This window comes from Stegostoma tigrinum, chromosome 38 (genome assembly GCF_030684315.1).
Source record: "Stegostoma tigrinum isolate sSteTig4 chromosome 38, sSteTig4.hap1, whole genome shotgun sequence".
In the NCBI taxonomy this organism is placed as follows: Eukaryota; Metazoa; Chordata; class Chondrichthyes; order Orectolobiformes; family Stegostomatidae; genus Stegostoma; species Stegostoma tigrinum.
The window spans coordinates 7,701,739-7,845,917 of NC_081391.1; the positions used below are offsets into that span (position 1 = coordinate 7,701,739).

Here is a 144,179-nt window from a genome sequence, read left to right on the forward strand (position 1 = left end):
CAACAGATCAAACTCAGTTTTCAATTTAGCTATAGTTCTGGTGTCACTGCTGTTTTTTTCAGAACTCATTCACAGGTTGAGGGCATCACTGGCTAGGCTAGCATTTATTGGCCATCCCAGAGGGCAGTTAAGAATTCACATTCTGTGGTTCTGGAGTCACGTGTAAGCCAGACCAGGTAAGGAATGGCAGTTGCCTTCCGTAAGGAATATTGGTGAACCCGATGGTTTTTCCCCCTGACAACTGGCAATGGTCATCATTAGTTTTGCAATTACAGATTTTTAATATATTCAAATTTCACCATCTACCATAGCAGGATTGAACTTGGAGCCCCAGAACATTATCTGGGTCTCTGGTTTAATAGTTCAGCGATAATACCACTAGACATGTTCTTTAAATTCATTCCTGTAAAAAAGACAGGCCAGGGGAGTGAGAGGACAGGAAGGGAGATAAATTTGAAACTAATCAATATTTATCTCAATATTAACCCCTCTCCTGCCTTTTCATGACAGGCAGGAAAAGGATTAAAGGATTGAGGAAAGGAAATAAGTCAGGAATGAGCTCACACCACCACATATGCACTGCCACCATTTTCATGGCAATAGATTCTATCTCCCGTAAGTGTTTGAATGTTGACGTGGAATATTTCATTAACTTCAGTTCTCATCATTTAATCAGAAACCAAGTTTAGTCTCCTTAGATCTTGAGAAAGCCAGCAGCAAAAGGAAATGAATAGTTGTCGACTCTAGGAGTAATGTGATTTTTTTTTGACACTTCTTGTCCAGTGGAGAAATACAAGTGATTCTACTGACTCTTTGGTTGCTCTTACGGTGGTCATTCGTAGCTTCTCCCAGAATGTGAAATCTCCCACAACCCATAGAATCCTTACAGTATGGAAACAGGCCCTTTAGCCCAACAAGTCCACTTTGACCCTCAGAGCATCGCATCCAGTCCCACCCCCTTATAACCCACCTAATCTACACAGCCTTGAACACAACGGGCAATTTAGCACGGCCAATCCACCTAGCCTGTACATCTTTGGGCTGTGGAAGGAAATCAGAGCACCCAGAGGAAACCCATGCAGACATAGGGAGAATGTGCAAACTCCACACAAACAGTTGCCTGAGGGTGGAAACGAACCCAGGTTCCTGGTGCTGTGAGGCAGCTGTGGTAACCACTGAGTCAATGTGCCGCCCTCAATGATCTTTCTGTAACGGAGCCAAAACTGACCATGCCCCACCCCAAACACTGACCTCTGGCCTTTCCCTCCTTTCCTGCTCTTGTAATTGTCTCTCTCAGCACCCTGACCCCCCATCTCAAGCACTGATCATCTTCCCTCTTGCTCTCTCGCAATGTTCTCTGTCTCCCGGTTCTCCAAGCCCAATCTTAAAGCCATTCAGACTTTAAATTGCCCATGTGTAGATTAGGTGGGTTACAGGGGAATGGGTCTGGGTGGGTTGGTTTGAAGTTCAGTGTAGACGTGTTGGGCCAAAGGGCCTGTTTCCACACTGTAGGGATTCTGTGATATGAATAAAATTATTTAAAATTGCAAGAGTTGGACAATTTAAACCAAGATTAAAAATGCAGTAAATATTCTGCACAACAGTCAGGGTAGACTAGGCACGTCAACATTTTTGTAAAACTCTACCTCAAGATAGAAAGAACTGGCATTTATGTAACACCTTGCACTTCTTAAAATGTTCCACAACCAATGAAGTATTTTTGACGGAAGTACCATAGATGGCTGGGAATCGGAAACTAAAACAACTTTGCAGAGACCCCTCTGAGCAGTTACCCCAACTAAACGGACCCAAAATACACAATCCACTCTCTTAGCCAATTTCTATTTGCAGGTCTTCATGCAAAAATTAGCAACCTCTTTCCCTGCAATACCACAGTGACTACAATCCAAAACAGATTCAAAGGGCTGTGAAGATTTTTGGTGGACCCACAGTGTGAAAGGAGCCTAATAAATGCAAGTTATTTATTTAAGGTTGGTGTAAACTTATAGTAAGCTCAAGGCAAGGTTACAGTAAGCAAGATAAAGTAAGATTACAGTAAGTGTAGATTAGATTAGATTCAATTCCCTATGGTGTGGAAACAGGCCCTTTGGCCCAACAAGTCCATACTGCCTCTTGGAGCATCCCATCTAAACTCATCTTCCTATTTGCCACACACCCCTGAACACAATGGGCAATTTAGTATGGCCAATCCACCTAGCCTGTACATCTTTGGGCTGTGGGAGGAAACTGCAGCACCTGGAGGAAACCCATGCAGACACGGGAAGAATGTGCAAACTCCCCACAGACAGTTACCTGAGGCTGGAATTGAACCTGGGTCCCTGGTGCTGTGAGGCTGCAGTGCTAACCACTGAGCCACTGTGCTGCCCTTGCGTATGGTGCAGATATAGTAAATATAAGCTTCTAGAAAATGTAAATTATCAGATAAGGTTACAGTAAATGTAGGATTATAATAAGTGCATGGTAAAGTTCTGTCAAATGTAACACAAGGTGAGAGTAAGTTTTGGTGATGGCCACGTTAAAGAAGTTTAAGTTAAGTTTGTGAATGTCACCAACACACACGCACCTTGTCAGCCTAAGTTTGAACGAATGGTGAATTATTTCTGAGATCTCACGCTGTCCAGATTGTTGTACCCAGATGTCAAAAGCAGGACCTGAGCAAAGTGTAGCACAGAGGGCCTAACAATCTCTTGTAGACACTTCCATTTAGGGTTAGGCTCTGAGGACTTTCCAAGAGAGGTTATCAAGTATATTACCGCTGTTCTGGGACAGAATTTGCTGTACATTTATCATCTGAGCATTTCCAACTGACCCGAACTGAGAAAATGAACTTTGAAAATATTTCACTGGGTCAAGTATCAGTCACGTTGAGAGAACAGAAATACCTTGATGACTGGACCCGAGGGGCCCACCCTAAGTGGGACTATCTGAGCTTTCCTGTCTGTTACACATTGTTGTGCCATTCTCACATTCTGACCACTTAATCAGCACTATCAACACCTTTGCTCCCCCAGTACTCTACCCTCTCCCCTCCCACTATTGCATAAATGCTGCTCCCTCTATATTTCACTGTAGCTCTGATGAAGAGCCATCTAGTCCAGAAACGTTGGCTTCCTCTCCCTCCCTGGATGCTGCCTGACCCGCTGTGACCTCCAGTATCTTTTGTTTTCAGCAGATTCCAGCATCTTGCTCCTTCAATCTTTGTTTTTCCCATAAGTTACTTGTGCGGGAGAACGAGAAAAATGGAAGTGAGCACGTTTACCTAGAATGTTTGAATGTGTTTTTAAAACATTTATTCTTGCTTTTTTCTTGTCTGTCCTCAAAAGTTGGAGAGAAACAGACTATGAAAAGCAATTTGGTGAAGTTTTCGACAAGCGATTTGGGATTTTTTTGTTTTGGTTTACGCAAGTTGGGGGGAGGGTGGTAGAGCGGGTTTATGACGGAAGGTATTCAGTGCCAGGGCTGCGGATCTCTCGACACTCCGTCTGTTTATTTCCTGGAGGCCGTGCTGTATAATTTGCAGCTGAAGAAAGGTGCTTTTTAAAAAATAAATCTTCCATTGTAAAATGTGGATTATGTCACTGAAAAGAGTGCTGGGACTGTTGCAAATAGTATTTTTTAAGATAACAAGGTGTAGAGCTGAACGAACACAGCAGGCCAAGCAGCATCAGAGGAGCAGGAAGGCTGACGTTTCGGGCTTAGACCCTTCTCCAGAAAACAAAGGTCTGGGCCCGAAACGTCAGCCTTCGGCTCCTCTGATGCTGCTTGGCCTGCTGTGTTCATCCAGCTGTACACCATGTTATCTCAGATTCTCCAGCATTTGCAGTTCCTACTATCTGAGTAACTTTTTAATGTTTTTTTCCCCCCGAATTTACCTGTGCAGAAAATGTTATCGCACACCCCTACGACAGGTGGGACGTCAACCTGGTTTCTCGATCTAGGGATAGGAACACTACCACCACGCCACAAGAGGCCCCCAAATTGGTGATACATTCAGAACTCAGAAGCGTTCATTGGTTGCATTTTAGTTTGTGAGCAGTTAAGAGCAAGAGGGGCTGTCTAAAGCTTGGGAGTCCAGCCCACACTTGTTCCTTTCACTTCGGGAAGGCACAAGCAAACGTCGGCGTCGCGATTTTAACCCAGCAAGCGGGTTTTAACCGCAGCAACCGCACAGACGTTTTTCGCTCATACTCACTGTACGTCCCCGACCCATCACGACATTACGCCCATCCATCCGACCGCCCGCCCACTTTCCTCCCCTTCCATCTCTCAGCGCAATTTCCGGCGGTAGTCCGGTCCTCCTGAAACCCAAATTAACACCGAGGCGCTCATCTCGAATCTTAACCGTGGCTCTACTTTCCCCAGCTATGGCTGCTAGGAGGGGTAAAGTGGCCCGCCGGTTTTCAGACACTTCCCTGGAAGTGCTAGTAGCGGCGGTCAGAGCCAGAGCCAAAGTGCTTTTTCCCCGCTCTGGGAAGAAGGTTCACAGCAGCTTATCTAAGAAAGCGTGGCTGGAAGTGGCCGAGGAAGTCAGCAGACTGAGCATCACCCCCAGGACCTGGATTCAGTGCAGGAAGCGATTCAATGATCTCACTCGTTCAGCCAGAGTAAGTAAAGATTCAAATAATATATGTATATGCAGAAAGCGTTGAAGAAACTCACCAGGTCAGGCTGTATCTGTAGAGGCAGAAATGTTTGGGATCCATTTCAGAACCCTTCAGCCTCTCCTACATATTCATCTGTAGATTTACAGCACAGGAAGATGCTGCTTTCCCACTATCCAGCCCATCTTGTCTGTCAGAACAAACTAGCCACCCATTCTTATTCCTACTTTCCTGCACCCAGGACTTTGCAGGTGTAGATCCAGGTTTTCCACTTCAACCACCAAATTGGAAACAAATTCCAGATCACAATCCCAGGTGGCAGACTTCAACCTTTACTCCTTCTGCATCCAAGGATATTTGGAGATGTGACTCTTGGATTGGGATCAGACACACAGGGAACGAAAGAACCCCTGACCAGTGACATAGAATGCCCTAGGGGGACAAACATACTCATTAGCGAGGGAGTGCTGACAACTCTTTCTCTGATCATCCTAAATCTGGACCCTCTGCTAACTGACCTCTTGGCTAGTGGAGACAGAGCTTCTCTGTTCAATCTGTCCAAGTCCATCAATATTGTTAAAGCACTCCATCTCTGTTCAAAGAAAGACAATCTACCTCATGAAACCACAATTTTCAAGTCCCGTCCATATTGCAGCAAGTCAAAGACCCAGAGCCTTCATCCGAAAGCATGTAGACAACCACTGCCCCATGGCACAAACCCATCCTAGTGCAGGTCACGCTGTACCCTTGAAATTCACCATGGCTGTTTAGATAGCACCTTAAAAACCCACAACCATTACTTTGCAAAAGGATAAGGGCAAGAGGTAAGTGGAAATACCATCAACCGTAAATTTCCCTCCCAACACACTCGTCATCCTAACTCGGAAACGCTGTTCCTAACAATGACTGGGTCAAAATCCTGGAACGCCCAAGGGCATTGTGGGCATACCAATTGCACGTGGACTGCAGGAAGGCAAGTCACCACCACTTTCTTGGGGTAATTAGAGACAGGAAATAAATTCTGGTACAGCCCGTAAAACCCATGTCCCTGAATAAATTAAAAGAAAAACCTTTCCCACTCACTGAGTACACATGCATACCGTTACCATCTGTGTGTTTCACATCAAGGAAAGTATGCAGGCTATTCAGCCTCTCACACTTGTTCTGCCATTCAGTGAGCACATGAATGTCCTGATCTTAATTCAGAAAGCATATGTTAAACTAATTCCTGGAAGGTTAGCATCACTGATGAGGCCAGCATTATTTGCCCATCGCTAACTGGTCTTGACCTGAGTGGCTGGCCTTTGACGGCAGTTAAGAACTAACTTCATTGTTGTGGGTCTCGAATCACATGGCGGCCAAAAAGGGTAAGGTCATCAGATTTCCTTCACAACTATCACTTAGTAGTGCTTGATTCCAGATTTATTGAACTTTAATTCCACCAGTGCCTGTGGTGGGATTTGAACCTATGTCTCTCATGTTACTGGTCAACTTACATTACACTACACCAGTGTCTCCGCTGTATTTTATTTGAAATCTTCAAATTTCTACTACTCTTTGTATGCAGAAGTGTTTCCTAATTTCTCTCCTGATGCTAAGGCTGTGCTTCTCATCCCAAACTTGCCCTCTGACTGATGGGAAAAGTTCGTCTCCACCCACCCTATCATTTCTTGTGGTTGGTTGGCTCATCAAGCTGATTTGTTGTTTCTTCCGCATTCTGCTGTTTTGAGGGTTTGTGGGTTGTTGATAGGGGTGGGGGTGTATTTCATATTGCGTGGTAATACCTGGTTCCTGAGGCATCCATGTAGGAAGTAAGAGTTGTTCGCGGGTAGCGCGTAGTTCTCCCATTTTCAAGCCGATTTGAGTGTGTTTAGTCCGTAGGTCTCTAAGGTTTTCGAGTAGATTTGTAGCTCGGGTTGTGGATGTTGTGGTTGATTGGCTCACCAAGCTGGTTCTTTGTTTTTCTGTACGGAAAACTACGCCAAATGACAGAGCACTACCCATGAACAACTCTACTTCCTACATGGATGCTTCAGGAACCAGGTATTACCATGCAGTGTGAAACACAAAACCCCCATCACCGATCCACAAGATCACAAAACAGCAGAATGCGGAGGAAACAACAAATCAGCTCGGCGGGCCAACCACCCACAACATCCACAACCCAAGCTACAAATCTACTCTAAAATCTTAGAGACCCTATAATTTCATTTCAAAGTCCTGAAATAAAACTACAAACAAATCTGATTGTGCATTTCTCCATGTAACTCTTCCTCAGCTGACAGTTTCAAAGATCCCAGTTTACACTCAGACATGTGACCTTTAACTGGTAAATACCTCAAACTATTCAATGTGTCTGCCCTCACCAAAAGACAGAGTTCTGCGACTTTGCAAGAAAATTCTTAAATCCCAACTTCAGCCCCACAGCACCTTGCAGACAAGAACGAGAACTAATCCATTAATTTGGTGAACTTAATTTGACAACATCTGATGCATAAATTTCAATAGGAGATGCATAGAACCAAATGATACAGCACAGAAAGGGGCCATTTGGCCCATTTTGTCCACAGGGATCCAGAGACAAGGTCAGAAGTCACACAACACTAGGTTGTAATCGAACAGGTTTATTTGAAATCACAAAGTTTTGAAGCACTGCTCCTTCCTCAGGTGCACTATAACCTGGTGTTGTGTGACTTCTGATCTTGTCCACCCAGTCCAACTAGGCACTTCCACATCACGATCCAGAGACACTCAGATGATCTTTTCTAATCCCGCTTTCCTGCATTTTCCGAGGCCCTGCAGCCCACAGCACTTCAAGTTCAGATCCAGGATCTTGGATTGCAGATTTTTGTTCTATAAACGTTGAAATATTGCATTTTTTAAAAAGGTTCATTTAAATATTCATAATTGTGCGACCCTTTTATTATTCGGTTCTTCATTTCTGTTTCAATGATTATTTGTTTTACTTGTATTATCTCATGATGGTCTTTCCAGTTAATCGGTCGATCTCATCCCTTCTGATTCGCAGGAAAAGGCAGCGCACAACATGAGGGAAAGGAGCAGATTAGGTGGGGGTACAACTGATGTTGTAGCTCTCAGCCCCGTAGAGCAATCAGCGATGGACATCAGCGGCACATCGAAAGCGATCAGCATTGGAGATGGCGAGGCCGGCGGATTCTCCAAGCATGCCGACTGCTTCACCATCGTGCCTCTTCACATGGCCCAGGCGATTCCTGTCAGCATCAAAACCTCGCCCAGTATGGCCAAAGCTCTCAATCTGCAAGCGGTAGCCTTTTCGAGTTGAGAATTCCTTCCGCTGCCAACGCTGACTCTCGCCCCGTTTTTGTTTCTTTTCTCTCCCGCAGGTCCGCCTCCTCCTCGGGAAGTTTTCGAAGAGGAGCCTCCGGAGGAGGACAAACCCGCGGCCTCCCTCCCGAGCGGTAGCGCTGAGCTGGCCGAGCTCGAGCAGGATAAGAGCGAGGCCGAGGGCCCGGCTCCGCTCAGCGGGACGGAGCGGGAACGGGAGGGCCCGGAGATGTCGCGCCGGCGGGTCTTACCTTCCCCCGGTCCCGCCGACTGGGACGGGGACTCGGACCTGCGGGACCCGGCCATCAAGAGGAAGATGCTGGAAGCTCACCAACGGCTGTACCAGGTGTTGGAAGGCCTGCCGAAGACTCTGAGCGCCATGTCCGAGAGCATGGAGGAGAGCACCTCCGCCATGTGCGGGGTGGTGTCGCACGTGGTTTCCACTCTGCAGTCCACCCTGGAAAGTACGACCACCCCCCGGGAGAGTACGCTGGCCGAGCCCCCTCAGCCGGAGACCCCGTCGCCCACCGTCAACTCTTTGATCGAGGCTCAAACGGCCGCCATCCAGGCGCTGGGCGCCAACGTTTGCTCGGCCTTGGAGAGGATGGCGGGTCAGCTGGACACCCTGGTGGATCGCGTGGACCGGGGCTTCGAGACCGTCTCCCACCTCTTGCGGTCCGCCCTGCCTCAGACGGGCGGCAGTGAAGAGACGAAGCCCCGCGCGGGCCGCGCCGGCGCGAGCTGCCCTTTCCCGCCAAATCCTCTGCCTTGCGCTGCCCCGGTGTCAAACCGTCAGCTGAGCCAGGGGGCGCTGCAGCCGGAGGGCACTCCCCCGCGAGCGCGCGCCCCCAGGAGCCAACGGTCTCCGCGAGCTTGCCAGGAGGCGCCCGCTAATTCCTGCTTGACGGGAGGAACGTCTCGTAGGAGTGGCAAAGTGAGTAAACCTTGCCGTAAAAGAAAACAAATCAAGTCACGTACAGATTTAAAGAGGTATTAACAGCACGCAAACGGGCCCAACTTGTCCATTGGCGCCTGAGTTTGTGATCCTTCATTTTGATGTGCAGTGCTTTCTGGGAACGGCTCATAAATTGTCCTGTCAATACAAACTACCTCCCAGGTTCTACCGTCAATAAATGTGGAGCTGAAAAAGCACAGCAGGTGAAGCAGCATCCCAACAAAGGGTTTCGTCTGGAGACGTTCACTTTCCCTGCTCCTCGGATGCTGTTTGACCTGCTGTGCTTTTCCAGCTCCATATTTAGACTCCCAGGATTTAGCCTTTGCTTCATTAAATCAAACCCAAAGAACTGCGGGTGCTGGAAATAAGTGAAAGCAGAACTTGAGCCCTGCTGGTTACATCTGAGTCTGGTTGGGGGCAAGATTTAATGAAGCAAATTGCTGGAAAATGTCAGAAGGTCCACGGCAGCATCCATGGACGGAAATCAGAGTTAAAATGTTGGGTCCAGTGACCCTTACTCAGAACTAGAGGACCGGAAAAATTAAATCTTCCCTCCACAGATGCTGTCACAGACCTGCTGTGCTTTTCCAGCAATTTGCTCCTTTAAATCTTACCTCCACCTAGACTCAGATGTAACCAACAAGGCTCCTATTCCATCTTTCCATGGTGACTCAAGATGGACCAACAAAGTAATCCCGCTTTAGGGGTAAAAATGCCTCCCTAAATCTCCACTGCTCCCACTTTGTGTAACAGTATCCAGGCTTGTACAGCATTACCTATGCTGCCAGGCTGTTCACTATGTCAATGTGAACCTGTTATTACAACTTCAAAGTTAAGGACATCAGCTTCTACACTATGTGAAGGGCTGAGACAAATGGGAACAACTGTTGTGATATTTTAAATAGATTGAGATGGCTAGGATTGCAAAAAAGGTTCAAAAGGATAAAGTTTAGCGGCATGGTAAATAGAAGCCATTCGGCCCATCAAGACTGTTCTGCCATTCAGTATTTTCATGTATACACATACTCTATTCAAAGACATATTCCCACATCTTCCCCTTGATGTCTTTAATCTATCTATTTCTTAGGTATACCCAGTGCCTTGACACCTAAAGAAGCTGTGAATTCTACAGATTCACCACTGTCTTAATAAGGAAGGGGTGTACTCTGCACCCTGAGACCACAACCCGTTGTTTTAGATTTCTAAACAAGACCAATCTATCCATATCTGCCAGAGTTCTATGTATTTCAAAAAGATCCCCTATCATTCTTCTAAACTCCAGTAAATACAAGATTGAAGACTAAAACTGAACATGACACTTTGGATGTTGTCTCACCAACAACTGCAACAAGACATCCCTGCTCCTTTACTGGAACCCTTTTACAATGAAGGCTAACATACCATTTGCCTTCATTACTGCTTGCTGTCCCTGTTTGCCTGCTTTCAGTGACATATATACAGGGGCAACGAGGTCTGTTTATACATCATCATTTCCCAATCTATCTCCATTTAAATAATATTTTGCCATTCTGTTCTTCCTTCTGAAGTGGACAACTTCATATTTTTCCATGATATACTGCATATTTGCTGGCTTATTGTAAATTTTTTTACTGCTTTGAAACCATTTTATTCTCCTCTCCCCGCTTATGATTCGACCCAGTTTTGTGTGGTTGGCAAACTTGGAAATATTATATCCGATTCCTTCATCCAAATTGATGCTATATTTTGTGAATAGCCTGGGCCCAAACATTGATCCCTGTGGAACTCACCTTTCACTTTGAAAAAGACATTTATTTATGCTCTCTGTTTCTTGTTTGCCGACCATTTCTCAATCCATGCCAGTATATTATCCCCAATCCCATGTGCTTTATTCTTACACTTTAATCCCTTATGTGGGACTTCAGCAAAAGCCTTCTGAAAATCCAAATAAACCACATGTATTGGCTCTATAATAAGAAGCATAGATTCAGATATATGCAAGGACAGCCCCAATGGATTTCAAACCCATTGCTGTAACCATCTGCTAATCGCAATAAGCCTAACAACTGGTTTCTTGCCAATTCCATTTTTATGGAAGGATCTGGTTTTCCCCAATGTGTCTGTGCAAACTCCTTGGCAGAACACTACTGTGCGTGAGAGGATTTACGCTGTCCCATTGAAATCTTTGCGCTGTGCCATCTGAGCCTTACCCTGTCCAATTGGAGCCTCACCTTTATCTGTTGGCTTGAGTTTCTGCCATTTTCTCATTGTATTTGAGATCATTTTAGATCCATCTTCCAAACATTTACTCTTAATTTGGCTTCTTAAATCATAAATTGTTTTCACCGTAATTCATAGCGCACTTAGAATTATTTAGCAAATATTATTTAGTCACCGATTCTTGGTTCTTGTTAGACTGTTTTTTTGAATATTGCAAGCACAAGCTGGTTGTATATAGTCAGTATCTTGATGATACCAGATCATTTTCTGGATTGATCAAAGATATTTAATTGCTTTGGGTGTCATGGTGAAGAGGATTCTGAACTCTGGTTAGCATAGAACAAAATCCTTAAGAATCTCAAGACTCTTGGACAGTGACTTCCACCATGACAAAGCACATAGGGTGAAACAGAGAGAGGAATGACATGATTGTCATTGGATGTAGTGTTTTCAGATTGGGCACAGACCAGGAGTTATTTTTTAAACCACTGCTGTGCCGACCTTGAAAAGAGATTTATTTTGCTTTGAGGTTCTGCTCAGCACATTTGCAGATCACTTGATACTTAAGACAAGAATTGATTAGGGATAGTCAACATGGCTTTGGAAATCATGCCTCACTAATTTGATTGACTTTTTTAAAGAAGTAACAAAGAGGATTGATGAGGGCAGAGCAGTGGATGTGACCTATATCGATTTCAGTTAGATATTTCATAAGGTTCCTCCTGGTAGACTGGTTAGCAAGATCACATGAGATGCAGGGAGAACTAGCTATTTAGATAGAGAACCGGCTCGAAGGTAGAAGACAGAGGGTGGCAGTGGTGCGTTGCTTTTCAGACTGGAGGCTCGTGACCAGCGGTGTGCCACAAGGATCAGTGCTGGGTCCACTGCTTTTTTGTCACTAATATAAATGATTTGGATATGAACATAGGAGGTAGTAAATTCGCAGATAACACTAAAATTGGAGGTTTAGTGGACAGCAAAGATGGTTAGCTCAGAGTACAATGGGATCTTGATCAGATGGGCCAATGGGCCAAGGCCTGGCGGATGGAATTTAGTTTAGATAAATGTGAGATGTTGCATTTAAGAAAGGCAAATCAGGGTAGGACTTATACACTTATTAATAAGGTCCTGGAGAATGTTGCTGAACAAAGAGACCTTGGAGTGCAGGTTCATTGTTCCTTGAAAGTGGAGTCCAAGGTAGATAGTAAAGAAGGTGTTTGGTGTGCTTGCCTTTATTGGTCAATACATTGAGTAGAGGAGTTGGGAGGACATGTTGCATTTATGCACAACATTGGTTCAGCCCTCTTTGGAGAATTATGTGCAATTCTGGTTTCCCTCCTATAGGAAGAATGTTGTGAAACTTGAAAGGATTCACAAAAGATTTATGTGGATGTTACCAGGGTTGGAGGATTTGAGCTATTAGGGTGAGGCTAAATAGACTGGCGCTATTTTCCGTGCAGTGTCAGAGGCTGAGGGGTGACCTTATAGAAGTTTATAAAATGATGAGGGGCATGGATAAGGTAAATAGGTAGGGGTGTCCAAAACTAAAGGGCTTAAGGTGAGAGAGGAAAGATAAAAAAGGAACTCAAGGGGCAATGTTTTGATGCAGAGAGTGGTGCATGTTTAGAATGAGCTGCCAGAGGAAGTGGAGGAGACTGGTACAATTACAGCATTTAAAAGGCATCTGGATGGGTATATGAATAGGAAGGGTTTAGAGGGATATGGGCCAAATGTTGGCAAATAGGTCTAGATTTATACAGGCTATCTGGTCAGCATGTTGGACCGACAGGTCTGTTTCCATGCTGTGTATCTCTATGACTATTTATAAAATTTGACATGAACCAACATAATTGGGCTGCATTTTAAAAAGTAACATTTTTCAAGAAATTTTGCTTTTGATAATTTTCCCTGATATATTTCAGAGTAATTTGGTGCCACCAAACTTGCTTATTGCTGGAAAAACAACATTTTGTCAAAGTTTCATTCGGCACGAATCAGGACAGTCACAAGAAATATCAGCATAAAGGGGAACAAGATTTTGTTCTGTGTGAGAAAAGCATGCTGCTTTGTGGGCAGGTGGGCTTTGATTGGTCAAGGCATTGCCAAGGGAAATGTACCAACTAATAATAATTGACAGTTAACTACCAAGCTTTGATTAAATTTCAACCAGGCTGGTTGACTCTGATTGGTCAAGACATTGCCATACGTCACAAGCCAAAGAATAGTAATCAGATCATTTAAAGTTGCACAGATGCAATGTGTGATTATCTTCTTCCGGTCTGCAAAGAACAGGGCCTCATGTGTGAATATATGTATGAGTATGTATAGTTTCTAATATGTGCATATGCCTCATACTGTGAGCTGACTGGCAATCTTAACTTGGCTGCCAGGATAATTCATAGCACACTTAGGATGTCCAATGCTGTCCAATCACTAAATCTTATTTAATGTTGGACTTTTTTTTGGGGTTTTGCAAACACTGTCAGGTTGGGTATGGTCAGTAACTTGCCTCTTGCCAACAATGGAAGGGACATGCTGATTAATATAATCCGATATCTTTGTGATTTATGAACTACATACCTAGCATCACACTGGCAGTAAATCATATGTGGTAGGCAGAATGGTTTTGTTAGCTTGATTACAGCCACTTCTTAAAGCTAAACACTACTTTTGCTGCTACTGCATAGTACCAGCCCACAATCCTTCTTAGCTGCATACACAACAGATGCTCCCAAGAGTCCGCACTTGCCAATTGGCATGCTGATGCCATGTCAACATGTTAACTTCTGCTATCTCCAGCCACTCCCATGCATAGACTTTGGAGGTCTGCACAGCAGCTGGAAAAGTTAGTGGGAATGTAATTAGCAGCATGAAACAGCTAGCTTCACCTGTTGATCAGAGGCTTGAGAATCCTTACCCTTCCAAGGTGACTTGAGGTACTTTCAGAACTGAAAGTAGCGGCCTTAGGCCCGTTTAGAAATTTTCATGATATACACAGAAAAGTGACCAGATCACAGTAGCCATTATCCTGGAGGATCTGCCCTATTTCAGCGACAGTCTTACCTGGTGATCAAATGGCCCAGTCTGTATTTACACGGTTACTGTTAAGGCCAATTTTATAGGGTGTGGAACTGTAAGAATCCTAATACGTGTGTTGGCCCATGAAAGTAGACTTGTGTTACCCAGTAGTAAAGAAACCCCAGCATATTTCTCAACTTGCACATCATGGAAAGGCAGCTCATTTGACTGCTGCAGGATAATTTGAATGCAGAATGAAGACCATTGAGACATGCAAAGAAATCCTTACATGCAGCTACAGCTATTCAAATGTAGTAAACATGTCATGTATATATCAGAAATAAGCAAGGGATAAGGGTTTAGTGTCTATCTGTTGAAGACATGTTTGTCGTGGAATCAAACAAAGATTTTTCTGAGCACAGTGTCTTGTGAGCATCCCATCGCAACGTCATCTTTTTGGGCATAAATGGTGTCTCTAAAACTGAGCTCACCTGCTTAAACTGTTGAGTTAATAAGTTTAGTGAACTGATCCACATATTATTAAATGTAATTCTGCAATTGGATACCAAGATGGAGGGCAGGACAAAATTTTGGCTGTAAGTGATGCTTCTTTTTTGTGGTATTTCAATGTTGGAACTGATTTCGTTGAATTCTAGGAGCAGTAATTACTGTTTTATAAACTGTTGTATGGTTTTGGATGCGGAAAAAAAGATCGAAACAATGGTACTTTAAAAAAGGACAAAAGTAAGACAAAGGTAGTGACCACGTGGTGAGAAATGAGTCAATGGAAAAAAGAAACCTACACTGCCATCTGATCCAGTAGTGAACCTTCACATCTACTGCCTCTGCTGTTTGGTTTCAAGTACTTCTGGACATCTGAGTTGTCTGACAAAAATAATCAAACAGCAAAATTCACAGCTGACCTTGAAGAAAACTATGTGGGGAGATAATAGCAGGGGAAGCAGCTAAGTGGCTCATTTTTTAAACATTGGTTCGGCCACTTTTAGAGTATTGCGTGCAATTCTGGCCGCCCTCCTATAGGAAGGATGTTAGAATAATAGAATCCCTACAATATGGAAACAGGCCAATTTTTGGCCTAAAAAGTCCACACCACCGCTGCCTGTAACTCCACATTTCCCATGACTAATCCACCTAACTTACACATTCCGAAACACAATGGGCAATTTAGCATGGCCAATCCACCTAACGTGCATGTCTTTAGACTGTGGGAGGAAACCGGGACACCCAATGGAAATCCATGCAGAGACTCAGAATGTGCAAACTCCACACAGACAGTTGCCCAAGGGTGGAATTGAACCGGGGTCCCTGATGCTGTGAGGCAGCAGCGCGAACCACTGAGCCACCGTACTACTAATGAAACTAGAAAGGGTTCAGAAAAGATTTGTAAGAATATTGCCAGGGTTGGAGGGTTTGAGCTGCATGGAGAGGCTGAATAAGCTGAGGCTGTTTCCCTGCAGCATCAGATGCTGAGGGAAGACCTTATAGTGGTTTATAAAATCATGAGGGAAATGGATAGCGTAAATGGGATGGGGGGCCCAAAACTAGAGGGCATAGGTTTAAGGTGATAGGGGAAAGGGATCTAAGGGGCAACTTTTTGACACACAGGGTGGTGTGTGTATGGAATGGGCTGCCAGAGGAAGTGGGGAAGGCTGGTTCAGTGACAACATTTAAAAGGCATCTGGATGCATATACGAATAGGAAGGGTTTAGAGAGATTTGGGCCAAATGCTGGCAAATAGAATTAGATTTACATAGAATCCAAGTTGAACGGAAGGGCTGCTTCCATGATGATTATCTCTCTGACTCTGTGGACAGCATTCACTAAATAATCTTGAGTGTGCCATGAAGTATGCTAACCGTACTTTGAGATTGCCAATCAGATTCACAGTGAGGTGCACTTGCATGTACTGCATATGATGTCTAGCAAGGCCCCAGTTCTTTGCAGACAGGAAAAAAATGTCGGTATCGTGCCTCTTTGAACTTAACACAATAGACAACATCCATTCAGTGGTTCATTCCCATGATAATGTCATAACCAGTCAGCGTCAACCTTCCTGATTTAAATTTAAACAAAGCTTGGCAATTAACATTAACTGATTATCATTAACTGTTATATTCTCCCTGGAAATACCTCCACCAAACATAGTTCATTTGCCAATCAATCAGCATTGGCTTGTCATATAGTGGCCTTCATTGCCCTTTGTTTTGGTACTTCTTGTGAACATTCTGATGAGTGCAAGATGAAAAGCTTTGACAAAATGTGTTATTTCTGTATCAGAAATACTCATATTTAAGAGTGTCACCTTGTCTGATTAATACAACTGAAAATGGGTTTATCACAAATGAATAGTATTCTTAAATTACTGTCAACCACAACATGTGGTTAACAAATGACTGTAAAATACTTCAGAATTCCAAGCCTGAAAGCAGTCACCTCCTGGTCCGCTGAGACCTCACTTGGCGTTTAGCTGCTCTCAATTGGGGTCGGAGTCGAAGTTAAAAGGTAATTGACCGTGAGACCTCCCAGTTAATTGTTATGTTTTAAGCGCCAACCTTTCTCCTTAGCTGTGATGGCCTGCCCCCATCCATCCTCAGTTAAAACCAGGAGTAGATGTGGTGGAGGCTGATTTGGATCAAGAGTTTGAGTTTTAAGACTGAAACGCACCTTTTCTTGGGTCAGAAGTCCCCCATGAGTCATAAACTTTTCAGAACAAGACGTGGAATCTGGCTGCAGTTCACTTGAGCCATTTATTACCTCCTCCAGAACAATCTTTTATTTCTACCCTACCTATCACATGCATCTGGCTCATTATCATCTTTACATTAATCCTGTTTACTTTATCCTATTCTAAAATTTTCCATCATGTTGTTTTTCTATATCCCGCACCTTCACTCTTGTACTTGGTACTTCACTGGTTTCGCCTCAAACATCTTCCAATTCTGACAACAGGTTATCAATTTGAATTTTTAACTCTGTTCCTCTCTCTCTACAGAATGCCATTTGACAAGAATTTTGGATTCTTGTTTCAAACTTCCTGCGTTAGCAATATTTTGACCTTATCTTAATGCCTATGCATGTTGCGTATTTTTTAAACAAAATCCCCTTTTGCTGTCTTACAAATCATGCTTATTTTGATCCATCAGGTTGGGCTTTCACATTGACCAGGAACCAGTTGATATCAGATAGGAGTGCAACCGCCACTGAGGTAAGGAAGGAGTGAATTGCAGTAACAGTTTGTTTATAAAACACCTGCCATATTCTCAGAAGGTCACAAGGTACTTTCCTTGTTGGGGGCGGGGGGGATTGTTGCTGTCCATCCGGAGAGTCCAGATTACTGCAATAACGCAAATTTCTACACACACCTTGTAGATTGGAGCAATGGGTAGTGAGGATAGAGTCTCCAATAGTCTTACCATCTTGTGACTAACCAGGAAGCTCTTCCATTCTCACTGCCTCCCATTGCTTTGTGTTGGGGGGATTGGCAGCATGATGGACAAATGTTTTGATCATGTTATGAATGCTCTTTACTTGGCTTCAGGTCTTAGGGTGGGTATTAAACCCAGGTATTCTCTCTAAGAGGCAGGGAAACCAAGCCACAAGATGTTGCTTTATATCTAGTGGATTACACTTTACATCTAGTCCGTTGTTGTTAGATTGGCAAGTGAAGCCTCTAATTTGTACATAACAAGTGCATGGATACAAATGAGTAAATAATGTCTGCCGTAGTAACTAATTGACTGTCCTGTTAACAATCACTGTGGAATAGTGCTAGTTAGCAATATATCTTTTCCCTAGGATAGGAAATTTCAAGACTGGGCGTCACATTTTTGAGGTGAGAGGAGAGAGATTTAAAAAAGACAGGAGGGACAAATTTTTTACACAAGAGAGTGGTTCATGTATGGAATGAACTTCCTGAGCAAGTGGTGGATGTGAGTACAATTACAATGGTTAAAAGTCTTTTGGATAGACACATGAATAGAAAAGGTTTGGAGGGATATAAGCCAGGAGCAGGCAGGAGAGATTAGTTTAGTTTGGAATAATGTTTGGAATGGACTGGTTGGATATTTCTGTGCTGCATGACTATGACTCCATAAATTATTAGTATCTTCTGTCATTGGTAAAATTGATATGTCAATCAGCCAGCTCAGGCAGGAACCTAAATTAAAGCCTCAGTTAACTTTACTGAGACGAGTTGTGCAGGCTTAATTTATTCAGACTTTCTTGGCAAGTGATGACAGGAAAGATTATCTGAGTGAAGATTAACATTCCCGATAAATCCACAAGACCATAACATATAAGAGCAGAATTAGACCATTCGGGCCATTCAATCATGGTTGATATGTTTCTCAACCCCATTCTCCTGCCTTGACCCCACAACCCTTAATCCCCTTACTAATCAAGACCTGATCTATCTCTGTCTTAAATACTCTCATTGAGTTGTCCTTCACAAGCCTCTGTGGCCATGATCTCCACAGATTCACCACCCTCTGGCTGAAGGAATTCCTCATCATCCAGACACTCTGTTGAAGGAAGCATTGAAGTGTCTAACTCTTGCACTTTGATTTTAGAATAATAAAGCTACTCCAGTTCTGTTTTAAAATTATGCTCCTAAAATACAACTATCAAAAAAGTTGTTTAGTTATAGGAATATCAAGCCTGTTTTTTCCAGAAAGGGAGAGTGGCAGGACTTGGAGCTGATTGCTTTATTCTATGCAAATCATTTGTGTCCTGCTGAATCACCTCAAAGGTCTGAGTTTTTCCTCTTTAATGGTGTTGTGAGCTCAGGGAATGGAATGTCACAAACCAGCAAGAACAGAAGGGGAATATCCTGCTTGCATCCACTCACCCGAGCACCCTCTTCTCTGTTAAAATGAATGATGCAAATCTGTTCTTTTCTACAGAATCATTTGGAGGAGGAAGAGATCCATTATATTGCTCTGAATCTATCTCCAACAAATCCAACACGTAGTGCGGCATGTCAAATTGTGTATGCATAGGTTTGGCCGGGAGCCCTGTTAAAAAAAACCTATCATCACCATCCAGCTGTATATCAAAGTGACTGAAAACAGAACACAACACAAGCACTTCACCAATTTTGCTGCATTTGTTTTTGTTCAAAGCTTTTAACATTATCTTGGCAAGAGGTTAGAACAATGCCTAGCAGATTTTTATTTACTGACTAGGAAATGTTGACATTGATAGTTGCACTGCTCAACATGAACTGGCTCGTTAGGTCAAGAAAAGCTTTGGCTTTCGGACATTGGCCTGAGCTATGTGAGGCTTGGACAAACACAAGGGCTGGTCCCAGTATTCCTGGACTTGGGAGGGACCAAGAAATCACCCAGTCATCGTTCCCACTGCTAATTGCAACCCAGGTCATTTACCAACATCAATTAGAACAAGACTTGGCTCCACCTTTTGATCAGATAGCTTTTGAGGGTCTACTACTCTCGTGTGCAACAACATAGCCATTTGGCTAAGGCTCACCCTGGCATCATCAGGTGCCCATCATATGGTGGAGGTTGGTTGGGTAAATGGTTTACTTACCACCTTGGGTGTGTTACTTGGTGGTGGCTCATCTGCAACGTGGCCACAATTTTGGGAGAGGTAAACTGGAAATCTTATGCAGTCACTCCATCCAAGCAAGGATCAACGTCTCCAGTTGTGGAGAAAAGGAAAGGATGCAGAAAAACAAACAATTGGTCTGAAAATATGAAGGAATGTTGGAACAGTGAATGCACTGTTTCATTATCATTTGGAAAGGGTTATTTGAGGATGTTCGTAAAGTTAACAGCACTCAAACCAGGAATTTTTAATCTAGACTTTTTCTAAAAGATGTTCAGAAAGATATTTTGGTTATTTACTAATTAGTTTAATATTAAAGAAGGTACAGCAGTGGAACGTCATTAGAGCTGTAGACTAGACTGTGTCATTGCGAAATAAAGAGAATCACTTTGATACTTAAGTTTCTGTTCTCTGTTGTGGAGATTGGAATCAATGGTCAGTTTAATTCTGTCATGGGTTGTGGGTGTCGTTGGCCAGGCGCCAATTTCATGCCTAAGAGCATAAGCAATAATGACAGGAGTTGGCCATGCTGCCTCTTGAGCCCACTCTGTCATTCAGTGATCCACTTCAAAACCATTTTCCTAAACGTATCCCCATATCCCTTGATAATGCCCCACTATTTCAGGGAATGAGGGGGGGTGCGTAGGGGAATGGGGAATTACAGACCTGTTAGCTTTACTTGAGTGATGGAGAAAAATACCAGAATCTATTATAATGTGATTGACTCTTAACTGCCTGGCTAGCAATGCCCACAATCTGTGAGTGATAAAAGGAATGAATAAAGGATGTGGTAAGCACTTGCTATCACTTTGGCTTTGACAAAAATATTAGGAGCTTTTTGAAGATGTTTCAAAGTTGATAAAGGAGAGTCAACTGGCATAGCATATGTAGATTTTCAGAAGTCTTTTGTTTAAGTCCTTCACAGGAGGCTGATTAAAAATATTAAAGCACTTGGGATAGGACTTACTGTACAGGCATAGATTAATGATTAGCTAAGAGACCTAGGAACGGCCTCCCCTAACATTCAGTGAGATCATGGCTGATCTGTGGCCTGACTCCAAATGCTTGTCTTTAGCCATTATCCCTTAATACCTTTGTTTAACAAATGTTTACCTATCTCTGATTTAAAGTTAATAACTGATCCAACATCCACTGCCATTTGTGGAAGATAGTTCCAAACATCTATGACTTTCTGTATGTAGAAGTTCTTCCTAATATCTCTCCTGAACTCTCCATCTGGTCCTAATTCTCAGAGTATGCCCCCTAGTTCTAGAATCCCAAATCATTGGAATTAATCTACCCTGTCTTCTTTTTAATATCATGAGGACTTTAATCAGATCACCCCTTAGCCTAAATTATAGAAAAAAAAGGCCTAATTTCCTCATAACTTAGCCCTTGAAGTTAAGGTACCATTCTTGTCAACCTACATTGTACTCCCTCCAAAGCCAATATATCCTTCCTAAGATGCGGTGTCCGGATCTGCCCGTAGTGCTCCAAGTGGGGTCTAAAGTGCGGCATAACTTATGCACCCTTGAGTTCCGGTCCTGTAGATATAAAGGCAAGCATTCCATTAGCTTTCTTGCTTATTTTCTGCATGTGAGCCCCCAAGGGTTGAACATCCACAGGGTTTAACTTCATACCACCTAGAAAATACCCTGATCCATCTTTTCTGAGTCCCAAATGTATAACCTCACACATGCTTACTTTGGACTCCAGCTGCCACCGTTTTGCCCATTCATTTAGCTTGTCAATATCTCTTTTAATTTTATGTATCATCTACACTGTCTTCAATGCCGCCTAACTTTGTGTCATCAATAAATGTGGATATTTGAATTGTCATTATCCAAGCCACTGGTAAATGATGTGAATAATTGAGGCCCTAACACATATCCTTATTGGGCACCACTGCTCACATCCTGCCAAGTTGAGTACCTGCCCATTATCCCTACTTTCTGCCATCTGGCACTCAACCAATATCCCAGCCATGTCAGTGATTTACCCTCAGTTCTGTGTACTTTTACCTTTGTTAACAACCTTTCATGTGGGACTGTGTTTTGGAAGTCCATATAAACAGTATCCAAAGACATTGCCCTGTCCATTTTTCCTCAACCTCAATTTGGTGAGGTTCAATGGCAGAAAACAGAGTAGGAATAAATGGGTAGTCTCATATTCTCACATTGGCAGCTTGTAACTAACAGGGTGCCATAAGGGTCAGCACTTGGGCCCAAATGTAATATTTTCAAATTTGCAGATGATGAAAAGTGGAGGGGCTTTTGTGGTGCAGTGGCATTGACCCTGCCCTCTGGACTAAGAGGCCTGGGTTCAGGTCCCACCTGCTCCAGGGACATTAATATTGTCTCTGGACAGCTATAAAATGGCTTCAGGAGGACTTAGTGAATGGATAAGAGAATACCAGATAGAATATCATGTGAAAAAATGTGAAGTTATCCACTTTGGTAGGAAGAAGAGATTATTTTTTAAATGGGAAGAGGTTGGAATGTGTCAGTGTATGGAGGGACCTGTATGTCCTTATCAATAAGTCAGTGAGCTGGAGAAACCTATTAAAAAGGACAGCACGGTGGCTCAGTGGTTAGCACTGCAGCCTTACAGCACCAGGGACCCAGGTTTGATTCCAGCCTCGGGTGACTGTCTGTCTGGAGTTTGCATGTTCTCCCTGTGTCTGCGTGGGTTTCCTCCGGGTGCTCCCTTTTCCTCCCACAGTCCAAAGATGTGCAGGCTAGGTGGATTGGCCATGCTAAATTGTCTGTAGTGTTCAGAGGTGTGTGGGTTATAGGGGAATGGGTCTGGGTGGGATGCTTCAAGGGGCAGTGTGGACTTGTTGGGCCGAAGGGTCTGTTTCCACACTGTAGGGAATCTAATCTAGTCTAGTCTAAAGAAAGTTAATGGAATGCTTTCTATTATTGCAAAAGGATTTAAGGACAATGTAGTGAAATTTTGCTTCAGTTGTATAGTATTGTTAGACCACACCTAGCATGCTGTGTGCAATTTTGTTCTCCTTGTCTCAAGAAAGGTATTGTTGCCATAGAACAAACTTGTTCCCAGGATAGTGGGATTATCCTCTGAAGCAAGAGAGGTTAACTGAGCTTGAATTCTCTCGGGCTTCAAAGAATGAGGTGTGATGTCATTGAAACTTACAAAATACTTAAAGCGATAGGCAGGGTAGATGCAGGTAAGATATTTCCCCTGGTTGTGTAATCTGGAACCAGGAGGTGTAATATTGAAAATAAGGGGGAATGCCTATAAAGTCTGAGATGAGGAGCCATTTTTGAAATTCTCTGGCACAGAGGGCTGTGGAAAGTCAGCCTTTGAGTATGTTCAAAGTAGAGATTAACGGACTGATTACTAGTGGCATACAGGATTATTGGGATAGGGTGGATAAAAGGCATTGAAGTATTCAATTTGCTATGATCCTGTTGAATGGTTGGACAGGCTTGATGGTCTGAATGGCCCACTCCTGTCCCTGTGTCTTTAGGATCTAAAAGAAATCTCAATGACTATCTGTCTTAAACGTGCTCAATGACTGAGCTTCCACGGGCTTCTGTGACAGAGAACTCTGAAGATTCACCACCATCTGAATATGAAGAAATTCTCTCCAAGCTCGGTCCTGAATGGTCTCTAATTCAGAGACTGTGTCCTCTGGATCCAGGACCACCTAGCCTGGGGGAAACATCCTTCCTTCATCCACCCTTTTGAACCCTGAAGAATTTTATGTTTGAATAATATCATCTGTCATTCTTTTAAACTCCAGAGAATTGCCCCTGAAAAGGTGGCAGTCAGTTGCTTTCTTAAACCTCTGTAGTCCATTGTTGCAGGTACATCTACTATACCCATGGGATAGGAATTCCAGAATTTAGATTAAGTGACTGTGAGCTATAGCAGTATGGTTCCAAGTGGGTATGGACTACTAAATGAAGTGGAACTTAGGGGCATGATGTTGCCATTGCATCTCCTCTTTCTAGGTAGAGGTTGTGAGTTTGAAAGCTACAGTCTAAGAGTGTCTGGGCAAGTTGCTGCAGTGCATCTTGTAAGTAGTACACACTGCTGCCACCCTGGTGGATGGTGCGCCAGTCAAGCATGCTACTTTGTCCCAGATGGTTTCAAGCTTCTTTGGTGTTGTTGGTCCCATCCTCAATTAGGCAAGTGGAGAGTATCCCACACACTCTTGAGTTGTGCCTTGTAGGTGATGAACGGGCTTTGTAGAATGAGCGGGTGAGTCATCGCTCCACTAAATTCTCAGTCTCTGAGGGAGTAATTTACCTCCAGCCTCTCACACATCTGACTGATTAAAGGTGGGCACTGAAAATTTATGCCATCAACCAGTTGCCCAACACAAGTAAAATGTCAGCTGTGACTAAGTACCTTCTACTGATCAATTTAATAAGCATCAGACATGAGGTTTTCCCACAGTTCTTCTGGTGTTTTTTTACACAAATAGAATGAAATTGATCAAATGAGCATGAAATATCATAGATTTTCAAGCATTTGGTTATATTTCATGCAATTTTCTGAAATTTCATGTCACCGCTTGTCACTTTATAAAGCATCATTGTTGGAATGATGCCTGCCTGTGAAACCAGCTACATTTCCAGGACGAATCGTACATCAGTGGGAGATCCCACTAACTGTATATGGTTTTAAAGAAGCTCTGAAATTTAATATGCTTTTGGGGTGTAAGGCCACTCAAGACACATATTAAAAACCTTTCAATATATATTTTAAAATTTGCTGGGGAACTATCCCAACGAAATTGCAAATGGATCTGTATGTTTTTAAGTCATTTTCATTCATCAATAAATACTTTTGTTAAAGTCATGCATTTACAATATGGTTAGGGTTATTTACTTTTAGTGGAGAAACCACATTTCAGTTGTACTAAACTGCAACTTATTATTCTTCAATATATCAAGGAATATTTTTAAAACATTAGCTTTTTTCAAAGAGTTACAGTTGAAATGCCAAATTGAGAGTTTGGGATAGATTTGCATTCAGTTTTTCAAAAAATTCACTAGTGGGGCATGAGTACTGGTGGTTGGCAGTTATTGCCCATCCCTAGTTGCCCTTGAGAAGGTTGTGGTGAGCTGCCTTCTTGAACCACTGCAACCCGTGCACTGTAGGGTGACAATGTTGTTAAGGAGGGAACTTAGGGATTTTGATCCATTGACACTGAAGGAACAAAATGCTGGAATTGAATTTGAATGACAACTCTGAAAACAAAGGGTTTCTCAACTCTAGTGCAACATTGGCTGCAAGTTGCTGATTGCACCCATAGCAGAAATTCTCTTCCTTGATTTGTTTTGGTCAGTCAACTTAGGCTTTCAGCTAGCCAACTCAAAGCAGTGCATTCTGTCATAGAGCGGTCTTGCAAAAGGGTTGTTTTTGTTGAAAAAACATACTTTTTTATCTGTCAGATTCCTTTGCAGGCTCACAGTTTCATAGAAACAGAAAATAGGAGCAGCAGTAGGCCATTTGGCCCTTTGAACCTGCTCCACTGTTCAATGTGATCATCCAACTTAGTACCCTTTTCCAGATTTATCCCTATACCCTTTGATGCCTTTAGCCTGAAGAACTATATCTATCTCTCCCTTGAGAACATTCAATGTTTTGGCCTCAACTGCTTTCTGTGGCAGATAATTCCATACGCTCACCACTTCTTGGCAGAAGAAATTTATTTTCATTTCAGACCAAGTGGGTCGTTCTGTGCTATTAACTTAGGGGTCAGTTAGCTCAGTTGTCTCAATGGCATTGCTGCAATGCAAAGTAATGCCAACAGCATGGGTTCAATTCCTGCATTGGCTGAAGTTACCATGAAAGATTCTCCTGCTCAACCTCTCCCCTTGCCTGTGGCATGGTGACCTTCGTGTTAATACCACCACCAGTCATGTCACATTAATGAAAGAGCAGCCCTTTAGTTCCCATATGATTAAGGCACCTTTATCCTTAAACTGTAACCCCTGATTCTGGGAAAAAAAACATTTTCATAAGCATGTTGTGAGCTTAGATAGTGCGGATTGTTGGTTACATTTCCTTTACAGCTTTTAAAGGCCATCGTGCTATTGCTAATGTCCTAGCTGTGCGCATCTTAATGGTTTTGCTGAAGAGAAAACGTAAACAGAAGTGTAACTGACATTTCCTTCCTTAAGCCGAATACTGCTGAGGCCTGTCCCAGAGAGCTCCACTGCCCACTATAACCAGTCAATGACTATATCTGAACACAAACAGAAAGGGTAATGGAAACAGATACAGTAATGACTAAGGAAATATGATACATGAACAATGAATCAAATAGCCTTTACTTTTTTCTTGGGATGTGGATGTCACTGGCAAGGCCAGCATTATTAAGGTTATTAACCTTATTTATCCCCCTCATGATTTTGTAAAATTCTATAAGGTCACCCCTCAGCCTCCGACACTCTCATGAAAGAAATTCCAGCCTATCCAGCCTCTCCTTATAACTCAAACCCACCAGTCTAGGTAACATCTTTGTAAATCTTTTTTGTACCCTTTTCAGTTTAATAACATCTTTCCTTCAGCAGAGTGACCAGAATTGTCTGCAGTACTCTAAAAGTGGCCTTACCAGTGTCTTTGTAACATTACATTCCAACTCCTGTAGTCAGCACTCTGAACAATGAAGGCAAGTGTGCCAAATGCTTTATTTACCACCCTGCATAAGATAATCGTGCACAGCATTGTAGACATTGTATTACCATGGATCGAGGATTGGCTAACTAACAGGAAGAAAATAATGGGAATAAATGAGTGTTTTTCTGGTTGGCAATCAGTGACTAGTGGTCTGCCTCAGACATCAGTTCTGGGACTGCAATTGTTTATAATTTACATGGATGATTTGGAGTCAGGGAACCACGTGTACTGTGTCAAGGTTTGTCGTTGATACTAAGATGAGTGGTGGGGCAAAGTATGCATACGACTCAGGAAGTTTGCAGAAGGTTATAGATGTTTACGTGAGTGGGCGAGGGTCTGGCATAGAATTCAATGTTGATAAATGTGAAATCATCCATTTTGGCAAAAATAACAGTAAAAGGGAATATTTTTTCAATGGTAAAAGATTGGAGCATGCTGCTCTGCAGAGGAATCTGGGTATCCTTGTGCATGAATCGCAGAATGTTGGTTTGCAAGTACAACAGCTAATTAAGAAGACAAATGGAATTTTGTCCTTCGTTGCTACAGGGATTGAGTTTAAAAGCAGGGAGGTTATGTTGCCACTGTATAGGGTGCTAGTGAGGCCACACCTGGAGTACTGCATGCAGTTTTGGTCTCCTTAATTGAGAAAGGATGTACTGGCACTGGCGGGGGTGCAGAGGAGATTCACTAAGTTGATTCCAGAGTTGACAGGTTGGCTTATGAGGAGAGAGTGAATAAACTGGGATTATATTCATTGGAATTTAGAAGAACAAAGGGGGAATCTTACAGAAACATACAAAATTATGAAAGGAATAGGTAAGATAGAAGCAGGGAGGATGTTTCCACTGGCAGGTGAAACTAGAACAAGAGGGCACAGGCTCAAAATTAGGGGGACCAGATTTAGGATTGAATTGAGGAGCAACTTTTTCACCCAACAGGTCGTGAATCTGTGGAATTCTCTGAGGCTTCCTCATTGGATGCTTTTAAAGCTGAGATAGATCATTTTTTAATTGTAAAGGAATTAAGGGTTATGATGAAAGGGTGGAAAAGTGGAACTGAGGCCATGAAAAGATCAGCCATGATCTTATTGAATGGCAGAGCAGGCTTCAAAGGGACAGATGCCTTGGTCCTGCTCTTGGTTCTTATGTTCTATGTTCTGCCTACCTGTGACACCACTTTCAGGGAACTTTATACTGCACCCCAGGCCTCTGTTCAACAGCACTCCCAGGTTCCTACCATTAATTTTAAAAAATCTTCCTGGGTATCTTTGTTCCTAAGATGGCACCATAAGTGACAAATTGTGAACTTTTCACTGTAGTTATTTCAGTACATTACAATAAAGCTAATTCAAATTGCCGCTCATTATTAGGCCTTGAACTGAATGGCTTACCAAGCCATTTCAGAAGGTGGTTAACATGCAGCCACATTGCTGTGGCTCTGGAGTCTGAGTGGGCCAGAACAGGTAAGGATGACAAATTTTCTTTCCCTGAACGGGATCAGGTGGGTTTCTGGCAGTAATCAATGATAGTTTTCTGGTCAGCATGAGAGAGACTAGTTATCAATTGTAGGTCTACTAATTGAAGTTGAACCCACTATCTCTAGACCATTAGGGAGCTCTGGTGTATTGATCCAATGACATTACCACTTTGCTACTGTCATCCTCCGGGTCAGTTTATGAGCTATGATCTTTTTAGCTGACAAGGAAGTATGGACGAGAACATGGCAAGGAAGTAACTGAGGGAAAAATGATTAAATAAAAAATTGTGATGTCCAGCTATGAAATGATAAAACAAAATTTGCAAAATACCTCATATTTATTAGAAATTTTATACTGACATTTAAAGTTTAACAATAAATACATTGCTGATTAACCCGTAATGAGAGTTTTTTTTTCAGGAAGTTAGTTATCATTAAGTCAGAATGAACCATATTCATGACGTGAGCAATGTCAACCAGCACATATTACAGGATGTGAAACCTAATATAACCTGTAGGTGGCATTGGGCTTAAAGTCAGAAATAGCCCATGGCACTGAATGTACTTATTTTGCACTTAATTTTTTTCAATCCATGAAAGTGACAGTAGCTCCATGAAATTTCACATTCATCAAGACCAAAGATTTGAATTTGAGCCTGGGTGACCAAAAGGGAGTAGCTACTGACATTTCAAACCCCAATGAGTTATTTGCATTTAGATTGTGAAAATGACAAGTTCAGAACCACCTCTTTGGATGTTGCACTATCAAAACACCTGCAGATTACTGAAGGCTGTAAGGCCATGGGTGTCTGCCAGCTGACAGAAGTCAGTAACCTGAATACCCAGGGAATGAGTCTCAAAATTAAACATGGAAACTTACACCTGGTTTGGCAAAAGTTCAACTTTAAAACTTATTATAATTTTTAGATCCCTTCCAGGCGTTGTCCCTCCCTATACCTGTAACCAGCACTTCAAACCACATAAGTATTGGAGTCCTCAAACTCTGGCCTCTTGCACATCCCTGATATCCATTGTTTGACCATTCTTGTCTGAGTCTTCACTTGCCTGGGCCCTAAATTCTGGAGGCCCAGAATTCTGGTAAAAGCACATCATTGTGCATTAATTATAGTCAATCTCTTTGTAGCCTCGTCAGGTCACAAAATAGTGCTGCTACAGGATGGAAGGTGATGCTTATGACCCAGCAACATTTGTTCATTGGGACAGTGCCATGGTGAAAGCAATCTTCAGTGATCTGGTCCGGCATCCTTCACTGGGTAAACTATGTACCATTTCCACCCAAGCAAATTCAACAATGTTCAACACTTCCATATTGGTTTACCTGTCATGTCTGTGAGAGTGAACAAACCTAGTCAAACACACAAAATACAAGTATAAAATACACTGTGACACATTTACAGTGAATATTTGAAACATACATATTTACCCCTCAAATTGGAAGCCTACTACATAATCAGTCTTGTACTGAATTCAACAAGGATATTACTGATGACCTAAAATGTATCTCCACTGGGGAAAAAAAAAGCATTCCTTGCCCCACTGTTTGTGGATACTACGTGAGGAGCTTGTTATCCCAGCGGTCAAAGCCTCAGCAGTTCAATAGTCAGTCCAATATTCATTGTCCAGCCACACATCACACTTGAGCTGTTTGGATTGAGAAGAAGGTCATCAGAGCCTCAGTGTTACATTTGACCATGAGACAAACATGTATTTACAGCATCATTGAAACCACTTATTTCCAATTCCACCTCTGCCTAAGCTCACCCGCTGCTGAAACCCTCACTCATGCTTTGAAGAAACGTCTTCTCTGCTGGCCTTCAAAGTTGTAGCTTCCCCAAATGTAAAGTTGTCCAAACCTCTGCTAGCTTATCCTTATCTGCACCAAGTCCTGTTTACCCATTAAATCTCTATTTGCTTGTGTACTTTAGTTCCCAGACGAGTAATGTTTCAATCTTAAAATTCTCTTCCTTGGCCCTAATTGTGTAATCTCCTGTAATTCCCCAGCCTCTGAAATATCTGTGCCCCATCTGATTCTGGTCTTTTGAACAATGTTGGTTTTAATAATTCCACTATTGATAGTTTTGCCTACAGTTATCTCTGAAATCCCTTCCCAATACATCATTGCTGCTCCAAACTCCTTCCTCATTGAAGATACTTCTTAAAACCCATCACCATGACAAAACTTTAAGGGACATTTTATTACATCAAAAGCCACTATATAGATACTGTGTGTTGTTGGTCACACTGTTGCTCAACCCCATTTAACTATTTGATGAAATGATGGCTGATTTGTTTCATACTCTGTTTAACTGCCTTGATCCTGTCACCCTTAAACTTACCCAATCTATCAGTCACAATTTTGAAATTGCTACAAATGAGTTAGGATGGATGAACCAATCCCTGTCCTTCACCTACTCCTATGCTAGTCACAACAAGTTTTAAGAAGAAAGGTAATATGGCCAATTATACTTAAAACAGTATGTAAACAATTCCGAGTCAGAAACAAATCAGCCAAGTTCCTTAAAAAAACAAATACAGGATCGGGTTATTGAAATCAAAACCTAATCAAGGAAAGATACAAAGGCAAAACAATTTTATCTGCAAAAACGTATCCTTAAAATCTAGCACACAACCTCTAAGTCTGAGATCTTAAAAATCTAAAATATCTGCTGCGTATTATCTTAAAATTAATTTGGTCAAATCCAGTTACATTCACAAAACAAAACAGATTGTCCAATTATTGGCTGTGGGCGAAGTCACTTTGCCCATAAGCCGTTGGCAGTGAGATTTCTTCCGGGATTGGGTATGGCTGAATTTTTTTATCTGGAGACAGCAGTGGTAGATTTCAGGTGTTAGGGCTGCCCATGGCTGAATCAGCACAAAGTAATTGAAAGTGGGTGAGTTGACACAAAATGGCTCAGGAAATAGTTAAATGGGGTTGAAACATTTAGCTGAAACATCAGCCTCCATAGTCTGTTCAAAGTTCAACTACAAGCTAGAACAATTGTAGCCTTCATAGAAGGAGTATATCGAATGTAACAAGTTTAAGACAGTAAACAAACGGTCTTGTGAAATGCACACAAAGGAGTCCTGTTGAATAAGAATTAAAAATGTAACTGCTGCTTGTATACAGACAGTTTGATAACGAACATGCTTGAGGAATACTGATAGAAGCCTCCATACTAGGCTGGACGAAAGTATGGTACTGATCATGGAATAGAAGGGTAGGATCTGACCCACATCAGTCAAGATCCCCTAAGTAATCTCAGCCACAGGTTATATAAAAAATGGAGTTTTAAGTATACAGGCATTAAAGGATTTAACTGCATTCCCATGGACTCTCAGTCTAAGGCAGACAGGAGAAGCTCTTGCAATTAGCAGGGGAGTACTGAATCACCAACCCAGGAGCTAACACCTGGAATGTGGTTGAGTAAGATGTATTGTGAAGGCCCATGGATAAATGATAAGGAAGTCTGGTAAACATCATGAGATGACCCAAAGCTATCATGGACTAATCCCACAGTTACATGATTAACCTGATTGGATATGTATATATCAATTAATAATGTGATTGGTTTGTAACAGCCAAAGGCAGGTTAAAAATAAAAATATAAAAAGTGTAAGTTTCCCTTTGTTCAGTGGAGAAGACCCTGCACTGCCAGAGGCACTCTCCCTTCCAGTGTAAAACAATAACCTCTTTAGATGTCGAGTAATTCATTTAGTCATTCTGCCCCGACACTAGGTTCTCCTTTAAGAACACTTGTGTTGTGGCATTGAAGACCTTTCTCTTGAGAAACTCTCTACTTGTAGCGATAAGGCCTTCCAGTTGGTTTTTCAGCTCACAAACTTTGTAGCAAGAGGTTTCTGAGATTGTGAAAAAGACAGAGAGAGCAACGGCTATTGCTCCAGACAAGATATCCCTCTAATTGTCTGTGTTCAAATTCAATAGATTATATCATCAATGAACTCAATTGTGTAAACTTGCTCTGAAATTATTAGACTCAAACATTCCAATCAAGGAGCTTGTGTCCCTTCCAAATACACTATTTTCCCTCCTTTGTCCTGCAAAGGATTATTTACAAAAAAATCCAAGATATAGATATGTGTTCAGTCAATTATATTCTCAATTAATATTTCAGACAACACATCTTCATATTGAAATTTTTCAAGCAGCTTTCCAGCCTCAATAGCTTGTTGCAGGGGGAGAGTTCTAGATTTCCACTATATTTTTGTATGAAGAAGTATTTCCCCAGATTAATTCTAACAGTCTAGGTCTAGTTTTTAAGAGTAAACACCCATGTCCTAGACTCCACCTCCCAGCCCCCATCCCTCCCCACAGGAAATTACCTTTCTTGCAATCCTGTTAATTTAATTCATCATGTGATCATCACAGTTTGATCAAAGAAGTACATTCTTAGTCTGGGCAGTCTGTTTTCAATGCTTAACCCTATTCTCCCTAGTGTCATCATGGTAAATACCATTGCAGCCCTTCAAAGCCAGGTTTCCTGAGGCACAGTGCCCAAAACTGAACACATTTAATGGTTCCCATTACTGAGATTAGAGTAGTGCACTAATCACGGCATCATCAATTGTTTTAAAAATCCATTAGTTCACCTTTAGGGAGGAGAATTTGCCATTCCAGCTAAGAATGGACACCTACATGTGACTCCAGATCCACAGTAACGTGGTCGACTCTTAATTGCCCACTGAAGTGACCCAGCAAGCCATTCATTTCTAGCGCAACTGGGGACAGCAGCAAGTGCTGTACTTGTCAGCGATGCTCACATCCTAACAAGGAATAAAGGGAAAAAATGGAGTCTAACTATGTCAGCAACATGACATCGATCCATCTGTATTCAAGCCCTCTTCAGCTATAGGCTCATTTCAACACCTTGTTAATTTATGATCATAATTGTCAGCTCATGTTTAGCAATTTCTGTATGTGGAGTCAGTGCATCTTTCTGCCCTGTAGTTCCAAGCCTCTTACTGATTGTAAAATACTTCAATCTGGTGTTTGTGCAACCTGCTCAAAATTTCAGCTTCAAAGAGGTGAAGAAGGAAAATAAAGTGTTGCACAATTGATAGCAAAGTATCATTCACAGGCACGGACTTCAGAGCATTTATCACCATTTCTGAGTCACTATTGACAATATGATCACTATAAGCAATCAAATGAAACATATACAAAATAATCCAAAGACGTGAAAAGAACATATTATAGCAGTTACATTCATTGACAACAGAGTAATTCACACTTCAGTCTCTCTCCTTTATGGTCTTCTAATTCTTTGGTAAACAGTTCAGTTTCGATATGATCTTGGCCATCCTGAATGTGGCTTCTTTTCTCTAAAGAAAATCAACAGAAGCACATACCAATCCCAGATCACACTAATAATCCAGCTACAGACATCAAAATATTCAGAAAAATGTGATAACGGCATTAAAATCATCATTTGAGAATTTGGAGACAATTTTTTACCACGAGTTTGAGTTTGATTTATTTTTGTCACGTATCAAGATACAGTGAAAAGCATTGTTTTGCGTGATCTACAGGCAGATCGTCCCATACAAAATGCATCAAGGGAGCAGGACAGAATGCAGAATACAGTGTTACAGCCACAGAGAAGGTGCAGAGAGAGAAATCAAAATTAACATTTGAGAGGTTTGTTCAAAAGTCTTATAACAGTGGAGAAGAAGTTGCTTTTGAATCTGTTCACACACATATTTAAACTTTAACTTCTGTTCTGATGGAAGAGGGTGGAAGAGAGTATAACTGTAGTGGGGAGGGTCTTTGATTATGTTGGTTGCTTTCCTGAGACAGCAGGAAGTGTAGATGGAGTCAATGGATGGAAAGGCTAATTTATGTGATGGACTGAGCTGTGTCCATGACTCCAAAGCAAGAAAGTGGAGTAGAGGATAATCAGACTAGTCACAAACTCACTGAATGGCAGGGCAGACTTCATGGGCTGAATGGCTTACTTCTGCTCCAGTATTCATGGTCCGACTTTTTAAAACAGAGGCAATGGGTTTTGGACACAGTCTACAAAGGTAACTTTTTTAAAAGTGGTTATGAAGTGATTCAGAAAAGTAACTGAAATGCATGTTTTCCAAGAATGCAGGTTGTTTAGTCAGATACCTGTGTTGTTAATTGATGATGCGGTTATACTACCGAGTTTATGATAGTCAGGAAACAAAATCAGGAGAGGTTGATGTTTTAATCTGAATCAAATTCAGAAGAATTAGGTTACAGTTTCATGCAGGCACAACAATCAGGTCCAGAGCAGTTTTCCAACAGCACAAGGATTTTAGTTTATGAAGTCTCCTAGCCATGAGAGTTTGTACAGACATTTTCATAACATCAGAACTGAAAAGGGTTCTGGGCCATAAGAGCTAGAAAATAGTCTTAAAACAATTCCAACAGTACAGGATGGAAAAAGAGACAGCTCAGTAAGAAATGAAAGGGTTAGACAGCAGAGCTATTTCTCTGGGATTGAATACCTGCAAAAGATTTTACCAAGATGGTGCCATGGTAACCAACTGCAAAAATTAAATTTATATTCTATCAAGCATGGATTTTGTCTGGGATCTGATATCAGCAGGGATTATATCAATAATAAGAGAAGAAGGATATAAGAATCGTAATGTTTGCTTACACGTGCATGTTGGCCACTCTTTTTGGACTGGACTCATCCATATCTATTCCCCAGCTTCTGCCACCTTGCTGCCTCTACTCCTCTGCACATAACCTTTGTCCTCACTGATCTTCAATAACTGCCCTGCTCTGAATTCTCTGACATTCATACCCTGTCCACAGCTCCCTCCTGTGATCACCCCAATTCTAACTTCACAACAAAAAGCAAAGTTGCTGGAAAAGCTCAGCAGATCTGGCAGCATCTGTGAAGGAAAAAACAGAGTTAAAGTTTCGGGTTCTTCTCCAGCCCTACCTTCACATCATGCTATCTGCTTCCTGTACATCCTTCTCTATCTGGTTCATCACTGGCAGCAGAACTTTCAACACCCTTTATCTGGCTTATTGGAACTTTGTCCTTAAACCTCTGCATCACATTACTCCTCTCCCTATTTTTAAAAATCATATCAAAACCCATTTATTTGGAACCTCAGTTTCCATCACTCCTCCATTAATTCTCCTACTCCAATGTGAAGGATTTTTTTTTGTTTATTAAACCCACTTTGTAAAAACAAGTTGTTGCTGGGGTGACTTCCTGATTCAGGTATTGAAGATTAAACATACCTTCTTCCCCAAAGTTCTTAAAGAAATATGATCCCACACTGAAAAGAGAAACAATCCATAGTCTTAAATCCAACCTGGAAATGTATCAGAATGAGCTTACAGGTTTGTAGGAGCATGCCCAACAAATTCCATAAGGTACAGGGTTCAAGCCACTTGCCAGGAACTCCAGATTCAAATGTTTGAGTCAATATCTTCACCATATTTGAATCGGTTGGATCCAACAGCATTCCAATCCGATTTCAGAATGAAAGGTAGCTTGATGGAATACATATTTAAGTTTTTAAAAGTGGTTAATCATTGGAATATATGAGGCTGCAGATGTTCTTTAACAATTGAATATAAGTTTGTTAGAGATAGGATTTATAATAATCTAGAAAGGAATAATTTGTTTGAGGATAGTCAACATGGTGTTGTGAAGGGTAGGTTGTGCCTTACAAACCTTATTGAGTTCTTTGAGAAGGTGACCAAACAGGTAGATGAAGGTAAAGCAGTTGATGTAGCATATATGGATTTCAGTAAAGCACTTGATAAGGTTCTCCACGGGAGGCTATTGCAGGAAATATGGAGGCATGGGATTGTGGGTGATTTAGCGGTTTGGGTCAGAAATTGGCTAGCTGTAAGAAGGCAGAGGGTGGTGGTTGATGGGAAATGTTCATCCTGGAGTTCAGTTACTAGTGGTGTACTGCAAGGATCTGTTTTGGGGCCACTGCTGTTTGTCATTTTTATAAATGACTGGACGAGGGCTTAGAAGGATGGGTTAGTAAATTTGCGGATGATACTAAAGTTGGTGGAGTTGTGGATAGTGCGGAAGGATGCTGCAGGTTACAGAGGGACATAGATAAGCTGCAAAAATGGGCTGAGAAGTGGCAAATGGAGTTTAATGTGGAAAAGTGTGAGGTGATTCACTTTGGAAGGAGTAACAGGAATACAGAGTACTGTGCTAATGGTAAGATTCTTGGTAGTGTGGATGAGCAGCGAGATCTTGGTGTCTATGTGCATAGGTCACTGAAAGTTGCCACCCAGGTTGATAGGATTATCGAGAAGACATAAAGTGTGTTAGGTTTTATTGGTAGAGGGATTGAGTTTTGGAGCCATGAGGTCATGTTGCATCTGTACAAATCTCTGGTGCGGCTGCACTTGGAGTATTGCGTACAGTTCTGGTTGCCGCATTATAGGAAGGATGTGGAAGCATTGGAAAGGGTGCAGAGGAGATTTACCAGGATGTTGACCGGTATGGAGAGATTTGAAGCTGTTTTGGTTAGAGAGAAGGTTAAGACGTGACTTAATAGAGACATACAAGATGATGAGAGGATTAGATAGGGTGGAAAGTGAGAGCCTTTTTCCTCAGATGGTGGTGGCTAGCATGAGGGGACATAGCTTTAAATTGAGGTGTGATAGATATAGGACAGACGTCAGAGGTAGTTTCTTTACTCAGAGAGTAGTAAGGGTGTGGAATGCCCTACCTGCAACTGTAGTACACTCGCCAACTTTTAGGGCATTTAAATGGTCATTGCATAAACATATGGATGATAATGGAATAGTGTAGGTTAGATGGGCTTCAGATTGGTTTCACAGGTTGGTGTAACATCGAGGGCCGAAGGGCCTGTACTGCGCTGTAATGTTCTATGTCCTATGTTGTAACAAGCAAACCAAGCTATATATATAACATTTAGAAAGATATTAACACAAATATCAACACAAAGGATCAACCTGTCTCCCAATACCTTTCATTGGAGACTTAATTTCATAAAAATATCATCCCTAACTCAGTTTCTTAAAACTTTACTTAATTGAAGCAATGCCCAGAGAAATGAAGAAGAGAATGGCTGTCTCTCAGTTTGTTGAATTGAAACAGGCACAATATGACAGTATAAAAGTTTATACAACCATGAGAGGTATAGATAGGGTTAATGGTAGGTGTCTTTTTCCCTAGAATGGGTGATTTCAAGACTGAAAGGAGCATTTTTAAGGTGAGAGGAGAGAGATTTAAAAAATACACAAGGGGAAAATCGTCTACACAGTGGATGGTTCACTGTGGAATGAAATTCCTGAGGAACTAGTGGATGTGAACACAATTACAATGTTTAAAAGATATTTGGATAAATACATGAATAGGAAAGGTTTGGAGTAATATGGTCCAGGAGCAGGTGGGACTAGTTCAGTTTGGGAATATGGTTAGCATGGACTGTTTGGACCAAAGGGTCTGTTTCCGTGCTGTATGACTCTATGACTCTTTATATAACACTTTAAATTGTTGTCATTAACTCCCTTATCACCTGGTCTCATAGATGGTTATCGCTATCAAAGGAGTGCTTATGTCATAGATTAGCAGGGTTTTATGCACATTGTTCTCTAAAGGACAGATTATGAAGTTACAAGTACTAACTCCTCCCAGACAATATAGAAATGAGAAGATTGGCAATGCAGTCCTGACATGTAATGTATGGAAAGGACACAGTCCAGTTTGTACAGGTTCAAAATGTTCAGGATGGATCATTAATATTTCTCAATGTGGTTAAACTCAGTTAATAATAAGCAGGGAGAGAACATTGTTGTATTCTTTAATCCCAGATGCACAGACCAGTTGTATTTGTCTTAGTTGGTTAAACGGCTAGCGAGAGGCTGACTTCAGACTTGCCTCCTCAGCCAAGGCAATGGGAAACCAGCTCAGGTTGAAGCACCAGCCAATAATGAGCCAGAGCTTTGGGCAGAATGGATATGGAATCAGAGATGTTGAGATTAATTGTCGCACAACTAATATCACCCAGGCAAAAATTAGATGAGCTTGAGACCCAGGGTGGGACCTTATTGATCTACATGACTCAGCATCACTCTATATTGTGTCAATGCTCACTGGACCATTCCCCTCAAATGAGATTTTCAGGGAGATATTTAGTTCGTACCCCACTGCAGTGCTAAAAAGTGTTTGTAAATCAATATTTTAATTTTAAAAAGAATATTGTCAACATGAGAATCACTGCAAAATGGGAACACTTACTTAATATAGGATTGACAACATTTAGCGTAGCTAGCTCACACTCTCCTGCAGCCAAACCACGTCCTGAAAAAAGTACAATTTATTTTATCTTGCAGATGACATTTGAACGAGGTTTCAGTTACAGGAAAAGCAATGTTCCCCATTCCCCAACCCCATTCAGCTGAATTTCCTAGGAGCATAACTGGACCCTGCAAATACCCAAGGCTGCGATTTTCAGAAGACAGAACAGATAACTTTCAAGTCTTCCTCTCTGTTTTTCAATATGTCTCCTTTCTGAATGACCAAGCTGCTCCTGTGAAAATCTGAGGCAAGAGCCTGGTTTCTAAACGCCACCAGCCAGAAGAAAACTGAAGCCTCAAAGGTAATGAATCAATTTGACTTAATCCCACCAAGATAATACTTCGGCTGTTTGACCAATCTTTTCCAGGAGCACTTCTTCGCTCACAATCTTGACATTTTGGAGAACCATTGAAATTGAAAGGATGTTGGCACACTCATAGTCTAACACCGAATGTACAGAAATAGATATTCAGTCCAAATAGTCTGCGTCATTGCTTACAATACTGTCCCAACAATGAAGGAGGACATTCAGCTCATTAACTCTTGGGGTGGCTGTTTGGCACAGTTATTCAATAGTTCCATTCCCCTGCTATTTCCAAACGGTCCTACAAAGTAATTTTTGTCAAGTATTTATCAAATTTGCTTATGAAAGTTACTATCAGTCTGGTTCCAGCATCCTTTCAGGCAGAACCAGGTCCCAGGAAACTTACTGTATCTAAAACAAAATCTTTATGTTGTTTTGTTAATTATTTAAAATCTGTGTATACAAGTTACAACTCTTGAGTCACTGGAATTAGTTTCCTTCTAAGTATCTCCTTAAATCCTTGGAATTAAAATGGGCAGTGGGGACATGAATACAAAATAGGATATGGAACAAAAGGCTGAGTGTACTTTGGATGTGCACAATAGTGTTCTGCAGGGATCAGTACTACACTTTTTGATTTACATTCATCAATTTACATTTATGATCACGGATATACAGACAGTTTCATGTCATCTGAAATTATTGAAAAAAAGTATTTAAAGCAGTACCACACGACAGACCTGTCAGCAAAGTTAGGGTTCATGGAATCAAAGGTATAATTGCAACTTGGATACGAAACTGGTTGAATGACAAGAAACAGAGAGTAGCAGTAAACTGCTGTTATGCAGGCCAAAAAAAAGCTTTATAATGGATTGCCCCAGAGGTTGGAATTTTCCTTTTTTTTCCCCTTTATTAATTCACAGGATGAGTGTGTCACTGGCAAGGGCAGTATTTATTACCAATCCCTAATTACCCAGTGGGTAGTTAAGAGTCAACCACATGCTATGGATCTGGAGTCACATGTATGCCAGACCAGGTAAAGATAACAGTTTCCTTTCCTAAAGGACATTAGTGAATTAGATGGTGTTTTTCCCACAATCAACACATGGTCATCATTAGATTCTTAATTCCAGATATTTATTGACTTCAAATTCCACCATCTGTCAGGGCAGGATTTGAACTCAGGTCCTCAGAACATTATCTAGTTCTCTGGGTTAACAGTCTAGCAATTATAACACTAGGCCATTGCCTCCACTGATATATATTAATTTTCCAGGCCTTGTTGTACAGTTTGTTTTGTGGCAAATGATGCCTAACTTGAAATTATTGTCAACCATGAGGAGAAAAATAGAAGTCTTCAATAGAGGGCAGACATATTGATGAAATTTAATTTAATCTAATCTCTGACAGCAGAAACACTGTTGAACAGTATACGAATTAAGAAGTAAAGGGAACTTTTAAGAAAAGAACTGCAATTATCGACAGCTACTTCAGTCGTCTTACAGATTGGATGAATCAAACTGGCAAAGATAGCTTGGGATAAAATAATGTATTCCAAACATATCTTAGATTAATAGTTGAGAAGCAACCACTGAAAAGGCTACTTTAGACCTAATGAGGCAGAGTTATTCGATAATTACTTAATAAAAGATCTTTTTGTTAAGAGTAATCGTAACACAATAGAATTTCACATTTCATTCAAGGCTGAGAAATGTTGATCTGAAACTAGAGTGTTGAACTTAAATCAAGGCTCTTAAAAGGATATGAAGACGGGTGGATGGTAAGCAGCAGGATGTTTCCTTCCCTATGTTTGACCTGATGCCATGAGATTTCATTTGGCCCTGAGTCAATGTTCAGGATTCTCAGAGCTCTTCCTTCCCTTTGGTGGAGCTGCCCTCCTGATGGGACAGGACATACCCAGAGAACTAACTGCCAGAATCCATTATTAAGTAGGCTATAGAAGCTGTTTTGGAATACCTTAATGCAGTCAGGCAGAGTCAACTTAGCTTCATGAAAGTGAAATGATATTTACCTAATTTACTAGTGGTTCTTTGAGAAAGTAACAAGCATTATGGATAAAAGGAATTTGGCAGATGTAGTGTATTTGAATCCAAAAGGCATTTGATAGGGTACCATATCAAATGTTACTACGCAATGTAAGAGCTCATGGTGTACATGGTAACATGCTTGCACAGATAAAGGATTAATTGGTTAGCAAGAAGCAGAGTTGGGATAAATGGATAATCTTCTGGTTGGCAAACTGTAACTAGTGGACTGTCACAGGAATCAGTGCTAGAACCTCAGCTATTTACATTCTACAACAATTATTTTGATCAAGAGACCAAATGTTTCATGCTAAATTTGCTTGTGCGGGAGTGAGTTGTGAAAAAAGCATAAGGATTCCAGAATGGAATATGAATAGGTTAAGTGACAGCTCTAAAATTTGTCAGATTGAGTGTAAAATGAGGATATGTGAAGTTGTCCACTTTGGAATGAAAAATTAGAAAAGCATTATAATGTTTAAATAGAGAGTGCAGCAATCAGTAGGACGGAAAGATGTGATTCATCTGTCAGGACAAGAAGTTACCAGGCAGGTACAGCAATGAATGGAGAAGGTAAATGGAATCTTGTTGTAAGGAGAATTGAATATACCATTGAGTACAATATAGACACCGTTAGTGAGACAGCATCTGGAGTACCCAGCTGGTTCTGATATTACATGATAGTTTCATTTTCATGTGATCTGACATTATAAGAAAATTGCACAATAACCGCGATATTTAAGGTGATTGGAACAGGATCGTGTTATAGCCAATACAGGTAGGAAAAGTTCGCATTCTACAACTAGTATTCTATAATTCTTCAATCACATTAAAACCAATTTGCGATTGAAGTCAGTTCTGCTGTAACGTGTATTCCATCAACACAAATTGGCTTAAATGTGATTGACGAATAGGGGAATGCTATTTCTAAAATGCAAATTTGTGTTGGCTACAACACATTTCCATCAGTGCACGGAAGAGTAAATATCGACATCACATGATCGTTTCATGGGCTTTGTTGTGAATTCGTACAATGTTAGCGCTGAAAGAGTCTCTGCGCCAGCATCATGTGATCATTTCGCAGGCTTTGTCATGAAGTGCTTTCTGTGAGAGGTACAGTACAACCTCCTCCCCCATCAAGTCATCTTGACATTTTTTCAAGGTAATGTGTTAAATTTACTTTTATTTCATTATTAGACAGATGAATGAGAGATGATATCGTTCAAATGTATCAGGTGCAGAGGGGACTTGACAGGGTGGATGGGGATGAAACTAGGAAACACAGATTTTTAAGAAAAGGGGTCTCTCTCTTAAGATAGAAATAAATAGACTTCTTTTTCCTGCTCAGTCATTCTTCCATGGAATTTTCTTCCCAAGAGAGCCACAATTGCTGTGTCACCAAATGCTTGTATAGAGATGGCTTCCTAATAGACAAGGAAACAAAGGTCATTGGGGATAGACATGAAAGTAGAGTTGAGAATACCATCAGACTAGCCCACTCCTGCTCCTAATCAGTATGTTTATAATAAAGCATACAGCATCCTGGGGTTTATCAACAGAGTCACTAAGTATAAAAGCTAGACAGTTAAACCTGTTTAAACACGAGTCTGGCTTCAACTTGAATATTGCATCCAATTCTGTGAACCATGCTTTAGGAAGGATGTGAACGCATTGGAGAGGCTGTGAAAAATGATTCCAGGTTTGAGGAACTTCTGTCGTGTAGACAGAGTGGAGAGATTGGGCTATTCTGACTGGAAAAGAGAAGGTTGAGAGGAGATTTAATAGATGCTTTCAAAGTTGTAAGCAGTCGGGTCAGAGAAACTACCCGTTGGTAGAAAGATTGAGAACTAGGGGACATGGGTTTGAGCTCATTGCAAGAGAAGCAATGGAATCATGCGGAGACACATTTTCATGCAGCAAGTGATGAGGATCAAGAGTGCACTGCCTCAAAATTGCAGATTTAATCAAGGCTCTCTCATTGGAATTAGATAATTATGTGGAAAAACAAAATGTGCACATCTACAGGGAAAATGGATGGGGGAGGGGCACAAAGTGAATTACTCCTTCAGAGGCCGTACAGATACATTGAGCCAAATGGCCTCCTGCAATGCAGCTAACCAAGTACCAACATGATTTGAAAAAAATCCCATGGGCAAGACTCCTCTGGTGAGGCAGGAGGTAGAAGGGAACACTTCCATACAATGAGGATAGCAATGTTAAAAGAGATGAGACATTGCTCTTCATTTTGTCCACAATATTAAAATCCAGCTTACACCAAATGTGGATTAGGCGTATCACAATTCAACCTCTTCTCTAGCCACAAATCTGCCATAAACCAATCCCAGAAAGCAACCTCCACTATATCATTCCCATACCCGCCTCACATACTTTCAGAATTTAAATGTTTTGTGCTTCTACAGGTACACGGTTGCTGGGCACATTCCATTTGACACAGTTCACCAAAGATAATTATAAGATGCAGGATGGAAGCCATTCAGTCCCAATCAGTCTGGAAAAACTCAGTTCATTGGAGTCAATGCAGAATTGAACCCCATTTGGCCACCTAAGTGCCAACTCAGTGAACTGAAGGAAATAAGTCACTTACCTTTCAGTGACGTCTTGGGAAAATATTTCAGCAAAATGTAAATTGCCAGTAAAACCACAAAGAGTAATGTGACTAAAACCACTGGCGTAATCCATCTGTGATGTGTGTCACTGACACTGATCTTTTCACAGTCTCCTTCAGAAACATCTACCCAAATACAAAGAAACGTTACTGAGACATAGACATAAAACAACATGAACCAATTCATTTTCTCATCCATTTTTTCTGCGCTATGTTTGGAGATATGAGTCATGCAGTGAGTAGCAGAGTAATGTTTACACTTACAACATTTCTTTTATTGTGGAAGTGTTCGTTATCTACAACTCATAAACAATGGGCCAGCATTTACAGTCAAAACAACAGTGAGGCTAAGAGCATTCACCATGATTTATTATACTGTTACTTCAAACGAAGGACACATTTATGTTGCATTGTTCTGTTGGCAATATTTCAGCCCCCATGTGGTTAAGGCGATACACAAATGCCTGATCTGTTTAAAGGCACCAGGTGCCCCATCACCTATTCCCAGTAATTTGCAGTATCAAGGCCACTGAGAGTTAAATGGACCACAGCAATAACCTTTCACCATCCTATCTAAACAGTCATGTTCCCAATAAGCAGCAATAGAGCAGCTTCAAGTGCTAAATGGTCCACTCCTGTATCTTTGTACAGTGAATTAGATCAAAAGAAGTAGGAACAAGCTGTTCCGACCTTCAAGCCTGCTCTGCCATTCAATAGGCTCATGGCTGAATCAGCATAACTCATATCCACTTTCCTGTCTTTTCCCCAAAACCCTTGATTCCCTGACTGATCAAGAATCTATCTCAGCCTTATATAAACACAAGTACTCTGTCTCCACAGCACTCTCAAAGACTCACAGCCCTCTGACAGAAGGAGTTCCAACTCATCTCACTCTTAAGTTAGTGCCCTTATATTTAGAGACTATGCCCTACGGTCCGAGGCTCTCTCGTCACAGGAAAATCATCTGAAGAAGGGTCTAGGCCTGAAATGTCAGCTTTCCTGCTCCTCTGATGCTGCTTGGCCTGCTGTGTTCCTCCAGCTCTACACCTTGTTATCTCAGATTCTCCAGCATCGGCAGTTCCTGCTATCTCTAAACATTTATCCTGTGAAGAGTCTTAAGAATCCTATATGTTTCAATGAGATCACCTCTCATTCTTCTAGATTTCAGTGAATAGAGTCCCAACCTGTTTAGCCTTTACTCATAAGACAAACCCTCCATACCAGGGATCATCCTGGGTGAACCTTCTCTGAACTGTCTCCAATGAAATTATATCTTAAATCTGGCTCTAGAAATTGGGCTGTTGGAGTGCAATTAATTAAATCAATAGTACCTATAATTAAGTTGTCAAGATATCTCCAAATACTATTGACAATAGAAAACAGTTGAGACAATTTACATTGTGGTGCTACATTGAGTTGTACAGGCCAGGAAAGTCCCACTGGACTGCTGGGTTACATCGACTAGGATCTCACCTGGGACCTTCCAGTTTAGTTCCACATTAACTGATCTCAGCCAGAAAAGTAGTTGATGATGTTACAATTGACCTCAATGTTTATGATCATGGGAGGGATAAAAATCAAACAGGGTTTTAGCCCCTAACCAGTATTCTAGCTTCCAATGCATATTGGATGGGCACAGGACTAGGTAATAAGTCTTGACGAGTTGAATAATATTGGAATTTACTGCAAACCTCACATATCAGGACAGCAGGTTTGCCATTGGGTGAGGAACAAAATCTGAACTTTTCAGGGACTCGACACACAAAACGGTGTCAGTCTATGTTTCAGATCACCCTCCAAGGGGAAGAATGTAATGTTTAATTTTACTTACTCCAATGTAATGTTGCAGTTTTATTCTTCTGGAGCTTGGGATTGTATATAGAGCAGGTATATGTCGAGTGTGATGTAGCTTGGATCCAGAGGATGGAGGTAATGCTGTACAGTCCTTCACGAGAAATATTAATGCCATTCTTAACTGTATTGTTTTCAGGAAGGGTGTTTGAGATGTCATTAGTCCAGTATACAAGTGGTTCTGGATACCCACCCCATGAGGAACAATTTAGCTTCACAAACGATCCATGATCCTGCTCGGATTCTGCAGTCAACACCGGATCTGTATAGTCAGCTATAATCATCAACCAAGAAGGAAAGTAATGCACAGAGGTTAGTTACAGGATTCAAGAAACAGTTTTAAACCTTAATTGAGGCATTCCTATGTCTCTTCCAATGAACAACATAGAAAGCTCTTCCACAGCTGAGATGAACATGTTGAGCATCCTTATCAGCAGTTCTGGAATGAATAGCCATGCTTTGTAACTTCACCAGGGACATCAGGGAGCATTGTTATAGGTAGGAGGCAGGAGGTTAAAAGGAGTTTTCACCCATGGGGTGGTTGGAACCTGGAACTCACTGTCTGTAACAGTGGTAGAAGCAGAAACCCTCATAACACTTCAAAAGTATTTAGATGTGCAGCTGCAATACCAAGACATACCAGGCTATGAGCCAAGTGCTGGAAAATGGGATTTGAATATTTAGGGATAGTAGGAATTGCAGATGTGGAGAATCTGAGATAACAAGGTGTAGAGCTGGATGAACACAGCAGGCCAAGCAGCATCAGAGGAGCAGGAAGGCTGACGTTTCGGGCCTAGACCCTCCTTCAGTTTGGGATTATGTTCAGCATGAACTGTTTGGACTAAAGGGTCTGTTTCCGTGCTGTATGACTGTATGACCAAGAGTTAACCACATTGATGTGGGTCATGAGTCACATACAGCCCAGACTAGGTAAGAATGGAAAATTCCTTCTCTGAAAGGTATTTGTGAACCTGATGGGGTTTTAATAAGAATCCAGCAGTTTCATGGTCACCATTAACGAGCCTAACCATTTAATTTAATTTCAGACTAATTTAATCAACTAAATTCAAATTCAGTTAAATGTGGTCTTAAGAGGCCAGTAATATGACCGGTATACTGCTGTTTACTACCTGACAGCTTAACGCTAATAGAATAAATTGTAAATTAGGTCATATGTCTTTTTAGTGTTGCCTGTGGTAATGCTTTCATCTCTGAGTCATAAAGTGGTGGGTTTAATTCCACTGTAATATCTTGAACACAAGGTACACAGGAAGTGTATTTTCCCAGAACGAAAATTAAAGGAAACAATTGTTGAGTATTACTGACTTCTACTCTGACCAAGCACATCATGGGCCAGTACTCCAATTTGCTGTTCTGTGTTGCACTACCTACTTCCAATACCAAAGCGTGCTGTGCAAAAAAACAGCTGAGCTATTAAGGCAAAGAGATTGATGCAACTATTAAATAGAACATAGTGCACATTAAGCACAGTTATTAAGGAAATTCACTCATATAAAACAAAGAAAATCTCAATAGACATTTAACTCTTCTACACTTAAATCACAGCTAAACAAAAAAAGAGAAAGCTTTACCTGCTATTTGCAAACTGACTGATGCAGATAGAACCACGTCATACCCTGTCTGCTGTTCCATCTGAACTACGCAGGTGTATTCAGATTCATCACTCACTCGGAGGTCAGACAGGAGAAGAGAGAAGTTGCCTTGTTTGAACTCTTTGGTAAAAAGTTTGGTTCTATTGCTGTAGTCCTGGTTATCTTGTTCTTTGCCTGAGTGGAAGGCATGGACTAACTGGTCAGCCATCTGCCAGTACACACGTATCTCATCAATAGCATGAATTTTTGTAGAGCTATCCACACAGGGCAGAAGAGCACTTTCCCCAACAATTCCTGAGACCGTGAGGGTAGACAAGGAAACTGGAAAATAAAAATTAAGAATACATGAAAATGCTGTTGTACAGGTGATGAAAACTGGAAAAGTAATAAACAATGAGGAGAACATTACAGGCTGATAAGTGGGAGGTACTAGAAAGGATGATTATATATTAGATTAGAGTACCTACAGTGTGGAAACAGGCCCTTCGGCCCAACAAGTCCACACCACCCCTTGAAGCATCCCACCCAGGCCCATGCCCCCATAACCCACACACCCCTGAACACTATGGGCAATTTAGCATGGCCGATCCACCGAGCCTGCACACCTTTGGATTGTAGGCGGAAACCGGAGCACCCAGAGGAAACCCACGCAGGCACGGGGAGAATGTGCAAACTCCACACAGACAGTCACCCAAGGCTGGAATTGAACCTGGGTCCCTGGCGCTGTGAGACTGCAGTGCTAACCACAGAGCCACCGTGCCACCCTATATTTAGACCAAAAGTCACCAGGATCAGGCAGAATGCAGAGGGTCCTTAGGGAAGGAAAGAGAAATGAGGATGCTGCCTGGACTGGAGGGCTTATCTTATGAAGAGAGGTTGACTGAGCTCGGTCTCTTTTCATTGGAGAAAAGGAGGAGGAGAGGGGACCTAATTGAGGTATACAAGATAATGAGAGGCATAGATAGAGTCGATAGCCAGAGACTATTTCCCAGGGCAGAAATGGCTAGCACGAGGGGTCATAGTTTTAAGCTGGTTGGTGGAAAGTATAGAGGGGATGTCAGAGGCAGGTTCTTTACGCAGAGAGTTGTGAGAGCATGGAATGCGTTGCCAGCAGCAGTTGTGGAAGCAAGGTCATTGGGGTCATTTAAGAGACTGCTGGACATGTATATGGTCACAGAAATTTGAGGGTGCATCCATGAGGATCAATGGTCGGCACAACATTGTGGGCTGAAGGGCCTGTTCTGTGCTGTACTGTTCTATGTTCTATGTTCTATGAGGAGCACTGGCTACAATCTTCCTATCCTTCTTTAATATAATTGCATCTGTGAGACAGCACGATAGCTCAGTGGTTAGCACTACTGCCTCACAGCTCTAGGAACCTGGGTTTAATTCCACCCTTGGGTGACTGTCTGTGTGGAGTTTGCACCTTCTCCCTGTATCAGTATGGGTTTCCTCCAGGTGTTCCAATTTCCTCCCACAGTCCAAGAGTGTGCAGGTTGGGGTGGATTGGCCATGCTAAATTGTCCAAAGTGTCCAGGGATGTATAGGCTGGGTAGATGAACCATGGAAAATGCAGGATGAGAGAGTAGGGAGTCCCTTTAGCCTTAAGAAAACAGAGAGAAGAAATGGATTCAGATTAAAACTGCACCCAGGCACATTTCCTACCATCTCATAATTGATGGAGACTTTGGAGAGATTGTTCACTGGCAGCCTGTACAAGGATGATTCATATTTCAGAAGATCGAGAAAGATGAAAGTGAATCATGCCCATTGAGCATCAATAATATGTTGGCAACATGAAAGGGTACTTGAGTTGTCGCTAAGAAATGGACATTTATATTTACCTGTTCCCCAACACAAGAGCAATCCACACTCAAACAGCCCAGGTATCAGTCTGGCTGCCCTAAGACAAAGTAAAAAGAATTATTATTTCCAAAGCTATTAAAAGGTTTATGACAGTGTATTTGTGACATTTTTCTTGACAATTTGATGCAATAGTTTTGTCACCATATCTCAGGGTTGAATTTCTTTTTGCACTTTCCTGTTGCAACTTCATTGGAAATGCAGCCATCAACTGACCTGAAATTCTCTTGCAATGAAGGCTAATATGTATTGTGATCAAGAAATGCCTTGTGAAAAATTGTTTCAAAGTCCTTTTACTGACCTCTTTAAAAAAAGTACAGGTATCCACAATCTGAACTGCACAGATATTAAATGCAAAGCCATCATAATACTGCGCTACTTGGTACATTAGCTACTGAAAAAGGCTTAGGTGTCAGCCATGGCTCAGTTAGTAGCACTTTTGCCTCTGATTAGAGGATAATGGATTCAAGTAGAGGCAGCACAAATACAATATTTAGGGGCATTCCAATTACAACATTTAAATGCACTTGATGGGTATACAAATAGAAATAGTTTAGAGAGAATTGGGCCAAATGCTGAAAAATGACATTCGGTCAGATTGGGATGTCTGTTTAGGATGAATGAGTTGGACCAAATTATCTGTTTCTATTATGACTCTATGACTTTATAACTCTATAACTCCACGTATACAGATAAAACAGGATTTGCTCCAACCAAAGAAGTTACATTACTTGACAAAGCAGGAAAAATCTCAAGGAAATTAAAATATTTGGTTTAAAAATTAACAAGGAACAGAAGTCGCGGCTCAGCTTAACTTAATGTGCAACTGCAACAATTAGTTGGTTTGTTCTGAGCAGCAGTCAAGCCACAAAATTCCTGAGAAACATCTTTTAGGATATGCTCAAACATACACTTGATTGGCAGCTAAGTCCTAGCAATTTCTTCTGTCTTAGTTATCAATTGTCTTTATCAGTTGTTCTTTCACGTTCTTTCTTTGTGAAAGACCAGACAGCTTTAGTAGGTGGTGAGAAAAAGAGTCAGAGATATACAGTACAGGAACAGACCCTTCAGTCCAGCTCATCCATGCCAACTGGATAGCCTATATAAATTTAGTCCCATTTGCCTGCATTTGGCCCATATCCCTATAAATCCTACTTACTCATATACTCATCCAGACACCTTTTAAATGTTGCAGTCGTACCAGCTTCCACCACTTCCTCTGACAGCTCATTGCATACACATACTACGCTCTGTGTGAAAAATTTGCCCTTTAGGTCCCTTTTATGTCTTTCCCCTCTCACCTTAAACCTATGCCCTCCAGTTTTGGACTCCCTAATGACAGGGAAATGACCTTGCCTATTTATCCTATCCATACTCCTCGTGACTTTATAGATCTGTAGGAGGTCACATCTCAGCCTCCAGTCCTCAGGAGAAATAGCCCCAGCCTATTCAGTCTTTCCCTACAGCTTCAAACCCTCCAACCCTGGCAACACTCTTGTAAATCTTTTCGGAACTCTTCCTAATTTCACAACATCCTTCATATAGGAGAGGGACCAGAATTGCATGCAATACTCCAAAAGTGGCCAAACCAGTGTCCTGTACAGCCTCAACATGATCCCCCAACTCCTGTACTCAATATACTGACCAATAAAGGCAAGCATACCAAACACCTTCTTCACTATTCTATCTACCTGCAGGTCCACTTTCAAAGAGCTGTGAACCTGCTCTCTAAGGTCTCTTTGTTCAGCAACACTCCCCAGGAACTTAGCATTAAGTGCATAAGTCCTGCCCTGATGTGCCTTTCCAAAATGCAGCACCCCACATTTACCTTAATTAAATTCCATCTGCCACTTTCTGGCCCATTGGCCCACCTGATCAAGATCCCATTGTACTGTGAGGCAACCAACTTCACTATCTATTACACCTCCAATTTTAGTGTTATCTGCAAACTTACTAACCATACCTCCTATGTTCATATCCAAATCAATTGCATAAATGACAAAAAGCAGTGGATCTAGCACTAATCCTTGTTACACACTCCTGGTCACAGATCTCCAGTCTGAAAAGCAACCCTCCACCACCACCCTCTGTCCTTTGAACCAGTTCTGTATCCAAATAGATAGTTCTCCTTGTATTCTGTGTGATCTAGCCTTGCTAACCAGTCTACCATGAGGAACCTTGTCAAACACCTCACACTGAAGTCCATATAGGTCACATCCACTGCTCTGCCCTCATCAATCCTCTTCACTACTTCTTCAAAAAGCAAAATCAAGTTAATGAGATTTCTCACACACAAAGCCATGTTAACTATCCCTAATTAGTCCTTGCCTTTCCAAATACATGTAAATCCTGTCCCTCAGGATTCCCTCCAATAACTTGCCCACCAGCGATGTCAGACTCACCGGTCTGTAATTCCCTGGCTTTTCCTTACCACCTTTCTTAAATAGTGGCACGTTATTAGTCAACCTCAAGTCTTCCGGCACCTCACCTGTGGCTATCACAGCAATATCTTCCCTAGCTTCCCACAGAGTTCTAGGGTGCACCTGATCAAGTCCTGGGGATTTATCCATGTTGATGCATTTTAAGATGTTCAGCATTTCCTCCTCTGTAATATGGACATTTTTCAAGATGTCACTACTTATTCCACCACATTGTCTGTCTTCCATATCCCTCTCCACAGTAAATACTCATTTAGTATCTCCCCCATCTCCTGCAGATCCACACATAAGTGGCCTTGCTGATCTTTAAAGGGCCCTTTTCTCTCCTTAGCTACCCTTTTGTCCTTAATGTATTTGTAGAATCCCTTTGGATTCTCCTTAACCCTATTTGCCAAAATTATTTCATGTTCCCTTTGTGCCCTCCTGATTTCCCTCTTAAGTGTACTCCTACTGCCTTTATACTTTTCTTGGGATTCTTTGTGAAATAACTCCACAGAGGCTGGTATCCCATCGCAATGTCACCCTTAATTGATACTGATGCGGCTTTCTCCGAGAGTGAACAGAACCTCTGATACAGAGATAATGGGAACTGCAGATGCTGGAGATTCCAAGATAATAAAATGTGAGGCTGGATGAACACAGCAGGCCAAGCAGCATCTCAGGAGCACAAAAGCTGACGTTTCGGGCCTCTGATGAAGGGTCTAGGCCCGAAACGTCAGCTTTTGTGCTCCTGAGATGCTGCTTGGCCTGCTGTGTTCATCCAGCCTCACATTTTATTATCTTAGAACCTCTGATACTCCTGTTTATATCTGTCAGCCAGGGCTCCCTGATTGAACCAAGTTAATAGCCCCAATCAGGGAACTCATATTCTGTGAAGTCCACCTGATTGACCTTGTTACAATCACTACACTTTGGAATTTTATTCATAACATAATTTAATATAGAAGTCAAAAATTTATTTTAAACTTTAGACAGAGAGGAAAGTTTGGCAACTAGCATGTACCATATATACTTGTATGAAGTTAATATTTTTAGTTCAAAAGTCTTGGGATTGACTTTTACATGGATGCACGGTAAAATTGAGACCACAAGCAAGTTAGCCATCATGCAATTGAACTGTGAAGCAGACTCAAAGGACTGAATGGCCTACTCCTGCTCCTAAGTCCTACTGTCCCATTTGATGCTTGATCACCCAGGAAAATCCAAAAGAAACTGTAATGAACTGTGGAAAATTTGGTCTCAAATAATTACCAGTAAGTAATTTTACACTCACAACATGTGAACATTTGTCATTGTAACCTTATCACTTCAATAATTTGAATAAATCATAACAAAATGAAAACATACAAATGTCCAGAATAAATATATGTTCCTTGAAGTGTCCTTGATGAATTAATCATGACGAACAAAAGAAGTTCAAGCTTGTATTAGATCAAAGGAGGTGGCTTGTAAGAGTCACAGATTCGCTACACAGCGTAGAATCAGGCCATGTGGTCCATTGAGTCCGCACTGACTCTTCAAAGGGCATCCCAGCCATGCACCCCATCCGTACATTTCCTATGGCCAATGCACTCAACCTTCACACCCCTGGACATTGTGGGCAACTTAGCACAGTCAATCCGCCTAACCTACACATCTTTGGTCTCCTGAAACAGGAGCACCCAGAGGAAATCCGCATACAGAATATGCAAACTCCACACAGACAGTTGCCTGAGCTTGGATTCGAAACCAGGTTTCTGGCATTGTCCAGCAGCAGTGCTAACTACTGAGTCACTGTGACCTTGAGCATTGGGAGCAATTTAGAATCCATCAATGGATGATCAAGAAAGCGGTAAAGACTGCAAAGAGACAATATGAATGCAAGCTAGCAAGTGATATAAGGTGGACTGTAAAATATTCTTTGGGTGTGTGAAAAGAAAAAGGTTAGGAAAGACAAAGATATTATAGGGAGATGCAGGAGAATTTATAATTGGGAATAGGGAAATGGCAGAGAAATTAATTGCAAGGAATTATGTGGATGACCAATTTAGGATTGACTCGTAGTGCGGTACACTTGCATGTACTGGGAGAAACATATTAAAAGATAGAAGCCTGTTTGTCATGGACAGTTAAAACATATACACACACACTACACACACACCACACTTGTTTCAACTCAGCAAAATAGGTGACAACCTTTCAATGGTCCATTTCTCAGGATGCCCTGAACTATCTGAATCAACCGGCATGGTTTGATATTTAAACAAAGCCTAGCTGTTAACCATCAAGCAGCATTATTGAGTGCATTCTTCATGGCAATATCTCTAAGAATCACAGTCGATTTGCCAGTCAATCGGCATCCTCCTCCCATTCACTGAAAATATTGGTTTGCCCCTTGAATCTGTATTCTGCCAAAATGTCCTGACGAATGCAAGATGAAAGGCGTCAACAAAATGTGCCCTTTTTCAGAAATACTAGACAATTATTTTGCATCTATTTTCCTGGAGGAAAATACAGAAAATTTCCCATAAATACAAGGGAACTAAGGCCTTGTGAAAATAAGGAACTGAAAGAAATTAGTGTTAATATAGAGGTAATAATCAAAAGATTAATTGGATTAAAGGCTGATAAATACCCTGGACCATTTGCACTACATGCTACAATATTGGAAGAGGTAGTTATAGAGATAGTGGATGCATTAGTGACAATATCTCAGAGTTCTGTAGACTCTGGAAGAATGGCTACAGACTGGAAAGTAGCCACTTTAACTCTATTATTTAAGAAGAGCAGAGAAATTGAAAATTACAGCCTTATTAGTTTGACATCTGTGGTAGGGAAGTGTTAAAATCTATTATCCAATCGATTATGAAGGATGCGATAAATAAATAACTAGAAATTAACGCAACTGGGCAGAATAAGGATGGATTTATGAAAGTATTTGACAAGCCTTCTGGAATTGTTTGAGGGTATTACTTGTCGCATAGATAAGGGAGGACCAGTGGGTGTGGTGTGTTTGGATTTTCAGAAAGCTTTCAATATCTCCCAAACAGGAGGTTAGTAAACAAAATTGAGCCACATCGGATTGGGGGTAATACACTGCTCTGGATTGAGAATTGTTAATCGACAGAAAGAGAAAGAAGGAATAAACAGGCCACTCTCATGGTGGCAGGCCGTTACCGGTGGAGTACTGAAAGGATCAGTGCTTGGAACATGCCTGTTCACAATCCATATCAATGATTTGCAAATTTGAACCCATTGGAATATTTCCAAATTTTCCAATGACACAAAACCAGTAGGGTTTTCTTAAGCTAAAATATCATGGGGTTGACTTATCCATGAGGTTTCCCTTGACAGATCTATGGATACTCAATGGTACCAAAAAGTTCTGGAAATACTCAGGTGGGAATGTGAGCTGAGGAGGGTGATCATTGGCAGGTGGAATATAGTGTGAATAAATGTGAAATTATCCACCTTGGTAGAAATAAAAACAAAAATGCAGAATTTCTCTCTTAAGTGGTGAAAGGTTGGAAATTGTTCATGACCAAAACGACCTGGGCATCTTTCGTAATGAGTCACTAAAAGATTGCAGACAGATACAGCAAGAAGTTAGATAGGCAATTAGTATACTGGCTTCAACAAAAGGAGAATTATGTACAGGAACAAAGATATCTTGCTGAAATTATACACAGCCTGATGAGACTGCATCTAAAGTACTCTGTACAGTTTATCTAAGGAGGAATACATGTGTCATTGTGAAAGTTTAACAATGGTTCACCAGACTAATCTCTGGGGTGCAGAGCAGTCATATGTAAACGAATTGAGGAAATGGGACTGTATCCTCTAGATTTTCGAAGAATTAGAGATAATCTCATTGAAATAAACACAATTCTGACAGGGTATGACAGGGTAGATATAAATAGGATGCTTCTTCTGCCTGATAATTCTCAAACCAGGGGTAGTCCATTTAAGACTAGAATGGGGAGGAATTTCTTCTCTCAGATGGTGGTAAATATCTAGAATTCATACCCCATGGGCCTAAGGAAGCTCAAGAATTGAACAGGTTCAAGGCAGAAATCAATAAAGAGTGAGAAATGGCGTAGAGGTATGTAATCAGCTGTAATCTGTTTACTGACAGGGCAGAATTGATGGGCTGAATGGCCTACATTTTCACATGTTTCGAGCATTTATGGACCTGTCCTCATTGTATACTTGTGTATATATTTACAATGAAATTGAATCATTGACATCTGCAAATTATACTTTAGCTCTGAAGTTGTTAATATTTGATCCCTGGTCCATTTTTAACAGGAGTCCTAAGTAAAACAAGGTTTTCTTAAGCCAAAAATCATAGGATTAACTTATACATGAGGTCTCACTTGACAGACATATAGGGTATCCAAAGGAAACTGTACAGAAAAGCTCTGGAAATACCCAGCAGATCATGCAGAGCATGTAGTATTTGCACTGAGACAAATATAAGAGAAGCGTTAATAGTAAATCAAAGGCTTGTAAGATGCATTTATTGACCTCACCAAGACATACAGTACATTGAAAAGAGGTAAACTTTGGAAAGCCCTTGAAAAGTGAAGATGCCCAGCCAAGGTTCTGGCCAACGACGAAACAGTTTTACAGAAATCAAACACATCAGCAACCTCTCCAGTCCTTTCTGAATCTCCAATCGCAAGATCTTATCAACCATAGGCATCTTCAGGCTCACACAAAAATACAAGAAAATCTCATCAGTGAACATTTCGCTGATGGCTGCATTCTCCTGGCCCACAGTCAGTCCTGTAACTTATAACAACATCCTGCATCAGACTGAACTACAAAATTAATGTAGACCATCAATGCCAGAATGGCATAGTGTTTAGCAGGGATCTGGGTTCGATTTCAGCCTCGGGTCTTTGTGAAGTTTGCATGTTCTCCTTGTGTCTACATGAGTTTCTACTGGGTGCTCCAGTTTCCTCCCACACCAAAGGTGTGCAGGCTAGATGGATTGGCCACAGTAAATTTGGGTTACAGGGACAGGGTAGAATGTTCTTCAGAACATCAATGCAGGCTAAATAACCTCTGTCTGCACTTAGGGATTCTGTTATTTCACCAAGCATAAGGAGTAGAATATGAGTTTCAAGCCATCAAACAATTTACCTATTTGGGAAAGCCTATCTTGTTCAATGTCACCAAGAGACAAGGAAGTGGTGTATTTATGGTATGAACTGCCAGAGGAAGTGGTAGAGGTGAGTACAATTGCAACATTAAAAAAACATTTGGATTTGCACATGGATAGGAAAGGTTTAGAGGGAAATAGGCCAAACATAGGCAAATGAGACTAGTTCAGTTTAAGAAACCTGGTAGGCATGGATGAGTTGGGCAAAAGGGTCTGCTTCCATACCATATGACTCCAAGTAGAGAAGAGGCTTTCCAAAGCAAAAAACAGACTCTACAAACGAGTGTGGAGCTGAGCACAGACCAAATTCAAAGTGTACGGAGCCACAGTCCTCACCACTCTTCAGTATTGGCCTGAGCCATGGGCCCTGTACATGTGATAAGTTTACTTTCTAGAGAATTAAATCTGCAATGTCCTCAAGATCTGCTGGCAGGATCTAATCACAAATATTGAAATCCTGGAAACAGCCAAGAAACATCATCAAGGCCATCCAAGCCAAGTGTGTTGGACAGGTCATATTGCCGTGATGAATGTCGCCTGTCCACAATCATTGTGTACAGAAGACTGACCAGTGGTTAGTCGAATGGGGGGGGCCCAAACAAATTTTTCAAGCACTCCCTGAAGAAATCCCTTTCTGTATGAAACATTCACCATTGCCAGAAAGAAGCTTTGGCTTCAGATCCTGATACCTGGAGATAGAATCATAGATTCACATGAAATGAAACTGGACAGATCACCTGGCATTGACCTAGGCACCGGAAAAGACAACGGCAGAAACACGCCAAACAGGGAAACGTCTGTGGGCTAGTGCCAAAATTGGGAGAGCTGTCTCACAGACTAGTCAAGCAACAGACCGACATAGTCATACTCACAGAATCAAATCTTACAACAATGTCCCAGACATCACCATCACCATCCCTGGATATATCCTGTTCCACCAGCAGAGCTGTAGGAGTCCTTAACATTGGCTCCAGACCCCATGAAGTTTCATGGCTTCAAGTTAAACTTGGGCAAGGAGATCTTCTGCTGATTACCACATGCCATTCTCCCTCAGCTGATGAATCAGTACTCCTCAGCATTGAACAGTACTAATAGGAAACACTGAGGATGGCAAAGACATAAAATCTACTCTGGGTGGGAGATTTGAGTGGCTTGGCAGCAGTACGACTGATTGAGCTGGTTGGGTCCTAAAGGACACAGCTGCTTGACTGGGTCTGTGGTAGGTGGTGAGGGAACCAACAAGAGGGAAAAACATACTTGACCTCATTCTTAACAATTTTCCAGCTGCAGTTGCATCTGTCCGTGACAGTATTGGTAAGAGTGGCCATTGCACAGTCCTTGTGGAGACAAAGTCCTGCCTTCACATTGAGAACAAGCTTCATCGTGTTGTGTGGCATTATCACCATGCTAAATGAGACAGACTTCGCACTGATCTAGCACCTCAAGACTGAGCATCCATGAGGCGCTATGGGCCATCAACAGCAGCAGAATTGTGCTCCAGCACAATCTGTAACCTCATGGCCTGGCATATCCCCTACTCAACCATTACCATCAAGCCAGGGGATCAACCCTGGTTTAATGGAGAGTGCAGGAGGGCATGTCAGGAGCAGCACCAGGCATACCTGAAAATGAGGTGTCAACCTGGTGAAGCCACCAATCAGGACTACTTGCACGCCAAACAGGGAAAGCAGCAAGTGATAGACAGATCTCAGCGATCCCACAACCAAAAGATCAGTTCTGAGCTCTACAGTCCTGCTACATCCAGTGTGAATGGTGGTGGACAATTAAACAACTCACTGGAGAAGGGGGCTCCACAAATATCCCCATCCTCAATGATGGAAGACCCCAGTGCATCGGTACAAAAGATAAGGCTGAAGCATTCGCAGCAATCTTCAGCCAGAAGTGCCAAGTGGATGATCCATCTTGGCCTCCTCCAGTGGTCTCCAGCATCACAGATAGCAGTCTTCACTCCACATGATATCAGGAAACAGTTGGAGACACTGGATACTGCAAAGGCTATGGGACCTGACAACATTCCACCAACAGTACTGAAGACTTGTGTTCCTGTACTTGCCACTCCCCGAGCCAAGCTGTTCCAGTACAGTTACAACACCGGTATCTACCCGACAATGTGGAAAATTGCCCCCAAGTGTCCTGTACACAAAAAGCAGGAAAAAATCCAACCCGGCCAATTACCGCCCCATCAGCCTCCTCTCGATCATCAGTAAAGTGATGGAATGTGTCACTAACAGTACTATCAAGCACCACCTGCTCACATATAACCTGGTCAGCGACGCCCAGTTTGGGTTCTGCCAGGGCAACTCAGCTCCTGATCTCATTACAGCCTTGGTTCAAACATTAGATAAAAGAGCTGAATTGCGGAGGTGCGGTGAGAGTGACAACCCTTGACATCAAGGCTGCATTCAACTGAATGTGGCATCATGGAGCCCGGGCAAAACTGGAATCAATGGGTATCAGTGGGCAAACTCTCCGGTGATTGGAGGCATACCTGACACATAGAAAGATGATCGGCACGTTGGCTCAGTGGTTAGCACTGAGAGTCTCACAGCACCAGCGACCCGGGTTCAATTCCAGCCTCGGGTGACTGTCTGTGTGGAGTTTGCACATTCTCCCCGTGTCTGCGTGGGTTTCCTCCGGGTGCTCCAGTTTCTTCCCACAGTTCAAAGATGTGCAGGCTCGGTGGATTGGCCATGCTGAATTGCCTGTAGTGTTCAGGGGTGTGTGAGTTATAGGGGGATGCTTCAAGGGGGGTGTGGACTTGTTGGGCCGAAGGGCCTGTTTCCACGCTGTAGGGAATCTAATTGTTGGCGGCCAATTACCTCAGTTCCAGGACATTTCTGCAGAAGTCCCTCAGTGTAGTGTCCTAGGCCCAATCATCTGCAGCTGTTTCATCACTGACCTTCCCTCCAGAATAAGCTCAGAAGTGGGGATACTTGCCAATGATTGTACAATGTTCAGTACCATTTGTGACTCCTTAGATACTGAAGCAGTCCATGTTCACACGCAACGAGATCTGGACAATATCCAGGCTTAGACTGACAAGTGGCAAGTGACATGCGTGCCACACAAATCCCAGGCTTTGACCATCATCAATAAGAGACAATCTAACCTCTGTCCCTTGACATTCAATGGTGTTACCATCACTGAATTCCCCACTATCAACATTCTGGGGATTACCATTGACCAGAAACTCAACTGGACTCACCACATTAGCACAGTGGCTACAAGAGCAGGCCAGAAGCTAGAAATACTGCGGCGTGAAAATCACCTCCTGATTCCTCAAAACCTGTCCACCATCTCGAAGGCACAAGTCAGGAGTGTGATGGAATACTTTGACTGCAGCCCCAACTACAGTCAAGAAGCTTGACACCATCCAAGAGAAAGCAGCCGCTTGATTGGCACTATATCCACAAACATCCACTCCCTCCAGCACGGACGCTCAGTAGCAGCAGTGTGTATATTCAACAATATGTACTGCAGAAATTCACCAGAGATCCTCAGACAGCACCTTCCAAACCCATGACCTATCTAGAAGGACAAGGGCATCAGACATATGGGAGCACCACCTCCAAGTTCCCCTCCAAGTTACTCACCATCCTGACTTGGAAATATATCACCGTTCCTTCACTGTCGCTGGGTCAAAACTCTGGAATTCCCTCCCTAATGGCATTGTGGGTCAACGTATGGCAGGAGGACTGCAGCGGGTTCAAGAAGGCAGCTCACCAACACCTTCTCAAGGGCAACTAGGGATGGATAAGAAATGCTGGCCAGCCAGCAATGCCCACATCCGCAAATGATTAGAAAAAAATATATAGCACAGAAACAGACCTTTTGGTCCAAACAGTCCACACCAACCATGTTCCCAAACTAAACTGGTCGCACCTGCCTGTGCTTGGCCCATATCCCTACAATACTTTCCTGGTCATGAGCTTATCCAAATTTCTTTTCAACATTGTAACTGCATCTACAATTCACTCCACACATGAACCACTCTGTGTGAAAAGGTTTCCCCTCATGTCCTTTTTATAAATTTCTCCTCTCATCTTAAAAATATTCCCCCTAGTTTTGAACTCCCCCATCTTAGGGAAAAGATCCTTGTCATTCACCCTACCTATATCCCTAATGATTTTATAAACTTCAATAAGGTCATCCCTCAACCTCCTACATTTCAGTGAGAAAAGCCTCAGTCTTTCCAATTTATTATTATATCTCAAATCCTCCATACCCATCAACATCCTGATAAATCTTTTCTAAACCCTCTCCAGTTTAATAATATCCTTCCTATAACAGGGTGACCAAACTGCACACATCAGGAGTGCTACAGACACCTTTGAGCCTGAGCAAACATACAGCATGAAAGAGAAAAGGAGGAGAAGAACAGATCCAATGATTTCCAGCAGTGACTATATCTTCAAATGAGCCACTGCGGAAAAATCTGAGCATTTGCTGATCAGCCACCAGTGAGCCTGCAATTTATTCATCCATGGGATGAGATTGTCACTGGCTAGGCAGCATTCATTGCCTATTCCTAATTGCCCAGAGGGCACTTCAGAGTCAACCACATTGCTGTGGATCTGGAGTCACATGTAGGCCAGACCGGGTAAGGATGGCAGTTTCCTTCCCTAAAGGACATGAGTGAGCCAGACAGGTTTTTCCTGACAATCAACATTGGATTCATGGTCATTAGATTCTTAATTCCAGATATTTTTATTCAATTCAAATTCCACCATCTGCTGGGGCAGGATTCAAACCTGAGTGTCCAGAATATATCTGGGTCCCTGGATTAACAGTCCAGCGATAATACCACTAGGCCATTGCCACCACCCACACCCCCCCCCCCCCCCCCCCACCCCAAGTGAGTATAAAAGTCTTAAAATCTTTGTCCAAAGAAATGCTGAGAGAGCACAATACTTAGAAAATGATAACAGGATCAGGCAGACTTAGATGGTTTCGTAAATGGGAAATCGTATTTAACTAATTTTCTAGCATGCTTTGAAGACAGTACAGGTAAGCTTGATTATAGGGAATCCTTGGATGTGGTGAACTTGCATTTCTAAAAGGCACTTGATAAAGTGTTACATCAAAGAATACCAAGATATATAACAGCTTGAGGTGTAGGAGGTAACATGTTAGTGTGATTGAAGGATTGGTTAGCTATTAGGAAGCAGACAGTATGTCTTTTTTGAGATGGCTAGCTGTAACTTGTTGAGTACCACAGTGGGATCAGCACAAGGAGCCTCAGGAATTTAAAATCAAATCAATGATGAAGGGACTGAATGTATGGTAACTAAACTTGCAATCTTATCAAGATTGGTGGAATTGTATGGTGCCAAAAACAAGTAATGAGGCTACCAAGGGATATAAATTATATGAGTCAGCAAGCATTTGTCAGATGGAGTATTTCTTATTTTCCAATTTATACAATGAATCACTGTAAGGTAATGTACCTTTGTTTTCTTTTCTTCTGTGTTTTATATCTAACATCTGTATCTAGGTACTTTGAACCTAAGATGGTGCCATGACGAGCAACATTGTAAACTTATCACTGTACTCCTGTACTTCTGTATTTGAGAGAAACCTAACTCTATTTCTAATTCTAATAACATACGAGAATATGAATTTGTTCACTTTGGCAAGAATAATAGAAAAGCAGTAATATTATTTAAATGGAGAGAGATTGTAGAACTCAATGGAACAGAGGCATCTGAGTGCCCTGGGATGTGAACCACTAGTTCATGTTTAAGTACAGCAAGGGATTAGGAAGATATGGATTTCTGATATTTCTTGCAAGAGTGTTGGAATATACAAGTTAGGAACGTTTTATTACAGCTTTACAGGGTCTTGGTGAGACCACATGTCAACAGCACTGTGTACAGTTTTGAACTCTTTTTTGAGAAAGGATATAATATAAAGCAGTTCACCGAAGGTTCGCTCAACTCAACCCTGGACAGAAGGAGATAATGGGAACTGCAGATGCTGGAGATTCCAAGATAATAAAATGTGAGGCTGGATGAACACAGCAGGCCAAGCAGCATCTCAGGAGCACTGTGCTCCTGAGATGCTGCTTGGCCTGCTGTGTTCATCCAGCCTCACATTTTATTATCCTGGACAGAAGGATATATTTTATAGTGTTGTGCAGCCTGGTCTTATACCCATTGGAGTTCAGAAGAAAGAGAGGTGATCTTATTGAAACAGACAGAATCTTGAGGGGACTTGACAGGATGGATGCTTCCTCTTATGAGGGAGATGAGAATCAGAAGACACTATTCCAAAAAAAATCTCCTGTTTAAGGTGATTGCATTGTGTTTCTCTCAGGGAATGGTTATTGTATGGAACTCATTCTCTCAAAAAGCAGTGGAGACTGGATCATTGAACTTATTTAAGTCTGAGTCAATTTGATTTTTGATAGACAAGGGAGTTAAGGGAATGGGGTAGGCAAACAGAAAGGTGGAGCTGATACTTTCAGTTGTGATTGTTTTGAATAGCCGAACATGTTTAGATGGCCAAATGGCCTACTCCAGCTAATAAGTATAATGTTCCCAAGGAGCAGCTGACCTGTGATTACAGGCAGCACATCAAGCCTGTTATTGTTGGCCGCAATCTTAATTCTTTTATCCTATTCCTGGTTTGTGTACCACAGTAAGGCCAAGAAACAAGCTGATGTTTGGATAAGGCATTACATTTCTTGGATACAACAGCAATATAGCAGAATTTATATGTCATGGAGAGAAATGCCCAACAGCGAGAGAAAATGATTATACAGTAGTGAGCAGCAGTTCAGTAAACACTGTGAATTTAAAGGGTGAATAAACATCATTGTAATTTGTTACCCAGAGAGTTGTGAATGCTTTGGCATTGAACATGTTTAAGGCAGGATTTTCTCAGAGCATCAAAAAATATGGAGAGCAGGCAGGAAAGTCGAATTGAAGCCTGAGATCACCTTCACTCATACAGAATGGTGAAGAAGGCTGAATGGGCTGAATGGTTTAAACTTGCTTCTATTTCTTGAGCTCTTCTACAGTGGTGTCCCCCAGTATACAGTACTAAGAAACTGTTGCTTCTGATGTACGTTAATGACTTGGAGATACAAAGTACAGTTCTGAAGTTTGCAGATGACACCAAATTTGGAAGGTTCACAAACTGTTTAGAACACAAAAATCAGCTTCAAGAAGACAGAGGGAGGCTGAAGGAATAGGTGAATATAACATGGCCAATGAAATTCAAGACAGAAGGCACTACACTTTTGTTGGAAGAACTCTGGAAGACTAATGAAAGCTAAATGGCACAATTCAAAGCAGGGTAATGACAGAGTGACTTTTGGATGTTTGTGTATGTGTTACAGCTGGAAGGTAGCAGGATAGGTTAACAAGCAATTAATAAGGCTTGTGGGATTAGCATATGAATAGAGGCAATGAGTACAGATGGCAGAAAATTAGAAACATCTTGTTCAGCTTCAGTACTAAGTTCAATTCTAGGCATTACAGGTTTAGAAGTTGTGAAGGCTCTGGAGCGTACACAGAAGGTTTACCCAGAATGGTTCCAGGGATGAAAGGTTACAGTTACATGAACAGACAGGAGAAGGTAAGAAAGTCTTCTTTTTTCAAAGAAATAATAACTACATGTTTGATTCAACTGTTTCTTTTAGTCAAGATAAACAGGCCATTTTCAGATTGGCAGATTTTAAATAGTGGATTTACACATGGATCAGTGCTAGGATTTCAACTACTGTACTTGCAATGTATATTCACAACTTAGGGACAGAATCGGTGCTGGATCTAGTTTTATTTGTCATTTTTATAAATGTTTTAGATGAGAATGTAGGAAGTTTTGTAAGTTTGCAAATGCGCCAAGATTGGTGGTATAGTAGACAGTGAAGAAGGGTTATCTAAGATTACAAAGACATCTAGATCAGTTGGGTCAAAGGGCTGAGGAGTGGCAGATGGAGTTAAATTTGGATGAATACAAGGTATTGCATGATGGTAAAACAAACAAAGGCAGGACTTAATCAACTAAAAGTAGTGCCTTGGGTAGTGTGTAGAACAGAGACCTAGATTTCAGGTACATAATTCTTTGAACTTTGCATCACATTTAGTACGCAGGAGGTTGCAGGGTGATCTAATAGTGGTTTATAAAATCGTTAGGGGTATACATAAGGTGAAAGGCTTTTCCCTTGACTGGGGGATTTCAAGACTAGAGTCATATTTTTGAGGTGAGAGAAGAAAGATTAAAAAAAACGTAAAGGTCAATTTTTTTTAAACAGAGACTGGTACATGTGTGGAATGAACTTCCAAAGAAGTGGTACAGTTACAATGCTTAAAAGACATTTAGATAAGTACATGAATAAGAAATGTTTGGAGGGACATGGGCCAAATACATGCAGGCGGGACTAGTTTAGTTTGAGATTATGGTTGACATAGACTATTGGATCGAAGGGTCTGTTTCCATGCTGTATGACTCTGTGACTAAGTATATGGTTAATATCTGGAGAGGTTTCACTTGAGTACATAAAGAGAAACAGTTACCAATGTTTGGAGTATCAATAAGTAAAGGGTGCAGATATAATGCAACTGGCAAAAGAATCAAAGATAGCAGAAGGAAAGGAACAGAGTTTGAAATGGACTACCCAAGAACATGGTAGAGGCACCTTCAATAGCTTTGCCACACATAAATTTTGAAACAGGAAAAAAAATCACAGGGATATGGTGAGAAAAAAAACAGGTTTGAAATAACTGAACAGCTGAAAACAGCTGGTGCACACTGGATTAGCGAAATGGCTTTCTCCTGTGCTGAACTAATGGATGAAAAATAATGTCAGCACCGTTAATAATGAAACTCTTGTCATTACTCTGTCAAAAAAACAGGATATTTCTTTTCATTCTATGGAGTTTGGGAATTTCCCACTTAAAGATAGTTCCTCAGTGGAAACGGAAAAAGTTATTAATTGCAGGGGGTTTTCAAATAGTCACCAGGAATAAAAAGAAAAGGAGTTCCTTGTCCCAGTGTTCCTGATCTCTCTTTCCACAGCTCTTCCTCCTCACTGCAGAAATCCCCCACCTTCCTAAAGTGCAGTCACATTAACAACAGTGCAGGGAGTTTTCTGCACCAGTTGGTTCTCTCAAAGGGAGACGGGACCTAGACCAATGTCAACTTGGAAATTTTGAAGTGCAGAGTCATGGGCTGACTTCATGCACCAGCTGTCAGGCATGGAATTCGCTATCCACAGACAGATCTAGACCAGCCGTGCCGGCCTGAGTTTCGATTTCCTTTCTGCATTCATGTGGCATTCATTCAACAGCTTACTGTGATATTTAGTTCCATATTCTAGCTTAGTGTTTTTCAGCCAGAGTCCCCAGAAGCCTAAGGGATCTCCCAGCATAATAAAAGTGTTACGCACTATTTTCAGGTCATTTGTATCTTTAGAAACTTTTCATTATTCACACATTTGGAGTGTGAAAGAAGAAGAGTGATTTAATAGAAACAAAAAGTCACAGAGCTGTACAGCACGGAAATGGACCCTTCGGTCCAACTCATATGTGCTGACCAGATATCCTAAATTAATCTAGTCCCATTTGCCAGCATTTGGCCCCTATCCTTCCAAACTCTCCCTGTTCATGTACCCATCCAGATGCCTTCTAAATATTGTAATTGTACAAGCGTCGACCGCTTTCTCTGGCACATCGTTCCATACACACACCACCCTCTGCATAAAAAAGTTGTCCCTTAGGTCGCTTTTAAATCTTCCCTTTCTCACCTTAAACCTATGCCCTTTAAGTTTTGGACTTACCTACCTTAAGTAAAAGATCTTGACTGTTCACCCTATCCATGCCTTCATGATTTTATACGGCCTATTCAGCCTCTTGCTATTGCTCAAACCCTCCAACCCTGGCAACATATCGATAGCCACCTTGAATGGCTTTGCATGATTAGTTACAGCTAACATGGGCAGTAATTCATACACGTCCTGAGGGATCTTGGTAGGGTGAATATGGAAAGTGTGTTTCCTTTCCCTTTATGAAAGTTCTAAAGTGGGTGTGAGCACCACTGGATGGGCCAACATGTGTTGCCCATCCCTTACTGCCATTGAGAAGATGGCAGAGTTGCCTTCTTGAACCATTTGCAGTAGGTGGCTCCACAGTGCTGTTAGGGAGGGAGCTCTGGGGTTTTGAACTATCAACACTGAAGGAATGGTGACAAATTTTCAAGTCAGGATGAAGAATGGCTTGTAGATTTAGATTTAGATTTAATTGTCATGTGTTCTTGAGTACAGAAGTACAATGAAAAGTGTATAATGATGCCAACTTAGGTTCGAAGTAGTAAAAGAAACAAAGTTAAAAAGTTAAGCGTTACCTTCATAGAATAAAGTTGAAAACTAAGAAAAATGTAATTGTTGACATTAAAGATCTTCTTAATATGAACTGGGAAAATAAAACAATAAAGTTAAAAGTTAAACAATCTTTGATGAGTCCTCCACTTAGCTCACTCCTCTGGGAGACTTCAGCTGCCTGTTCTTAACACTGCCACTACAGATAGCAGGGACCTCTCTCACCACTGGCTGTTCCCGTGTTGTGCTGCAATGCTCTCACTGCTACTGTTGCTGAAACTGCCTCCTGCCCGATCTCCTCCTGCTGCCGCTGGAACATGCCAGGACACGACCCACTCACACGCTAAGATAACCCCACGCCGGGCTGAGAGACCAGGCCAAGATACTGCCACAGGCTGCCGCGAGATCAGGACGAGACACCAGCCTGAGACACCGCCACGCTGGGCCAAAAGACTCCTGTATGCCACCGAGAGGGCCGCCAAGACAGCAGGCCTAGTGAGTGCCACAGGCTGGGCCAAGAGGATGCCTCGCCAGGTCCATGCTGTGGTAGGGAGTGAAGAAAAGAAGAAACAAAACACCAGGAGAGAAAAACAAAAGAAAGAAACAGGGAAGAAATGGATGGGGCAGATGAGTTCCAACTGAAGCAACTTACTCGGCCATCATCTTAGATTTGGTGTTCTCAAGCAATAGCTGCTCTGGAACTCCGAGATGGCAGTGGTCATGAGTTTCAAATGAGCTCTCTGAGGAGCCTTGGTGTAATGATGTGAGAGAATCTAGAGCCAGGGCACTGTTTTAAAATAAGGTGGGGGGTTCACCCATTTAAAACAGAGGGAGGATGAGATTCTTTTCTTGCCAATTATTTTGGAACACTCTTCCTGGAAAGGCAGTGCAAGTGGAGTCTTTGAATACTTTTAAGGCAGACGCAAGTAGATTCCTGTTGTACAATGCAGGGAAAGATCATCAGGCGTAGGTGGCAAGATAGGTCTATCAGATCAGATACAATTCTACAGAATGGCAGAGCGGGCTCTAGACACCAAGAGGCCTACTCCTACACCTAATTTGTTTTTGTAATGAAAGATGATCATTCATTCGATAGTTCTCTACTTCATTTTCATTTTTGTTTCGTAAAGTGTGGGCAGAGGGAGGTAGCAGGGGGTGTGTGTTGGGGTTTCACAGAATTTCACAATAAATTGCAGGGTTCCTTAACCAAAAGAAGTTGTAAACCATTGTGCTAACCACTCTCTTTGTAAAAAATGTTTCCCTTGGAATTCCCTTTTGGATTTATTAATAACTGTCAGGTTTATGACCCTAGTTTTCACTTGAAACAGGCTGACCAGTATTGTTTTTAATTGATACTGTGCCTCAAAGGCTTAAATAATCATTTTAAAAAATCTCTGGCAGCAGATCATCCCTACTGTATGGTAGCAGGCCACCCTCCAAAGAGCATCCCATGCAGACCCACACCATTCCTGTAATGCTGTATTTCCCATGGCTAATCCACCTAGCCTGCACATTTCTGGACAATGTGGGCAATTTAGCATGGCCTATCCACTTGACCTGCACATCTTTGGACTGTGGGAGGAAACCAATCGTGAGAAAACATCAGATGTTGGGATCTCGAAATAAATGAGGCATATCTAGCTAAGAAACAAAAACAGAGGTTGTTGGAAAAGCTCAGTACCTGTGGAGGGAAATCAGACTTAACATTTTGGATCAAGTGACCTTTCCACAGAACGTTCCTCAGCCAAAAGCCCTTTAGCCCATTCAGTCCGTGCTGTCAACTATGTTAAGAACACATCTATCTCACTTCATGTCAGATGGGGCTCATTGGTTGCATGTTTGCCCTTGAATCACATGGTTTTGGCTTCATGTTGCAGTTCAAAGGAACACAGCTGATATTCTAGTGCAGTTCACGAGTGTTGCACTGTTGGATGTACTGTCTTTTGAATGTAATGTTTAACAGAATCCCAATCTGCCCTCAAGTGCTATTTGGAAGGAGATGTGATTTCTCCCCAATGTGCTGGCTAAAATTCAAAACTTAATCAATATCATAAGAGAAACAGATTATCATGCTGCTGTTTGAGGGACTTTGCCTAATGCAAATTACCCACTGTATTTCTGTATACAGAACAGTGTATATAGCAGTGACTATGTTTCAGAAGGTATTTCATTGGCTGTGAATCACTTTGTGACAACGAGTGGTTGTAAAAAGTGCAATTTTTGTATTATTTATTCATGGGATATGGGTGTCACTGGCTGGACCAACATTTATGTTCATTCTTTATTACCTGGAGGGCAGTTAAGAGTCAATCACATCACTGTGGGTCTCGAGTCACATATTGATCAGGTCAGATAAGGATGGTAGATTTCCTTCCCTACAGGTCATTAGTGAACTATAATGTGGAGATACCAGTGTTGGAGTGGCGTGGGATAAAGTCAGAAGTCACATGTCACCTGTCTATAGTTCAACAGGTTTACTTAAAATCACAAGCTTTCAGAACTGCTCTGAACAAACCTAAATAAAATCCAAAGGAACTGTGGATGCTATAATTCAGAAACAAAAACAGAACTTGTTGGAAAAGCTCAGCAGGTCTGGCAGCATCCGTGAAGACAAAAAATCAGAGTTAACGTTTCAGGTCCAGAGACCCTTGCTCAGAAGTTCTGAGGAAAGGTCACCAGACCCAAAACGTTAACTCTAATTTCTCTTCACAAATGCTGCCAGACCTGCTGAGCTTTTCCAACAAGTTCTGTTTTTGTTTCTGAATAAACCTGTTGGACTATAACCTGGTGTCCTGCGACTTTTGAATTATGGCTGCATATCTTTTTTTTAAATTCAAGATTTTTTAAAAAAAAATCAAATATCACTGTCTACGATGGTGGGATTTGAATCACATCCCCAGCATTTTAGCCGGATTTCTCAATTACTAGCCCCGTGACATTACCACGGTCTCCCCAAATGCATTAGCTTTCATTTGTCCGCCCATCTACCTTGTGAAGGGGACGTTGGGCAACACAACATGTAGGGAAGCACATTTGACAGTAATGAGGTTTTCTTGATAAGGTTTGTCCTTTGGTCGCCATGTCAGTCAGCTGTATCTGTCACCATGGCTTTTTGGGTTCCAGCTACCTGCAGTATTCCCCACGAGTCATCACTGTTCTCTTCCTCAAGTCTTCGACCACTATTCCACTGCCTCCCCACCTATCACCCTCATCATCATTCTGTCTTGTTCACTTTGCAGAGAGATTCGTTTTGAACAGAGAAGCGCAGAAGGTGGTGATTTGGCATCTTTGAAATCTCTGTCCAATTCACTCCCCTGTGCTGCCCGTTCCCCTGCAATTTTTTCTCCTTCGAATACTAATCCGATTCCCGAATTAAAGTCTCTATTCCCTGTTTCCAACGGTATTTCAAAGATTACATTCTAGATCCTATTTTTTTTAATCCTGATCTGTAAGGGGAGGGGGAAGAATCCGATTCGGACTGTGATGCCCTCCGCAGTGAAAGTGCCGCCTGACAATCACGTCCTGGCCCAACAAAATACGAGGCGGGCAGTCAGGTGCAGCATTTGGAAAGTAAGCAGGGCTCATGAGACAATATCAGCCAAGGGAGACCGAGGGAAAGGGTGTGAACAAGTTGGGAAAAAGGCAATATATTTGGAATTTTCCGCGGGTTTGCTCTCACGATCTTTTTTATGTTCGATTTAACTGAAGATCGTACCTGAAAGCTGGCCTGCGTCCTGGATCCATCTGGAGGTGTAAAGTCCGCCACGTCTGTACTGGCGAAAGGTGTTGAGGGAAAACAGAGAACAGAGATTCCAAATGATATGTTTTTTCTCTCTCCTCTATTCTACCTCCTGATATCCTTGAGCCCAACGAGCCATATCATCGAGTCTGACACCCAGAAGTCCTGGGACTCTGCACCGAAACCAATTCGATCGCAAAAGGAGGGAAACTGAGCACTGAAACTTGGCAATCGAAAGTTGTCAGGATTTTTTCGAAACTTTCTTTTTCTTTCTTGGAGCGCCTTCAGTCAACAGCCCGCAGATTTTCCAACGCGAAGTTGCGAGTTACAACTTTTCATTTCATGATTCACGCCATGGGGGTGTTTATCGTGCCGGAGGGAAATCCCAAGTATTACTTCTCAATCTGCAAATCCGAATATCTTCGTCGTCTGCCAGCCGCACCTGCCAGAAATAAATGCACGCCCGTTCACTTGCTCAATCTTTATATTGTGTACAGTCCTGGTTACCACACTACAACAAGGATGTGAATGCTATGGTGAGGGTACAGGAAAGGTTTACCACGATGTCGCTTGGTACCGTCGATTTTAGTTATGAGGAAAGGTTGGATAGACTGGATTTTCTGAAGAAAGGTCCAGACTCGAAACGTCAGCCTTCCTGCTCCTCTGGGGCTGCTTGGCCTGCTGTGTTCATCCAGCTCCACACCTTGTTATCTCGGATAGACTGGGTTTGTTTTCAGTAGAAGGCAGAAGGTTTTGGATAGACTGGGTTTGTTTTCACTAGAAGGCAGGAGGTTTTGGATAGACTGGGTTTGTTTTCAGTAGAAGGCAGGAAGTTTTGGATAGACTGGGTTTGTTTTCAGTAGAAGGCAGGAGGTTTTGGATAGACTGGGTTTGTTTTCACTAGACGGTAGGAGGTTTTGGATAGACTGGGTTTGTTTTCAGTAGAAGGCAGAAGGTTTTGGATAGACTGGGTTTGTTTTCAGTAGAAGGCAGGAGGTTTTGGATAGACTGGGTTTGTTTCCACTAGAAGGCAGAAGGTTTTGGATAGACTGGGTTTGTTTTCACTAGAAGGCAGAAGGTTTTGGATAGACTGGGTTTGTTTTCACTAGAAGGCAGAAGGTTTTGGATAGACTGGGTTTGTTTTCAGTAGAACGTAGGAGGTTTTGGATAGACTGGGTTTGTTTTCACTAGAAGGCAGAAGGTTTTGGATAGACTGCGTTTGTTTTCAGTAGAAGGCAGGAGGTTTTGGATAGACTGGGTTTGATTTCAGTAGAAGGCAGGAGGTTTTGGATAGACTGGGTTTGTTTTCAGTAGAAGGCAGGAGGTTTTGGATAGACTGGGTTTGTTTTCACTAGACGGTAGGAGGTTTTGGATAGACTGGGTTTGTTTTCAGTAGAAGGCAGAAGGTTTTGGATAGACTGGGTTTGTTTTCACTAGACGGTAGGAGGTTTTGGATAGACTGGGTTTGTTTTCACTAGACGGTAGGAGGTTTTGGATAGACTGGGTTTGTTTTCACTAGAAGGTAGGAGGTTTTGGATAGACTGGGTTTGTTTTCAGTAGAAGGCAGGAGGTTTTGGATAGACTGGGTTTGTTTTCACTAGAAGGTAGGAGGTTTTGGATAGACTGGGTTTGTTTTCACTAGAAGGTAGGAGGTTTTGGATAGACTGGGTTTGTTTTCACTAGAAGGTAGGAGGTTTTGGATAGACTGGGCTTGTTTTCAGTAGAACGTAGGAGGTTTTGGATAGATTGGGTTTGCTTTCAGTAGAACGTAGGAGGTTTTGGATAGACTGGGTTTGTTTTCAGTAGAAGGCAGGAGGTTTTGGATAGACTGGGTTTGTTTTCACTAGAAGGCAGAAGGTTTTGGATAGACTGGGTTTGTTTTCACTAGAAGGCAGAAGGTTTTGGATAGACTGGGTTTGATTTTAGTAGAAGTTAGGAAGTTGAGGGGTGACAAGGTCTGGAGCTGGATGAATGCAGCAGGCCAAGCAGCATCAGATGAGCAGGAAGGCTGACGTTTCAGGATTGCAGGTGGCGGAAGTGTCAGAGGATGATGCGTTGGATCCGGACATTGGTGGGCTGGCTCGTGAGGACGAGGCGGATTCTGTTTTGGTTGTTATTGCGGGGAGGGGGTGTGCGGGATGAGTTGTGGGAAATATGGCAGACACAGTCGAGGGCGTTCTCGACCACTGAGGAGGTGACCTGAAAAAAGTTTATAAAGTTGTGAATGGCATGGATAGAGTGGAAAGCATGAGACTTGTTCGCAGGGTGGATGGGTCAATTACTACAGGTTCAAGGTGCTAGGGGACAAGTTTAAAACAGATGTGCGAGGCAAGTTTTTCACACAAAAGGTGGTGAGTACCTGGAATGCATTGCCAGAGGAGATGATGGAAGCAGACATAATAGCAGCGTTCAAGAGCACCCAGACAAATACATGAATAGGAAGGGAATACAGATCGTTCTGCTATAATATGTTTCATTAATGTTAACTGACTGTAATGCGACCGAAGAATAAGGGACGCTTTTTGGATAATGCAAACTTTCTGCTGCACAGGTATGGTGATTTTCTATAGTGATTTCCCTGTAAAGCGATTTTCTATGGCAATTATCTATAGTGTGATTTTCTATCGGGTGAGGTCACACATGAACACAATTATTGTGTTACAGGAGAACCACCTGTAGAGGAACACTGATCCTGTAAGGAAGGACCAAAGGGCCTATTCCTGTGCTGTATTGTTCTTTCACCATTCCCTTTTGAATAACTGGGGATTAAAAAGGACTCCAAGTAACAGAGAATTCGGGGGAGGATTATAATTTATATATACATTTTCTGTAGTACCTTTCACTATCACAGGGCATCCCCAACACACATTGCATCTAACAGAAAATAAAACTGAAAGAACTGCATATGCTGGAAATCAGAAATAAAAACAGAAATTGCTGGAGAAACTCAGCAGGTCTGGCAGCATCTGTGGAGAGAAAGCAGAATTAACATTTGGGTCGAGTGGTGGAGGGTGGTACAATTACAACATTTAAAAGGCATCTGGATGGGTAAATGAATAGGAAGGGTTTAGAGGGATATGGGCTAAATGCTGGCAAATGAAACTAGGTTAATTTAGGACGTCTGGTCAGCATGGACAAATTGGACCAAAGGGTCCGTTTCTGTGCTGTGTATCTGCATGATTCTGTGATTCTTCTTTAACTTTTGAAGTTAAATTGGTGTTGTAAGATTGGAATCATGACAGCCAATTTGTGCACAGCAAACTCCCACGAAGCAACAATGGGTCAGATTGTCTCATTTTATTTTGGTTGTTCTTGATTGATCAGGATAACACAAAAGAATTTCCCTGCTCTTCTTTGAAACAATGAGATTTTACCTGAGGACAGGTGGGCCCTCAGTTTAGCATTTCATCTATAAAACAGCATTGTCAATATGCTAAGAGATAATAGAAACTGCCAATGCTGGAGAATCTGAGGTAACAAGGTGTGGAGCTGGACGAACACAGCAGGCCAAGCAGCATCAGAGGAGCAGGAGAGCTGATCTAACACTGACTTTGTCATTAAGCCTGCCGATAAGGGTTGTGCTGTTGTAATCTGGAATACTGCCCTCTACCTTGCAGAGGCTGAGCATCAACTCTCCGATACCTCCTCCAACCTTACCCTGTACTATGGCCCATCAGGCCACTTTATCCACAATGGTTACTAATCTCATTTCACCTGGTGATTCCCCCACTCCACTTCCAAGCTAATAATACCCCAACCTCACACAGCTTGTTTCTATCTCCTACCAAAAATCCACAAGCAGGACTGTCTGGGCAGACCCATTGTTTCAGCCTGCTCCTGCCCCACAGAACTCATCTCTTCCCATCTTGACTCAGTCTTCTCCGCTCCCCCCCCCCCCCCCCCCGCCCCACAACGTCCAATCCTTACCCGCATATATCCAAGAATCATCTGACACCTTACACCAGTTTCAAAACTTCCAGTTTACCAGCTGCAGCCACCTCCTCTTTAGCATGTACAAGCTATCCCTATACACATCTATTCCCCAATAGGAGGGTCTTAGGGCACTCCGCTTCTTCATGGAGCAAAGACCTGAACCATCCTCGCTCATCACCACCCTCGTCCGCTTGGCTGAGCTTGTCCTCGCCCTCAACAAGTTCTCTTTCATCTCTTCTCATTTTCTTCAGGTAAGAGGGGTTGCCATGGGCACCCGCATGGGCCCTAGTTATGCCTGTCTCTTCATGGGGAACGTGGAATATTCCTTGTTCCAGTACTTTTCTGGCCCCCGCCCACAACTCTTTCTCCGATACATCGATGTCATTGGTGCTGCTTCCCTCTCTCATCTGGAATTGGAAAACTTCATCAATTTCACCTCCAATTTCCGCCCTGCCATCACTTTCACCTGGTCCATCTCTGACTCCTCCCTTCCCTTCCTCAACATTTCTGTTTCCATTTCTGGGGATAGACTGCCGCTAATATTCACTACAAACCCACTGACTCCCACAGCTACCTGGACTATACATCCTCACCTCCCACTTCCTGAAAAGACTCCATCTCATTCTCTCTGTTCCTCCAGTTCCGTCACATGTATTCATATGAGGCCAACTTCGACAAGAGAGCCTCTGAAATGTCCACCTTTTTCCTCAACTGAGGATTCCTCAGCTCTGTTGTCGACAGGGCCCTCAACCAGGTCCGACCCATCCCCTGCATTTCTGCCCTCACCCCTTCTCTTTCCTCCTGCAACAGCGATAGGGTTCCCCTGATCCTCACCTACCATCCCACCAGCATCCACATCCAAAAGATCATCAGACACCATTTCCACCACCTCCAGCAAGATGCCACCAGCTGACACATATTCCCCGCCCCTCCTTTGTCCATCTTCCACAGGGACTGTTCCCTCCGGGACACCCTACCTTCGCCCCCACTTCCTTCACCCCCAACACTTCCCCACAGCCTTACGGCACCTTCCCCAGTAACCGGCGAAGGTGCAACACCTGCCCATTTACCTCCTCCCTCCCCAGTATCCAAGGGCCCAAATATACCTTCCAGGCGAAGCCACACTTCACCTGCACTTCCCAGAATCTAGTCCACTGCATTCACTGCTCACAATGTGGTGTCCTCTACATTGGGGAAATGAAGCGTAGATTTGGTGACTGCTTTGTAGAACATCCACATTCTGCTTCAAAAAAGACCCTGAACTACCTCTTGCCTGCCACTGCAACACACCACCCTGCTCCCTGGCCAACATCTCTGTCTCTGGCTTGCTGCAGTGTTCCAGCAAAACCCAGTGCAAGCTGGAGGAACAACACCTCGTTTTCTGCATGGGGACCCTACAGCCCTCCAGACTCAATACTGAGTTCAATAATTTTAGGGCCTAAACTCCCCCATGTCCCAGCCCCCACCCAACACACCAGGCCTTGTTACCACACAGCCTGCCATTACACACCCCCTGTTGTCAGTCATTAACAGTCCCCATTAACAACTACCCACCCTCCCAGCCTGATCGTTAGCAACTCCTTTGTCTGTCCAACTGCTTTTCTGTATCTTTGGGCTCTGTCCTATCGTTTACTCCCTACCCCACCCACCTCCCTATTTTCTGCATATAAACTGATGTTTTCCCAGCCACCATCAGTTCGAAGGAAGGGTCACCGGACCCAAAACGTTAACTCTGTTTTCTCCCTCACAGATGCTGCCAGACCTGCTGAACTTTTCCAGCAACTTTGTTTTTGTTCTCTAAGAAATCTGTCTGCAGAGAGCTATCTGTGGTTTTCCCTTTCTCCAACTGCAGACTAACTTATTGTTTTCTTTATTTCATAGGATGTGGACATCATAGGCAAGGCCAGCATTTGTTGTCCTTTCCTGAATACCCCTGAACCTAAGGGCAGTTAAGCGGCAATCACATTGTTGTAAGTCCAACTGTGGTCTCCCTGTTATAAGAAAGATGTTGTTGTTAAACTTGAAAGGGTTCAGAAAGAATTACAAGAATAGCGAAATCCAAAACGAGAGGGCATAGGCTTAAGGTGAGATGGGAAAGATTTAAAAGGGAACTGGGGCCAACTTTTTCATGCAGACGGTGATGCATATATGGAATGAACTGCCAGAGGAAGTGATGTAGCTTGTACAATTACAATATTTAAAAGGCATCTGGGTGGTTATTTGAATAGGAAGATTTGGAGTGATATAGGCGAATAATGGCAAATGAGACTAGATTAGTTTAGGATATCTGGTCAGCATGGATGGGTTGGACCAAAAGGTCTGTTTCTGTGCTGAACATCTCTATGGTTTTAGCTCTGGAGTCATATGTAGCAAATTAGACTAGCTAAGGACAACAGATTTCCCTCCATAAATACTTTAGTGGAACCAGATGGGGTTTTGTTTTGCTACAATTGTTGATAGTTTTAGGTCAGCATTCCTGAGATTAATCTTCATTTCCAACTTTATAACTGAATCTTTTAATTCCATCAGCTGCCATGGTGGAATTTGAGCCCATGTATCTAGAACATTAGTCTTAGTGTTCAGGTTTAATTATCTAGTGACGTCATCATTCCGCCACCATCTCACTGTCTCTGCAGCATAATCAAGAGGATCTCCAGAATGTCAACAACAATGATGTCATCATACATGGTGAGCAGCCAATCACGTTAAAGTATTCTCATAGACCACAGACCAGGAAGTTTAAAGCTTGAATCCCTTCACTTTTAATTTAAATATTTCAACTCATTAAATAAATGACAAATGCATTTTAATAAAAGCTAACTATTATGTTAAAAATTAAAGAAAATTAAGGCAAAAGTTCATCAAAATGAGAAAATTGTCATTGAACAAATGTAAAACTAGCTTTTTAGCACCAATGAAGATGTTTAGCAGTAATTATGAATTTAGATGTTATTAAAAACCCAGTTTTGGTTCATTTGACAAGATGTAACTTTCTTACAACTTTTCACAGACTTAACAGCACAGGACAAAAGAAAAACTTGCATTTAGATGGCATCTTCCATAACCACTGGGAGTCTGAAAGTGCTTTATAGTCAATAAAGTGTAGTCATTGTTCTTCAAAAATTTGGCAGCTAATCTGTGCACAGCAAAGCTCCCACAAACTGCAGTGTGATAATGACCAGATGGTCTGTATTATTGAGGGATAAACTTTGGCTGAGATCCTGAAGAAAGCTCATCTGTGATCTTGCGAATATTGATCTTGCTTTGTGCACCTCCTATGCAGTTGTAAGCCGTATACTTCACCCTAAGCACCCTATGATCTGTATGTCTTTGTGTGCTATGCCTCTGCTGCTTGCAAAACAAAGCTTATCACTGTACTTAGGTACACTGGACTACAGTAAATCAAATCAAATCAAAAGCAAATGCTTTTTCTTAAAAATGGTTCTGTGAGTAATTTTACAACTCCCAACTGGGTAGACAGAGTCTTGGTTTAGCACTTTATCCAAAACTTGTGGAAGAAATTCTCACTACTTTCAATAATTTCCAATTCCTTGTGGAGTGGGGCAGATCTTTAATAATTCACCTTCTCAAGGAACCTGGACTCCTTGACAGAAACATTTCATCCTATCCAAATCTTTGGTGCTTGTAACCCATTCTTGAGATTCATCAACAAACATCCTATCCCCTGTATTGGTCCCCAGAGCCCCAAAGTCAGACACTTAATACTCTTGTATTCAAATACCTCCAAGGTCTTGAACCTCATTATCTGCTAAAATTCCTACAGCCCACAAAACAGTATTCACCTACTCCCCCCAACCTTAATTTGAGAGACAGTAGGGTGCTGGTGGAAGAGACTAGAGCTAGGGGTGTAATTTAAAAATAAAGGGCCTCCTATTTAAAATTAAGATGAGAATTTATTTCTCAGAGGGTAATGAGTCTATGGAATGTCCTTCCCCGGTAAGCAGTGGAGGTGGAGATACTGAATATATTGAAAGCAGTGGCAAATTGATTCTTGATTAGCAAGGGAGTCGCAGGTTATTGGAGGTAGACAGGAAAGTTAGGCCACAATCGGATCAGCCATGATCTTGTCAAATGGCAGAAAAGGCTCAAGGAGCCAAATTTGTATAGTTGTATATCTTCTTGCCTCTGATCCTAACATGTTCCCACACCTTCCCAGTGTCCCCGCCGACCTCAAAATCCAGCTCTTCTAAGTTCCAGGTTCTTACTACTACTCGTGTAAAGAAATCCTTCTGAATTCATTCTGGAATGGCCAGGGAAGCATTGCTCCCTTTGATATGGAAGATTTTCGCGATCTTGTGCAGGAGGTGGAGGAAAGGCGTGGTTGTATCTCTCTGACACAGAAGGCTCCCACCAGTTCAGCAAGCATAGCATATACTCTGGACTTACGTGAATCTTTGCTGGTTGACGCTATGCACTGTGCCTGAACTCAGTGGGGATTTCCCATTTCTTCTTTGGAGAAAACAGTATTGTCACTGAGAGAGGAAAAGTGAGCAGCAGAATTCTGATTTATTCTCATATTGAGGTGATGTCTAAGTTTGCAAGTTAGTAGTAACCCCATCTAAGTCAGAAAATTATAAGTTCAAGGCCCACTCCAAGATTTGTACATATTAGTTAGATTGACACTTTTGCAAATTGGAGGGAGATGATGTTCTCATTGAGGTTTTGAAGTGGATATTAAGTCCCAAAATATGTAGGAGAGTGTGGAAAAGAGGTTAAAATGAAAAATCAGGAAAGGTGATTACAAACTGCCATGCGTGTGCCTTTTTTTAATAATTCATTCGCAGGATGTGGACATTGCTGGCAAGACCAACATTTGGTTGACAATCTCTAACTGTCTGCTGCCATTTTAAGCATGGTGAAGAGCATGATGATTGGAAACATGGGACACTCTGGAAGATATAGTTCAGGCTCCTAAGAATTCAGACTGAAACTGAATGTCAACTGACCGGCTTTGTCAGAGATTGAATGGGCGGCACGGTGGCTCAGTGGTTAGCACTAACAGCCTCACAGCACCAGGGACCCGGGTTCGATTCCTGCCTTGGGCGACTGTCTGTGTGGAGTTTGCACGTTCTCCCCATGTCTGCGTGGGTTTCCTCTGGGTGCTCCGGTTTCCTCCCACAGTCCAAAGATGTGCAGGTTAGGTGGATGGGCCATGCTAAATTGCCTGTAGTGTTCGGGGTGTATGGGTTATAGGGGGATGGGTCTGGGTGGGATGCTTCAAGGGGCGGTGTGGACTTGTTGGGCTGAAGGGCCTGTTTCCACACTGTAGGGAATCTAATCTAATCTAATCTAACAACAGCTGCATGGAGATGACAGCAGAAAGAAAAACAGCTGTGAATACTTTTGTTTTGTTCTGAAGAGAGGACAATGATCTCAAACTTTAGCATTATTTCTTCCTTTACAGATGCTGCCTGACCTGCTGTGTGTTCCTCACAATTTCTGTTTTCTGTTTTCTGTTCCAATTTCCAGAATGTTGTGCGGGAATCATTTGCTACGGAAAGAACAGCTCCCGTTGTGAGCCAGGAATATGTGAACCTACAGTGATGCCCTGACACTTTGTTAGGGTCTGGGAAAGGGCGGGGCAGATAGCCCTATTCCTAGTCCTGTGCCTTCAGGGAGACTAGAGTAGCACTGATCCTGTCTCAAGTGCCTGGGGGTGCCTCACAATGCTGAAAACATGCCAGGGTGGGGTGCAGGAAAACTCTCCCCCCCACTAAAATCTCCCAAAATGCCCAGGAAATGTCAGTGGATCAATCAGAGCAAGGTCATCTCCTTACATAAGAGGGACAGAATCCATAAGCAGCTACTGCTCCAATCAGAGACTTCATGTCTCTTTCATGTTTCTCCACCTCCAAGCTGTTTCTCAGTGCATTTGGTGCTGATCATAGTCAATAACTGAACCTATAAAATCCCCTCAGGAACTTCTACGTTTCAATAGACTTCTCGTTGTTTGAAACTCTAATGAGTACAGGGCCAGCTTGTTCAGCCTTTCTTCATAAAATTAACTCTACATCCCAGGATTGACTTGAATGAACAGTCTCTGCACTACATCTATTACAATTACATCCTTTCTCAATAAAGAGGCAAAAACTGTACAAGGTACTCCAGACATGGCCCTGCATAGCTGCAAAAAGACTTTCCCTCTTTACATTCTATTCCTCTTTCAATATTTGCTAATATTCCATTCACCTTCATAATCACTTTCTATACTTGAAGATGAACCTTAGTGATTTGTGTACTTGGTCACCCAGATCCCTCAGTACTACTGAGTTCTATGATCTCTCAACTTAAGCAGCAGACTACTTTTCTGTTCTTCCTGCCAAATTGGACATGTCATATTTTCCCACATTGGCCAAATTTCCACACACCCACATACTTACATCCCTTTGCAAATTCTCAGTTTTACTTTCCTACCCACAGAGTCATAGTCATGGCGTCATACAGCATGGAAACAGACCCTTTGGTCCAAACAGTCCAATCCGACCATAGTCCCAAAGCAAACTAGTTCCACCCTGCCTGTGCTGACCCCATGTTCCTCCAAATATTTCTTTTTCATGTACTCATCTCAATGTCTTTTAAACGTAACGAAACTCAAATCCACCACTTCCTCTGGAAGTTCATTCCACAAAATCTATCCTGCTATCATCATCAAATTTAACCATCATAGAGTCTGAGGGCTTTTGTTGTACAGTGCTAGTGTCCCTACCTTTGTGCCTGGAGATCTGGTTAAAGTTCCACCTACACCAAAGATGTGCCATAACATTCCCGAACAGGTTGATCAAATATAACTATGTTCGGTCCTTGTATCTATGTCATTGATATAGATTGTAAATAGTTGATGGCCTAGCACTACATCCTGTGGTATTCCACTAGTTACAGTTTGCTAAGTTCAAAAAGACTCATTTATCCCTTTTGTCTGCTTCCTATTAACTAGTCAATCCTTGATCCTGTTACCTCCATGCATTTTTGGTTTGTACAGTGAAACTTGATGTGGCACCTTATCAATGTTTTTGGAAATCTAAGTACACCTTATCTGTTTTCTCCAATTAACCTGTTATGTTCTCAAAAAACTCTAATAGATTAGTTATGGATGATTTCTCTTTCAAAAACTATGTGGACTCAGTCTAATCGCATTATGATTTTGTAAATATTCAGCAATGAGGTCCTTAATTATAATGGATTCTAGGAACTTCCAGTGACAAATGGTTTCTGTTTTCCCCTTGACAATCCCCTCATCCGAGGAATTAGTCCAATAAACCTATATTACATTCATGCTAAGGCAAATATGTTTTTCCCTGGATAATAGACTAAAACTACACATGGTATTTCTAGGTGTGGCCTCACCGAAGAAGCTTCTTCTTCTCTTGTCACTCAGTACATTTTCTGCTCCACAGTGATTGCTGTTCACCTATCTTCACTCTTTCATCTTTGTCGTTCCTCTTTCTTGGGCAATATCTTTTGCATCATTTGTTCACTTTGTTTCTTTCCACATATCTGTCTTTGGTCCCAAATGTTCTTTCAACCTGTAAAATGACTCTGATTTCCTCCACAATAAAATCAAAATAAAAGCTGGAGCAACTCAGCAGGTCTGAGATCATCTGTGGAAAGAGAGGGAGAGAAGAACAGAGTTAACCTATCGAGTCCAAATATGACACTTGTCCTAACTGATTTCCTCCAATCTGCTGATCCCAATATTGGGATACTTCACTCTGTTAACCCTGTTAGCCATCGCCACCCTGACATTTCTGTCCAGGAGTTCATACACTGCTTTGTTTACAGTTAATGCTGTCATTTGAATTAGCGTCTTAACTTCCCCCTAATTCCCTCCTCGGGCTTTTGGTCTGAATACAGGCGTAAGTAACCAAAGACTTTATTTTCTTTCCTATTTCTTCCTTTCACAGCATTTCCTCACAACCTTGAGTCATAACTGACATTCATATAATGCAAGTCACTTTGCAACTTGTTCTGCCCTTTTAAAATCTAATTATGCAATCCTGAGTCTATTTATTCTAGATGAAGGACAATGCAGGAGATTGTTATGTCTGTGTTCTTACCAATGCTAGTCTTATGAAAGTCTTACTAAGTCTTGTGAAAGCACTCTCCTCTCAATCATGACAATCTGATTTATAGCTTGACTAAACCTGTTAGTTTTCCACTTCAGCATAATGGGTATTTCCAGCACTTTCTGTTTTTATGCCACAATTTCATAATCGTTAAAAAATCTGGAGATTTTGTGCACAAATAGCGAGGTGACATAACATATATGAGAACAGAAAAACACAATTCAAGTTGACTCCTTTTATACACTGACAATCTTAAACTCTCTCCTGTCCATGATCTCAGCAAATAATCCATTTGTATAGCATCTTTCACAATCTCATGATTTCTCAAACCCCATGCAGCTAGTTAGTTGGGTATTATTCTAAAGTCTAGTTCTAGTTCTAGTCTGAAGTCCAGTTCTGAAAAATGGACTTGAAATGTTAATTTCTTTTTCTCTCCACAGATGCTGCTGGATCTGCTAATTTCTACAGAAATTTCTGTTTATTTTTTGTTTGTTTCAGATCTCCAGAATTTGCAATCCTTTTTTAAAAAAAATAGTTAGTTACTGTTGTAGGAAGCACAGCAGCCAGTTCCCACGCAGCAAGCTCTACAAACAGCAACATAAACATGACATGTTACAACAGTGTTGGTTGAGTGTTAAGTATTGACTATGATGTTGGGTACAAATTCCATGCTGTTTTCCAAAATATTCCCATGAAATCTTTTGTGCCCACATTTAATGCTCATCTGTAGGACATCAAAAGCATGTGAGTTAGGAACCAAAATGGGTGGCTCAGTGGTTAGTACAATGGCCTCACAGCGCCAGGGACACAAGTTTGATTCCACCCTCGGGCCACTGTCTGTGTGGAGTTTGCACGTTCTCCCTATGTCTGTGTGGGTTTCCTCCCACGGTCCAAAGATGTGCAGGTTAAGTGGAATAGCTGTGCTAAATTGCCCTGCAGTGTCCAGGGATGTGCAGGGTAGATGGGTTCGCGGTGGGAAATGCAGGGTTACAGGGATGGGGTGAATGATCTTCGGACGATCAGTGTGGACTCAATGGGCCAAATGGACTGCTTCCACACTGTAGGGATTCCATTCTGTGATTCTATCTGGTTCTTTTACCCTATGCTTCAATTTAATAAAATTACAGTCAGAAGTCAGTCAACACCAGGTTATAGTCTAACAGGTTTATTTGAAATCACAAGCATTTGGAGTCGTGCCACTTCACCGGGTGAAGTGAGGGAGAAACACACGTTCTGTGCCTGTGTGCTTCACCTGACAAAGGGGCAGCATTCCAAAAGCTTATGATTTCAAATAAATCTGTTGGACTATAAACTGGAGTTGTCTGACTTCTGACCTTTTCCACCACAGTCCAAGACTGGCACCTTCACACCATAATAAAATTATGGCTGATCTGACTGTGATTTTAACTCGTCTTTTCTATAAAATGACTCAGTATCTGCAGAGTAGTGAAAAATTAACAACCCTCTGAGAGAAATTCCACCTCATCTCCATCTTATTTTTAAACTGTAGTCCACAGTTATATAACATTCTATTACAGGAAATATTCTCTCAGCATCTACACTTTAAAGATCCACCCAGAATTTTATGTGTTCCAATGGGATCACCTCTCAATCTTCAAAACTCCGATCACATAGGCCCAATCTGCTCAAACTTTCCTCAGAAGACAATCCCTTCAACCGTGGAATCAACCTTGAACCTTCCACATACTGCAGTGTAAGTGCATTGCTCCTTTAGTATGTGCTCACAATCTATCTTCGCACTATTCCCAAATTTGGCTACAATACACCTGGTCCTTTAGTATGAAGACCAAAATAAGCTTTATTTCAGGTGTGGTCTCACCACTTCTATGTGCAATTGTGGCAAGACATTCCTACCATTATAGGTCACCCTATTGCAATAAACGCCAACATTCCATTTGTCTTCCTAATCACTTGCTGTACTCGTTGGCTGACTTATTGTGACTTATGTACAAGGAAATTCTGCTGTTCCTCTATTTTGCATAAACTAGCATTTTGCATTCTTTCCACATTTAAATGATTTGTTTTATTCTTCCCACCAATATGATGCCATCACATTTTCCTATGTTGTATTCAATCTCTCACTAAATCTGTCTATATCCCTCTGAGACTCTTTGTGTCACAGGCAACTAAGAAGAGGAGTGGGCCATTTGAAGCATCAAGCCTGTCCCAACATTCAGTGAGATTCTCAATGTGCTCACAATCTATCTTCACATTATCCCCAAACTTAGCTACAATACACCTGGTCCCTTTTTCCATTTCATTAACATAGATTGCAAATAGTTGTGTCCCCAGCACCAATCTCTGTGACACTCCACCAGTTAGTTTTCCAAATCTGCCTTTCTTCCCAAATGTCTGAATTGTTAGCTAATCATCAGTCCATGTGACCATATTATCCTCAACGCCATGAGCTCTTATTCTTGTGCAGGAACATTTTTTAAAAAATTCTTTCAAGGGAGGCAATATATTTATTGCCCATTCCTAAATGCCGTCAAGAAGGCTATGGTGAGTTACTTATTTTTGAACTGCTGCCGTGTAAGTACTCCTGCAGTCCTGGTGGGGAGGGCGTTCCAGGAGTTTGACCCAGCAATTGTGAACCAGCAGCAATCATAATTCCAAGTCAGGACTGGTCAGAAACAAGAAGGCGCATTTTTTAAAAAGAACCTAGTTCATGGAATAGGGGCACAGATGGCAAGGCCAGCATTTGTTGCCCAGTCCTAATTGCCTTTAAACTGTGACCTATTAGACCATTTCAGAGTATAGTTAATTGTGAATCATATTACTGAATAGCCTTTTGTTTTATAAATCAAACATAAGATTTCTACATAACTGCTACCACCACCCCTCTCTAACTTTTCACAATTCACATCATCATTACAAGATTATTCCAGTATCGAGAATAATAACCAAAAGTATACCAAGCTGGTATTTTGTTTTTGTATGGGAGTTGCTGGGAAGGCTAATATTTATTGCCCATTGCTAGTTCCCCTTAAACTGATTGGATCTCCAGCCATCTCAGAGGGTGCTTAAGAGTCACATTGTTGTGGCTGTGGATTCACATGTAGGCTAGACCAGGTCTGAACTGCAAATTTCTTTCCCCAAAGGACAATAGTGAACAAGATGGTTTTCACGATAATTGCTCCTGGCCTATGGCCTCCATTAGACTAGCTTTTAATTCCAGATTTACTGAATTTAAATTTCACCATCTGGAACGATTTGATTTGAAATCATGTCCACAGTACATTAGACTAGGGTTCTGGATTACTTGTTCAATGACATTAGCAGGACACCATCGATCTCTTTATGGTTGTCTGTTACGGAGAAAGAAGAAATGTAGTGGGAGAGACACTCCCTTGGGGAACCAAGGATGTCTTACTTCCATTTCAGTGTTGTGGGCTCTGATGTGACTAAACAGTTCAATTGTGGACCTGCAAACCCTACTAGAGATAGGGCAGATGCTGTTTGATAAACAAGATGAAAGGGATGCTTGTACCTTTGCAAGTTGTTTTCGCTGATGGTGTTTGATCTCCAGCTGGGTCTGTTGCAGATGCACGAGTTGATTTGCACCTTCATGGACTCTTCTCCAGTTAATAAAATGTGAGGCTGGATGAACACAACAGGTCCAGCAGCATCTCAGGAGCACAAAAGCTGACGTTTCGGGCCGAGCCAGTCTTGGACAAGAGATCCCAGTGAATCGGTGGGGATACAACATGTTTTCAGACTGGCTTTGAGGACTTCCTTGAAACATTTCCTTTGTCCTCCTAGTAGCCATATGCTGTGACAAAGCTCACAGTGGACAATTTGTTTGGAAGTCTTGTGTCAGGCATGGAGTGATGTGATCTCTTCCATGCAGCTGATTTACAGTAACCAGTGCATTGACGCTGGGGATGTTAGTCTGACAGAGGACACTGAAATGGGAGTGCCGATTCTGCCATTGGATTTGCAGCAATTAAACAGAGGAATCACTAGTGATATTTCTGTAGTGATTTGGGGTGTTATCTTGTCCATGACTCCAACACATGTGGAAGGGCAGGTAACATTGCGTTATGTAGGCCATGAGCTTGGTTCTTAGAATCGGCGGATGTGGCAGCAAGCAGCTTGAATGCAGCAGTAATGGAAGAGGTAGCAGGAGATGGAGAAGGGTGAGCAAATTACATTGTGGCAACTCGAGTAAAGATGTGAAAGATGAGGACGAATTTCTAGTCAAGTCTTTCACATTTAATTCTGCACAGAGCTGTGGAGGCTGGATTATTGATTATACTGAAGACAGAGTTGAGATTGATTTTTGGTTATTAATAATGTGGGACTGACAGGATATTGGTGCCACTGCCACAATCAAATCAGTCATGACTTTATGGAATGGTAAAGTAGCCTCTTAAGCCTCCCTGCTCCCATTTGTTCAGGTCTGGGGGAGGAGAGGGAAAACAGCCATGTGCGATCACATGACAAGAACCAGGCTCTCGAAACACGTGACTTGCTCCCCGAATCGAGAGTCACACGCTCCCTATTGAAGGTCATGGGTCACCATGGAGACGGCCCGCCTCCGTACGTGCGCACATAATGTATGACGTCACGGTGTCCGACAGCCTTCACTTGCCCCGCCTCGGCGAAGACTTTGAGGACAAAGATGGCGCTTAACCGGAATCATTCGCAGAACGGTGGCATTGTTATCAATAATGGCGAGAGGTGAGGAACTGTCGTTTCTCTCTTTTCCCCCACCCCACTCCTCCATCTGTTACCGCGAACGGTTGTCACTGTCAGCGAAAACGAATTGAAAACAAAAGTCGTTTGCGGCCTGGTCGTTCTTCAGACATAAGACTCGTTTCCCTTTTTTTTCGGTTGACTTTCGCGACTAGCTTATTTTAAAAATAGCGATTAGATTCCGAATTATTTTTAGTCCAGGTTTCTTGGTGGCCTCAACCCTACTGTTGGCGAACATTGTCGCCTTTTAGGTTTGAACTGGCGAGGGGTGCAGTGGTTGGTTTGAGGCTGAACTTGCCAGTGCCGGACGTGTCAATCAATCCCAATGCCCGCCCCCGCACAATGATTGGCCACCTTTGGACCCGGTATCTGCACTATTGGTGGATGCCCCTGCCAGTCACTAGGATATCGCGCCCACTCTGGGATGTAAACATCATGTGTCGATGCTGTCATCGCTCTGCTGCTTGTTTCTTGTGGCCGTCCAAATTCTATTTAAGTAGGAACTGCAGATGCTGGAGAGTCTGAGATAACAAGGTGTGGAGCTGGATGAACACAGCAGGCCACGCAGCATCAGAGGAATAGGAGCCTGATGTTTCGGGCCTAGACCCTTCCTCAGAAATTTCTGAAGAAGGGTCTAGGCCCGAAACGTCAGCCTTCCTGCTCCTGCTGCTTGGCCTGCTGTGTTCATCCAGCTCTACACCTCGTTATCTCAAACTGAACCTTCTTTCACTTCTGTACTTTTTACAGTATTCTATAATATTATGCCACGTAACATTGCCCATGTACTATGTAAGTAATGTTAGTATAGCAGGAACTGCTGATGCTGGAGAATCTGCGATAACATGGTGTAGAGCTAGATGAACACAGCAGGCCAAGCATCATCAGAGGAGCAGGAAAGTTTACGTTTTGGGTCTGGACCCTTTTCTGAAGAAGGGTCCAGACTCAAAACGTCAGCTTTCCTGCTCTGCTGCCTGCCTACTGTGTTCATCCAGTTCTACACCTTGTTATATTTGTAGTAAGGGTATCGTTTGCCATGTTGCAGAATGAAAACCTTGCGGTTTTGGTTTTGGCTGTATTTTTGGAGGTTGTTATCATGTCTGTCATTTTGTTTTTAAGCTGTATCCTGTTTATTGCTCAGCAGTCTTACAGAAATTCATCTCTATCGGGTGTCTGTTTGATGTCCTTTTAAGGTTATTGCTGACTCTATTTCAGCCACTGTTTCAGCGATGCATTTCAGGTCGTGAGCCTGGGAAAAGTCCTAATGCTCCTTCCCTAACAGCACAGCTGTTTTTACTACACTCATAGCTGTTCTGATTTAGAGGTTTTTAGAGGTTGGATCTCTTCTTCCCTATCCCTCTTCCCCTCCCCACCTCCGGAGCATAGGTTAATGGGTGACCTTTTTATAGAGTTTCATAAAATCTTGGGCATAGAGAGGGTGGCTAGCCAAGGTCTTTTCTCCCCAGGGTGTGGGAATCCAAAACCTAGAGGGTATAGATTTAAGATGATAGGGAAACGATTTTAAAGGGACCTGAGGGCCAACTTTATCACAGAGGGTATATTGAATGAGCTGAAAGATGAAGTGGTAGAGGCTGGTACAGTTACAACAGTTAAAATAGATTTGGATGTGTACATGCATTGGCAAGGTTCTAAGTGATATGGGCCAAGTGCAGGCAAATAGAACTAGTTTAGTTTGGCATATCTGGTTGGCATGGACAAGTGGACTGAAAGGTCTGTTTCCGTGCTGTATGATTCTATGAGCCTACTCACATTTCAAAGGTCTGTATTTTCTCCCACAGATCATTTCACTGTTTGGATTTCTGAGCCGTACAGGAGCATAGAATCGTATGAGATATAGTCATGCTTCTGGCTATGTCTGTCCTACTTCACTGTTTTAAAGATAAGGGGTCACCTGTTTAAAATAGATGAGGTGGGTTTTTTTTGTTTTCTACACTTTGAAGTGAAGCATTAGATCTCTTTCCTCAAAGTGTTGAAGCAGAGCATTTGAAAACTTTTTTTAAGGAAGGATTCTTGTTGAGGAGCTAAATGGTTGTCAGGACAGGCAAGAATGTGGATATATGGTTACAATGCGATTCATCATGATTTGTTATGCAGTAGAGCAGGTTTGAAGGGCCAAATGGTTTACTCCTGCTCCATGTTTCTAGGTTCTGCCTTTGACGTTGCCTCTGCCATCATCTTATACCAATTATCCTAAGTACAAAAACCTAAAAACACACCCTAGGAACGTAAGAACAAGGAGTGGTCTCGCAGGCCACTGAGCATGCCCCACCATTCTAGATCATGGCTGATTATGCCCTTATTGCCATTTTACTGATATCTATCTGAAATTCACCTGAACCCTCCAAAGCAAGAATCATAACCTTAGACCAATAAGATAGCCACCTTTTTTACTCCTATTATGCATCACTAAATCACCCAACTAAATTTGTTGTTGATGAGGTAATATCAAGATGGTGAAGTAGTGCTTCTTTCTGAAGGGTATTAAAATACAAAAGTAGGAAGCGATGCTTTAATTTACAGATTTCATCTGGAATTGTGCACTTGGTTTTGGGGACCTACCTCAGGAAAACCTACTACTCCAGTTCCCCCAAATAGAACGTGAAGATTAAGTTATGAGGATGGCTTACGTAAACTTGCCTTGTACTCCTTTTGAGTTAAGATGGTTATGAAGTGAACAAATGAAAGTCTTTCAAGGAATTTGATAGGTTAGTTGCAGTTAGGTTGTTATCTGGTGATATTTGAGCTATGCCATTTGGATATGAAATCAGAACCCACTTTTCCACAAAGTATAATGGAGATCTCCAACTCGATTCTTCGTAGTAATGGATGCTGGGACACTGAGAGTCTGACACTAATGTATATTTGGAGTGAGATAATAAAATGTGAGGCTGGATGAACACAGCAGGCCAAGCAGCATCTCAGGAGTACAAAAGCTGACGTTTCGGGCCTAGATCCTTCATCAGACCCTCTGATGAAGGGTCTAGGCCCGAAACGTCAGCTTTTGTGCTCCTGAGATGCTGCTTGGCCTGCTGTGTTCATCCAGCCTCACATTTTATTATCTTGGAATTCTCCAGCATCTGCAGTTCCCATTATCTCTGATACTATATTTGGAGTGAGTTTGGAGTAAATGTTGCAGTGTTCCACCCAGGCTTAGTACAGGTGGAAGGACAACATTTATCTCCATTTGGGGACCTTAAAACCTTTAACATTCCATGAATTTCAATAATTTTAGAGCCTGAAAATCTCTTTCCATGTATTTTACCCACCCCTGTGCCCCAGGTTCAGTCATGACTCTATGCAGCTCTCTTTTGTGACTCCTAGTCCCTGTTGTCACCTATTTAGCATTTGTTCTCCACTGACTTGCTATCAACAACCCCTTTGTTCCCCTCTCTCTCTTTCTCTCTGGACTGTATCTACATCTGTCAGCTCTCCTTTCCCTGGCCCTTTTGTCATTCAAGATAAAGACCTTTTTTTTTTGCCAGATGCTGTCAGGGTCACTGGTCTCATAACATTAACTCTGATTTCTCTACAGTTGCTGCCAGACTTGCTGAGTTTGTCCAGCAATTTTTTTGTTTTTTTTTCAAACTTCCAGCATCTGCAGTTATTTGTTTTAACTTGCCAACATATTTTTGTCAAGTAGGAGTTGTAAGGGTATTAAGCAAAAGCTTAGGAAATGGAGTTAAGATGCAGATGTGCAATGATCTAATTGAAAAGTGGAAGAAGCTTAAAAGGCTGAATGACTTGTAGTCTTGTGATTTTAAGGTTGGTAATGTCAGTTATTTGGAGACCTGTCAAATAATCCTCCCAAACCTTCAAGGATTGCTGTTGGGGAATTAAATGAGCTTTCCCCCTCTGCAACAAATTTCTGCTTACAACTGATCATGTGAATAATGGTAAATAGATCAGAGTTGATTTATAATAAGAGGAAAGCTTTGATCCATTTTTCATTGTCATTTGAGCAAGGTATGATCTTTACAAAAGGCCACAATGGAACTTGCAGAGTTGGTGAATTATACTTGATTGCAGAGGCGGAAGTGACACTTTAGAGTTGGTGTTTAGGACAGGTAATATACCCCTTCAGTGTGTACTTTATTCACTTAATGCAATCCCAAAGGCTGCATATCTGTCTTTTAAGGCAGCACATTGGCTCAACGATTAGCACTGCTGCCTCAGTGTCAGGAACCTGGATTCAATTCCAGCCATAGGCCACCATGCAAACTCCACACAGACATTCTCCCTGTGTCTGTGTGGGTTTCCTTCCACAATCCAGATATGTGGGCAAGGTGGATTGGCCATGCTGAATTACCCACAGTATCCAGGGGTAGATCATGGGAAATGTAGGGTTACAGGGATAGTGTGGGAGTGAGTGGTGGGGTGAGAGTTTGGGTGGGATGCTGTTTGGAGTGTTAGTGTGGACTTGTTCAGCCAAATGATCTGTTTCCACACTAAAGATTCTATGATTCTAAGTTGGGCAAAATTAATACAGTCTCTTTTGACTCTTGCTGTTTTGAATGGCCTTGCAGCTCAATTTCAGTCCCAGTTCAGTGCCTTTCTATTGTTCCGATTATTCCTGATACACTTGCTTCCCAACCAAAATTTTTCTCTTTTTAAACACTACCATGGACATCACATTTTTTAACTTTCTGGGCTGGTCTATTACAAATTCTCAATGATTTGTGTGCTATTTTTACGCTTGGATTTCCTTTAGCTGGCTTAGCTAAAAAGATTAAGCCCTCATGGTCTAGATTCTTGTAATCAAAATCAGAATTTGTTTCCTATATATATATGCTGTCAATCCTCATCATTACTTTAACAGTTTAAAACTTGTTATTCTCTATACCATCTTCCAGCTTTATTGAAAGATTGTTATCTTGAATCATTAACTTGCCTTGCACAATTGTTGCCTGATCTAAGAATTTCCAGTAATTTGTTTTTATTTCATTATTTACTTGATCATTCCATCTGTTTCCAGGAAATATAGATTAGATTCCCTACAGTGTGGAAACAGGCCCTTCGGCCCGACAAGTCCACACCGCCCCTTGATATATCCCACCCAGACCCATTCCCCCTATAACCCATGCACCCCTGAACACTACGGGCAATTTGGCATGGCCAATCTACCTAGCCTGCACATCTTTGGACTGTAGGTGGAAACCGGAGGAAACCCACGCAGACACGGGGCGAATGTACAAACTCTGCACAGACAGTTACCCAAGGCTGGAATTGGATCTGGGTCCCTGGTGCTGTGAGGCTGCAGTGCTAACAACTGAGCCACCGTGCTGCCCAATTATAGTATAAGCTTTTCCAACCTCATGCCATAGATCCATCCATCTCCAGTGTTCCATTGGTAAATCATTACTGGACAGTTGTGAATGTGAGGCCATCAGTACTGAATGCAGCACTATGTATAATTTATGGAATGATTTCTCATGTTATATTTGAAATTGTCTGATGAAGCCTTGCAGCCATTTTGGTGTTTTTTTTTGCATGTCAAGTAGCTTTAAGTGACTTTTCTACCAACATCCTCAAAGGTCTTGGTGAAGGTCTCATTATAGTTGCACCTGCCATTTTAATTTTGGAAATGTGTGATGTTATCTTCGATAGCATCAAGGATAATTCTACAAATTGGTCTCCCTTTATTCCTTTTGTGGGTACTGGGTAATTCACCTATGAATTGAATTGTAAAATGAATTTGGCTGAAAAACCACCTTCTGTGGATCAGCATTCAAAACCTGTGGTGTTGATTTAGAAGCCAAAAGAAACAGCTGTGTTGATCTCTCATTATAAGAGGTACAGTTTTGTTAAAATTTCACATCTTTATTGAACTGTTACCTGTGATCTTCATTGTTTTATTTGTTAATGTGATGTGAGCACTGATAGCAATGCTGTGGTTTTTTTTGGCCAGCACTAATTTCCTTGAAGGTGGTGAGTTGCCACTTTGAACTTGGAGTTGTAGAGTTAAATTAATCTAGTCCCATTTCACCTATGTCCCTTTTAAACCTTTCCTATTCATGTACCCATTCAGATGCCTTTCAAATGTTGTAATTGTACCAGCCTCTACCAATCCTCTGGGAACTCTCATCATACACTCACTACCCTCTGTGTGAAAATGTTGGCCCTTAGGTCCCTTTTATACCTTTTCCTTTTTCACCTTAAGCCTATGCCCTTCAGTTTTGAACTCCTCTAGTTTTGGAAAAGACACCTTGGCTATTCACCCTATCCATGCCCCTCATGATCTTATAAACCTCTATAAGGTCACCTTCAGCCTCCAATGCTCCAGGATAAGTAACCCCAATCTATTCAACCTCTTCTATGGCTCATCAGTCAATAGTTTTTCCTGGCTTTTCCTTACCATCACCTTCGGTTCATGTGACATTGGTGCACCCACAGTGCAGTCATGGAGGGAGTTCCACGATTTTTGAGTGGGTGACATGAACAGTGATATGGTTAAATTGGGACAGTATATGGTTTTGGAATGGAACTTACGAGCAGTTGTATTTCCATACCCTGTGCTCCTGGCTGGTGAACACAATGGGTTTGAAGATGCTATTGAAGGAGCTTTGATAGCTGGTTTTGCAGCTTGAATGTAGTTGGCACTGCTCCACCTATGTCAGTAGGAATGAATATTTAGGGGAATGGATGGGTGCCAGTCAGAGGCTGGCTTAACTGTGTACGTGCACACGCATACTTAATCAAACAAAGGTGGGTGCTTCCTGTGTTGTTAGAGTTGATCATTGCATGGCACTTGTTCAGGCCAGCCTGAATGTTGTCTGTCTTTTTGCATCCGAACACAAGCTACTTCGGTATTTGAAAATTTGCAGTCCTGGAGACTGCAATTGTCAACTAACATCCTAAATTCTCACCACCTGGAGGGCCAGTCATTGGCACAGCTGAAGATGATTGGGCCAAGGATATTGCTCTGAGAAAATTTGGGCTTTTCTGGTGCGGTGGTAATGTCCCTACATTTGGGTGAGGAGGAACAGGTTTAAATTGTATCCGCTCCAGAGTTGTGTAATAATAGTATCTCTGAACAAGCTTCTTCAGAAAATATCTTAAGAAATTGCAACCTCAGTGTATTTTATTCCCATCTTTATTGGAAGCTGACCTTACTGAGTATGTATACACTAAGGATTTACAGTTATCTTGGAGTAATCTGCTTACTGGTTTAAATATGATCTCACACAATGCTATGCAATCAGAGGATAGTATAGACTGGTAGCTTATGTACAGGAACAAATTGTAATGCGCTGTTAACTACTGATGTGAGTTACAAAAATTCAGCAAAAGATTTAACAATTGTGCATATATTCTTAGTTACCTTGCATATAAATATTTTTGATGGAAAAAGAAAGTCTTTAAGTTTTCAAAAGATGAAGTTCATATTAAAAAATACGGTAAATGCAAATTTCCTAATTTTAAAACCCATTGTTAATACTATACATTGTAACAATTCATTTTGACAGCCACAGTCAGGCTAAAGCAAACACGTACCTGGTGTAAATGTGTATCAAAGATTTTAGATAGAAATATTAATGAAGTTATCCAGTGTGAGAAATTTTGGTTGCTGTGGTTCAAAGTTAAACCGAATGTTTGAAGACTGCTTGCATGTTTATGTTGCACACAGTCCTATAGGGAATTGTTTTTTAATGGATCAGTATAAGTCTTGCAATCAACTTGAAAGTAGGCATGAATAATCAGACAAAGACAAAGTTCCAGTTTCCCAGCCGCTATCTAGTGTGCGGATTCATTCACAGCCATGATGTTCCCTCACTTGTGAAAAATGGACACCAGGAGGAAATAACTAAATGAATCATGAGCATTGCTCATCTTTTAATAGCACTGTCCTCTTGAGCTTGATCTGCCATTTAATGTGATCATGGTTGATCTGTGACCTGCTTCTCCATACCTTTCCCATATCCTTGAATACCTATGGCTAACAAATTCAAATTGAAATGTAACTGTAAACCTAGCGTTATTTATTCGTGAAAGGAAGTTCCAAGCTTGTGTAGAAATGTTTTATGGATTCATGACTGAAGAGCCTGGCTGCAATTTTTAGACTCTGCTGTGCACCACCCCCATCTCTTCCCCCGCCCCAAAAAAATATCCTTGGCTCACCGACAGAGATTAGTTTACTCAATCTACCTATTTATTGGCTTAACGTTCTCCTTAACATTTAAAAAAAAACTTCAATTACATCTCTCAACATTTAGTTTTAAGGGAATATAAATTTAGTTTGTTAATCTTAGCTTGTAATCTGACTATCATTCTGATAAATTTTTTGCACTCCTGAGGTTATATCTGTTTCTGATGTGATACCCACATCTGCTCACGGGAGCTCCATCTGTAATCTTACCAGGACTTTGTATGCCCAAGGTGTGACTTTTACACCCTTGTGTTCTTGTTCTCTGCATGATACTGACCTTTATGAATACTTTGCATATATCACTGATTTGAATGATCTATGATATCTGAACCCAGTGTTTTTGGAGTTCCTCTGTTTCCAGCTTTTCATCGATTAGCAAATGCCCTGTTCTATCTTCATTGTATCCAGTTAGATTGACCTCAAATTTGCCAACATTGAAATCCAATTGCTCATTTTAATGAACCTTTCACTATCGCTCAATGTTGTCTTTTGATGTACACTGCACACAATATTCCTTATCTTTGTCTCTGTCAATTATGGAAATCTGGATTTCAGTCCATGGTCTCCAAACTGTAGATAGCATTTGACTGGTCAGTTGTAGACGTCCGATCATTGATCTCCATCACAGTCCCTTTATACACCAGCAGTGTTCCTTCTAAGCACTTCGAGCATCATGTTTAGACAAATTCAGCTTCAAGAAGCTGCTTCCTTATTTGGAGGTCAGAAGTCCGTATAGGACGAGGAAAATTTTCAAGGAATGTTGGCATGCCGTACATCCAAAATCTGAGTGACGCAAGCTGACCCGTCGTCCACAAAATGAATTGCAACTGTTGGTGTGACTCCTCCCTGTGCCTTCACTCGTGAAACTAGCCAACATTTTAGATGTTGCTGACATGTGAATCCACAGGCCTACCTGTGGCAAGACCAGTGTAGAGTGATGTCGTGGACTGCAAGGTGAAATGAGCACAGGGGAAAGTAACTTCCAAACCTGCATTTAAAGCTTGATTGCTTGAAATTGCACAATTAATGTTTCAGTTCAATGGATTTTTGTTTTTTGTATATAAAATGTGTTGCTCATCATGAGCAGTGCATGTCTGTAACCTAAGCTATGTTCTTAGTTGTAGCCAAGTAGCTAATGCTGCCTTTTATCTCGGCAAAAAAAAACCACATCCCTGGCCAGTAAAAGCAACGAGTAACGAATCTGGACCATCTGAAGAAAAACAATTCACAAAATAGGAAAATTAATTTGTTTCACAACTACAAAAGTTGAGTATTTGCCTTCCTGTCTTAAAATATTTTAATAAGTAAAAGGGGGAATTTGGCATGATGATTTACAGTAAATTCAAGGATCACTTTTCCTTGAGCATCATGCTTTTGACAAAATGTTGACAAAGTGAAGGCTGTTTTGTAAGCTCGATGGCCAGTTTTTTTCTCTTTCTATCCCAAAGGTAAGACCCCACAAAATATAATGTTTGCTATCTTGCAAAACACATCATTCACAGATTTTAAGGTAATAACAGAGCCAGTAACTGTGGCTGCTGACTATTCAAAAACAAAGAAGAAATAATAACAGCCATCCAGAACATGTCGCTTGGTGCTTCTGTAGTACTAAAGCAAGTAGAATCCTTGTTTGAATACGTCTTTCAGCAACAACACCAGGAATTGAAGACCTGAATGCTTCTCGCTGCAGTCTGTTGAATCATCAGTCAGTGACTGACTGCCTGTTTGGTTTTGAGCGTGTGGCATTTGAGAATGTACAACTTAAAAAGTTACCCCTTTTTTCCCCTTAAATACAGAATTAAAGGTAATATTGACAACAAATTCAAAAAGCACATAATAATGAAATGTATTCCCATCAAGAAACAATCATCACAACTGAGTGCAGCTGTTCAAATGTGGGTTTTGATTTATTTTGCAGAATTGATCCTGATTTTCCCCCCCCCCCTTATCAATTGCCACTATAAATCCGCCCAGCAAGTATTAATGAGTAAATTTGTAGACTAACAGCAACTTTCATGGCATGAGTAAAGATTCTAAACTCTATATTTGAGGAAGAGCCCTTTAGCTCCGCTTGGTTAAATCCTTACTTGATGAATGTGATAATACCTACAGTGAGCTAATCCTCTGGTGGTTAAGTTGACAGAAGATCCTGCAAATATTTCTAGATCTGATGTCTGAAGTTATTACTTTCTTCTGAACTGAAGAAATGAAATATGCAGTGAGCTGTCAGACAATATGTGGCTGCTTGACTTTGTAAGGAACCCAGACATAATGTCCAAGCTAAATAGGCTGAACTATGAACCGCAGGAAATAGACAGATGTACCATAAATAATCAATCCTGTGAATTCATTCAGATTGAAATAGGGTCTATGGCCCTTGTGAAAATACAAGACAAACAATATTCCTTATCTTTGTCTCTGTCAATTATGGAAATCTGTGAAAATACAAGACAAAAATGGTTCCACCCATAAAACATCTATACACACCTAAACAGTTAGAGGAATTCAACAGGCAGTTTCAAGAATGAGATGTGATAGAACAAATTGTAATATTTGTCTTAAATCTATTTCAAGTATACATTGATGGATTGGCTTCCTAATTCTGTCTCGATTTACAAAGCAGTAGAGTAGTATGGAAATAATAAAATGCAAAATGATATTGAGCTGAAAATCCAATCAAGGGTAGTAACCTTGAGCATTCCTATCATTCTGTGAGTCATAGAGTTGTATAACATGGAAACAGATCCTTTAGTCCGACTTATCTATGCTGACCAGATATCCTAAGTTAATCTAGTCCCACTTGCCAATTTTTGGCCCATATCACTCTTAAACCCTTCTGATTCATATACCTATCCAGAGGCCCTTTTATAAGTGTTGTAATTGTACCAGCCTCCACCACCTCTCCTGGTAGCTCAGTCCATACACTAACCAACCTCTGCATGGAAAAGGTTGCTCCTCGGGTCCCTTTTTAAGTCTTTCCCCTCGCATCTTAAACCTATGCCCTCTAATTTTGGACTCCCCTACTCTTGGGGTGGGGTGGGGGAGGGGGGGGGAGACCTTGGCTATTCACCCTATCCATGCCTCATGATTTTATAAACCTCCTACAAGGTCCCTACTTAGTCTCTGATGCTCCAGGGAAAATGACTCTCCCTATAGCTCAAACCCTCCAATCACAGCAACATCCTTATCTTTTCTGAACTCTTTCAACTTTAACAACATCTTTCTTAAGGCAGGAAGACCAGAATTGAACGCAATATTCTAAAAGTGGTCTTACCGATGTACTGTACAGCCACAACATAATGTTCCAATTCTTATACTCAGTGCACTCACTGAAGCCAAGTGTGCCAAACACTGCTTTCGTCACCCTGCAACTTTCACTCTCAAGGAAAGGTCTCTGTTCGGTAACATTCCCCAGGGCCTTGTACAGTTAATGATCAGTACTGCCCTGGTTTGCCTTACCAAAATACAACACCTAACATTTTTCTTCTATTATAGAATCCCTCCAGTGTCTCCCAACTTCAAGCCAATTTTGTATCCAGTTGGTTAGCTCCCCTGGATTCCATGTGATCTATCCTTGCTAATCAGTCTACCACACAGAACCTTGTTACATGCCTTGCTGAAGTCTGTATAGACAACATTTGTTCAGCCTTCAATATTCTTAACCACCTCTTTTTTTCAAAAAAGAAATACATCAATCGTTGGTGAGACACAATTTTCCATGTGCCAAGCCATGCTGACTGTCCCTAATCAGTCCTTGCCTTTCCAAATGCGTGTAAATCTCATCCTTCAGCATCCCCTCCAACAAGTCACTTACCAATGATGTCACCGGTCTATAGTTCCCTGGTTTTACCTTACCACCTTTCTTAAATAATGGTACCATGTTAGCTAACATTTTGTCTTGCACCTCGCCTTTGGGTACCTATGGTATAAATATCTCAAGTGGCCTGTCAATCTCTTGCCTAGCTTCCCACAAAGTTCTGGGGATTTATCTACATTAATGCAATTTTTTTTTAGTTGCCCAGGACCACCTCTGTAGTAAGGATACTCTTTAAAGCAATTCACTATTTATTTTCCCACGTTCCTAGCTTCCATGTCCTCCACAATAAATATTGACATGAAATATTTAGTGTTCTGACCATTTCCTGTGGTTCCATACACAGATGGCCTCATTGATCTTTAAGGGGCCCTATTCTCTCCCTAGTTACTCTCTTACCCTTAATATTTGTTGAATCCTTTCACACTCAATATAAATCTGACCTGGTTGCTTTCTTACATTTCTGAACCATTATCTCTGTGCTTTTGGTACCAGTTTGCAGGCACTCCAAAATAGCCTTATTTACTACCTCATATTCTCCTAATCCCTCTGGCAGCGCTACAAGCACCTCACTAGCCCTGCCTACCAATTTGGTCTGATTTAACGTCACCTACACAGTCTCTGGCCAGTTTGTCTGTTTATTCAATTACTCCAAAGAAATGAAAGAGGCTTCGAGATCTTTTTCATCAAATTTTGATAACATTTGGACGTATTTTGTATATATGCCTACCAGGCTGTTTAGCTATGATGAGTCTGCTCATCACTTCTATCTTGTACTTTTACTTCTGTCATTAGAAGTCTTTTTGCTTAAGTTCTAACTTCTTCATTTCCAACTCAAACATTCTTTCCCTTTTTTTTCTGCCATGGCTGTCTTTTCTTTTTCTTCAGCTAGGACTTTTTTTTTCCTCCCCTCTCCCTTTTCCTTTGTGCTCCAACTCCAACTGTCTCATTTTGTAATTTAGTTCTTTCTGAACTCCACTGCCCTTGACTGTTTCTCTGATACCTAAATGCTAGACTAACTCCAAAACCACTTATCTATCTTATTGTCCCCTGTTAAAACTATTGTAGTCTGTCTGCTAATTCAAAAAGTATCACTCTTTTTTTTGTTGGTCTTTCAGAGCTTTCTTAACAAATTTGGGAAGCATCCTTTGACTCTTCAGCAATGTTAAGAGCCACTTGCTCACTTTTTTTATTTTAATCAACATTAAGCAACTGAAATTAAGCAGATTTTCTACTTCTCACTTAAATTTTATTTAAAGATCTAGGGCACTGGTCCCTAAGTCTATTTAAATCTGCTGGGACCATTCATATGCCACATCCTGTCTGCATTGCCCCAATCTGGTATAAAGCATAGGTTGACAACCAGACCGCCGCCCCCCCCCCCCCCGCCCCCCCAAAACTAAAACTGAAACGCCCAAAGAGGAGAACCTTGCCTCAGAATTTGTAAAAAGGAGTGTGATAAGTGGTGTAACCTGCCTTTCAGCAGCTTCTGGTGGTTAGATAAAATATATCCCTGACAGTCACACTAAATCAACTAATAACAATTTATTTATCTAACTCAAGCAGTGAACAAATTAACTAAACTATTAATGAACCAAATAAATCACTTCTTACTAACTAACTATCCCTGAATAAAGCATGATTGTAATGGTATGCTGTTCCAATAAATTAGGTCCAGTCTCTCTAATATAAAAGAAAATAGAATTTAGTATCTTGAAATTACAGCCAGGCTACATGTGTTCCAGAACGTTCTGTGCCTTGTCTGTCAATTCTTCTGCCAGGAATGTTAATAGCTGTGCTGTTGATACTGTTGTTATTTAGACGTAGTGGAGGCTCTGAGGGCTGGAGATTCTGTTGAGAGCTGAAGGCAGTTAGCTCTGGGGCTTTGTCCAACTGATACTACAACAAATTCTTACAATAGGCTTGATCCTGTGATGTCAAAACCATCAAATTTAAATTTGATAGGTTTTTGGTATCTGAGTACAGGTTCAAATGGATAGGCTTTTGAACTTAGCCAGTTATCTTGGTTGGAAATCTGCTGCTTGACCTGGTAGCTGTATGGCCTTTCAATACAAATGTTTCAATGCGGGTGCTCTGTGTAACTGCATATTTTCAAGTTGCTGCTTACAGAGATCCATTTTAAATGTCTTCGTGCAGAAAAAGCACCTTCCCTTTTAAAGGGACCACACCATGCTGTTCCCCTTAACATCTTACAAATACTCAATTCTAACTTCCTGCCTCCCAATCTACAAATACTCTACCCAGCTTTGCAACAGATGTATTAGTCAGTTTAAATATTTCATCTTTTTAAAATTATTGGACACATTCTACCAGTTGAGTGGTAGATCCAGCAGCAAACAATTACTTGTACCTATTTTTCGCTAAACAATGTGCTTATTGAATGATGTTTGACATTTCTTGGTCAAGTAATTGATATTCACATAATTTTGGCATTCATGTGTGGAATCAGGTGTTATTTTTGAGATTTGTTGCCAATCAGGAAAATTATTTTCTGAGATAACACGGTGTGGAGCTGGATGAACACAGCAGGCCAAGCAGCATCAGAAGAGCAGGAAAACTGACGTTTTGGGTCAAGATCCTTCTTCAGAAATGGATTATCTTCTGATTTCAGTAGTTGAGAACTATGCCCAATTGTCTCATGTATATATCTGTGGGGCCAAGTAGGGGTATAAATTCAGTTTTTTGTTTTCAAGATATTCATTGGCCAAAATATACCCGTTTTGATTTCCACTCATTTCCCTTTCATTCCAGAGAGCCTTTTTGTAGACTGATCATTCCATGAGTGCCAGCAGCCCTCTTTCATCTGTCATTGACCCTAAACAATGGTTCTCCAAAAACCTTTGAAATGTGAAAGCTGTCCAACCACTTATTTCTGAATTTGTAGATTGGGGTGCTGAGGCCAAAAGTAGCTCTTTGCTGTTCACCATGATGATGATGATCAGTGTTTCATGGCTGTCTAATCACTTTTGCCTATTTGGTTGTTCGAGGAGAAAGCCTAATAGTTTGAGTTGAAACAGGATCTCTCCTGTTTATAGTATTATAAAGTCAGAGGTAAATCTATCTTGCATTTTCCATAAAATGCACTATTGATAGAGGCCATGCCAGACTGAAAATAGATCAATTATGTTTGTGGGACAAAAATCTTTCTTTTGATATATAAAATTTGTTGCGCCCACAGTCCAATATGTTTTCTTTTTCTCTTCTGCAGCATTTTAAAGGAGTGCAAGGATGTGGAGCTCTCATTCAGTGATATGACTGTTAAGTCTGATTTCTTTAAGGGCACCAAGAAGGGAACATTATACTTGACACCTTACAGGGTAAGTTTCTCTTTCAATAATTGTCTCTGTCATAATACTCAGAAAATAACTGTTTCTTAAAGGCAACAAATTTTATTACTGTTGGCCTCTAAGCAGATGTCACTGGTGTGGCTCACTGCTGAAGCCTGTATTGCTCATTTCAGGTATAATATGCTTGAAATGCAGCTTTAAGAAAATAATCAGATCAGATTCATACAAGTTCTGAGGAGGGGTCACAGGACCTGAAACGTTAACTTTTTTTCCCCTTCACAGATGCTGCCAGACCTGCTAAGCTTTTCAAGCAACTTTTTGTTTTTGCTCCAGATTTGTGCACCATTTCATTGATCTCTGAGGCGTATACTTAAGTGTAATATGGAGGAGTGAGGTGGAGAGGTGAATAATTTCCCAGTACTTATTGCCAAGGGCTAAACTTGTTGGATGGATGCTCTAATACTGGGCAGCTATCAACATCCTTAGTGCCTGGACCTCCAGGAAATGGGACCAGAAAATTGGATGTGTTTTTTAATTGCGAGTTTCTGTGCTTTCACTATATTTGTGGAATGTGAACAAAGGGAAGCTATATGAAAGACAACATTGATTCTGGATGTGTGATGTTTTCATTTCAGGTGATCTTCCTGTCAAAAGGGACTAACTTTATGCAGTCATTTATGATGCCCTTTTACCTTGTGAAAGACTGTTCTATTGAGCAACCTGTTTTCTCTGCTAATTATATCAAGGGGACTATTCGGGCAGAACCTGGCGGTATGTAAGATAATCCCAAGAAGTAAAGTTCATGTTGGGAACGTGGGAGGGGGGTGCGTGTGTGTGTGTGTGTGTGTGTGTGTGTGTGTGTGCGCGCGCGCGCGTGTGTGTTTCTTTTTGCGACAGGACATTAATGTCAAAGGGCATCCTAATCTAATCTAATCAGTTGTAAGGGAGCTGCAGATGCTGGAGAATTCCAAGATAATAAAATGTGAGGCTGGATGAACACAGCAGGCCAAGCAGCATCTCGGGAGCACAAAAGCTGACGTTTCGGGCCTAGACCCTTCATCTGATGAAGGGTCTAGGCCCGAAACGTCAGCTTTTGTGCTCCTGAGATGCTGCTTGGCCTGCTGTGTTCATCCAGCCTCACATTTTATTATCTTGGAATTCTCCAGCATCTGCAGTTCCCATTATCTCTGATACTATTTTAACCTCACTGCGAAGCCTCTTCCAGGGATGCCTAACCTGAAGAAGTTACCCTCCTCCCTCCGGACCAACCTCAGGGAATCTCTCTCCCATTGCAACTCTCTTGTAATCTCTTCGGCCTTGAAACAGCTCGACCATGTCCTGAAGCAAACCAGGTACCACAGCCACATCACCTTCCTCAGCACCTGCCTACGGAACCAGATCATCCCCAAGGGACTACAGTCCACATTTCAGCCTTCCCAATTTGGCCCCAACCGTGACCACCTCTACACCCAGAATATTCAGACCCTTCAGAAGCGTTTCTCCCTGCGACTCCTGAAACAGACACTTGCAGCCATGCGCCGGCACCTCCAGGCACTGCAATCCAGCCTGCCCCAGCTCAGAGCCTCCCTCTCCCAGACCTGCAAAGGACCTCTGCTGTTTTTTAACCTCCGCAGGATCCACAGACTGAATACCCAGTTTCACTCAGCCTTACTGGACACCAAAAATCGTAAGTACAACCAACTCACTGGCCCCTGCCACCCACAAGAGGATTCCTGCACCTCCCAAATCCCGACTCTGTCCCTGCCCCTCCCCCACCACGCACCCGCCGCCATTGACCATGAGGACACGGCCGGAGACCCCACCGATGACGTCACATCCGCCTCCGCCGGCCACAGAACTTCTGGAACCGCTGCTGCAGTCACCACCTCCACGTCCAGGTACAACACCCCACACACCACCCTCACCGCAGCTGCTGTCGCCCACCCCGATACTCCAACCGCCGACGGAACCCCGCCCACGGCCGACGACCTCATCGCTCCGCCCACAACCTCCACAGCCAGCAACCCCAGAGAAGACAGCCACACTGAGCCCTGCCGCATCTTCACCATCCCCCCAGACCTCCCACTGACTGAGGACGAACGGTCAGTCCTTAGTAAGGGGCTCACCTTTGTCCCCCTACAACCACACATCAACGAATACCAGTCACGGTTGGACATAGAGCAGTTTTTCCGCCGTCTTCGCCTCCATGCCTACTTCTTCAACTGGGAACCTAACCCTCCTTCCACTGACCCCTTCACCCGCTTCCAACACAAGTCGTCCTCCTGGACACCACCCCCAGGCCTCCTACCCTCCCTCGACCTCTTCATCTCCAACTGCAGTCGAAAGCTCTCTGATGAAGGGTCTAGGCCCGAAACGTCAGCTTTTGTGCTCCTGAGATGCTGCTTGGCCTGCTATGTTCATCCAGCCTCACATTTTATAATCTAATCAGTTTTTATTTTTGGTCACTTTCCCTGGTTATGCCAAATTAACTGACTGGGATGATAAACTCCCCTTTGCACCCATCTAGCAAACAAAACTAAAAGGCAATATATGTTCCACAAGAGAGGTCACCAAAGAATTTCTTCCTGGACTCTTTTTATTGGATTTATCCAGAGTGCTACTCAAATGACAAACTTGTTATCAAATTGAGTAATTGAGGGAAAATAGCATTGATAAATACATGGAGAAAACAATAAAAGGATATGCAGAAAGAGTTGGATGAAGTAAAAGTAAAATAGTGAAGTTGCCACGGTCCCAGAGCTGGGAAGAAGGCTTGTAGACCTGAAATACTAATTGAATCAAATTGCCTTCTGCTCTCTGATGCTGAACATTCTGTACTCAGCAAAGGCCTCAGCTTTATTCCTCTGCATCCCCATCTTAACAAATTTTAGGCATGACATGACACCAAACCCTTCTTCCACTGTCTTTGCCTTCGTGCTCATTTCTTTGGACAAGAATTCTCTTGCCGGCCCACAGACCCCTTTACCCAGTTCCAGCACACACTCTCCCTCCATGTGGGCCCCTCCCTTCAGCCTTTTACCCACACTCGATCTCTTCATTGGGAACTGTCGACGTGATATTAGTTGCCTGCATTTCTCCGCCACCCCCCTCACTGAATCAACCTATCTCCCTCCAAACTGACTGCACTCCAGTCTAACCCTGACTTTTAAGGGTGGTGCTGTTGTAGTTTCGTGTACTGACCTTGCAGAGGCTGAGTGCCAGTGTGGGTCAGTGGGCACAGTGATAATGAATGAATGAAACTTAATGTAATTTTGTTTGTTTCATATTTGTGCACTTCTCAGAGTGTGGGATTTTTGGCAGAATTTTTTTTACTCCTTCATGGGAGGTCGGCATTGCTGGCTAAGTCAGCATTTATTGCCCAGAGGGCAGTTCAGAGTCAACCAAATTGCTGTGGGTTTGGAGCCACATGTAGGCCAGACCAGGTAGGGATGGTTGTTCCCTTCCCTAAAGGGCATTAGTGAACCCAATGGGTTTTTCTGACAATTGATAATTGTTTCACAGCCATCATTAGACTCCAGATGTCTACTGAATTCAAATTCCACCATCTGCTGTGGCAAGATTTGAATCTGGGTCCCCAGAGCATTACCTGGGTCTCTGGATTAATAGTCCAGAAATAATACCTCTAGGTTGTAGAGAATAATTAGGTTATTAATTTTTGAATTGAATTCAGTACTCTTTCTATAGATCTTCAAAGTACAAGCAAGGATGGTATTAGCAAAGCTTGAATTCAGGTGATAGATTCCAAACTTATGTACTGAGTTAGTCGATTTCCACTGGTGTGTCATTGGGCACAGTGCTCCCATTTTCACTTTGACATTCAGAAAGTGATTCAAGTAGCACTGCTATTTGGCACAAAAACAAAACTGGAGAGGTGGCCCGACTGTGGCTAACAAGGGAAATAGGGGTCTTATTAGCTCCAAGGAAGGGACACACTAATTGGCCAAAAAACACTGCAGATTTGAGGATTGTGAGCATTTTGGATTTCAGCAAAGGAGGACGAAAGGATTGATTTAAGAGGGGAAAATAAAATGAGTAAGCTTGCAGGGAATAGCAAACTGATTACAAAACCTTTTTATGTGGGTATGTGAAGAGAAAATAGTAATGAAGACAAATGTAGATTCCTTTATAGTCAGAAATGGAATTAATAGTAATTAGTATGTAGTTTAGCTCTTGCCTTCAAGTCCCAAAACTGGGGAACCCAGGTCTCATGAGAGGTTGGAACTGAAAGAAATATTAGTAAAGAAATGGTGTTGGGAAAGCTCGATGGGATTGAAGGCCAGTAAATATCCAAGGCCTGATGATCAATATCCTGGCGTATGTAGGAGTTTGGAAGGAAGAGACCCCAGAAATATTGGAAACATAGGTGATCATCTTTCAAGATTCTATACAGATTATGGATTGGAGGGTTGCTGATGTAATGCCACTATTTAAAATAGAGGAAGAGAGAATATGCAGACTAATAGCCCAGTTAGTCTGGTATGTGGTAAATACTGGAGTCCATTATAAAAGATTTAATAGCAGAGCAGTCTTAGAATGTGACAGAATTGTACAGAGCATGAATTTACAAAGGGCAAATTGTGCTTGACAAATCTATTGGACTTTTTTTTTCCAAAGATGTAATTTGTAGAGTTGATCGGGGGAGTCAATGGATGTGGATTAATTGGACTTTAGATTAAGGTCTTGCATAGGAGAGTAACATGTAAAATTTAAGGCGCTTGGGACAGGGATGGTGTACTGATATGCATGGAAAACTGGTTGGCTGTCAGGAAATAGTGTGAGTAAACCAGGAATCCTCTGTGTGTCGCCCTCGCCCTCGGAATACTGAAGAAATCAGTGGTTGGAACCCAACTATTTACAATATATTAATGATTTTAGATGAGGGAACAATATGTACTGGGTTGGATAGTGAGCTGAGGAGGATCTTGAGACGCTTCTGCAACTTGGACAAGTTGGGTCAGTAGGCAAATGTATGGTAGATGAAGTATATCCACTTTGGCAGCAAAAGCAGGAAGGCAAATCATTCACCGAATAGTGATTAGGCTCAAAGGGGAGGTGCAACAATCATGGGTGTCCTTGGCACCTGTTGCTGAAAGTAAGCATGTTCATGCAACAGGTGGTGAGGAAGGCCTTCATGGTGAGAGGATTTGAGTACTGGACCTTGGAAGTTCTGTTGTGATTGTACAGGACTTGGTGAGATCAAACCTGGAATATTGCGTGCAGTTTTGGTTCCTTTTCCTGAGGAAGGAGTTCTGGCTATGGTGGCAGTGCAGTGAAGATTTACCAGACTAATTCTGGGATGACAGGACTGCTGTATGAAGAGAGATTGGATCATGAGGCCACTTAAGACTGAAGACCAATTTCTTCCCCCAGATTGTGGCTAGCCTGTGGGATTCTCTGCCATGGAGTGGTTGAGGCTAAAATATTGAATGCACTCAGATTGCCATAGCTCTTGGGACAATGGAGTATGGGGAGAAAGCAGGAACAGGATATTGAGTTGGATGATCATCCGTGATCATGTAGAATGGTGGAGCTGATTTTGAAGGGCTGAACAGCCTCCTTTTGAATCATATTTTGCATGTTTAAATGCACCACCAACCTAACTTTTTTTGTTTTGAATAAGTGTTATGCTGACCTAAAGAACAACCCAAATCTTCGTCCTAGTCATAATTTGTTTGCTTGGTTTCCAGGAGGTTGGGAAGGACAGGCCTCATTCAAATTGGTTTTTAACAGCGGTGGAGCCATTGAATTTGGACAACTAATGTTCAAAGTTGCTCAACAAGGTAGGTTAGAGATGGCTGCACTAAATCCTGCCAGTTTTATACAGAGGTGTAATTTGTAATCATGTGAATGATCTTCACTTGGATGGAAATATATTCTAGTTGTTAATATCCAAATACAACCCAAGGTCCTTGAGTGGAAGTATTTCCGTAGATTGGGTGCAACCAGATCAGGTGAAGCATCTCTTCAAACTAAAATCAATATCTTTGGTAAAAGTAATCAAGAAATCTGACATTTTTAACGTACAGAATTTAAATACATTTTAAGCCCAAGTAATGACCCTTTGCTTGTTGTCTGTCCTGATAGAATTGAGAACTGTAGAAAATGAGGTGAGCACCAGGTTTCAGTATTGGTATTTGCATGGTATGTGGAAGTGTCACAGATCCAGAAGCACAACAAAAACCCCTAGTTCTACTCCAAATATGAGAATTGTAGCATTCTCCTTTGCCTGAAAGCATCATAAATACACTCAGGAGTAACCCTGTTGATTTGGCTTTGTTGTTTAGTATGATCATGGCTTACTTTCAGTTTCAAATTCACTTCCTGCCATGTCCCAAAATCCCTTGAATCCTAAGAGATCAAAAATCACTACCTTCTGTCAAAAAGATTCTCTCCAGGCCCAAAGAAGGATGCACTTGCCTTGGAGTGGATGTAGTGCAATCAAGAGATTGACTCCTTACATGGGAGGCTTGACCTTTCAAGGAGCGATGTGGTAAAATAGGCACGTGTTCTCATGAATTAGAAATAATAAAAGATGCCCTTCTTGAAATACCTAGAATTTATTAGAGTTGACAGAATATTTGTTGAGAGGCTAATTTTCCTGACTGGGGAGTTTAAAACTAAGGTCCTTAGATTGAGGATTATGAGGTCAGCCAGTTGGGATCGAAGTGAAGCAAAATGCACTCTTTCCAGTCAGTAACAATGTCTTCAGTGAATTCTCCAACCTCAGGAACACGGATGCTCAGTTATTGTGTGTCTGTCTGGAACTGAGATAGCTGGGTCCCATACACTAAGGGAATCTTCGGATATGTGCTTAAGGTGGGAAAGTCAAAGCAGAAGATCTGACGTGATTCTAATTTAATGGTGGAATAGGCCTGACAAGGCAGTGTACCTGAGTGTTGCTCCTATATCTAATGTTCTTAATTGTGCTTAAGGACTTCTGATTATTTCAGCTCAGGTTTGATATGCAGTGCTGGTTTTCATGCTACGTCCACCTGAACTTATATACACCTGGCAGTGCATTTATAGATTTTTGCCCTCGTGCACTTAAAATACTCTCTATTGACATAATCTAAATTGTGCAAATGTAATGAATTTAGTAAGAATATCATACAAGAAACCTAGCTCTTGACTGTATAATGTTTTGCATAATGTAGGGGTACAGATTTACTAGTGATTGGCATTAGGATTAAGGCCCACTTAGTAACATTTCACCAATCTTTCAATATAAAGGAACTGCAAGTAGTATTCTTCTGCTTTGGAAAATGTGCACTGAACAAGAGATTTTTCTACGCGTATACCTATCAGTGTTGTAACATGCTATTGATAACCTGTTTTTACCTGAATCACTCTTGCTGTTCAGGTCACAATTGTTACTTTAAGGCGTAGTTGATTCTGTGTCCCAACAACGTGTGGTTTGTCATTGCAAAATCTATTGTCTGCCCTTTTTTTTCCCCCTTTAGCTTCCAGGGGTACTCCTGTACAGAATGCTGCTTATGGATATGTACCAATGGCTGACATGGCTTTTGGATTTGCCCCAGCAAATGGACCGTACCCACCAAATAGTCCATACCCCTATCCGCCATCTCCCATGAATGGAGGTTATGGGCCTCCACCTACACCAATGGGATACCAGTATGGTCCTCCACCAGGTAAACAAAATGAACATTTTTTTCTAAAACAAGAGGTGGTAAACATAATGAGCTTCATACTTGGTTGTAGCAGCAACAAAACTTTTTGTTTATTGACAGATTGGAAGAACATAAGAGTTGTGATATAGTAAAATACCAGTGTGCCAATTCCCATTCTGTTTCATATTACAACAGTATTGGATTTGTTGAATATGAGAATTAACCTGTTAAATAGTCTACAACGGAACTAGTCGTTTTATTTTGTCTTTCGTGAGAAGTGGATGTTGCTGTTGCCCATCCCTAATTTTCCTTGTGTGTTGTGGGGTAAGGAAAGCCATGTGTGATGGAGAACTTCGGGAACTATAGGCCTAAGGTCCCTTATTTCTCCCAAGAATATGACAATTTCCTTGTCATGTTTCAAGTTACCGTTGCCACCTTGCAACATCTTATATTCTGAAAGAAAGGTAGCTAACTTACATTTGTTGAATCAAAATCACCTGTCTACACTCTCCCTACAAAGCCAGTTCTGTAGCCACCTTTTTAACATTCCATATCCCGTTGTCTTAAAGTTTTGGCCTCAAGAAAATTGCTGTTTTTAAGTTTCTAAAGATTGTGTATCAAATTACTTAGTTAATAAAAATCCATTGCAGATGTACTCTGTTAACATCCTTTTGCCTAAATGTTCCTAGTTATAGTTTTAGTATAGTAATACGTTCATAGGAGGGATCAAGTCTGGCATTGCTGAATCGATTTCTATGAGGAGAATAGATGAAAACTAGCAAAAATGCAGGCCACGGTCTCAGTGATTCAGATGGGTGGTGTCAGTTTTATTGCATTGTTGCCCCAGGCGTTTCCACTGCCAGCATAAGATCTTCGAATGAAGTTTTTATCTACAGTATATTGATAACAGTTGCTGCCATAGAAACACCTCCAGATTTTTCTGAAGAAGGGTCTAGGCCCGAAACATCGGCCTTCCTGCTCCTCTGATGCTCCTTGGCCTGCTGTGTTCATCCAGCTCTACACCTTGTCTCTCAAGTGAAATACAAATTGGTTTGTAATCTGTACACGTGTTGTGCATTTTCAGGTGCCTATCCTTCTGCTCCTGCAATGGACATGTATACTCCACCTCCGCCTCCCTATCCTGGACCACCTCCAGTCAGTGTGGTTGACCATGGATTGCCTGGTATGTACATTGCATACTTCAGATGCTTTCAGAATGAGGCCTGTAGTTCATTTACTTGGCAACGTGAATTATTGACTATTATGAAGCTCAGGGAGTGCCTATATTTTCTTTTTGGCACGATCCAAACATGTAAGACAGTCACCAAGAGAAATAGCAGAAAACTCTGCCTCCTTACTCAGTGGTAGAATGTGGGACTTTTTACCACTGAGGAATTGAGATGAATAATGCAGATTACTTTACAGGAAAGCTAAATATACAAATACATATTAAGCCAACTGGGTTATTTTACAGTGATGAAAGTCACTGTTCAGATGGTGTTGAAGAAATTGGCACTGACTTCTGTGTAAATTGCAAGGTGCTTCTGTAGAAAGCCTTGTGTATCACCATTTGAGGTGGCAGTAAACAATTTAGTTTGTCTAGAGTATCCTGATTCTTTCTTTCAGTTTCATTGCTATCAATCTGACCTTTTTATAGAAATGATTGTAGCTGCAGCCTGCTATAAGTATTGACCTATATCACTTAAATTGCAGCAGACTCTGACTTGTAGTATTTGAGGGAAAAGGTCAGGAATGATACTTTGGGAAGGGAGAATTTAGGGATGTTTCTTTAGGTAGGAGAGGAAGAATAGGCTTCAATGGCAGGTGTGGGAATTTTTTGAAGGAAAGTGTTGGTTTAAACTTTGTGACTTTTGCAGGTGGAGCTAAAGCAGCAGAAGCAGCTTCTAGTGCTTACTACAATCCATCTAATCCTCACAGTGTCTATATGCCAATGGTGAGAGTTCATTGCTGCTATTTTAAAGGTTGAATCTTTTTCCAATGACTTGTTTCTTTGAGTCTCCATTTTACAACTTTGGGAAATCCAAATACCTTGTGCACTCTAGCTCTGTCTCTGCATCTCTGCACCTTTCTTTCCCCTGCGCCATCTGCCCTTGTTGTATTCTTATGATGTATCACAGCAGAGGAACTAGCCCTTCGGCCCGCAATGGCGGTGCCAAGTATGATGCCACTCTAATCCCACCTGCCTGCACATGATCAGTATCCCTCTATTCCCTGCATATTCATGTCTCAGATGAAATGCCAGATAAATGTTACTTTTAAATCTGCTTCTGCACCTTCGAAGGTACCAGGCACATATTGCCCTCTGTAAATTTTCTTTTAAAATTGCTTTGTACATCTTTTAAACTTTCCCTCTTTTTATCTTCAATCCACTTCCCCCTAGTATTTGATTTTTGCCACCCTAGGAAAAATTCTCTTGACTATCCACCTCACAATTTTATGTTCTTCTTTTAGGTTCCCCCTCACCCTCCCATATAGTAGTAAAAGCAATCCAAGTTTGTCTAATCTCTCCTTTCCTTTATAGCTAAGACACTCCAATTCAGGCTACATTGTGGTTAAACCTGTTTGCGCCCTCAAGACTCCCCAGCCTTCCTAGAGTGTGGCAACCAGAATCATGTGCACGATGTGGCCCAAATAAAAAAATTTTTTTGAAATGTAAATACAGCTGCAACATGACTTGCCACATTTTATACTTCATGCCCTTACTAATGTAGGCAAGCATGCTGTACTCCTCCACCATCTATCCACTTGTGCTCCCACTTTTGTAGAAATATGGACTTGTATTGCAAGATCCCTCTGAACATCAATGCAGCTAAGGCCCCTGCTACTTACTGTATACTTGCCTTATTCATTTAACCTCCCAGACTTGTTCAGTTTAAACTGTCTGTCATTTCTCAATACAACTGATTACATAACGCTGTATCCTTTTGACAAACGTCCTCACTATTCCCAACTCCACCAACTTTGTCTTCTGTGAACTTCAGATACACACACCAAGGTCCCAGCACTAATTCTGGGGAACACCACTGGTCATGAAGCTCCTTTCTGACTGGAGATCCAATAAATTGTTTTTTTTTAAAAAAGAAAAAAACTCCTGCTTCATAAAACCACGTTGAGTTTGGTTGATAGTGATTTTCCAGATGGCCTGGTATTACTCCCCTATTAATGTCTTCTAGCTAATTCTCAATGAGATGTTGGGCTAACTAGCTTATAGCTTCCAGCTTTACATACTCCCCTCTGTACTCAAATGGAGGTAATCAGTTGCGGTTTTTCCAATCCTTTGGGACTGCTCCAGAACATTTCAGATGATTACAACCAATAAAACTGCAAACTCTGTAGCCACTTCCTTTTAAGACCTTAAGATTGTAGCGTTCAGGCCCTGTGGACTTTTGACCCTTAGTTTATGTAGCAACTTTATAGGAGATTTGTTTCCATTTTCTTCCTTGCTGATTTTCTACTGTTGTTGGATGCTTTGTCTCTTATAATGAAGACACATTTAAAAAGTATGTGTTCAAAGTCTCTGCCACTTCCTTTGTTTCCCTTTATTAATTTCTCAATCTTGGCCTGTAAGGAGCCAATGTGTACTTCATGCACACTTTTTCTAATTTTTACATTGTTGTATTCATTGTCTGTTCACACACTTTACGTGTACAAATTATGAGCAGGAGATGGCCATTTCAGTCCCTGAGCCAAATGCGCGCTTATTTGGCAAGATAGTGGTATGCAGGGGTGGGGCTTTTGACATGGACAGATCAGGGATCTGATCCCTAGTAGACTTCAAAGGAGTATGTGTGCGTATGTATATACACCTGGAACCATAAGGACCATTCCCACACCCATTCCTAACAACCCTCCTTCACGTCAAGTCTCAAATCAGTGCAGAAATCGTTATTTTAAATTGAAGCTCTGTCTCTGTCTGGAATGATGTTTCTTCCTTTTGTTGGGACCCTTGCCTTTTTAAATTAGGACATGTTTAACTTCTGCCTCCACAGTTACTTCCTCTTCTCCCCCCCCCACCCGCCAAAAGAAAATGCACATTGGAAATTGCTAGCTTGACACTAATTAGGGGAGTTCTCCTATAATGTGATAGTTGCATTCTTGTATGACCTTGTGCTATAGAAATTCATCATTCCTGTATGGCAGAATGTTTGCATTATCCAAACAGTATCCACAATTGCATTACAGCCAATTTGTGTTAACTAAACACTCATTATAGCAGAACTACCTGTGTTGCCATTTCAAAATCTTTATATACCAGATTTTCTACTTTATCAATCCAAGAACATTGGCTGTATCTTGCTTATGTATTCAAATTCTGAGATAAAACAAGTGTTTTCTATTGTAGGATCAGCCCCCACCATACACACCAGCAGAGGAGAAGAAGAACAATTGAATCTGTTTGAAGTGCTGTTTCTTCCAGTCGTTTGTGAATTGTCTACTTTCGTAAAAACACTGTTGTTAGAAGCTGCATTTTTTAAATTCAAAGCGAGCCACTTCCTAGCCTCATTCCACCATCCAGCAGCAAAATGCATCTTGGACTGCAAGTCCCTTTTGATATCTTTGTCCTTGAGCAACAGGAATGATTTGTGTGAAGTCCTACAACAATCTTTTCCACTGGGAAGACTTAGAATTCTTATTGCGTTTTTGAAAGCAAAAATATTCACTTAACATGACCAGTTTGCAATTTTGGGGTATTGCTGGTGTTCAGTAGCTATCTGGAGCCAGCAGTTAGCAAGTGTTGATGAATTTCATCCTTTAAACAATGCAAAAATGCAACTTGTAATGACAGTATAGTATTGAAAATATTCTAAGTGTTTAATTAAAGAAATTACTTTGTGATGCAAATGAATGAACAGATTCCTGAAAAATTACTTTGCTATTTTAAATAACACCACTGTAAAAATAGTCACTTTGTCATGATGCTGTTTGGCAATTAATTGTACAGCATCATATCTAGGCTTTAGAATTTTTTGGCATGGAAAGGTTGGAATGATTTAAAATCTGTTTTTAAACTCTATAAAATCTCTGCGTAAGAAAATAACTTAGATAACCTTGTTAGGAATGTTGCTGAGGAATGCTTTATAGGTTTGGTGGTTAGAAAGGAAGAGTTTGTCTCCTGTATCATTTGAATGAGCTACTTTTTGTTAAAAACAAATTTAAGGGGCATGGGTGGGGGGGGGAAAAAAAATCAGATTCTTGTGTTTCTAGACACAAACCTGATCTGGGTTTGATCTAGTACAGTGGAGTTTGGGTTAACTTGATATAACTTTGGCCTGAAGCTGTGCAATACAAAGATTGTAGCAAGAAGAAAGATATTGAAGTATAAGCATTTGAAACCTATGTAATAGAGTTTACAGTATTCTGCTTTGGCTATTTAGCTAAAGAGTGATGCCCTGTAAATATACTTAAACCAATACACTATTCTGTTTGTCACTTTGGTCTCCACCACAACTCGCCTCTGACCTCTTTTAGTGATTAATCCTTTACCCTGCGTTTAAAAGCAGTTCTAAATGCTGCCTTCAATCACAATTTAATAACTTGATTTTTTTTGCCACAGTTCCTGTGATATAATTGAAGACTTGTACTTCATTCATATTCCAAGTTGACAAGTATTAAGCTGCTCATATCGTTCCTTGGCACATGATCTTTCATTGATTGGACCTTGTATTCATTTTTTTAAAAAGGCGTCTGGCATGTAGTGGCTGTTCTTAGTGTGCGTTTTTTTTTTAAGGATACTAGAAAGAGCATATATCCATTTTTAACACCAAATCAGTCCCTAACTACTTGTTTCTCCTATTTATTGGAATCAAAGATGTCAACTGTACAACAATCTAACGTTCTAAAAGAAACATCTGCACTTACAGATATCCCAGTTCCCCTGCAATGTGCTTGAATCTTTAAAAGCACTAGTCGAGACAAGCAGAGTGCCAGCATAGTGTTGAATAAATTTAACTAACTTGCTGAGTCTAATCCAGGAGTGATGAAATTGTTTCTTTTGTTTCATTCTGTCATATTTGCTCTTCTAAGTAAACTAATCTATCTTTTGCTTCAGTCTTTATGATTCTCTCTCTTGTCAATTGACAGGCTGTGGTGGAAAAAGTACTCCATTCCTAGATGTTAGACCATTTGAGAAGACGAGCTGAAAGTCATTCAAATGCTTGAATCTCGGATTGGGACTGCCTGAGTTTAACTCCTTGGTTTATCACAGATTTTGTTTGACTCATTTAGTAATGAGGCCACCAAATGATGGGACATCTTGTTTGTTGACATTGGCCAATTACAGGCCAAACCCAAAGATGGTTGTATAGAAATCAGTAGCAAATCAACTGCTGTTCCATGTAGTTAACCAGCTCTGATTCTTCCCTCATTTTTCAGCTTTGTTTTAATTCAACTTCAGAGAATCCCACTTGCAGCCAAATGCCCTTTTTGAACTTCTATAGTGCATGAAAGACTGGTGCAGGTCATTCAGAAAGAAATCCAGTGAAATTAATAGAGGATTGATTTGAATTCAGGTAAGTGATTTTTAGTGACAGTAATCATCCCAAGAGCAATGTAATTAATGGTGATTAATTTTATTGTAACTTTCTCTTTCACTACAATAAATCATATCGTAACAGGTTGTAGCATTAAAGCAAATGGGTTTGGTGCATGGCTTTTAATGAACTGCAAATGCTAATTACTTATTAAATGTTAAATGTTTCTCCATTGAATTTTTTGAAAAATCAGATTACATACTGCAGGCAATCATCTTAACTTTAATTTTAATGATCTGAAAGTATTTAAGTTATATTTCACTGATTAAAGCAATGAGTCAGTGCAGCAAAGTCTGACTCTACTGCATTCATTCTAAGGGCTACTCTTGTCCACAGTATGCACTTCTACTTCTAATGTCATCCTATTGTTTTTTTCTTCAATGTGTGAAAAAGCAATTAGATCTGTTTAAAAGCTTCAATTGGATAAACACCTATAATTAAACCAAAGTTCAGTGCTGCATTGATTGCTTACAGCACCTAATTTTAAACAATGGGCTCTAGAGCAGATGACAGCATTTTGATTTGATGTTTGTTGATTCTTTTAAAGTCACATCCTGTATTTAAAAAATAATGAAGGATCCTTTTTGGCAACTATTTTTTGCCTTGAAGTCTTGATGTTTTGTCTATTATATGATCAAATGTCTGCTGTATGAAGATGGTACCTCTTCTAAAACATCATACCAGAACACATGCTAACCTTCCATGACTCTGTCCTCTCAGTGAGTCTGTAAAGCATCTCCATGGATAGAACAAATCTCTTTTTATTTCCAGAATTCCTGTTGTGATAGTAAGTAAGAGACATTAATGATGTGTAAATCTAGCTAATCAAATTAGTTTAATAAATTCAGGCATGTGGGCACACTCTGCAGTTTTTAACCAGAATTTATAGAAGGACTCTACTTTATTTTCAACCAAAGCAATTAATTTAGGATGGGGAGCTAAGAATGAAAGGGTAGATATTGTCTTAAGGGTGTGAATTTGAGGAGCTTGATATGATCTGAGTTTGTAGACTTCAGTGACTTTCATGACCATGAAGAAGGAAGTGTATGAAATGTTTTATTTCACTGTTTTCTGTCATGCATTGCAAGTAACAGTATGGCAGGAAATTTGGATAATGCCATGTTGAAAATGCTTTGATTTGCATCCTATTACATTGGCTTTCGAGTTGTTCTGCCTACTCAATATAGAGGTCTGGCCTCAAGTTGAGGCTTCGATGGAAGAGGAACACTGCTGCAAATTAATTTCAGGCCCTCATGCCAGCACCAAAACAGAAATATCTCTGAGGACTGTTTCAACTATTTGCTGCCACTTTAACACCAAAATGGTGGAAATGGGGCTTTCTGGGGGATTGTTTAAAATTCTCAGCATGTAAACAAAATAACCTGGCCTTGAAAGATTGGAGTCAAGGGAAATTCCAGTAGCTCTTGTAGAAGTTGATTGCTTCCAGTGATCCATTTTTCCCACATTACCCTTGGTTTTCTGCAGTTGGTTTCAGTGGGGAGGGTGGGGCAGAGGTTGCACAGTTAGGGTTAGGATGACCAAACTTTTATCACATACGTTGACAATATTTTATAATCTTAACTAAGAAACATGAGTGTTAACATGGAGGTATGTAAAGTATATTGTAAAATAGTTGATAGTCCTGAATACTATAGGGAAAAAAAACTAGAAAATTCAATAATGCTCTTAAAATAGGAAATAAATTTGTACAACACTCTTTATACTCCTCTCCTTCTCTGTACTATCTTTTTGAAGTATGGAATTTCTATGGACAGCTACTTTTGGAAAAGTTGACTTTTCATCTGATTTGAGTCTTGAATGACTTTTATGGGAATTAATCTTGGAGCTGTTAAGAACAGCAAAAGGTTTGGATTCTTCAGAATGGAAACACAGTGACGTTTGTGTATATACCTCTTGTATTAAGTGCAAGTTGTGATGAAGCAAGTAAGATCCAGCTTTAAAATAACCTTTCTTATATTTGAACTGGATAAAAATGGGCTAATTAAATTATAGATTCTGGGAGCATAATAAACAGCTTTTGTTTTTTGTTTAGCCCATACTTTTCTATTAACTGGAGAATTGATAACTGCTAGATTTATAAAATGAATGTGTTAATTGTGTACAAGTCTGTGTGTATGCTTCAGCAAAGCTTCACAACTTGTTAATAAATGCACCTAAATAAAGAAATTTTGTGTAATGAATGTGTGCACTTCTTTTTGTGGGAAGTGACTTAAGTTATTAAATAGGTGGTTCACTCCTGTTAAATGGAAATGCAAGTGTACTTGTGTTTTCTGCTCTTGGAAACACTCGCTTGCTTGTGGCCTGTAAAATCTAACCAACGGCAATGTAGGTTGATGGTGTTTCTCACTTTGAACAAAGTCTCCCTGGGACATTACACAGGGAGATGATCTCTCGGGGAAGAAAGAGATTGGAATAAGTGGCTGAAGAAGATGAGAGGGCTTTTGATGCAAGAGGATTCAGGAAGATAATTCCAGAAATGTGGAGCATATTTGCTGAAGGATTGACCTCTTACAATAACAGGAATGTAAGGGACAAGCCGGTGAAGAGTCAGTAGTAGCTTTTGCTTGTCCCAGGAAAGGATTAGAATCAGATCATTCCATCAATATCTGGAGCCACTTTCTGAACTATGGTTAAGGAGTTCTCCTGAATGTTCTCATTGCATGGGAACCATAATGCCAAGTTGCTAGGGAAATGTAGAGATGGATAACTGGTAAAGACATAAGGCCAGGGTGCCAATGATTGCATGGTTGGCCTGATAGAGCCAAGAAGATGACAGTAGCGTTATGGGAATGCATTCTGTGACTAGAAGCTAACAAACGTTTTTGAAAAAAAAATGCCATATGGTCCCTTGAACCTGCTGCATCACTTGAGATCACAGCTGTTTTTAACTCCATTTTCCTCACACAGGATATTAGTGATTTCAAGATAACAAAGTGTGAAGCTGGATGATCACAGCAGGCCAAACAGCATCTCAGCACAAAAGCTGACATTTCAGGCCTAGACCCTTCTTTAGAGGTTTAGTGATTTTCAGTTGTTGTTCAAGAATCTGTCTATTTTGATCGTGACTATGTTCAACATTCACATCATCCAGGGTAAGAGGTGCAAGGGGAACATGTTCTCACGTCAAGTAGTTGGGATTGGCACAAGTAGTCTGAGGGTGTGTTGATGGTATCTTAAATAGAGTAATTTAAGAGGGAATTGGATTATTAGCTGAAAAGGAAGAATACTGTAGGGTAAAGATAGGAGTGTGGAGAAGTGGTATGAGGTGAATTCCCCCTTTTTAGAAAGCAAAGGCACGTACAGGAGACCTATCAGCCACATTCAGAGTTCACAGAATCCCTACGGTGTGCCCATTGAGTCCACGCTGGCTGCCAAAGGCCATCCCCTATCCCCACCCCAATCCCTACAAGGCTGCATTTTTCAAGGTTAATCCTCCTTAGCTGCACATCCCTGGCCACTAGGCATTTTAGCACGGCCAATCCACCTAATTTGGGCATATTTGTATTGTGGGAGGAAACATGAGCACCTGGAGGAAACCCATGCAAACTATACACACTCTTTAAGGATGGAATCAAATGCAGGTCTCTACTGCTGTGGCGCACCATTACCCATAATCGTTGTATGAATGTCAGGCTAAGGCGTCAGTAATGCAGGAAGAGACCTGGGGGAAATTTATTCATTCAGAATTGTGAATCTTGCAATGATTACAACACTGAAAGCCATTTTGCTCCCTGTAATAAGAGATAACAAGGTGTGGAGCTGGATGAACACAGCAGGCCAAGCAGCATCAGAGGAGCAGGAAAGCTGACGTTTCTTAGGTCTAGGCCAGAAACATCAGCTTGTTATCCTGGATTCTCCAGCATCTGCAGTTCCTATTACCTTTGCTCCCTGTAATACTCTTTCACATAATCAACTCCCTCTAAAATGCCTACATTTCTCACACCCACAGGCTGTGTTCCAATCTGAATCGCTTGATATGAAATGCTTTTCTTCATGTCTCCATTGATTCTTGCCTAATGCCTTGAAACGATGCTCTTCTTGACTACCTACCTTTTGTGATTTTGAGTAGCTCTATCAAAACTCAAACTTTTCTTCAAAGAAAACCATCCCAAGTTCTCCAATCCATCTGTCATAACTGAATGTCTTTCACCCCAACGTCATAAATCTTGTCAACACTGTAATTCCTTCACATCTTTCCTGAAATGTGCTGCTTAGAAGTAGAGATAATGTCCTAGTTGAGGCCGAAATAGTAGTCTAAAATTAATACCATGAGCAAAGACATTATGTCCCTATTAAAGCCAAGAATTTTGTATGCTTAATTAACTGCACTGTTAATCTCATTCTTGCTACCTTAAATGGTGTATAAAAGCACCCAGGTCCCTGTTCTCCTCTACCTCCTTTTAGAATCATACCCTCTTAATATTCTCTTTGCATTCTTACTACCAAAAAGTACCATTTCACACTTGTCTGTATTAAATTTCATTTGCCAGTTGTCCATCCAATGGTCTATTTCCCTTTTGAAGTTCTACACCATGCTTCACCGTCCTTGAGTTTACACAAAATTTGGAATTGTGCCATATGCATGAATATCAAGATAAATGTATATCAGGAAAAGCAAGGGTTGCAAATAACAACTCCTGGGGAACTCCACTATAATCTTGCTCCAGTACCAAAAACATTAACCACTACTCTCAGTTGCATTTCACTCAACCCGTTATGTCTCCATTCTGGGACTGTCCCTTTTATTCCATGAATTAGCTCACAGTTCAATTGTGCTTCAGCATGTGCCTTTTGGAAGTAAGTCCTTGTGGTTAAAGCAATCAAGGAGTATGGGAAGAAAGTGGGAGTGGAATTCTGAAATTGTATGACCAGCCTTGATCAGATTGCATGGTGGTGTAGGCTCAAAGGGCTGAATGGCCTACTACTGCACCAATTTTCTCTATTTATTCTTAACAAATCTTAATTTACATTTTGAACAAGTGACAATTTCATTTTGTCCTGGAAGCCTTCCCACCGCTGAGGTGAAGCGGACAAGTCTATAGTTTCTGCATTTTCTCTGGAATGTGAGTGAAACACTTGCAATTCTCCAGTTCTCTGGCATCACCCCTGAGTTAAGAAAGACTTGAAAATTATGACTAGTGCCTTTGCAATATCTACATTTGATATAGATTAGGACATTTAAATTGTGTAAATCATGGTAAGCAACCGGATGCATTGTCAGATTCCAAACAAATTAAAATATCAAACTGTTAATGTAACAGATTGTGACTAACATGGGTGGGGCTTCATTCACCTGGGAGGTAAAAGTTGTAAAAATTTGAGCCCTGACTCCAACTGGCTTGGAGTGTTCTATTGTTTCATTAATCTGCATGTGCTTGCTGACAGGTTGTTGACAGATCTATGTTCACTGCCTTTGATTGATTAAAGCTATTTGCAGCTTTTGAGAATGGAGGTAAGCAGAAGCTTCCAGAAAGACCTGAGAAGTTTGAACTAGGAGTAGTTGTGTAGAAATTCTGAAAATGTAGGGACATTTTAAAGCACTGTAAGATTCTGTACCTAGGTACCTTTGTGCCTAGATTGGCACTGTAAATGATGACTTGTAAACTTTTCACTGTACTCATGTGAGTATGTGACAATAAACTTAATTCAGTAAACCTGTTTATAGACTTGGAGACATTTCTGCATTGAAAAGAGTTCAATCTGAGAAATAAACTATCAACTAAACTAGTGACTGAATACACAACAGTGCTTACTTCTGGTTTTAATGGAGATGGACAGTAGTGGGGGGGGGGGGGGTACAGCCAATGCAAACCTCAGAAAACCCAGCAGCGAGAGGGAGATAAATGTCACTTGTGATTAAATGCACTTTACCTGTCTGGCTGGGGCAGTTCTGATCTCCTGCTAAGTTTGCTATTTCCACCCTTTTCAGGTGTTCAGTTTTACCCCTGAAATCTGTGCTCGCCTCTTAGGCACCCTATCCTCTAGGCCAACCCTTCCTTTTGAGTTAATAGCACGCAGGGAAACTTTTATTTTCTGGGCTTTCGAGAAGCCACAATGTCCCTGCCTCCAGCAGAACCAAAAATTAAAAGTCCCCCAGAATGTTATTTTAAGTTACTATGAAGGTTAAGGTGCAACTTAATTATGCAAAACAATCTGTCACTAATCGGGAGAGATACACCTATACAATGTGAGTGGCATGTTGTATAATACTACACCCTCTTGTGGTGACATACAGCATAAAACATGAATCTCAATGTATAATTTTTAGAGAAAATTGTTCAACTCTGCCTGCAAAAGTGCCTGTAGAATTTATAAATAGGTATTGCTTTTTGTGTATGCTGCTGTGAGCAGTCACCCAGATTTGTTATTAACTTCCAGATCCTAATGGTACTCAATGACAAATGGCACTTATATAGTCTTTAATGTAATGAAACTTCCCAAGGCACTCCACCTAAGTGTATGAGGCAGAGTGTGACAAAGTCACATAAGGAGATAGATAAAAGCTAGTTGAAGAGGTAGGTTTTAAGAAGTGTTTATGGTAGGAGAATTTGAGACTAAAAACTGAAGGCCTGACCACCAATTCTTTTTAATGAATTAAAGTATCTGGTCGGTGTGGACAAGTTGGACCGAAGGTAACAAAGTGTGAAGCTGGATGAACACAGTAGGCCAAGCAGCATCTTAGGGGGTCTGTTTCCGTGTTTTACATCTCTATGAATACAACTCTATAGCTCTAATTGGATGTGGGCATCATCGTTCAGGCCAACATTTATTGATCATTCCTAATTCCTCTTGTGAACATGGTGGTGAGCTGCTTTATTAAACCATTGTCATCCTTGGGAAATTAGATACACCCACAGTATTCTCGAGAAATCAAAATCCTGGATTTTCTGCAGCAATAGTGGAAGAACAGGTCTAAGCCAAAATGATGTGTGGCTTGGAGGGAAATTTGCAAATAGCAGTGTTCTATGTACCTGCTGGCTTTGCCCTTCTAGGTGGTAGAGATGGCAGGTTTGGAAGGGACTGTTGAAAGATCCTGGGTGAATTGTTGAAGTACATCTTGTGAATGGTACACATTGCCTTCATCATCGATGCAGTACAAGCAATGAATGTTGAATGTGGTAGATGGGGTGCCAATTAAGCTTTGTCCAGGATAATTTTAGAGTTTTGGAGTTTTACAGCATTGGAAGGAGACCTTGCAGGTCATCTTGTCTATATTTAGTCATCATGTACTTATCTACTCTCATCCCATTTTCCAGTACTTGGTTGTGGAGTTATGAAGTTTCAAATGCTCATCCACATACTATTTAAATGGTGTGATGGTTCCCACCTCTACCACCTTTTCAGGCAGTGAGTTCCAGATATCCACTAACCTCTGGTGAAAAGAAGTTCTTCCTCTAATCTCCTTCTAAACCTCTTGTCCTTTTATCTTATATTTTTGTAACCTGTTATTGACTTTTTTTACTAAAAGTAAATGTTTCTTCCTATCTATGCCGCTCATAACTTTGTACATCTCAATCAGGTCTCCCCTTTGGCCTTCCCTGTTTAAGGAAGACAAACCCGGTGTGTCTGACCTGTCCTCCAAAGCTGAATCACTGCAACCCAGTCAACATTTCGGTGAATCTCCTCTGCCCTCTCTCCAGTACAGTCACATCCTTCCTATCATGTAGCAACCAGAACTGCACGTAGTACTTCAGTTGTGGCCTAAATGTTTTATACAGCTCCATCACGACTTCCTTCCTCTTGTATTAAATGCCTCAACTAATAAAGGCAAGTATCCCATACTTTTCAAACACGTTAATGTCACCCACAAGGAGTAGTGCCAAGCTTCTTAACAGTTGTTGGACCTGCCACTCATACAGGCAAGTTGGGAGAATTCCATCTCACTCCTGATTTGTGCCTTGTGGATGACAGACAGGCTTTGGGTAGTCAGGAGGTAAGTCACCCACACTCAGAATTTCCAGACTGTGACTAGTTCTGAGGGAGGGTCACTGGACCCGAAACATTAACTCTGATTTTTTTCTTCACAAATACTGCTAGACCTATTGAGCTTTTCCAGCTGTTTGTCCCAGACTGTGACCTGTTTTCTTGTGTCACCCGCAGTTCCGTTGTATCTGTATCTTCCATTTACCTTTTGCCACTAGAAATAGCTTCCCTTTATTGACCTAAGAAATCTGCTCCTGATTTTGAGCATCTCAATCAAACCTTCATTGAACCTTTCTGATGTAAGGAGGACAAATCCCAGCTTCTCCAATGAATTGATCTAGATTTATGTTGCAGCTGTAGGAACTCCTCAGAGTAGTATCCAAGGCACAACCATCTTCAGCTGTTCATTCAATTAGCTTCCCTCCTTCATTAAGTCATAAATGGGATGTTTGCTGATGGCTACACAATGTTCAGTGTTGTCACAACCCTCAGATATAGAAGCAGTCCATGTTCAAATACAACAAGATCTGGACAATGATAACAAAGTGTAGAGCTGGATGAACACCACAGGCCAAGCAGCATCTTAGGAGCACAAAAGCTGATGTTTCGGGCCTAGACCCTTCATCAGAGAAGGGGGAGGGGGAGACAATTCTGAAATAAATAGGGAGCGAGGGGGAGGCGGACTGAAGATGGATAGAGGAGAAGATAGGTGGAGAGGACAATATGGGTGGGGAGTTAGGGAGGGGATAGGTCAGTCCGGGGAGGATGGACAGGTCAAGGGGGCGGGATGAGGTTAGTAGGTAGGAATTGGAGGTGTGGCTTGAGGTGGGAGGAGGGGGTAGGTGAGAGGAAGAACAGATTAGTGAGTTGGGGCTGGTTTTGGGATGCAGTGGGGGGAGGGGAGATTTTGAAGCTTGTGAAATTCACATTCATACCATTAGGCTGCAGGGTTCCCAAGCAGAATATGAGTTGCTGTTCCTGCAACCTATGGGTGGCATCATTATGGCACTGCAGGAGGCCCATGATGGACATGTCGTCTGAGGAATGGGAGGGAGAGTTGAAATGATTCATGACTGGGAGGTGCAGTTTTTATACTGCGGACTGAGTGTAGGTGTTCTGCAAAGCGGTCCCCAATCCTCTGCTTAGTTTCCCCAATGTAGAGGAAGCCACAGCGGATGCAGTATACCACATTGGTGGATGTGCAGGTGAACATCTGCTTGATGTGGAAAGTCATCTTGGGGCCTGGGATGGGGGTGAGGGAGGAGGTGTGGGGGCAGGTGTAGCACTTCCTGCGGTTGCAGGGGAAAGTGCCAGATATGGTGGGGTTGGAGGGGAGCGGGGAGTGGACAAGGGAGTCACGGAGAGAATGGTCTCTCCGGAAGGCAGACAAGGGTGGGGTCGGAAAAATGTGGTGGTGGGGTCGGATTGTAGATGGCGGAAATGTCGGAGGATGATGCGTTGCATCCGGAGGTTGGTGGGATGGTAATATCTGGTTTGGGCAGACAAGTGGCAAGTAACACTCACGCTACACAGCTGCCAGGTAATGACTATCTCTAACAGAAGAAAATCTTGCTATGGCCTCTTGATGTTCATCGTGGAATCCCACACTGTCAACATCCTGAGGTTTACCATTGATCAGAAACATATAATTACTGTGGCTGTAACAGTAGGTCAGAGGCCAAGAATTGTGCAGCAACTAACTCACCTCCTAACTCCCCAGAGTGTGGCAACCATCAACAAGGCAAAAGTCGCGAGTGTGATGGAATATTCTCCGGTTGTTTAGCTGAGTGTAGACTCTACAACACTGTACAAGCTCGATACCAGTCAAGAACAAAGCAGTCTGCTTAGTTGCCAGGCTAAGAGCTTGAAAATGGGTCTCAGATTTTGTTTTTGGGCATAGACATACTGGGTCAAAAGGTCTTCTGTACTATAAACTATAAGAAACGACACATGAAGGGTTACAACAGTACTATACACACTGGCAGAGTTTAAGGTTTTGCTGCCAACAGAAGGGATAGAAGTAAGGGGCTAGGGGGAAGTAATGGGTCAAGTGATTGATTTGGAAAATCCCATTTTACTCACCCACACACCTTGGCATCCTATTGGCCAATCAACATCCTCCAGACAGAGATCTGATGGCGCGATTTGAATGCATTCAACCGTCCAGCTGATTGGGTGAATTGCGACATATGTAAATTAGTAAACGCTTACGGTTAGGTGGCAGGGAGAAGAAGGACGAAGTTTTGAACCTAAATTATTATTATTCGAGTTACAGATCCCAGCCAAGTTAATACAGCAATTTTTTTAAAAATCCCTAAGTAGTAATCTGTAAGAAAAGTTTAAAAATCCAGTCACCTTGACATGAAGGGGAAATGAGAGCTAGACCTGAACGTCACTGGACAGCGCCCCCTTTCGGCAGAAAGGCTAGGAAGCGGGAATGGATGAGCTGGGCACCTCGTTGAACGTGGGGTCAACCTCTGGAAGCACGGACCAGGCGGAGCTGTCGCGGTTGATTGCAATGGAGCAGCAAAAGGCTCAGTTTCAGCTCAAGGTGCACAACTTCACCGACGTGTGCTGGGAGAAGTGCGTGGAGAAGCTGAGCTCCCGGCTCGACTCTCGCACCGAGGCCTGTGTGGTGAACTGTGTGGACCGCTTCGTGGACACCACGCTGGCTGTAACCAACCGTTTCGCTCAGATGGTGCAGAAAGGGGGTCATTGAATCCTCAGATTAGTGAAGGTGACTGCCATCCCGATCTCTCAGGAAGGAAGGGGGCCGTTTTGTACCTGTTCTGGAACATTGCAATGCCATTGACCAGATCTCTCTGTTGTACATGCTTTGAGCACGTTTCACTGTGCAGCTAATTTGAATACCCTTGCTCCAAGGTCATTTCAGCAACTTCCGTTGCCACTGTGTGCGTTTTTGGCTGCGCACAGATCCTGTGTGTGAATCCACAGAAAAGTCATTAAAGTCTCTTACTTCATGACTACCTTGGAGTGCTCTTTCTTTGTTGGACCCGAAGAGAGACAAACACAAACTGGAGTTGCAGTGAAAAGGTAGTGTAGTGGGTCCTAAGGGAGTTGCTTTGCAGAGATGGACAGTGTTTTTGACCATTGTGTAAATATTTTCTAATCAACCTATTCAGGGATGTTATTTTGCATCTCTGTGGGACTGTGATGACAAGCCTCCTGGTTCAGAGGTAGGAGCATTACCACTGTGCTATAAGAACCTCCTGCTTCTGGGCTGTAAATATTCATTAATTCTTTTCAGAAGCCTATCTGTTTCCCTTTTGAAAGTGTATCAGAGATAATGGGAACTACTGATGTTGGAGAATCCAAGATAACAAAGTGTGGAGCTGGATGAACGCCGCAGGCCCAGCAGCATCTTAAGAGTACAAAAGCTGACGTTTCGGGCCTAGACCCTTTATCAGAAAAGGGGGAGAGGGTTCTGAAATAAATGGGGAGAGAGGGGGAGGTGGATCAAAGATGGATAGAGGAGAAGATATAGTTTCACAAGCTTCAAAATCTCCCCTCCCCCTATTGCATCCCAAAACCAGCCCAGCTCGTCCCCACCTCCCTAACCTGTTCTTCCACTAACCTATCCCTCCCACCTCAAGCCGCACCCCCATTTCCTACCTACTAATCTCATCCTGCCCCTCGACCTGTCCGTCCTCCCCGGACTGACCTATCCCCCCCCCACCTCCCCACCTACTGGCTCTATCCTTTACTCACCTTTACTGGCTCCTCTTTAACTTGTCTGTCTCCTCTATCCATCTTCAGTCCGCCTCCCCCTCTCTCCCTATTTATTTCAGACCCCTCTCCCCCTCCCCCTCTTCTGATGAAGGGCCAAGGCCCAAAACGTCAGTTTTTGTGCTCCTAAGATGCTCCTGCTGTGTTCATCCAGCTCCATACTTTGTTATTCCTTTTGAAAGTGTTGATGATAGAGGGATGTAGATGTAGGGCGACCAGAACAGTGTATCATATTCCAAATGTGGCCGTACCAATGTCTTGTACGGCTGCAACATGACACCTCTACTCCTATACGCAGTGCTCTGACCAAAGAAAGCAGGTGGGCCGAAAGTCACCTTCACCCACCTGCCTACCTGTGATTCCAATTTCAAGGAGGGTCATTGAGTTGTACAGACCCTTTGGTCTAACATGTCCATGCTGATCAATTTTCCCAAAGTAACTTGGCACGGTGGCTCACTTGTTAGCACTGCAGTCTCACAGCGCCAGGGACCCAGGTTCGATTCCAGCCTCAAGTGACTGTGAGGTGTTTGCACATTCTACCCCTGTCTGCGTGGGTTTCCTCCCACAGTCCAAAGATGTGCAGGCTAGGTGGATCGGCCGTACTAAATTGTCCGTAGTGTTCAGGGGGATGGATCTGCGTGGGATGCTCTAAGGAGCAGCGTACACTTGTCGGGCCAAAGGGCCTGTTTCCACACTGTAGGGAATCTAATCTAACAGTCCCATTTGCCTGTGTTTGGCCTATATACCTCTAAATCTTTCCTATCCATGTACTTACCCAAATGTTGTAACAATATGTTCCACATACTAACTGCCCTCTGTATGAAAGTTGCCCCTTAGGCTCCTTTTAAATCTTTCACCGCTCACCTTAAAAATATGCCCCATGGTTTTAAACTCACTGACTCTAGAAAAAAGACCTTTTGCTATTCACCCTATCTTATGCTCATCATTATTTTATAAACCTCAATAAGGCACCCCCCCAGCCTAACCTTGTAATTCATACCCTCCAGTCCTGGTAACACCTAGGTAAATCTTTTCTGAACCATCAAATTTAATAATATCCTTCTTGTAACAGGATGACCAGAGCTGTACACAGTACTCCTAAAGTGGCCTCACCAGCATCCTATACAAGTTTTAACATGACATACCAACGAAAGAACTGCGGATGCTGTAAAACAGGAACAAAAACAAAGTTGCTGGAATGCTGGAAAAGCACAGCAGGTCTGAGGAAGGGTCACCGAACCCGAAACATTAACTCGGTGTTTTCTTCCCCACAGATGCTGCCAGACCTGCTGAGCTTTTCCAGCAACTTTGTTTTTGTACCAATTCCTGTACTAAATGGTCTGATCAGTGAGGGCAAGTGTGCTAAATGCTGCCTTAATCTGTCCAGATATGATGCGCCTTTTAAAGAACTAAGTGCCTGAACCCCTAGGTGTCTTTGTTTGACAACACTACCTAGGACCCTAACGTTAACTGTATAAGCCTTGCCTTGTTTATTTTACCAAAACGCCAGACCTCTTCAATTTTTTTTCGGTACTTTCTGTAATGAAGATAACAAAAAGGTGTTCATTTTATGTACCATTTCCTATCACCCACTCACAGACCACTCACTTCATTATTTTCAAAGGGAAAGGCAGCTTAAGTGGAGTTGAGGATTATCAGAATAACACTAAAATATGCAGATGCTGGAACATAAACAGAAACAGCTGAAGAAACACAGTAGCTCTGACAGCATCTGTGGAGGAAAACAGTTAATGTTTCAAGTCCAGAGCCCCTTCATTAGGATGATAAGATCAGCCACGCTCTCGTTGAATGGTACAGCAGAAGCAATGGGCTGAATGGCCTACTGCTGGCCCTGTGTCTTGTGGCCAGTCTTATTGCAAGAAGGACAGAGTGTATAAGCAGGGAAATCCTATGACAACTGAGGGCTTTGGTGAGACTGCATCTGCAGGACTATGTTATAGTTTTGGTCCACCCTCTTAAAGAGGGACATATTTGCATTGCAGGCTACTCATTCTAAAGATCATTAGATTGATTCCTGAGATGGAATGTTGATGGACGAATATAGAAATTGGGAGCAGAGGTAGGCCGTTTGGCCCCTTGAACATACTCTGGCATTCAGTGGGATCATGGCTGATCTGTTTGTGTCTTAAATTTCACACTCCCATCTACTCCCCATAACCTTTGATTTCCCTGTTGAACAAGAACCTACCTCTACCTTAAAATATTAATTGGACTAATTCCACCGCCATCTGAGGAAATTCCAAATCTAAACAGCCCTCTCTGGAATCCCCCATCTCTCTCCAAAAAGAGCAATCTTTGAATTTATATATTTTAATTTCAACAATAGACTTTATTCATAAATATCTGTATATACATAGTCATTCGAGCAGTTTGATTCTGTACAGTCTTTACATATGGAGAACAAACACAAGGTATTTCTTACATAAGATTATATTTATATTTGAGGCACCGAGACGGTCTGATAACTGAACAGCCCCACATTTGTAATTGACAGTGATCTTTCCCTAATGCCCCTTGGTGGTAGCTGCCCCAAGCTTTAGTGCGTCCCTCAGATTGTAGTCCAGGACCCTGGAATGTGCCAGTCTGCAACAGTTGGTTGAGGTCACCTCCTTGTTGTGGAAGACCAGCAAGTTGCAGGCAGACCAAAGAACTGCTTTCAGGGAGCTGATGGCCCTCCAGGTGCAGTTGATATTTGTCTCAGTCTGTGTCCTAGGTAACAGCTGCTAGAGCACAGAGTCCTGTGTCATGGAGCTGCTCAGGACGAACCTTGACAAAAACCGCTGCATTTTTTTCTCCAGACTTCCTTTGCAAAGGCACATTCCAGCAGGAGATGTGTGACAGCCTGTGCCTGCCCCCTGCTGCAACTGCTTTGAGGGCAGTGTGTGGTGGCACAGTCTGGGCACACAGAGGATCTGATGGGTTGTGCCTTACTCATCACCAGCCAAACTATGTCTTGGTGCCTTTTGGAGAGCTCCGGCCATTCTTTAAGCTCTGTTTGACTGGGCGTGGTTGTACTGAAACTGAAGGCAGCTGAGTCACTCCAGGTGAAGTTGGTTAAATGAACAACTTGTTTAATCCAGTTCAGAAGCATTGTATTTGGGGCCTCAAGGAAAAGGCTACCTGAATGCTGCGTGGGTAAACGAGAGTGCTGTGCAGTTGGGTGAAAACAGGGAGTTTGTGAAGCTGAAAGACTGAATGAAGTGCTCAGTCTCAGTCTAGGCAGTTCTAAAAGTGACACAGTCCCAACAGACATGGCCAATTGCAAGCACCTGCAGGGTATTTTCTTACAGTTTTTAAAACATTAATTAACTTAAATAAATGCTAGGACTTTTCACTAGAATAGTGTTTAAAACAAACTAATCTTCCCCAACTTAATTAAATTTTCTTAAAGGGAGTAACCAGCATAATCTAGAGAGAAGTCTTGACTGGTGATCTCAGAGCTGTGGTGTTCTCCTCTTGCACGATGTGGGAAATAAGGAATGCTTCCTGTGTCCCTGATCACTACATGTGCAAGGACTGTGTCCAACTGCAGCTACAAGCCTGCTACCTTTCAGAGCTGGAGCTGTGGCTAGACTCACATGGGAGCATCTGTGATGCTGACAGTGTCATGGATAGCACATTTACTGTTTAAGATTGGACATCTTCATTTAAACTGTTCATTTTACTGATAAATCTGTTTTCAGTGCTACCAATAAAATTCACATCTGTGCCACCACTATTAAGTCGCTCCAATGATTCCCATGAAAAGCAAAGCCAGAATGGCTTTCTGTTATACCCAAATAAAAGCAAACTACTGTGGATGCTGGAAAAGTGAAACAAACACAGAATACAGGAGCAATCAAGCAGATCTGACAGCATCAGTGGATGTTTGAGGCACCGAGAGGATCTGATAACAGAACAGCCCCACGTTTGTAATTGACGGTGATCTTTCCCTAATGCCCCTTGGTGGTAGCTGCCCCAAGCTTTAGTGCGTCCCTCAGCATGTAGTCCAGGACCCCGGAATGTGCCAGATGCAACAGTTGATTGAGGTCAACTCCTTGTTCTGGAAGGCCAACAAGTTTCGGGCAGACCAAAGACCGTCTTGCATGGAGCTGATGGCCCTCCAGGCCTCTGTTTGTTTCCATCACTTTGCCTCATTGCCTTGATTAGCGGTAATTTCAAAGCAAAACCACGTATCTCTGTGATGTAAAAGTGTAGGAAGATCACTGAAATGAATTTTGTGGGCAAGTGTTAAGAAGCTTCGGAGAAATGAAAGACATTCACAAGAATAAAGGTGGTGTGAAAAGCTAAGACTCTGGTGAGAGATGATAAATTAATGAAAAACAATGGAATCTTGCCGCTGAAACCTGTAATTAAAACTGAAAAATTCTACAAAAACAGGTTGAGGAAGGGTCACTGGACCCAAAATGTTTCCTCTGTTTTTCTCCTTCACAGATGCTGCCAGACCTGCTGAGTAGCAGCACGGCTGCCCATCTTCCATCAGAAAAGTTGTTTTCAGATTGTCTGCTTGTTCTTCAAATTCACAGCATTGGCAGAATTTCACCTTGACGTGCATGTAAACGGTTAGCAATGGAGAAAATTCCCCCTTCATCACAAGGCAAACTAATGGAGTCTAAAACTAGTTCAAATTCTGAATTAGGAAAATCACTGAAAAAAATGTTTAAGAAAATATCTGATCTTGGGCCTCTACTGTTTGTAATTTTTATTAATGACTTGGACGAGGGAATTGAAGGATGGGTCAGCAAGTTTGCAGACGACACAAAGGTCGGAGGTGTCGTTGACAGTGTAGAGGGCTGTTGTAGGCTGCAGCGGGACATTGACAGGATGCAGAGATGGGCTGAGAGGTGGCAGATGGAGTTCAACCTGGATAAATGCGAGGTGATGCATTTTGGAAGGTCGAATTTGAAAGCTGAGTACAGGATTAAGGATAGGATTCTTGGCAGCGTGGAGGAACAGAGGGATCTTGGTGTGCAGATACATAGATCCCTTAAAATGGCCACCCAAGTGGACAGGGTTGTTAAGAAAGCATATGGTGTTTTGGCTTTCATTAACAGGGGGATTGAGTTTAAGAGTCGTGAGATCTTGTTGCAGCTCTATAAAACTTTGGTTAGACCGCACTTGGAATACTGCGTCCAGTTCTGGGCGCCCTATTATAGGAAAGATGTGGATGCTTTGGAGAGGGTTCAGAGGAGGTTTACCAGGATGCTGCCTGGACTGGAGGGCTTATCTTATGAAGAGAGGTTGACTGAGCTCGGTCTCTTTTCATTGGAGAAAAGGAGGAGGAGAGGTGACCTAATTGAGGTATACAAGATAATGAGAGGCATGGATAGAGTTGATAGCCAGAGACTATTTCCCAGGGCAGAAATGGCTAGCACGAGGGGTCATAGTTTTAAGCTGGTTGGTGGAAAGTATAGAGGGGATGTCAGAGGCAGGTTCTTTACGCAGAGAGTTGTGAGAGCATGGAATGCGTTGCCAGCAGCAGTTGTGGAAGCAAGGTCATTGGGGTCATTTAAGAGACTGCTGGACATGCATATGGTCACAGAAATTTGAGGGTGCATACATGAGGATCAATGGTCGGCACAACATTGTGGGCTGAAGGGCCTGTTCTGTGCTGTACTGTTCTATGTTCTATGTTCTAGGACAAACGAGACTGATCAGAAACTTTGCTGAATGCACTTGCACTGGAAAAGTTTAATTCTGTTTATTTGGTGGAAACTGAATAGCAGTTAGGGGTTGGGGAGCTGTTGAAGTGAGTCAAGACTCCTGCTGGGCTTTCTGTCCAACAATTCCAACTGTAATCTAGTTCCTTACAAGGGTGAATCAGGGCTGAAGCACTAATTGCACTACTGACACTGACCTGTCAGCGCACAGCATCAGAAACCGATAACAACATGTAATAAAGAACAAAATTATATTTTTGAGATAAAAAAAAAGTACAATGCAGTTCAGATAAGGCAGAGTACCTGATGCCAGTGAAAAATTGAGGCCAGAGTATGAAAGGTTGTCATTTATTCTACAAGTAGGCAAATCTTAAAAGTGTCTGCGACCTTGATGTTTGTTCCATTAAGTACTGATTGCATTTCTCGTAAAATTTTTATATTCACTTACTTTTGACAGAATAGTCGGTATGTTTCCATATGCTGCATGCCTGAGGAATTGATTTCCCTCTGGAATAAAGCTCCAGAAACTCCAAAATTTTGATGGGTTCTGTCTCACAGAATGTTAATAGTCACCCAGGAAAGATCAGAGCATTAAAAACATTTTCTTCACCTTCAATGTAAGTATTAAACTGAGCCTCTTACTTACCTGTCACATCAAGCAGCTTCTGTTCCCCAGATACACTATCTGATGTGAATCGCCTGCTCCAGGTAGAACCTAGACACTTCCACCTGACCCTGTCAGATCTGGAATAGATATCATCCCATCCCCAACCAATTCCTCCCTTGCTCCCCAGGCAGGAGAATGGCCCCCAACCCCAGATGTCACCACCAAGCTCTTCTCCTTTGGCCTGATATTGCAAGCTCAGCTAAACTTTACAGTCTATTCTAAGCAGACTCCCACTTACCTGACAGTCCATAAAACCACTATCACACATCTGCCACCTTATGGCCCTTGTTTACCTCAGAGTCAGAGACACCTACAGCTCAAAAAAAAGGCCCTTTAGCCCATCAAGTCTGTGCTGGTCAAAAACAATCACTGAACTAAATTTCCACATATTCCCCTCTAAACCCGCTGCCCCTTCCCTTTAATCTATGTGCCCAGGTCATTGATTCCCTTCAATAAGGGGAAAGATTCCTTCCTGTCTACTCTGTCTGTGACCCTTGTAATTTTGTACATCTCAATTACTGCCCCCCCCCCCTTCCTCTGCCCCAAAAGACCAAAGGGACAGGTGTAGACCATTCAGCCCCTCAGCCCTGTTGTGCCATTCGATAGGATCATGACTGATCCAAAACACCTGGCTTCCACTTCCCTCCCCTTTCCCTTTAACCCTGTATTTCCCAACTGATCAAAAATCTACTTATTTCAGCCTTAAATATACAGAAGGACTCTACCACAGCAGCTCCCTGTGGCAAGGAGTTCCAAAGACACTCATCCCTCTGAGCGAAGAAATTCCTCTTTCCAGTCTTAAATTGACACCCCTTTATCCTGAGGCGATGCCCTCCGGTGGTAGTCTTTCCCATGAAGGGAAACATTCAGCTTTTACCCTGTTAACCCACTTTATAATCCTCAATGAGAATATCTCTCATCCTTCTAAATTTCCATGAGTCACAACCTGTTTACACTTTGCTCATGAAACAATTCCGCCATTGCGGGCATCATCCTAGTGTGTGTTCTGTGAACTGCCTTCAAATAAATAATGCATTTTCTTAAGTAACAGGAGAAAAATTGCTCACAGTACCCCAGATGTGGTCTCAGCAGCACCTTGTACAGTTGCAGTAAGACTGTGCTTCTCTTATACTCCAACCCCCAGACATGATGGTTTACTGGGACTGGATACACCTGCTGAAGGTGTACAATAGTAAGCTTCTGCCAGACAGCATGCGCAAATCCACGAGAAGCGGTATCAGCACCTTCATCTACGTGTGGAAGTGGAAGAGGGAGGAAATTAGAAATTGGCGACTGATTTCACTGCTGAATGCAGACTACAAAATCCTCTCTAAGGTCATTGGCCAACAGGTGAGGTCTGCTCTGGGCTCGGTGATTCACCCCGACCAAACCTGTGCTGTTCCGGGCCAAATGATCTCTGAGAGATTCATACACCTCAGGGATATGATACAACAGCAGGATGGACGCCTGTCTCATCAGCCTGGACCAGGAGAAGGCTTTCAACAGTATATCACACAGCTACATGTGGGACATGCTCTCCAAAATGAGCTTTGGGGAGGGAATTCATAGCTGTGTTGACTGCTCTAAACCAACATTGTTAGTGCAGTCTCAATCAATGGGTAGGTATTGAAAGCTTCTCAGTCGGATCTGGAGTCAGGCAGGGCTGCCCACTCTCTCCTTCCTTTGTTAACATGTTGTATAGAACCTTTTGCCAAGTCCATCAGGAAGGATGTGAGCCTGAGAGGGGTGACTAATCCAGGCAGCAGAGGCCTGCAGGTCAAAGCCTCCCTTTGCATGGATAACATCAGTGTTTTCTGCTCGGATCCAGCGTCAGTGCGCACACCATGAGCATCTGCAATGGTTTGAACTGGCCTCAGGAGCCAAGGTAAATCATGGTGAAGGCAAAGTCCTGTTCTTTGGGAACTGGGTTGACCACCAGGACAGATTACCTGAAGGTGCTGGGAATATGATTTGGCGGGGTGGGGGGGGGGGGGGGGGGGGGGGAGCTGCTGGGAGGAGAACATCACCAAAATGAGGCAAAAACTGGTCTTTTGGGAACATCGCTCCCTCTCCATTGTATGAGGCACTCTCAATGTTGTAGTATGCGGTGCAGGTCTGGCCCAGTCCCATAACTGTTGCAGTCATTCAAGCCATCTTCCACTGGTGGTCAAAGTTCGACCATGTCCACAGGGACACATTGTACAAAGCTCGGATTAAGGCGGAGAGGGAAGAACGTACCCAATGCCACCATCATCATTATGGCCATCTTTGTGTACAGTCACATCAGGCTCTGTATAAAACCTTGCTACACAAATACCAAGTGTCGCTATGTACTGAGATTCTGCCTGTCCCAGGTGGTATAGAGTTATACAGCATGGTCTAACTAGTCCACACCTGCCATGTTCCCAAACTAAACTAGTCACATCTGCCTATGCATGGCATGTATCCCTCCAAATCTCTATTATTCATGAACTCAACCAAATGTCTTTTAAACATTGTAACTGTGCCTGAATTCACCATTTTCTCAGGCAGGTCATTCCACACATGAATCACGTTCTGTGTCAGGAAAGTTGGCCCTCGTGTCCTTTTTAACTCTTTCTCCTCTCACCTTAAAAAAAAATGCCCCCTAATTTTGAACACCTCAGCCCAGGGAAAAGACCCTTGTGATTCACGGTACAAACTTCAATAATGTGACCCCTCAATCTCCTACGCCCCAGTTAGGAAAATCCCAGTCTTCGCAGGCTATTATTATATATGAAACCATCCATTCCTGGCAACACCCTGGTAAATCTTTTCTGAACCATTTCTAGTTTAATATCCTTCCTATAACAGGGTGACCCAGAATTGCACACTACTCCAGAAGGGGCTTCACCAAAATCCTGTAAAACCTCACCACAATGTGTCAACTGCTATACTCAGAAATCTGAGCAATGAAGGCAAACGTGCTAAATGCCTTCTCACCCAATCTGCCTCTTACGCAAATTTCAAAGAATAATATGCCTACACCCCTTCCATTCCAGAACCCGACCCAGGGCCCTACCATTAAGTCCTATCCTTGTCTGTGTTACCAAACTGCAGTATTTATTCACAAAAAGTTCTATCAGCCATTCCTCAGCTCACTGATTCAATTGATCAAGATCTCTTTGTAATCTCAGATAACCATCTTCATTGACCACTCTTCCACCAGTTTTGGTATCATCTGCAAACCATGCTTCCTGTGTTCATCCAAATCGTCTGTGTAAATGATAAACCAAATCAGACCCAGTACCAATCCCAGTGGAGCGCCACTGATCACAGGACTCCAGTCTGAAAAACAATCCTCCACTTTTTTAAACGAAAGCTGTAAACAGAAAACCTATGACACTGAGACTACAAGGTGTGGAGCTGGATGAACACAGCCGGCCAAGCAGCACCAGAGGAGCAGGAAGGCTGACGTTTCGGGCCTAGACCCTTCATCAGAAAGGGTTTCTGAAGAAGGGTCTAGGCCCGAAACGTCAGGTTTCCTGCTCCTGAGATGCTGCTTGGCCTGCTGTGTTCATCCAGCTCCACACTTTGTTATCTCGGATTCTCCAGCATCTGCGGTTCATATTATCTCTGAAATCTATGATACCGCTTTGATGACACTGCCCTCAACAGGTGAAACACAGATCAAAGCCCACTCTGTGCTTTCGAAATAGAAAATAAAGTTGCATTGATTTTATTAACCAATAACTAAGACCTTATTACTCTGGGGAAAAACAAAAACAAATAAACAAGCAAAGAATGGCAGTCCCTTGACTCTGTTCCCACCAACCTCTTTTGGGGCAGGGACCAGATGAGGCCAAAATAAAAGGAGGCTGAAGCAAAATGAAAGAAAACAAGTAAGTAAACAAACAAATAAAAAACTAAATAAATAAATCCCCTCTGTCTTAGCCCCATTGAACACTCCTGGGATGGGACAACAATGGTTGAAAATCCAGAGAGTGTGCTCCTGCTAATTTCAACTAAAAGTAAAATGCTCCCCTCATGGATCCCCATAAATGGTTGGGACAGGGATAGTATGGGGCTAAAACGGAAACCCCCCTGGCTCTGCCAAGGGGTCCAAAATCAGAACAAACAGCCCTTTCCCAGGGCACCAAACTGAAAACAAAAGGCAAAATGGAAACCGATACTACAGAAACAATGAACTAAATCAGGTTGATAATGTACTCCAGCCCCCGTGGCGTCCAAAGGTCTCGGATGACCTTGACTGTGCCAGTGAGGACCATGTGCTTCAGGGACACGCGAGCACGGATATAACCGTGATAAAGGAGCGGGCAGTCAGGAACGACGAGTGCGTCTTTGGCCCGCTGCCTTGTCCTGTCAATGACCATCTTGGCTAGGCCCAGGAACTAAGCCATGAGAAGGCTCGTGGTCTTGTCCACCTCTGCCCGCATCGGGTGTCCATAAATCTGGAGTATGGGGCTGAAGTGCAGACAAAACTTTAACAGCAGCCCCGACATAAACTAAAAAAAGGGGCTGCAGACAAACGCACTCCATGTATAGGTGGAAGACCATCTTCTCCAGGCCACAGAATGTGCACATCATCAGGCACCCAGTAAACTCGCTCAGTTGCCAGTTGCATGGGACCACAGTGTGCAGCACTCTCCACTCCAGCAGCCCCCCCCCCGCCGATGTAAGAGGGGAGGACCTCTTTGTAGAGGGCCCTTCACTGTGGATCTCCAAAACTGGAGGCCAAAATGATATACCCATGCATATCCGAGCAGCACATCAGTGGAGATTGTTCAGCATTTCCATGCCATTTGAAAGGGCATGTGGATGATACCCTTGACATGGCTCAGAGTGTGGGGCACCATGTCACGGGGGAGGGTCCGCAGCGTGGGGCCAATGTCAAGTTCTGGATAGGGCACACCACCTTGGATGAGGCTCAAAGTAAAGGTATCCCTGCAGGGACTGAAGGCAGAAAGTCTCTACCTGGGTGTGACGGCACTTCAACGCCTGACCGCCCTCCTCAAGCAGCGCCTGAATGTTGCCTCTTGACCCAGAAAAACTCTGCAAGCCTTTTCTTATGCATGGTAGTGACAAAGCCAGAGGGGAGCACCCAAAGTGACCAGCTGGTACCACAACATGGCAGCTACCAGCTGGTTTATGACCAGCACCTGCGTCCTGTAGGACAACACTCAGAGCAGTCCTGTTCATCGTGCCAGGTCAATGGTCACCTCAATCTCCAATTCATGCCAATTCACTGGCCAGGATTCCTCGTTAGGGCCAAGATGGACTCCCAGGTAAGGGAGGTGAGTGGTACTCTGTGTGAAGCACTGTAGTTCCTCTGACAGGAGATCCATCTGCCAAGGACCAACCAGAAGTCCTCATCACTTGCTCTAGTTGATCCTTTTGGAGGACACCATTTGGCCCATCGAATCCACACTGACCCCCCCAAAAAGCAGCCCATCCAGACCCATGCCCCTATCCCATCCCTGCAACCTTACATTTCCAATGGCCAATCCATGCAGCTTGCACATCCCTCGACACTGTGGGCAATTTAAGCATGGGCCAATCCACTAACCTGCACATCCCCATAATGTGGGAGGAAACCGGAGCACCCGAAGGAAGCCCACGCAGACGCAGGGAAAATTTGCAAACTCCACACAGACAGCCGCCTGAGGGTTGAATCAAACCCTGGTCCCTGACCTGATGAAGCAGCAGGGTGGACCACTGAGCCACCGTGCCACCCACCACCACTCAGCAGAGTTTCAACCTGCACGAGGAGATCCCAACTGGTTTCAAATCCATGACCTTGTCCATGTGTCCATGATTTCTGCACTGAGGCAGCTTGGGGCAGCTGCTGCCAATGCGCTGTGGGGAAAGATCACTGTCTGAGGTCTTTCTGCCAAAGTATAATGGGGGTGTGTTCAGTTTTCAGACTTCTGGTGCCCCTAATGTCTGTAAATGTAGGAGTAGGAATCGCCTTGGTTTGTTTATTCTCCATGTGTAAAGACAGTACAGAATTGAGCTGCTCTAGCGACAATGTATGTATATAAAGATTATTATAAATAAAGTACATTTTTGAAATAAAGGAACGTTCTCCCAGGATAAAGCTATCTGATTGCACTTTGGTCATGCTAATGCCTGCAATGTGCCCAAATGTGGGATACTCAACTGCAAAATTTGTGGCAGAGAGGGACTGCATTCGTGCTCTCCCCAGTACTAAGTCTAGAAACAGATATTTCCGATCTTCATTTGATACAGTAGGAGGCACTATTCCACATTCTCTGTATTCCAGAATTCATTGGACTTGAAATCATGGACTTTTTCCCTTCGCTCACAAATCCCGCTTGCCCATTATTATACAAGTGCCAGCAGTATTTGGGCATTCCCAAACTTTGAGAATGCAAGAAAGCTCACAAGATTCAATCTGAGACACAAACATAAGTTGCTGGAGAAGTTCAGCAGGTCTGGCAGCATCTGTCGAGAGAAATCAGTCAACCTTTCGGGTCCTGTGACGCTTCCTCAGAATTTCATCCAGGTTCAATTGGGGTTCGTTCGGCAGGCTTGTGTCACGAATCGCCAAGTCAGTGGCCAGGATGTTTTCCATCCACATTCATTCAGAATCGTGTACAGAAACCTGCCGATAATCAAAGTCCTGACATCGGATATAAGACAGTAACAAATGCACAAAGAATCCAAATGGTCCGACAGAGATGCACAACGGACGTCCCATTCGCTACAGCAACAAAGTTTGACAGTTGCCCACTGTATCCCCTAATCACATTCACGACCAGACTCTAGCAGATACACGTCCAAAATTGGCAACACTTGCTTTATTCCACAAGGAAAAGAACAAGGAACATCTCAATTTGATCTTCAAAAACATTTGCACGATTCCCCAGTTGCAGAAGTGGAAGCACTCTGACATCAGGAAGATAATATTAATTCAGCAGAAAATATCTCCGCAGAATAACAGGGACTATCTTTAAACATCAGGAAGTTCTCTCACACACAGCTCCCAATCCACGTGTCCAAAGACTGGATTACCTGAACACCTAATTTTCATTGTCTCAGTAAGAGAATGCCAGGACAGTAATTGTCATGAAGCAGAGTGGCGCAGCGGAAGCGTGCTGGGCCCATAACCCAGAGGTCGATGGATCGAAACCATCCTCTGCTATGTACTTTATTTCTCACCTGCATTCTTTATCACTCCCGTTCTTCCAGTAAATGCACCACAAGTTTCACAATGCATTTTTTTTTCCACCACCAAGAATATTCATTCTTGAAAAATGTTCATTCTCACTGACACTTCTGTATTCTTAATATATTTTGCTCTTTACTAGTATTAGCTTCCTTTTCAGACAACACCTTCAACAGCACCGCGCCCTTCACAATGCTTTCCTCATCGCCCCCACCAACACAAAGCATCTGCAGTTCCTACTCTGTCTGAAACGAACGAGACGCTGTTGCTGTAACACCCCACCAACACACATGCCCCTATCTGTAAACGCTCTCCTTCAACCCCGCCACCGCCACCAGAGGACCACCTTGCCCGCGGTAAAGTCATTGGAAAGACGATCCTGTTACTTTAGAATGTGCACTGCAGTAGACCAGCAGGAAAATAAATCATGCCATTCACTCATTCATTCGCTAATGTCAGAAAATAAAGCAATAATCATTTCAACATGTAAACCTGAACCATAAATCAAATCAATCACCTGAATGCTCATTTGTGGCTTTTAAGAATAACTATCTAGAAATAATCACACCAACTGCAATGTTTATAAAAATAATTGGTAGGAAATTAACCTTATTTTCCTTTGTTTCTTCACTACATGATACTCAACGACTGCATTCTCAGAGGGAAGAATCTCTCTTACATCTCCTTCTGTGCATCGACTGCAGCATTGAGCACATTGGAAGCTGATGCATATACTTGTGCTGGGGCTGTGGCCTCCCAGAATGGCACGATTTTCCATCATTGCGGTTAAAGAGTCAGTGCCTGAACCCCCAACAATGTCAAGGCAAAGTGGCCCCAAATGCTTCCAGACTTTAGACAGGTAGACAGGATAGTGAAGATGGCATTTGGTATGCTTGCTTTATTGGTCAATGCATTGAGTATATGAGTTGGGAGGTCATGTTGTGGCTGTATCGGGCATCGGTCAGGCCACTTTTGGAATACAGCATGCAATTCTGGTCTCCCTGCTATAGGACGGATATTGTGAAACTTCAAAATGTTCAGAAAAGATTTACAAGGATGTTGCTGGGTTGGAGGATTTGAGCTAGACAGAGAGGTTGAATAGCCTGGGGCTATTTTCTCTGGAGCGTCAGAGGCTGAGGAGTGACTTATAGAGGTTTTTAAATCATATGGGGCAAGAATGGGTTAAATAGGCCAGGTCTTCTCCCCAGGGTGGGGAAGTCGAAAACTAGAGGACATAGGTTTAAGGGGAGAAGGAAAACATTTTAAAGGGACATAAGGGGGAAATTTTTCACACAGTGGGTGGTGCGTGTGTGGAATGAGCTGCCAAAGGAAGTGGCGGAGATAATGGGAACTGCAGATGCTGGAGAATCCCCGAAACATCAGCTTTTGTGCTCCTAAGATGCTGCTTGACCTGCTGTGATCATCCAGCCCCACACTTTGTTATCAGAGGAGGTGGCGGAGGCTGGTATACAATTGCAACATTTAAAAGGCATCTGGATGGTACATAAATATGAAGGATTTATAGGGTTATGGGCCAAAGCAGGCACTAGATTTACTTAGCATATGTAGTCAGCATGGACTAGTTGGACCTAAGGATCTGTTTCTGTGCTGTTACATTTCTATGACTCTACGCAGCAACAGATCTGTACATCCCTACTGATGGGGAGGCCATCACGTGAGTGTTCATTTGTAGCTTTTAAGAATAACTGTGTCTGGAAATACATCAATCTAATAGCACCAAATGCAGTGTTAATGTAAAAATTGTCAGGAAATTAACTTTATTTTCCTCTGTTCCTTTACCAAGCGACACTCAGTCCCAAAGATTGGGGTAAATTCAGAATTCAGCAAAGGTGGACTATACAGGTAATAAAGAGAGTGAAAGTAAACTTCAAGGGAAAACTACTGAGTTAAATTCTTTAAATATATATAAAGGAAGAGGGAGGTCAAAGTGAACATCAGCCCCTCCGAAAATGAATCTGGAGAGATGATTAGCAGGAACTTGGAAATGGCAGACAAGTTAAACAATATTTTGCGTAAGCCTTTACTGTAGATATTTCAAGCATCCCATTGATACTCAAGAGTATGGGTGAGGAATTAAGCCCCTGCACTTTACCAGAGAAATAGCGTCAGACAAACTCAATGGGCTAAAGGCAGATATATCCCTTAGCCTCTCTGATGAAAGGTCTAGGCCCGAAACGTCAGCTTTTGTGCTCCTAAGATGCTGCTTGGCCTGCTGTGTTCATCCAGCTCCACACTTTGTTATCTTGGATTCTCCAGCATCTGCAGTTCCCATTATCTCTATATCCCTTAGCCTCGCTGGTTTCCATCCTAACTACAGAGATAGTGGATGCATTGGTTGTAATTTTCCAAAAATCCTTGGATTGTGGAGTATCAGATGATTGGAAAACTATCAATAAGAGACCGCTATTCAAAAGTGGAAGGAAGCAAAAAGTAACCAACTGTCAGCTGATGAATTCAACGTCCATTGTTGGAAACATATTGGAATCAATTAGAAGGCAGTAACAGCAGAAATTTTGGAAAATCGTAATCTAATCAAACAGAGTCAGCATGGCTTCATGAAAGGGAGATCACAATTAACTGATTTATTAGAGATTTTTGAGGAAGTCTCATTGAGAGTG

General features: G+C 42.1%; 4 protein-coding genes across 4 annotated transcripts; 3 read left to right on the plus strand and 1 right to left on the minus strand.

The window, feature by feature from the left end:
• The first annotated feature begins 4,237 nt into the window (after positions 1 to 4,237).
• Positions 4,238 to 28,214, plus strand: LOC125447170 (uncharacterized). Its single transcript, XM_048521362.2, has 5 exons — positions 4,238 to 4,625; positions 7,651 to 7,879; positions 7,988 to 8,862; positions 17,265 to 17,326; positions 19,023 to 28,214. The coding sequence occupies exons 1-4, from the start codon at positions 4,386 to 4,388 to the stop codon at positions 17,280 to 17,282; spliced, it is 1,362 nt and encodes a 453-aa protein (XP_048377319.2). The 5' UTR covers positions 4,238 to 4,385; the 3' UTR covers positions 17,283 to 17,326; positions 19,023 to 28,214.
• On the minus strand, positions 28,160 to 85,853 carry LOC125447171 (CD276 antigen-like). The gene is made up of 10 exons (XM_048521363.2): positions 85,643 to 85,853; positions 81,413 to 81,666; positions 70,091 to 70,556; positions 48,431 to 48,489; positions 46,566 to 46,907; positions 44,954 to 45,247; positions 43,102 to 43,248; positions 38,091 to 38,153; positions 33,069 to 33,186; positions 28,160 to 29,188 (listed from the first exon to the last, which is right to left on the minus strand). Exons 3-9 carry the CDS (start codon positions 70,117 to 70,119, stop codon positions 33,071 to 33,073), a joined length of 1,050 nt encoding a protein of 349 aa, XP_048377320.1. The 5' UTR covers positions 70,120 to 70,556; positions 81,413 to 81,666; positions 85,643 to 85,853; the 3' UTR covers positions 28,160 to 29,188; positions 33,069 to 33,070.
• Positions 85,854 to 86,698: 845 nt separating this feature from the next.
• Positions 86,699 to 118,530, plus strand: LOC125447172 (WW domain-binding protein 2-like). The gene is made up of 8 exons (XM_048521364.2): positions 86,699 to 86,835; positions 102,055 to 102,163; positions 102,769 to 102,904; positions 107,842 to 107,934; positions 109,615 to 109,803; positions 110,867 to 110,965; positions 111,660 to 111,736; positions 114,146 to 118,530. Exons 1-8 carry the CDS (start codon positions 86,714 to 86,716, stop codon positions 114,191 to 114,193), a joined length of 873 nt encoding a protein of 290 aa, XP_048377321.1. The 5' UTR covers positions 86,699 to 86,713; the 3' UTR covers positions 114,194 to 118,530.
• Positions 118,531 to 126,666: 8,136 nt separating this feature from the next.
• On the plus strand, positions 126,667 to 127,264 carry timm8b (translocase of inner mitochondrial membrane 8 homolog B (yeast)). The gene has a single exon (XM_048521366.1). The coding sequence runs from the start codon at positions 126,715 to 126,717 to the stop codon at positions 126,994 to 126,996; it is 282 nt and encodes a 93-aa protein (XP_048377323.1). The 5' UTR covers positions 126,667 to 126,714; the 3' UTR covers positions 126,997 to 127,264.
• Positions 127,265 to 144,179: the final 16,915 nt, after the last annotated feature.

What these genes read in the sequence shown, in the direction of transcription:
- LOC125447170 (XM_048521362.2), top strand. Translation starts at nt 4,386, where the DNA reads ATGGCTGCTAGGAGGGGTAAAGTGGCCCGCCGGTTTTCAGACACTTCC. An exon ending in ATCTCACTCGTTCAGCCAGA is followed by an intron (nt 4,626 to 7,650) that starts GTAAGTAAAGAT and finishes TCTGATTCGCAG; the next exon opens with GAAAAGGCAGCGCACAACAT. An exon ending in CAGCATCAAAACCTCGCCCA is followed by an intron (nt 7,880 to 7,987) that starts GTATGGCCAAAG and finishes TCTCTCCCGCAG; the next exon opens with GTCCGCCTCCTCCTCGGGAA.
- LOC125447171 (XM_048521363.2), bottom strand. Translation starts at nt 70,119, where the DNA reads ATGGATCCAGGACGCAGGCCAGCTTTCAG. An exon ending in GCTCTTGTGTTGGGGAACAG is followed by an intron (nt 46,908 to 48,430) that starts GTAAATATAAAT and finishes TTTATTTTCCAG; the next exon opens with TTTCCTTGTCTACCCTCACG. An exon ending in TCCCAAGACGTCACTGAAAG is followed by an intron (nt 38,154 to 43,101) that starts GTAAGTGACTTA and finishes TACTTTTTTCAG; the next exon opens with GACGTGGTTTGGCTGCAGGA.
- LOC125447172 (XM_048521364.2), top strand. Translation starts at nt 86,714, where the DNA reads ATGACGTCACGGTGTCCGACAGCCTTCACTTGCCCCGCCTCGGCGAAG. An exon ending in TATTCGGGCAGAACCTGGCG is followed by an intron (nt 102,905 to 107,841) that starts GTATGTAAGATA and finishes CTTGGTTTCCAG; the next exon opens with GAGGTTGGGAAGGACAGGCC. An exon ending in GTTCAAAGTTGCTCAACAAG is followed by an intron (nt 107,935 to 109,614) that starts GTAGGTTAGAGA and finishes TTCCCCCTTTAG; the next exon opens with CTTCCAGGGGTACTCCTGTA.
- timm8b (XM_048521366.1), top strand. Translation starts at nt 126,715, where the DNA reads ATGGATGAGCTGGGCACCTCGTTGAACGTGGGGTCAACCTCTGGAAGC.